The sequence below is a fragment of the Phodopus roborovskii genome, unplaced genomic scaffold (assembly GCF_943737965.1).
Source record: "Phodopus roborovskii unplaced genomic scaffold, PHOROB, whole genome shotgun sequence".
In the NCBI taxonomy this organism is placed as follows: Eukaryota; Metazoa; Chordata; class Mammalia; order Rodentia; family Cricetidae; genus Phodopus; species Phodopus roborovskii.
In genome coordinates this window covers 1862-146040 of record NW_026125032.1, presented here as the reverse complement: position 1 = coordinate 146040, position 144179 = coordinate 1862, and the positions used below count along the sequence as shown (strand labels likewise).

Below are 144179 nucleotides of genomic sequence, written 5' to 3'. Positions count from 1 at the left end.
GGAAAGGGAGACACATTTTACAAGTACTTTCCAGCTTCTAAATTTGCCTCTGGACTTGGTTAGTTGTAACGAGTACGGTTTTTCCGCCTGCTGCCCGGTCTTGTCCTGCTACCACGCCAGCCCCAAATAATGCACAGAGACTCTGTATTTGATACAATGCTGTTGGCCCTGTTACTTGTTTCTTATCGGCTAGCTCTGCCTTAATTATTAACCCATTTCTGCTGATCTACGTATTTCTCTTACCGGGGAGCCGGCGGCATACTGCTTTCTTCAGACTCTCCATCTTGACTCCTCCTTACTACTTCCTATTTCCTCCTTGTCTCCTAGTCCCTCCTATCTTCCTTTCCTATTGGCCAACAGTGCTTTATTATTAACCAGTATGAGAAACATATACAGAATGACATCTCCCATCATCTCCTCTTTTCTGTCTAAAATAACATGAAGGGTTTTAACCTTAACATAGCAAAATATATCACATAACAGTTATCAAATAATCACAGTTAACACTATTTAGTCCATTAACATTTAGCAAGATTTGAAGAAAATATTCCATCATCTATCCTATCTTTGTGTGTCTAAAGTAACTTATCTTTAATACTAAGGAAAACTATAACTATAACTATCTGTCTTCAACTCCTTCAAAGACCACAGAAGGATAATATATAAGCTCTAGAAATGACAGAGACAACTCATTGCCTGGTCACCCGAAGTTCTTCTGTAATCTTCCATCTTCAGCCCATAGGCCACAGTGTGTCTGGCAGACTCTTCAGCAACGCAGGAAACTTTAAACTGTCTTCTTGTATTGGCAGTTTGTCAGTCACTTTTGTCTGTGTCCTGCATAATGCTTCGCAGACTCTTCCATGAAGCAGGATCTCTGTAGCAATGTCCATCTTGAATCAGAAGTCACTTTACTGTGGGTCCTGCATGTCCAGTTTATACATCACAAAGTCAAACAGTGCAGACAAGAGGAGTATCTTGTCCAAATGGCTAGTCTTGCCATACTGGAAGCAAACTCCAAAACGAGTTTCTTCAATGTCCATCTTCTTTTCTGGTGCAGGTGGTATTGCCAAGAGCAATTATGTCTCACTGTCACGAAAACCCTAAACCATTTTAAATGCCATATTCTGTAAGTCTTTGAAAGGTTTGAAGAATTCCTATCTATCTTAAATACATCTCTGTGTATCTTGAAAACCCTAACTAAACTCTAAGCTTTGACTATCATAGGTAATTATCTATAATCTGTAGTACATTATACAATATGTTTCTGAATGAACTATATAAACACAATACCTAAACAAAAGGAGAAATATATACATCACAAAATTGACCTTAAATTGTATCAATAAATGAAAATCCATTCCAATACAAAGTATCCATATCTATACCATAATTCCCTTTTTACCTTTAAAAAGAATATTGGTTGGGATCATAACCCATTTATAACCAAGTCCATTTAAATGAAAACAAACATTTATAAACAATATTTGGGAATTTGGGCGTCGTTCGTTCCAAACTACTTCCTGCTGATAGGGGGGGCGCTGTCATGGGGATCCTAAGAAGTTGCAGAAATCTTGGCTGTAGTCTGCAAGGCTGGTTTGTCCAAGCTGTTTTGAATGTTGGATCATCAGCGACTGTTTCAGGGGGTCTGGCTTGATCAAACCACATTAGTCTGTAAGGAATCCACAGCCTGTTATTTTCTGTGGAAACAAAAATAGAAATCCTTTTTCCCAGTAACTTGTCCTTGAACTTAAATGTTGGAGTCAAAGCATTTTTAAAATATATAAATTGAATTAATGCAGCAGCATTTCCTTTATCAGTTGTTATTTTCTCAGCAGTCAAACAATGCAGAGACAACACAATAGCATGCAATAACCAGATTCTCTCTAAGCTTTTCATCTTTACATGGCTTTATTATTACTCCATTTCTTTTATTTTTTATTTTTTGAGACAGGGTTTCTCTGTGTAACTCTTATCTGTCCTGGAATTCACTCTGCATACCAAGTTTACTTTGAAATCACAAGAGATCTGCTTGCCTCTGTCTCCCAATTGCTGGGATTAAAGGTGTGTGCCACCACACCCAGTTCCTCTTTGTCTATTTAAAACCATTTTATTTTTCTCTCCCAAGCCTATGTATTTTTTTAAAACACACTGTAAACTTTTAGCACCTTTTCTTAATGTGAATCTGTCTCTACTGTAAATCTTTATCTTTTTCTGTCCATGAGTCTTTATCTGTTAAACAACAACATTGTTAAAATTAAAGCCTTTGTTTCTGCCGCGGTTTACCAAAGATGGTGGCGGGTACTTTTACCGGCCAGCATGGAAAGCTGTGCTCACCGCCTTGGTCTGCGCTGCCACCCAGAAAGCATGCTGCCGGCTTGGAGATGTGGTCACTGCCATTGCCATCTCTCATACACAACAATAAATTGTTAGCAGGGTTATTTAAAAGCTGTGCGGTTTTTTGCCGCTTAAGCTGAGTCAGGAATCTTCCCTTAAAGGAGCCGCGCAAATATCTGCTTGTCTCTTGCAAAGCAGATTCCAACCGAGAAAAATGCTGCTACCAAGAAACCTTGCTTATCTCTGTTCTTTTGTTTCTAAAACCCATTTTTTTAAGCTTCTATTAAATTTTAAGTGTAAGTAAGTTCTTACTAGCCACGTTGGGTGCCATCTTTGAGGCCAAGATTTATTAGATATGATAGTTACATCAGCTCCAGTGTCCACCAGACCCTCAAACAGTCTATTATTCATCTTAACTATCAATCTAGGCCTATGACTATTTATAGCAGTTTGCCAAAATATACGTTTTTCATTTCCTTCTGTCATGTTTGATTCAACTTCCGTCACTAGTTCGTCATCCAGAGCAGTATGAGTTTTTATAATAGGCACAGAATTTTCTAATTGTCCTGTGGGAGATTGTCTTCCACTGTGACTGGGAATGTTCGAACCACCTGTGATGTGGGGGCCTTCGAGAGGCCCCCCAAGGAGTTTCCCGATGGTAAAGGGTTTCCTTGCTTGTCTCTGGTCGATCTACACTCATTTGTCCAGTGTCTGCCTTTGCCACACCTTCTACATAACCCAGAAGGCTGAGGCCTTCTGTTTGATTCATTCCTGGGGGTGTTACTTCTAGGGAAGCTTTGCCTACAATTTCTTTTTAGATGTCCTATCTTACCACAGTTATAACATCTGACATTATGATATCTTTTCAAACCTTTGGGGATGGCTTCTCCTACCCAAGCTTCTAAGTCACCATAGTAAGGAACTCTGTTATCTTGATATCTTCTCTGACCTTTAGATATGGCTTCTCCTATCCATGCTTCAGTCTTATTGTCATTATACTCAATGTTGCCTGTATATAGGACCCATTCATCCAAGGGTGCTGATCGCATTTTTAAAGGCCAAAGCACCTGTTTGCATTGAGGATTCGCATTCGTATAAGCTAAAGATTCTATGAGTATTCGCCTAGCATCTATGTCTGCTATCTCTAATTGTACTGCCCTAGATAATCTTTCTAAAAAGATACTAAAACGTTCTCTAGGTCCTTGCTTTATCTTGGTATAAGGTTCTATCCTCTCTCCTAATTCATGAACCTTATCCCAAGCATTCAAAGCTGCTGTACTGCATAGAGACAAGATGTGTTCATCATAGGCAGCTTGGGTTTCTGGGTCAGCATAGAGACCCTCACCAAGAATTTTATCTTGGGGAGCTTTATACCCTTTCTTTAAGCCCTGAAGTTCAAGAGCTTTTGCTTCCTCTCTCCATAAAGCCCTCCATTCTATTTGAGAGGCGCTTTCAAGGACAGCTGATATTAATTGATCCCAATCCTTAGGGGTTACCTTGTTATTCCATGCCCATGATTCTACTAATTGCTTCACATAAGGTGAATGCATGCCATAAGAGACTACTGCTTCCTTTATACCTTTTAAATCTTTCATACGTATTGGTTCCCACTGATATGCAACGACACCTTTTGGATGTTTCTTCGTTGCTGGCTTTTCATGAATAGATACAGGGAAAGCTCCCCTGACCCTAAATGGTGTGGAAAATTTTAAATCTTTTTCATGCCCTATTACCTGTAGTTCTTCTTCTGATGTATCAGACTGAAGGTCTTCTAAAGCCTGAAATCTATTCACCATTGTTTCTTTGAGTGTCTGAACTTCTTGAATCAAATAACTTTCTAGAGACTTCATTGTATCAGTCAGTTTCTTACTTTCTCCAACTACAAATGATTCCATGTTTTTAATCTTATCATCCTTAGATATTATCTGAATGGCGTGTAAACTGCCTTCCAGAAACAATGTTCTATCTGCTAGCTTGTCATTATCCTCAGACATGGAAGAGATTCTGTCATCTAGTCTTTCTATCTGATGTTCCAGTTTTTTAAACTTATTAGTAGCTTCCTCCGACCAGGAGTGGGCTGTTTCTGCTAGTTTGTTAATGCATTGCATTGTTTCTGTTCTAGTTATTGAAGTATCTGACATTAAACAAATTATACCTTTCAGCTCGCCAACGCCATCTTCAATATTCTGAATCTTTCTTTCTATATTTTCTATGCTTTGAATTCTATCATTTTCAATGTTTCGAATCTTAGTCTCTATGCTTTGAATTCCATCATTTTCAATGTTTTGAATCCTTGTCTCTATGCTTTGAATTCTATCATTTTCAATGTTTCGAATCTTTGTCTCTATGCTTTGAATTCTATCATTTTCAATGTTTCGAATCTTTGTTACTAAGTCTCCCATAGTTTGTACTACATATGTCACAGCCAGTTCTGTTGAGAAATTTGGTTGCTAAAAATTTTCTTCCTACAGGATCCATTGGAGCAATCATCGTCCCATTTCAGCAGGAAGTAATCTTAATATGACTACGCCCCCTTTCCCTACCCTTGGAAATTTGGGATAATAGTCATCGTCTTTGGGTTGGTTTTAGTTATTTGGGATTGGGTGATGCTTACACTGGGTTTATCTTTTAGACAGGAATAGGGAATGGTGGGTAAAGGTATGGTTTAGATGGGATATAAGTAGATTAGCCTATTTCCTTGAGAATTTGAGTTTGAATGAGATAGTATTTTACAGCTTACATTGTTATGCATTCCTATGTGGTAAGCTATGTAAAATTAAGTTTATATTTTGTTATATTGTGTTAAATGTTTCCACTTATAATATTTATGCACATTATTTTTTACCATATTCTATGTATGTATACTTTTCTTGTGTTCAAGACATTTTGTATATTGATACAATTTGGGATATTTATCTTGCTGCCCTTTATAGTTCTACCTCTTGTCTTGACACTTATACTCTACCTCTATTTTAGGGATTTACATGTAGGTATATGTAAATAGTTATATTGTTTAAGTATTTGTTCCTGCTTTACTCAGGAAAGTTTTAATCAGTCTTTTTAGCTAAGTTCCCGAGTATTATAGATTATCTTCACTCACATTTCCTGTACCTATGAGATTAGTCAGATATAGATGCTTAATCTTCAATCCTTCATAGACATGCAGAACATGGCATTTAAATGTTTTAATATTAGTACTCCTTTGACATGAGACACTGTTGCTCCTGACAGCACCGTGCATTTTCCCGAAAATATGTTGGACACTGTTGTTGCTCCTGCTGGAGTTCAATCTCGCCTCAGCTAATGGCCTGTTGGGCATAGAATTGCCCCCACCTTGACCACTGATTTGGACATGCAGTCCTATGTGCTTGCAGGAGACAAATATAGAAGACTGCTTGACCTTGCCAAGTCAGGGTAAGACAGCCATTCTATTTCCCTGCTGTTGTTGTGGTCTGTCAAGTTCTCTTGGCCTTAGCCAAATCTGGGTGTACCAACGTCGCTGTGAGACCTAGGGTGACTGTTCAGGTGGCTTGCTGTTTCTGTCCTTGCTGCACCGTTTTGGAAGTTGTCCATCCGCATTTCCTGTCTACTCTAGTATTGTTATTTTCCTTCTCAGGTCTTGATGAGGTTGAAGATTAAACTATCACAACTATTATTCTCTCTTCCTAGTTAGATATATTAGGTACTAGACTTACGTTTTCCAGCTTAGGACAACTCTATTGTAAACTCCATTATGCCCTCACCCTAGGACTAGATATGTAGGTCATTTTTGTTCTCGATTTTCCTTTTCTTAGAGCACACTTGTTATTCACTGTTAAGCCTAAATCTTTTCTTTAGACTAAAAGGGGAATTGTAGTGAGGTAGTCCTTCTGTAGCACTGACCACGCCCATTGGGGGGTGGAGCGATGGGCGGAGGTGACCTGAGGAAGGAGGTCGGAGGGGGCCAGGAAGGCGCTCTCTTTCTGGCGTGACTCGGACAGGAGAGGATCGGGTTGAATTTCCTGGTGTTCATCTGTCTAGGTTGTAAGTTATTTCTCCCTGAATAAACATCTATTCGGCCTATTTGTTTATCCTGACCCTTATTTACCGCAATAGTTAGTGGCATTTTTATTTTCTTTACTATTTTGTGTTTTGAGTTAGGGTCTCCTGTACCCTAGCCCTGCCTTGAACTTACCACATTGATAAAGATGAGGCCAGCCTGTGCAAACTGAGTTCAAAACGAGCCGTGGCTACGTTACAAGACTGAGTCTCAGAAATCAATAGTGAAGTCACATTTTTGTTAAGTATTTTTTTTTTAAATAAAACAACTTATGAGTGACTTATCCATGGAGGTTACTGATGGTTGATGATTAATAAACTTATAGAGCCCAAAGAGTTCAAAATAATCAGAAGATAAAGGTTATGCCAGTAGAAATGTGGATGCCAGATTGGAAATCTATTGGATTACCGGTGGAGGGGAGGGGGGAGGGAGGGGTGGCTGAGATTTGGTCTTTGTGTGGTGACTTTGGGGGACCTGTTTCTGCTAGATGGAAAATGCAAGTTGAGTCATTTTGAGAAGAGACAAAGGCCAGTCTGGCTGCACACTGCGTGGGGTGTGGCCGCGGCAGTGGTGTGGGGAGGGTCATGGCGTGGAGGTAAGTTATGGAAATCTGAGGACGGAAAGCTGTTTTAAGATCATATTTAGGAAGTTGGTTTGTATGATAGCCAGTTGTTAGAAAAGTTGCAGTGGAAGCCACATTTGTAACCTGTACTTTGAAGTTGGACTCTGACCTATTTTTGGATGCCCAGGCAGGACACAAACCTCAAAGCAGGTGCTGGTCCCCATGCAGCCCAAGACAGTCACTCGGGTTAGGGTGCACGTGCCGGCCCCAAGGGTGACTGCCCAACATAGAAGCCCCACGCTGGGCTACTTGCCCTCTCTCAGCAGGGGTCAGCCAGGAGTTAGTGTCCCAGAGATAGCAGAGGAGGATTGTTGGAGACATCCAGAATGGGACAAGCTGCTTGCTTGACCCTGGTCACATGGCCTCAAGGGTCGATTGCCTCCGAGAGGAGAGAGAGAATCGTGAAGAGAGCCTTAAGAGACTAGTCCCTCACTCCTCAGTTCACCCCAACACTCATCGTTCTAGCGTAAAACCCCAAAGGGTCCTTACCCTTCCCCGAGGGAGCTAGTTTCTGTTAGTTGTTTGTGAAATAGCCCGACAGAAGTAAAGGTCAAAGAGGCGAGGATTCCAGTAAAAAGGGCTGAGCTCTGCAATGCTGCAGTCTGCACTCAGCTCCGGCCAAGCCCACCGGGATTTCTCTCAACAGCCACCGCATACTGCTGTGGTTCCTAGAGCCCCCCTGAATCCTCTCACTGCCCAGGCCTGCATCCTGGGTTCCCTCTTCCTGGAAGAGGCCTCCCTCTGGTTCAGGGCTGGGCCAACAGCTTCAGACACGTTTCCAGAGCCCTGGTGCTGGAGCTGGGGTTTTCGCGTTAGAGTCCTTGTCTTTCCTGAGCAGATCCCCTTAGGACCGTGTTCCCATTGTCTGGGCTGCTTTTTTGTGGCCATATTCTATGCAGTGCTGAGATAACCGTGAATGTACGATCTCTTTGTTTCCTCCACCTCAGGGTTGAGCCTCAGGCAAGTTCTAACCACCAGATACTTTGTGTGTGTGTGTGTGTGTGTGTGTGTGTGTGTGTGTGTGTGTGGTGCTAAGGACAAAATCCAGGGCTTTTTCCATGCTGGGTAAATACTCTGCTCGCTGAGCCAAATCCCTAGCAACTAAAATGGATCCATTATGACACCGTCACACGTACCGGATTCTGATCGTATTCACCGCTATTGCTCTCTCTCCTCTCCTCCCTTGTCCCATGTCCCTGCTAGCCCCCTGCAACCTTCATGTCTTTCATGTGTGCCACCAACGTGTCTCAGTGCAGTTGCTTACAGGAATATGGACACCTTACCAGCGTGCTGTTTTTGAGACAGTCACATGTAATCCAGGCTGTCTCAAACTCACTGAGGGTGACCTTGAGCTCTTGATCTTCCTGTGACCCCTTTTCCTAAATGCCAGAATGACAGCAGCAAGCCACAAGGCCTGGTTCGTTGCCCTTGTTTATCCTTCCTTCCTTCCTTCCTTCCTTCCTTCCTTCCTTCCTTCCTTCCTTCCTTCCTATCTATTGTACATTCACCACTGGTAAAATATGGGCTTTTTTAAAATGACACCATTCAACCCTTTAGCATATAAATTCCAGAGCTGGGGATGTAGCCCCGTGACAGATCAACTGATGCTGGGACAAGGCACTAAAAGAGTTGTAGACCAGAGTGTTTTTGTTTGTTTGTTTTTGAATGCTTATAAGGTGGCAGTCGTTGGCAGGGCCTCTCACTTCAGGAGATTTGCATTGTTCCCAAGAGAAACTCTCTGTTAGCAGCCCTTCCCCAGTCTCCCCCTCCTCCCAGACCCTGGCAGTCTGTTTTCTGTCTCTCTAAATTTGCCTGTCCTGAACATTTTCAAATAAATGAAGTTTTACAGCCTGTGGCTTGGTGTGTCTGGCTTCCTTCACTTAGTCTGCTTCTCAAGGGTCGGCCAGTTGTAGCATGCACCAATTAGTTCATTCTTTTAAGTGCTTCAATTGTATTCCTATTTTGTTTGTCCGAGTCGAGGAGGATTTGACTGGTTTCCATTTGGGACCATGACGTTCAAGGACGCTGCCGTGAGGATTTGTACGCCAGGTCTTGTGCAAACATACATTCGCAATGCTCTCGTTATAGCTAGGAGTGGCAATTTCGGGCTGCATTGTACCTGTGTTTAACTTTTCGAGAAGCTGTCAAAGTGATTGTTGAAGTGGCAGCCGCATTTTCCAGTCCCACCAGCAATGGGTGAGCAGACTGATGTCTCCACATCTCAGTATAAAAACTAATGTGGTGGAAGTTATTTTAGGTGAACAGAATGCTGATCAGGGATAAGCTCACTAATCTGTAAATCATTTGATAACTGAGATCTCATAAGCATGGGCAGAAGAAAACAACCAACTTCTGATTGAATAACTCACTCACCAAAGTTAGCTGCTTATATTGTTTAGAAAGGATAAAAAAAGCTGGGGTAACTTTGAAACTGAAAGTCACAAAGCAGTGGCTTTGCCTAAGCCTAAGTCATCCCCTACCGGGGCTCAGACATGTCTGGGCCTGCTCAGGGCATTAGGCCACCAGAAACTATTTTTAAGAGTGACCAGTGAGTTTGGGAGAGTCCTAATTGGTTCAGGGTCAGAGAGATGAAATCAGAAGTACTTAAGGCTTCTGAAAGACATGGGCGGATGCAGAGTCACATCACCTCAGTAACATGAATGGCATGGCCTCCAGAATAGTCCCTTCCACTTGACAATGTCCTATCAGGGTGGCCACGATGGTGATGGCCTCTGAGGGCGGTGACTGAGGATACTGGGCATGGCTTTGAAACACCTTCACACAACCTATGGGTGGTGAAGGGCTGGGCAGCTGTCATCACTGAAGACAGGGGTGGTACCCATAATAGTCCTGAGCTTTTCAGTAATCCAGGTGAGGTTCTCCCTGGGGCTTCCCGGATGAGACAGTGTTGGGACAACAGTTCTGTCTGAGGAGAAAGGGCCTGGGGACACACAGATCATCACTATTCGGGAATTAACACTGTGCAATATTTTGACTGGGAAATACAGTCTGTTAATGAAACAGACTGAAAAATAACCAAGAAGCTGAGGGATAAGCCAAATGAATTTGAACCGAAAAACACATTGTTCCTTTGAGATGAATGCTAGGCCTATAAAGTCAAATCTTTTTCCATTTTCATAGCCTTTGTTATTGTTGCAGCTGATGCAATGAAGCCGTCTCTTGGCCTTTCCCACCATGAGTGGCTGGACTCGTCTCATAGTAGGAACTTTCCATTCTTTAGAGACCGATTTTCCCACTGTTTCCATCCTGTGAAGCTGGGGATTACAGACGAAAAGAACTAACAGTCAATGGCAGGAAGGGCTGGTACACTGTGCCGTAACTCTGTGCCGTAACTCAAAATGATGCAAGGGTAACTGGAAGCAGAGGCTGAACTGCCATAAACCCATGGGGGAGGGAGGGGGGGCAGCCACACCCTGGGGGCTCCTACCTCATGAGGGCCGAAAGGGAAGGCTCCATGAACCCTGCCTTTTTAGCACCACGCAAATGAGACCACACCTTTACTTGTTTAAGATGATGGAATGTAGTATGCTGTACCCGAGGCTGGATGTTTTATAGAGATAAGAAAGTCTGGTGCATGAGAGCTTAATGGGGGATGGCATACATACAAACATCACTCCTTCTATAACAATTCTGCCTTTGGGAACTAACCCCACCTCAGTTAGACAGCATTACTAGGATGGGACCCTGTGTCCCTTGACCTTCCTGTAGGTCTAACCTCTTAATGGTTCCGTTACTTTAGGACGGCCACACTGGGAGCCAAACTTTCAATACACGAGCCTTTGGGAAGTAAACGTTGACCTGGATATTTTAAAAATGCTCTAGACTGGGGTACTAGGAGGGCACACAGGCTTGTGGTTCCCTCAGAAAATCAGATGAAAGGTCAGTTTTCAGTGTGTGTGTGTGTGTGTGTGTGTGTGTGTGTGTGTGTGGTGTGCAGGTGCATGTATACATGTGTCAGGGTGTGTGGAGGCCGGAGATCTTTTTAAAGGCCTCTCTATTTTTTAGATGAGTTACCAATTATATAGTGAAGGATGACCTCATCCCTCTTGGCCTCCACCTCCCAAGTACTGGGGTTATAGTACCATCAGGCCTGACTTCCTCCGTTTAAATACACATCTTAGAAAAGGACTAAAGACTAAAGAGACGAAGGAAGTAGGAAAGTTGGCCACATACAGGCCTGAGGCCCTGAGTTTGGATCCCCAGAACCTGTGCACAAAGCTGGGTGTGGTGGTGTGGTCCTGTAGCCACAGACAGGAAGATCCGTGGCTTAGTGGCCAGTCCCATGGAATGGGCAAGCTCCAGTTTCAGTGAGAGGCTGTCTAAAACTATGAGGTGAAGCACCACAGAGGAAGGCACGTGACATTAAACTTTAGCTTCCACACATGTACACATGTGCACACACACACACACACACACACAGAGTGCAGAACACAGCAATTTGCAGAGAGAGGAGACAGAAAGTACGGGGTCTGTTTGAATCCACTCTGCAAATATTATGATTTCCCGGGAGGAGCCGTCTCCTGGCTGAATCCTGCACATTAATCAGAGCCGAGGCAAGCTCCCTCTCTCTCACCAGGAGCTCATGGGCTCCGGCGTCTCTTCACGGGCCTTGGCAACTTGTCATGGCTGCTTTGTTACTGAGCCACGTGGAAAGTGAGCAGAGCTCGGCTTTGCTGGATCTACCGCCCCCAGCCCTGGCTGACCTCACTGTATACCTCTGTGTGCCGGGGAGAAGCTTGGGATCCAGAATGGATCCGCTAAACTGCCGGCCTCTGCAGAACCTGGGAGCCCGTTCAGAACAAGAGAGCCGGCAAGGGCGTCAGAGAGAGAACATGGCAGACGACTGTGAATGTGCCCCAGGATGACAGCGCCGTCACCTTAGGACTCAGCCCCATGGTTTGGAGACTTCGCGTCACACGACTGAGTCCAAAAGGGCCTTGACAAATTTCCATTTTTCATTTTTGTGCTCAGGCGTTTTTAAGACACTGGAGAGAGAGAGGGGAGGGAGAGGGAGAGCGTCTAATATTTTCCACACGTCACAGTGAAATAAAATCAGGCAAGGAGCAGACAGAGAGTAGAAGATAAAAAAGACAGGAGATAGGTATTTTGTGTTTATTTGCTTTTCAGCACACATGCATGCATGCACACACGTGTACACACGCACATATGCACATACACGCACACACGCGCACACACTCACACACGTACACACAATACACACGTATGCACACACATACACACATGCACACGCACACACGCATACACACGCACGCACACACACACGAATATGCACCTACTTGCTGAGCCACCTCGCCAGTGCAGCGTCTGTGATCTTGACTTGTCACAACCTGGCAGAGCAGAATTTAATCAATGTGGCCCGTTGAGCCCAGTGAGGCCCCTTACCTCCCCAGGAGCCCCAGCACCACCCTGGGGAGCAGCAGGTGAATCGGCCCCGGCTGGTTTCAACCCTATCTGGCCTCTTGATCCCTCAGCATGTCCCAAGTCTTGAGCGTGGCCTTGAGAGTGCTTGGTGAGTTGGCCTGGGGTTTCCATGTAGCCACCACGCCTGGTCACCAGGTGGAGTCCAGGTGGGCTCAAGCTGCAGGCCCCTGCCCTGACTTTGTTACTGCCTGGCCTTTTTGCTGTTACCCTGTCCCTCAGCCGCTATCAGACTGTTCCTGACCTCTTGCTCCATTCTGCCCACTCATGGGAGGGTTCGAAACTTATTATCCTGAGATTTTCAGACAGCAGACAGGAGAAAGCAATCCGTGGATGGGCCACACACATTTTATTTAGATTTGCTATTTTTTCTTGTTAGTATTTCTACACACACACATACACACACACACACACACACACACACACAAGTCCTTTACAACCCATTTATTTTTCAACCCAGGATTGGGTCAGGGATCATGCAATACCATTTTATTGTCTTTTGTTGTTGCTCTTATCTTCAGTCTAGAACATCTTTTTGAAGCCTTTTCTTTTTTTTTTTTTTTTGACATTGGCTTTTTTAGTGGGGGTGGGGGAGGCAGTGTCTCATTCCGTATGTAGCTCAGGCTGACAGGGAACTCTCCATCCTCCTGCCTCAGCTCTGTAAAGGTGGTGTGACAGTGGTACCTCCAGCTTGCTCAGCATGGATGCTTATGAGGAAGGAGCCCAGGGCCGGTTAAGCACACACATGGGAGGCTTCCGACTGTCCGCCATGTTAGAGGCCGGTTAAGCATGCGATGGGAATGCTCTACTGGTGTGAGCCAGTGCTCAAGGTGTGTCCCTCTGCTCATCACTACACAGCAAGCTGCTCCTCTGTCCCCACACGCTGAGCTGATAGAAGGCAAAGCCTCAAAGGTGGTTGCAAATAGTTTCCCAGGAGACGGAGCCGTGCGGTGTCACCAGCTGTCACTTGGACAACTCAGTCATCTGGGCTGGCTGCTGAGGGAAACAGAGGGACCGTCCCCCCCTCCCCCCGCCCTGTGACAGGGGAGCTCTCAGACACCCTAAACATGGCCAGTCTAGTTAGGCTGAGGGGGGCTCTGAAGAGAGCAGATGGGACGGGGCTCCACGGAAGCAATGTTCTAGTGGCTTCACAGCCCGGTGACTCCCAGACCTAACCTTTACCCATGGACAGGGTTTGTAAACCCTAGAAGACACCCCAGGCACAGAGCTCCAGGCAGAAGCAGGAAGGACGAGAGAGAACAAGAGGAGACTGGAAGTCTGGCTGGGGTTAGAGATCTGGCAGATATCCATGCTCTGTGCTAACAAGGATGTCAGGGTCTTCCTTGAAAAGGAAGTGTGGGTATAAAAGTTCATTAAAGTCACATCTAAAACCAGGAGCTGTCATGGACCAGGAGACGGTAGAGCAGGAGCGTCATGGACCAGGACGAGTTCCTCCCAGGCAGGAAGTCTTTCCTGCTCTGGCGTCCTTATGACTAAGCTCTGTGCTTGGTCCAGAGGAGACAGATAATCCTTGCTTTACAATGAGTGGATGGGGCTTGGGTTGCAGTCCAGGGGACAGAGCGCTGGCCTGACCTGGGTGGAGGTTGAGGTCTGATTCCCAGCTTGGCATAAGTCAAGAACATTGGCACACACTTATAATCTCAGGCCTTGAAAAGTAGAGGCTGGAGGACAAGACCATTCTCAGCCACGTAGTGAATTCGAGGCTAGCCTGGGACACATGAGGTCTGGGTTGTTTGTTATTTTTAAAAAGTAAAGAAAAATGAATATTGTTCCCCAAATGCCAGGCTCAGCACCCTGAGGTCCCCCTGTAGTTGAGAGGAGACAACTGAGGTGTCAGTGTCTGAGGAGACAGATAGTGAGAGACGGTAAAATGTAGCGATTGGAGGTATATAAGTCGAGGGTAAATAACCCAGCTGAGATATGCGGTTGAGCCACAGGAAGCTGTTGCATGTAGTATAATTAGGCTCAACCCACAGACACCACAAGTGTTTCTCATGAAAAATTAACCAGTCTTCTGCCTTCAGAGACCCTTTGCCCAATTGCACATTTAGGAGCAGGAACAGGGTCACAAGGCGGGCTTCTCCCTCCCTGCCCCACAAGGTGGGAAGAGAAGGGAGGACGTGGACAGGCTCAGAGCCAGAGAATCATTCTTCAGCACCATAAAAGCTGGGAAGAAGTCCGAAGCGGGAATCTCTCCAGACTGTGGAAAGAAAGCCAAGACGCTCCTAATAAAAAGGCTTGGACATAAAGGGTTGGCACATTCCTAAGCCGAGGACAGTTGGGTTAGCGGTGGAGCTGTGCCCTGACTGTGTTTAACATCTGGAGCGTTGGAAGCTTCCAGCAAGATCTGCTGGACAATCGGGTGGCCGTGGAAGACTCCTGGCTGGCCGGAAGTCCCGTGGTTGGGGGTGGGGTGGGGGTGAGGCAGGTGATTCAGAAAAGAAGTATTTTTAAGTTGAGCAAAGTGCAATGGTGTTACCATCTCCGAATTTAGAGACGAATAAAAAAGGCCCAAAGAAAGGAAGTGGGCTGCCCTGGGCTCGGGCTAACTACAGCCCAGCGCTGCTTCCTTACATAGGGTTCGGGGCCTCGGGTTAGGCTACTGCAATCCACGCTTTTTAAATTTATTTATAGGTAAGTAAACCCCAATCTTTCTAAATTCTCCCTAAAGATGGTGCTGGCCACACTATAATTTGTGTGATCACCAGGCCCTCCTTATGCCTTTTGCCTTCCTGTCAGAGTCCCTGGGAGAGACTAGGTTACCTCTCCAGGCCAGTGACATGTCTTCCTTCCCTGCCTCCTGCCTCCTTTCCTTCCCCGACCTGCCCCTTTCTCCTTCATTCCCTATCTCCTCCCCCCATGCCCCCTGCTCCCTGCCCCCCCCATCTCGGTCCCCCCAACCTTGTCTCCAAGCCCTCCCAATCCCTGCTGGCTGCACAGGCTGGGTTCCAGTTTGTTCCCAGCCTGGCTGGATGACAGCTGGGGGAGCATTCTGCTGCTAATGAATTGGCAGAGAGAACAAAACACGGCAGCAGCTCTCCTGGACGGATTTTGTCATCTGCAGCTGGAGAGCATGAGGCATCATGCTTTGGAACAGAACGCATGTCATACATAGCTTTAGGGTGTCAGGACCCCGTTCTACTCTGCCACGAATGTTTGTCCCAGTTACAGAGCTAGTGCAAATGACACAAAGCTGAAGGGAAACTCCACCCGCGGAGCATTTCCTCACTCCCCTGCCCCCGGCCTGGCGGGACCAAGGAGGGAAAACTTGTGCTGAGAGCCCAGGGGATGGCCCGGCCAGGCTTGGCAGCTGTAAACCGCTGAGTAAATCTGGGAACACTGCGAGGGAGCGAGCGAAAGAGCCCTCTAGGAGCACGAAGGCCAGCTTTCTCTTCGAATGCGAGACCAAAGCCAGGCAGGCTGGCTGCTTTTTAGATTAAATTGTGTCTCCCAGTGTTTACATATTGAGGTCCTAAAAGTCCTCAGAATCGAATGCTATTTGGTAATAGGGTCTTCACGGCAATTAAGTTAAAAATAAGGTCATGGGGTGGGCCCTAATCCAGCATTAACTGGGGGCCTGATAGGAAAAGGGAGGTGTAAACTGGAGACATGTGCTCAGGGAGAAACTGTTAGAACAGGAAGAGCAGCCGTGTGCAGCCCTCAGACATACCCAAGCCTGCCTCCCAACTTCTAGCCACCAGAATCAGGAAGCAGCATTTTCCACCGTGGAAGCCACTCAGTCTGTGATGGTTTGTAATAGCGGACAGATATCCATGCTTTCTCACTAAAGTGACTGACTGAGCTGGGCCCCTCACTCTAAGATGTAGGAGCTCAGCACCTCCTTCATCGCCCGGGCTGGAACCTGCACATGTAAGCAGAGGCAAGGCGATGCTCCCACCCGATGGCTATTCATTTACTTTTTTTATTTTTGAGACATAGCTTTGGCTGTTCTAGAGCTCACTGTGTAGACCAGGTTGGCCTCAAACTCAGAGATCCGCCTTCCTCTGCCTCCCCAGTTCTAGGACTTCCTTCAGCTACTTTATTTTTTTTTTTAAAAGTTGTTCCCAATGAACTTCTTTTTATAGAGCCCAGGAGAGAAAGAGGCATTCTCTTTTTCTGTGAGTAGCATTAAAGTTCTAGGACTCGCATTAAAAAATTTAAGTAACCTTTCATTCTTGTTCATTTACTTTGAGACAGGATCCCCTGTCCCAGGATGGCCTTGAACCTGCTATGTAGCCTAGTTCTGAATTCTCTATCCTTCATTCTGCCTCCACCTGAGTATAGGGATTACCGTTTTGTGCCATTGCCCCTGCTTGGTAGCTCTTTGGGTGAGAACATGCTCATGTTAGCCATTTATATCTTCTGCTGTGCTCACAGCTGAGTTCCTTATCATTACTAACGGTGTGTCTGATTTTTATCAAGTTAAAATTATGAAAGGGCTTGAATTTCAGTTGTATGCAAATAAATGTTCAAGTTAGTTTTGATTATCAATTTGACCCCAAAGGATCACCTGGGAAGAGAATCTTAATTAAGAATTATCCAGATCAGTAAGAAGACTCAGCCCACTCTAAGCAGCACCAATCCCTAGGCTGGGCCCGGAACTGTCTGAGAGCGAGGAAAGGCAGCCAGAAAGCAAGCTGCCAGCAAGAGTGCATTTGCTTTCTCTGTCTTGACTGTGGCTGTGATGAGGCCCACTGTCTCGTGCCCCTGCCTTTGTGACTTCCTTGCAATAATAGAATGTCACCTGGAATTGCTACCACCCCAGTGTGCCAGGAGGGGGTAGGGGGTAGGAGGGGTATTTCATCACAGCAATAGAACTAGAGCAATAGCACAAAAGACTAGAACAGAAGGAATGGCTTTTTTAAAATTTTATTGTAATTGGAGGAACATTTGTTTTGTTTTGTTAGACTAGGCTGGCCTTGTACTGCCTCCGCCTTCTGAGTGCTGGAACTACAGGTGTGTGCCACCATGCCCCGCCAGAGGAACAGTTACAAGGGATGGTGTGACATGGATCCTTGGGGATGACTCTTCCCAACAGAGTGAGATTCTGGCTAGAAAGGAGTTAAAACATTGCTAACGAGGACAGACTTCACCACTAAAGCTGCTTCTGTTGCAAAGTGAGGTCTTTCCGAGGGTCCTAGGAAGACCAAGGCGTTAGGTGACTTGCCTGGGTTTTATTGTCCTTCAGGCCTCTCAAGGATAGGCATACCAGATTCTAGGTCTGGCATGAGCCTGAGAATTTTCCAGAGATATCCTGGTGGACAGATGAAGAGCTGGGGACAGGCACTGGGCACCAGGGAACAGGGATTAGCCAGCTGGCTCTGGGAGAACGTGCCCTAAAAAATAGCTATGTTTCTGTCATCACCTCCCAAAGCGCAAAGAAGCCGGTCACACTGGCTTACAAACGGCAGATGATCTGACTGCCTGGGTCACGGAAGGCGATATCCCGGCGGGTTTGTGAGTAGTCCCCAGAGTTTAGGATTTTGTGACCTCAGTCACAAGAGGGTGGCCCTGAAGAAAATTGGTTGGCAGCTTTTAGTTTTGCTCAATAAAATTATATTAAAAACGGGGCATAGTGGTGCATGACTTTAATCCCAGCACTCAGGAGGCAGAGGCAGGTTGTTTCTGAGTTTGAGGCCAGCCTGGGCTATAGAATAAGTTCCAGGACAACTTGGGTTACATAGAGAAATCCTGTCTTGAAACAAACAACAGAGAAAATGTTATTGAAGTGAAGCTAGGGAGACCACTCAGTTAGCAAAGTGTCTGCCTTGTAAGCGCAAGGACCTGCGTTCGAGTCCAGGGACCCATACTAAGGGGGAAGGAAAGAACGAACTCCACAAAGTTGACTTTTGCTTCTACATGTTGTGTACACTGAGGACATGACCACTTCAGGTATGATGGTAGAGGGGAAGGTTTTTATTGTACACACGAGGGAGAGAAGAGCCAGAGGCATCTGGAAGAGTCCAGAGCAGGGAAAGAAGGTAGTGGACTAAACACAGCCAGCGGATTGAACTGGGCTATGAGAGGAGGGGTGGGGGTGGGGAGGGATGGGGGAGGGGGAGGGGTGGGGATGGGGGAGGGGTGGGGAGAGGAGGATGGGGGAGGGGAGGGGTAGGGATGGGGGAGGGTGGGGATGGCGGGGGAGGGGGAGGGTGGGGATGGGTGAGGATGGGGAGGGGGAGGGTTGGGGGAGGGGAGGGATGGGGGAGGGGTGATAGTAAAAGAGGAGGACTAAGAGAGAGGGGGCCAAGAGAGAACATCAGGGTTACATAGGAATGAGAAGGTGGGAGAAGCTCAGCATAGAGGGTTGGGAAGGGTTGACAGGAGCTAGGAGGCCAGCATGGACTCAGCAACAGGCACCTGTGGTGCCGAGGGAGTCAGGAGGCCAGCATGCGCCTCGGTGTGCTAGTGGACATCACAGTCAGCCATTTGTCCAGGCTTCTTTTGGACCTGACACTTGTCTCAGCCCCTACATTTGTGGCTTCCTCACTTACATAAAAATAGACCCTCTGCCTTGTTCCAAGAAGAGACTCTTGTTAGCTAGAGTCAGTTCTCAGAAGGACGGGAGTGATGTTCCTCCTTGTGTTGCCCAGGTCTTCCAGAAATAGAGTCTGAGTCAAGGACTGGACTTCTCGCTGGTTCAGTGAAGGAGACCCCAGACTGCGAATGAGATGTAAGGCTGTGAAGGAAGAGCAGAGCAGCCCTTAGAGAGGACGCAGTAACGAGCAGATTGTCCCTGGGGCGGCTGGGACACGGGGGTTACACAGCTGGAGTGCTACTCCACGATTCTCCCATTTCCAGTCAAGTTCTGCTCCATCGTGCAACATCCTTCACCTGTCGCATACACGCAATCGCAGAAGCCCTTAGGTAACAGTGAGCCTGGCAGAGCCCTTAGATAACCGTGACTACGCATCTTCTGTCCGCCTTCTGGAGCTCCCAGCCTTTGATTTGAAATTACTACCCCGAGCTGCTCCTGTAAATACCTCTTTACCAATACTCATGTAAGTAAACCTAACTAATCTCATACAGGGGTGCGTGCGCGCGCGCGCACACACACACACACACACACACACGCACGCACGCACGCGCACACACACACACACACGCACACAGGAAACTTGAAAATAGAAGGGAGATGAGTCAGAAAGAGGGAGGGAATCGGCAGGAGTAGGAGGGGGCCTAAAAGAACACAATGGGGTGAAGATGACCAGCATACATTAGTGTAGAGGAAAAACTATAGATAATTAACATGTGCTGAGAAAAGTAAAGCAGGCTCTCATCGTGAGCTCTGAGTTGCCTTCAAACCCACCATCTCTTGCTTCAGTCTCCTGGATGCTGGGGCTTGGATTCTGCCCCACCACGCCCTGTATTTGCCCTCGGGTGGCTAGACCACTGCTAACAATCTTTGCTTCAAAATACACAGGTGAGGCCACTGATAGACACGGTGGCAATGCATGTGCTCAAGGCAAGATGTCCCACCATCACTGTGAAACATTTACTCGGTGTCCTAGTCCAGCAATGCAGCCTGGCCTCATCGGTAAGCCTACCGTGAGTGATCGGTTGTGGCTGCCGGAGCACTGTGTTGAGATTCAGAGGCTCAGGGGGTGGGGGGGTGGAGTCATTGCTTCTGGGTTTCAATCTGAAATGTTTCCAGGTTGGAAGCTGGTCTGCACACGGTGGTGCTGTTTGGTGAGGTTTCAGTTTGGTGAAATGGGAAGTAGGTCATTCAGGGTTGTCTCTGAGGGACAGATGTTGCCCCTCTCTGCCTCTGCCTCTGTCTCCTGAAATGTGAGCAGCCTCTGAAATGTGCTCCCAACTGCAGTGTTCCTCCTGGACTGAGACTTATGAAAACATGAAGTAAAAAAGCTCTGCCTTCCCTTAGGTTGTTGGCAGTTTGTCTACAGGGGTGATTAACACATCTGGCTAGGTGCCGGTCTACTTGGGGTGACGTCTCAGTCTGTTTTTGCTGCTGTAACAGAGTGCCTGGGACTGGGTAGATTTTAGAGAACAGGGGTTTATTTGAGCCCATCGTTCTGGCAGCTGAAAAGTCTAGGATCAGGCAGCTGTGACAGGCAGGAGGCTCATGGCAGGACAATAGAAAGGGAAATGGGGTGCCGGGAGGGACGGTGTGCAGCATGAGCCCAGGCGGAGACGACCCATATCTAAGCAGCCGCAAGATGAAAGGATCCTACTGGAAAACTATCAAACACCAACTGTACCCCGGGAGGTGAGAAATCTGTGTGTTCAGATTGCTTCCAGGAGCGTGCTTCCCGTGTGGGTGTTAGGAAAACAATCACAAATTTACATTTTCACCATGTGCACACATGCACGTGTGTGCGCATGGTCATGAGTGACACTTGAGAGAGTCAGGTCATTCCCTCCACTGCACTGGCCGCAGGGACCCAGCTGACACAGGCCAGCTTGGCAGAGGGATCTTTACCCACTAATCCATCTCCCCGGTCCTATAAAAACAATTTCTATATGCTTCTTACAGGTTGTAGGCGAGGGACGCGACAAGAGACGCATGCCCAGTGTGCTCTGGTCACAGGTCACAGGGGAAAATTTCTGGGATCTAAGTTAGTTAGTTAGTTAATCACTGTAAGAAAGTCTACATTTAAAGACTCTTGGAATGTTCCCACCTTGCTAGTATCTGACCCTGACAAGTATGAATGCCTGTAATAGCTAAAGCTCCGATCATATGTGACACAACTGTAACATGCCGTCAGATGGCTCACAGCCATCACAGGCTGCTTTATTTGCAGGGCAGATTATGCAACCTGGGGGTTTCCTCCTGCTTTATTCTTGCCACACTGATGCTATGCTCTCCTCTCATAGTAAGCTCCCTCCCTCCCTCTCCCGCACACATAATCACACAGACACTCTCACACACTAATCACACAGACACTCTCACACACTAATCACACAGACACTCTCACACACTAATCACACAGACACTCTCACACACTAATGACATGCATTTACTCACACACACATGCACATGCACTCACACAGAAACATAGTTACTCAAAGACACACACACACAACTCCCATATAGCCTCACATGCTCTCACACAAAAGCACACTCACACTCACAGAGACACATTCACATACACAGAGACATACACACACAAATATACACTCGCACAACTCACATAGAGACATACATACATACACACTCACATAGACACACACACACATACACACTCACATAGAGACACACACATACACACTCACATAGACACACACAGTCACATAGACACACACACACATACACACTCACATAGAGACACACACACAGTCACAGAGACACACACACAGTCACATAGAGACACACACATACACACTCACATAGACACACACACATACACACTCACATAGAGACACACACACAGTCACATAGAGACACACACATACACACTCACATAGACACACACACATACACACTCACATAGAGACACACACACAGTCACATAGAGACACACACACACTCACATAGAGACACACACACACAGTCACATAGACACACACAGACACACACACTCACACATAGAGACACACACAAACACACAGGGCCTGGCTCCTACTCTATGTAACACATGAATATGTTTCAGATAGGTTGATATAAAAGGTACCCACTGCCGCCCCACCCCAATGCAGAGAATAAAACAAGGTCTGTGCATTTGAGTGACATACTATCCACTGACCTAAACTCCAGTCCCCTGGTAATATCCAGCGTTGGCATGAACACGGACCACAGGCATCGCTTGGGAGGAAGGACAGTCTTTACTGAGATGTTGACGTCATGCCTGATATCCATCCTGTAAATGTACTCAGACATCAAACTACATACAAGGGCAAGGGGTTTGCCATTTATAATGTACAGTAATATTGGAAAACGTTAATAACCAAAGTATCCCCCAAACAAAAGGGCTACATTAACTAGGACCTGTCCATACAAACTGCCATGAAGTTGTTTGTTTTTTAAAGGAACAGGGCAGATCTGTATCGCAGTGACATGTAAATAGCTCAGAGACATGCCACAACTTATTTGAATTTAGTTTCTAGCTAAGATTTAAAATCTCTCTAAGATTTTAAAAAGCTCTATGATGGTTGGGATGTAGCTAAGGGGTAGAGGGCCCTGGCGTGAAGGGCTCTGAATTGATTCCCATTACTGCAAAAACCAATCAAAACAACAACACAACCCAACAAGAATCTTCTTAAAATACGTATTTATTTAGTGCTGTTTGTATATGTGGAGGTCAGAGGAGAACTTGGGTCCGTTCGGTTTCTCCTTCCATCGTGTGGATGACAGTGATTTATTTGAGGCCACCAGCCTTGGTGACAAGCATTCTGACCTCTGAGCCATCTTGCTGGCCCCCAAGGTTCTTTTCAATCTCGATTCTATGAAAAGAGATTTATGTCATGGAATTTGTTGGAAGTGGTGATGCATGCCTGGAATCCCAGCACCTTGGAGGTAGGGACAGGAAGATGAGTTCAAAGTCACCCTGAGCTGTGTAATGAGCCTGAGGCCTTCCTTCTTTCCCAATTCAGATGATAAAATATCTCCAGAGGTAAACTCACACAAGGAAACCCTGAAGATGAATGTGTTTCAAAAGTTTACAGGGGAAAGCAATATCCAGACTTGAAGGTTTCAAAGACAGTATTCTCCAGGTTAAGGAACAAAGCGGCCACTCCCTAAACTCTCTCCATAACACCACATTGTTCAAGCATTCCCTCTGCTACACAGGCCGAGCTCAAAGCAGGTGAGGGGGCCTTCGGGGCTCTGCTCCAATTAGTGGGGCTTCAAATTTACACCAGTCAAAAGATTAAACAAACCAACAACCCGGCTAGTCTCCGGGGAGCAGATGAAATAGAAAGGACTTAATTTTTAAATAGGAAAGATAAGCAAAAGAAGAGGAAGTTTCACTTCGCTTTGACTAACGGTCCACAGCATGACCACCTGAGAATGGACAGTTCCTGTTGTGGGAGTAGGGAACTGGCTTTGGCTTTCTGGGCCCCCAGCTTCCCCATTTGGGAAGCAGGTAGGAATGTTTGACTCAACGTTCAGGGTCACTTTGAAGACAGGTGACTATCAGAAGAAACTTGTGGTCACAGAGTCGAGTATGGACACAGATGGTTGCCACGCCAAGACCTGGAGCTGGTCTGCACACTCATTCGTGTTTGGTCAGAGCCAGAGAGGCCTGACACTCATTAAAGTCTGGAATTACTTCATTCACTGGCCTGGAAATTTCAAAGGAAAAATCTCAGGAAATTTCAAAGGAAACTTCCAAATCTGCTAGTTTGCCATCAGATGATCACTTGGCTATTTAACCTCGTAAGTCCAGGCTGAATTGCATACTGACCGAGCCAGATCCTTCCTCTACCTTTGCGCAGCTCTTGCTGATGTCAATGTGTGGACAGAAAAATATGGCCCATTGTCCCACCAGATGCAAATTATGGTCCCGATTCAACAAAAAACATCTGTCTTTCACTCGGGGAAAGTAAGCAGAGACGTGAAGCCAGGCTAATGTTTTGTGATGTGGCGCTGTTTGCTGAAATTCACATTGTGGTTTGTGATTAGTAAGAAAAAGAAAAGTCGTAGACAGAGACTAAACCGAAGTTGTTTTGAAAGACGAAAAGATTTGGAAAGCAATTATCTGTGTCACGTGTCTACACACACAGGCAAAGCCCATCAAACAGTACCAGTGATACAGATTAAATAATACAGCTCGCTTCCTCATCCGTGCCCACTGGAAATTCTTTTATCAAAAGCATGGGTGGCTGAATCTTAATGAATGACATGTAGTTGAGCAACCTTAATAATTTTCTTCTGAGACAGAGTCTCACTATGCATCCCAAGTGGGGCTCAAACTCACCATGTAGCCCAGGCTGGCTCAAACTTGTGGCATTTTCCAGGCTTCAGCCTTTCCAGTGCTGGGTCACTGGTGGGAGCCATCACACCGGGCAGGATGAATTAGATTTGTACTTCCTGGATAGAACAACACCTTGACTTTAATGTGTTGCCTTTGTAGGTCTCTGTACACCTTTCCTACAGTTTCAATGGGACTGAGGGCTTTTGTCATGTAATATTCTAAGGGACAGCCTGAAACAGTTAACATGCAGAGAAGGAAACTAAGTTTATATGCCTCGCTTTGAGTTTTATAATCTTGGCTTTGAAGGAAGGTCTAGAGCCAAATAAGAATTGTGTCCTGGGCTCACTGTGCCCGAGTCAGCAATGAGCACTGTAATTGTATTCTTTCTTAATAACGGTTGTTAGAAAATGGGTTTCCTTTGTTATTGTATAGCTGTTAGTCATTTGTACTTGCTCAGTTGTGAGTTGTCTGTTTTATAACCTTTTCTCATTTATGTACTAGAAAATCTTAGATTACTCCTTGTTCATTTTCATCAATATCACATATAGAGCTTGAATATTCTGCCTGATACCTCTCTTGTAATTAATTAGCTTCTGATCGTATGTGTGTGTGTGTGTGATGTGTGTGTGGCTGTGTATGTGTGTGGTGTGTGTGTCTCTCTGTGTGTTGTGTGTGTTGTGTATTGTGTGTGTGTTGTGTGTTGTATGTGTGTGCGTGGTGTGTATGTTGTGTGTTTGTTGTATGTGTGTGTTGTGTTGTATGAATGTGTGTGTGGTGTGTGTGCGGTATGTGTGTGTGTGATGTGTATGTGTGGTATGTCTGTGTATGTGTGTGGTGTGTGTGTGTGATGTGTGTGTGATGTGTATGTGTGTGTCTGTATGTGTATGGTATGCGTGTGTTGTGTGTGTTGTTTGTGTCTGTGTGTGTGGTGTGTGTGTCTGTGTATGTGTGGTGTGTATGTGTGTGTGGTATGTGTGTATGTGTATGTGTCTGTGTGTGTGTGTATGTGATGTGTATATGTGTGTGTTGTATGTGTGTCTGTATGTGTATGGTGTGTGTGTTGTGTGTCTGTGTGTGTGGTGTGTATCTCTGTGCGTGTGTGGTGTGTATGTGTGTGTGGTGTGTGTGTGTATGTGTCTCTCTCTGTGTGTGTGTGTGTGCTGGGGATTAAATCCAGTGCTTGTACATACTAGGAGGTGCTCTATCTCTAAGCTATACCCCAAACTCTAGTTTCTATTTTTTTTTTACCCATAGGCTCTAACATTTTTATGTAATCAAAATCATAGGTTTCCCCTCTGGATTTCCTCCATGACTCTAAAAGCTAAGATAGGTGTACTCAGAGACAGAGAAACATCTATTCATAATTTCTTCTATTTTGTATGCAATTTGATTTTTTATAGCAAACTTTTTTAATGTGAGTGGTAAATGTGTACATGATCATTTGTGCATGAGTATGTGGAGGCGTGCCAATCAGTCTGTCTTCTACCATTTTAAACACCACTGTCTATTATTATTATTATTATTATTATTATTATTATTATTATTATTAAATAAGATGGCTTACTGACCCCGGGCCCTGCCTGTAGCCACCTCTCAGTGCTGGGATCGAGGTGCTGACGACCACAGCTGGCTCCCAGTTCGTGTGTACCCAGCAAGCTCACCGTAGATGGAACCGTCTCTGTGGCCCTTTCAACCATTTTTTCATTCTGATCAGAAGTTTCATTTGATCAGTAAATATTTTGAGTGGCCCTTTATTCTTGACAAAATACACGTGCTAGGGATAAAATAATAACCAAAAATATTTAGAGTAGGAGAGATGAGTGACTAACAGGCAGGCGATGCCTGTGCAGTTGGGAGCTGTGGTAAAGGTGGCTTAACTGTTCTGGGGGCAGAGCTGGACCAAATCTGCCAGGGTTGAGAGCCGCTGAAGCCTCTCCAAACCTTAGCCTTACCCTCAGCATTCCCCAAAGCTAGCTTGATAAACACAATTTCTGCTGCAGGCAAAATCTGATTAACCACGGAGCATTATTCATGCTCTGCTAATAGGTAAAAAGTCACCAGCAACACAGGAAGCAAGAGGATTGTGCTTAAAATACTTGGAACAACATAATACAACCTTCAGCAAGATTTTGAATCAGGATTCAGAGGAACAATGCCATCTGAGATAATTTGGAGTTGGCTTTTGTGCAACAATTAAAGGAAATCTTAAAGATTAGTAAATGTGAAAAATAAAAATAATCTCACTTATAATCATCAGTGTATAAATGGAAACAGGATGATGACATTTTATTCAGTTCAGCAGATGTTTTAAAATATAGGGGTCAGACAGTCCAGTCGGTGTTTCTATACTAATGTCATGAGTATAAATTAGTAAATCTCTTCCCTTCCCATGTTCCTTCTTCCTGAGGCCAGATCTTGTGTCTTGGGCTGACCCTGAGAATTTGCTGTGTAGTCGAGGGTGATTTTGAATTTGTGATTTTCCTGCCTCTGCCCCCGAGTGCTGGCTTTGTAGGTGGGCGACACCATGTCTTGTCCACGCTGCAGAACAAAGCTGGGACTTGACGTGTGCTAGGCAAGCAAGTTACTAACTGAGCTACTGAGCTACAGCTTCAGTCCCTACATCAGTATAATTGTCATGAAGACAATTTGTGGACATTTAGCAAAAGCCTTAGTGAATACGTAAAGTCTTTGACTCATCAACTTTTTTTCTAGAATTTATTTTATGTAAGTGGAGGTATGCGCGCGATGGCTTTTCATCACACACACACTCACACACACACACACACACACACACACACACACACACGTCATCAAAACAGCAAAGCTGGAGGAAATGTCCAACAATAGCAGATTAAATTACAGTATCCAGTATGCAATCAACCATTTCAAATACCAAATACAAGGGAAATAATAATTTAAAATAACAAAACAGGGCAAGAGAGATGGATGGCTCAGCCATTAGGAGCACTGGCTTCTCTTCAGAAGACCAGGGCTCAATTCCTAGCATCCACATGGCAGCTTATAACTGTCCGAACTCCAGGCCTCTTCTGGCCTCTACAGGCACTAGACACACATATGTAGCAAAACACCCATACACATAAAATAACGATACATAAGAATAACAAAATAAGTGTTACATTATCGACTTCGGAAAGCATTTTCCTGAATGTCAAGATGTTAACCTGATTGTGGAATTGGGGTTTCCTTTAACGTCTCTATTGAATTCTCTTTTTAAAAAATGTCATCCGCTCTGCTTATTTGGGGGAATCTCGCAACATGCTCCTGGAGGAGGAAGGAAGGAAGGAGAGGCTCAGAGCATTCCAAGAAAAGGCAGTTGTCACCTAACCCCGAGTGGATGCTACCTTTTCAGGGTGACTCCGAGGCCTGGAAGGTGGTTGGTCCAGTTGACAAATGCTTTGCCAGGGTGTCGTCTCCTGCTGTGTCTGAGCCATGACTGATGGATTGAGTGTCCCATTTTGCCCTCTGCCCCCGTGTTGGCTTGTGCAAGCATCTAAGTGTCACTCCAACCATGAGCTCTTTAAACATGCTGTCACTGTCTGCCGGAGCAGGGTGTGCTGTGCCCACCGGCACTGGGCTTGGACGGCCACATGCCTCAGGGAATTCCTCCACAACTAACAAGTGACAGATTGCTTCCTGCTGGTGTGGGTTGTGAAGTTCCCAGTGCGCCCATCAATTTTCTCATCTGGGGATGCTACCCATACGCTCAGTGAGCCACATCTGGATAGTTCTTGGAGGCTTCCATATTGCTTTGATGTATGATTAGCACTTAAGTCGGTGCAGGGGTCGGACCCGGAACCCTGTGCATGCTAGACAACTGCGCTTACGTCAGCTTTACTGGTAGTCTTTAAGTAAAGCAGACTGCCTTCCCTTATTGGGTGAACCTCACCAATCAGGTGAGGAAGACCGGCTGCCCCCACAGAAGACTGTGCAAACCAGGGGGCACTGTCAGTTTCTCTCAGAGAAACCTCCTCCACATGCTGGCCCTACAACCACAAGCCAGTTCTTAAAAATACTACCCCAGCCCTGCACCTGCCCGACGTCCCCAATTGCTCCATGTGCCCTGGCTTCTGCTGGGGGCCAGTGCCTTGTCTCTCCTTTGCACTCAGATGGAGGCAGGAGGGTATCCCTACACCTTTGTTTGAATGCGAGCGATGCTTTTCCCAACAGAGTTAGGACTATACAGTCCTGTTTATGTGATGTAACCAGTTACATCTGTGCTTTGTGTTCTCCTGGCCTCCAGACGCCATTCTGCCTACTCACTTGAAAAGGACCGAACTGACATCTCAACGGGAACAGAATTTCTTTCTGCTCATTGCCGTGTCTCTGTAAGGAGGGGTCCTCACACTCCTGCCAAGCGTTTCCAAAGACGTAACGGTAGAATTAATCCTGAAACAGTATTGGTGCAGTGAGCTGGTTTAATAAGGGCCTTGTGCATGCAGTGTGTTCTAGACCCTTCTAGGCCCTCAGAGTTAGTTAAGAGGTGCATTGTTACAACCACTTACAGTTTGCAAATAAAACGGAAGCAAGAAATCATGTCTCATATGCTCAGTCTCCTTGGCTGGCCTCTGACAAAGCCAGGCTTGTCTGGTGCTTCTTTTTCAGTACCCGAACATGCACACAGGAGAAGATAGTGCCAACTCGGCATCCAAACAAGGACAGTTATTGTCGGGGGTGGGGTGTTGATTGATAAGAGACAGTGGCATGTTCATTCATACCTGTAAATAACCCACTATTTGCAAGACTGAGGCAGACTGACAATGAGATAAGGAAAGTCTGGGCAGGGAAGGTACCTTGCAGGTTTGAGGTTGGGTACAGTGGGGAGTCATCCCCATTTTTCTATACAGAGAACTCAGAGCTTTACCCTCTTCCTCGGTTTCTCTAAACCCTAACTCAAATAGACCTTACTCTGGGAAGCAGTTCCCAAGCAACCAGTCCAGAGTCATCCGTCATCCCCTGCACCCATCACGCGTGTTTCTGGGACGGACAGGCCAGGGGCGCGTGTTAAAGGGTCAGGACACATTCAAGGTGGCATAGGCTTTGGCTGTGTCTCTCAGTCTGTTCTGAGTCAGGCAGGGTCTCTTTCTATGGCGCAGGCTATCCTCCAGTTCAGGCAATTCTCCTGCCTCAGTCTTCCAAATGTTGGGATTATAGGTAAGAATGACCATGCCTGATTTATTGTCATTATTTTTATCAATAAATAAGCACCGATTTCACAGGTAACCTGGTTATACAGTGAGAACCCCCCCACTTCAAAACCAAAATCAAATCAACCCTCACCCCCAAACAAAAAGCCATTAAAAACCAAAAGCACAATTATGGAATTTCAAATTTTTTGAAAAAAAATTCAATATTCGTGTGTGTGTGTGTGTGTGCGCGCGTGTGTGTGCGTGCGCGCGTGCGCGCACGTGCGTGTGTGCGCACAGGTGCCACAGTGTGAACTGCGGATCAGAGGGTCACTTTCAAGAGTCAGCTCTTTCCTTCCACCATGTGGATCCCCAGGGATTGAACTTACATTATCAGATTTAGTGGCAAACACCTTTATGCGCTGAGCCATTTCAATGGCCCAGAATTTGTTTTGGGGACAAGGTCTCACTATGAAGCCTTGGCTGGCCTGAAGTTTGATATGTAGACCAGTCTGGCCTCAAACTCAGAGGTCCTAGGATCAAAGGCATCTGTTACTATGCCCGGCAGAAATTTTGCCATTAATATAAAAAAAGGTATCTGTTGTTTTAAGTTTAAAAAGCTCATTTTTTCAAAGAAAAAGTATTTATTACTCTTACCTCATATAACATAATGCATCTCAACATTTTAGACATCATGGGTAAACAAAAGACAATAAACAGATACACCCAGAGGTAACCAAAGCCCGTATTTGTGAAGCTTCAAGCCCTTCCCCCATGCGTATGTCCAGACAAAGGTTTTTAATTTCACATACTTAGTTTTGACTTTACAAATGCGTCCCCTGGCATTTGTTACACACCTGTGAAGTTAATTTAAATGGCCACACAGTATCCCTGTTGCAAAGTTAGGGTTTTCATTTCCCCCCATTAGAGTGAGGAGAGACGGGCTTGTAAGTTCACACCCCAGCTGGTTCCTTAGGCTTCGGTTAAGAATATGGCGTAACCAACATCACAACCCACGGTTACAATATTTGTGCCTCTAGGAAGTCTCCCATGTCTGCTATACATTGCCTGATTTTATGAATTTGCACTTCTCGATAGGTCACAGAAGGACACGATGGCTTGTGTTTTGTACACCTGGGTTGTGGAAGAGTTTTACACGGAAAGACACAGCTCACTTGAGAAGCCCCACTTATCACACCGGGCTCCTACACTCAGCTCCTCAGATCACGTGCCACAGGATTTGAGACGGTACCCAGAGCGCGGATGCTGGGCACTTCAGTGGCACCTAAGGAAGGTGACTCAGTTGCTGGGTCAGAAAGGGTGGACAAAGGCTACTCCACCGTGGGGCCACACCTAGCCTGTTCACCACAGCATGCTCAGCGCTTAACACAAGGTCAGGTATGTACTAAGTGCTCAAGTATTGAATGATTAATCTGGATCCTGGCTGACCCATTTTTTTTTTTTTATTTTCTTTTTGCAACGCTGGGATCAAACCAAGGATTTCGTGCTCGCTAGGCAAGTGGTGTACACTAAGCTACACCTCTAGCACCGGCACCCCATTATTTTGGGGGAGATGTGAGATAATCCTAGATAATAGCATCTAATATTATTTTCCATTTAAGTGGGATCTTGACTCGTTAATAAACAAGTGCATCCTGAGACCTGCTGTGACTAAACATTCTGGACTGTTTGGGATTGAGAGTCAGAGGGGAGTGTCTGAGTAGAACCTCTTCATTGCTACTCTGGGACATGAGGCATAGTCTGAGATAAATGGGGTGCTATTTTCAATTTTTAAAAGCAGTCTTATTTTGGCTTTCCAGAAAAGTTGAGAAATCAAGAAAAAAAAATATTTGGTAGGGGGAAAAAAGTAATTTTTCTTAAAGAAGCCAGAAAATTAGGGTTCTTTATTGGCTTAAAAGGTTCTAGAAATTAGCCATGTGTTGGTGGTGCATGGCCTTTAACCCCAGCACTTGGGAGGCAAAGGCAGGCGGATCTCTGTGAGTTCGAGGCCAGCCTGATCTACAGAGCAAGTTCCAAGACAGGCTCCAAAGCTACACAGAGAAACCCTGTCTCGAAACAAACAAACAAAAACCAAAAGGTTCTGGGGATGGTCACCTTAGGTTTCAGTTAACATGACATATGCCTTCCTAGACGATCAGAACTTTAAGGAAGGCTCCTCGTAGCCTGACATGAGATACAGGACGGTTACTTCAGAATTGTGGAACCTAGCTGCTTCTGCCTGTGGCCAGAGCTAGGAGATGATAGTATTTCCTATCCAAATTCTACTAAACAAAGTCCCAGAGATACATTTCTTCAAAATAATTCTGATTTAATTTTTTTCTTTCTTTCTGTAAAGAAGAATGGAAGAATACTGTTTGGATTCTGAGATTCCCATAAGAGCTATTTTACAGTAAGCGTTTATACAATCCTAAGTGCGAAAGTGGGGCCCGCCGGGTCAGTGTGTGTGACATCGGGGATTCATTTCACTTTGGGTCACAGAGTAGTGACACACAATAGTTAGGCAACAACTAGACTTGGATTTGTTTTTGGACATTCAAGTTAATATATAGTCAGGTTCAACACAAAACCCAGATCACCACCAACTTCCAAAAAGCAAGTGGGTAAGGTAAACACCCAGCACAATATTCTCTGCTGTCACCAACTGCCGGGTTTCGATGAGAACGCTGCCCGTGGGCTTCTGCGTCGGAATCGCTGCTGGAGGCGGTGCGTCACGGGGAGAGGCTGGGAGTTTATACTCTCCAGACTCAGTGCTCACACTCTGGTTTCCTACGTGCGGAGGACATGTGATGGGCCCGCCCTGCTCTGTTACTGCTCTTGCCTTCCTGGCCGTTATGGACTCCCTCTTTGGAACTGTACGCCAAAACAGACTCTTGCTTTTGGTATTAGTAGTTTATCACGGTAACAGAAACAAAGCAAAACACTATTACATTAATCAATGTAAACATTTGACATTTTGAATACCCATAAAGAAATTAAAAATTTGAAGTTTATAGCACCCAGTGTATGACTAGTTACATCCCATATTAATCAAATATGCGTTTTGTCCAAGAGCCATGGGAGTTAAATGCTTTAGTGATAATAAGAAGGGAAAATAATCCCATAAAGAAGCAATTAAATGTCACAAAATATGATTTAGAGGAAATCTGCCCAATGAAAGTGAATGCGTGTAACTTATTGTATTGCTGGTGAGCACAGCGAACATAGTTTTGGGGAGGAGGAAGACAGTGAAAATGGACTCTTGCCTCTGGACGGTCCCTCTTCTTCTGCCATCCCTCCCCCAGAGCACCGCGTGACTCCAACAGTCCCAGCAGGACCTGCCATGTGCTGAGGAGCAAGTGCACTGTTCTTCACGGGATGAAAAGTCCCTCTAGGACGCACAGGCTAGGCTGCCTTGCACGCCGTTAGCTCCTCCAAAGTATGCACATTGCTGACTATTCAATTGTTTAAACAGAGTAATTCTGGAAATGATAATTAAAAACACACATTTTCTTGGCAGGTTTCAAGTAGAAGCAGAAAACAAGCCCATAGCTGCCATCAGTAGCTGCACAGCTACTAAAACACATTTAAGGTGCTGAGTAGTTCCCTTAAGACAGTCTCTTCCAATGGGTACATTTATTCCTTATTCCGATCGCTTTTTTTTTTTAGTGTGCTGATAGTAATGACTTTGCACAGTCATCCATAGGTATAAAACTTAGCTTCATTTTTTCCCTTTCTGGTGTACTATTAGCAGAGCCCAAACACATCCACAGGATTCCTAAGGAGGACCTCTCTAAAAAACTTTTAAATTTTAGGTTCCTCAGCTGTGTGTTAAAGAAGCTAAGTCTAACGGCTAACCACATCTGAGTAAAAAGGGAAGCAGTTTAATTAGAAAGTTCAGAGATGAGAGTAGAGAAAGTCAGATTAACTTCGTGTGAGTTCATGTCACGTCATGTGTCATGTTCACCATGAGCCAGGACACTGAGCTGAGTGACGGGCCAGAGGAGTCTCATGAAGAGACTAAGGACCCAGAGCCATTTGGCTTGTCTAACAGGGCATTAGGAGGTCTAAATGATCAACCTCTTTAAGGAAACAACAGCATAAGTCCAGATCCTTTTTTTTTTTTTTTTTGTTTTTTTTTTTTTTTTGTTGTTGTTCAGAGTAGCATCCCCCGACATATCCCTTTTCCGTATGAAATGGACAAAACCACATCCAATCACCCTTGACTGTCAAAGCACAGCACGTCGTTGATGTGCCAGAGTATTCAGGGATGCCTTTGGGAAAAGAACGATGAAAATGGGTTCCTAAAGTCCTCAAAGACAAAAGAAACTACCACGCATATACAGAGAGTAAGCTGGGAACATCTCTTCAAGCACCCAGCTTGTTCTCAGACAGAACTGGACTCTGTAGTCGTTAAGTTCCAGAGTTTCTCGAGCATAAAGGACTCCCCATGCAGCATGAGTTCTCCAGCACGTTCTGCTGGCCAGAGCTTCTGAGACTAGCTCCATGATAACTGTGACTAGATTCAAAGCTCGGGCTGTTAGCTGGATATCAAGGTTTGTAGAAATGGAATGACAATGTCTGAGATCGGATTTTAAACATGTCAGTAGAAAGGACAAGCAGGAGGAAACAGGTGAAGCAAATCCAGCCAGGTCCATGATGGCTGGAGCCAGGGAAGGGCGTCTTCGGTTTTCCAGATCCTTCTGTTTGTGTACGTGCTTGACAGCTCTCAAGACGAGACTTTAAAAAGTGTCAGGAATTACAGCTTCTTATAAGCATAGGCATGGAGCTCCAACAGGATGTTAAGCCATGTGGAAAGAAATTAAAGCTGGTCTGAAATCTGGAGCTCCTTCTAGATTTATAAAAACCCTTTCACCTGTTTTTTTCCAAGGAAGGTCATGACACAAATCTGCATACTGTCCTGGGAAGAGGAAACATGACGCATTTTAAACAATTTAGCCTCAAATTAGAGAGCTCTAACTGTTAGCAGTTGTGGTTGGGACACAGACCGCGTTACACGGATGACAGACATCTGGATGCTGGTTCCGCTTTAGTTCAGAAGGGAACTAGATGTTAACACTAAGAACCTGGGTTTCTTGATCTTGTCAGACTCAAGCTTTTCTTATGGAGGATAACTTTCTCTCCTGTACAGTGTCCGCTCCTGGAGGTCACACCTGAACCAGAGTGACACAGGATACACTGGGTAGAATTCCACCCTTCTTAGCAATTCACCTTTTCATCTGAAGAGCCTCACATGCAGCCGCTCTGGGTTCATGACAGTCCATGCAATTCTCCAGGACACAAGGAAGAGTCCAGGGGCCTATGAGGACAATTGCTTTTTTCATGTGTAAGATCCTGTTTGGGAACTGTACCTTCAATTTAGGTCACTGGAACTGGATTAGAACTAAAAGTCAGACATCAACACACTCTGTACATGTTTGCCTGATACCCATTTTCTTTTGTCTTCCTCTCTTTTCTTCTGGTGTCTTGAGGCAAGGCTTTATATGGTCAGGCTGGCTTCAAGGCCATGACACTGAGGATGACCTAAACTCTGGATCCTCTAAGCCCCGCCATCTAAGTGCTCACTGACTCCTGCCAACTACGACACTGGTGGTAATTTACATGCATTTTCTGATGGACCGATACTATCTAAATTTTTTTGTTCTTCAGATTAAGTATTTGGTTAGTAATTCACTCAATTAATAATGATGCCATGGAAACTTCTTTTAAAGTGAGGTATTTGTTTTTACTGTTTGAAGCAGTCGAGGTTTGGGTAAACTGTAGAAAAGGCCCAGCAAGTAAGAAGATGGACTTGAGTACATGGAGACAGAAACAGGGCCTGGCAACATGCCGCCTTGACCCAAGACCCCTGAGGGGATTCCTGGCTGTAGGCAAAGCACACCCACCCACCTTATACTCATCAACAGAAACATCGGCACGAATCCGTCCAAGTTCCCTCCCTGCTCCAGTACAAAAATAGTTATCAGCAGACCATAACTCCCTTGCTTCCAACTATCTTAGAAAAACACTTAGAATTACAGCAATGACAGCATTTTCAAGTTCTTTTATGCAGAACCGTTGCCAGTTTCTCAGAATACCATGAGGAATCTTGAGAGAGCAGTTTTCACATGAAAAACTGTGCAATCAGGTTTGCCAGGCCTAAAATGATGATGAAAACGTGAAAGGCTAATTTAGGCCACGTCAGCCGCTTTTCTTCGTGGAGGGAAATTACGTAGATGAGGGAAGGGTATATGAACACAAAGGCCAGGCCACACGCTGCTCCTGAGTACCTGCAGAATGAACACACTGGGTTGGCAGGGTGCTGCACTTCTGATGCCTTATAATTAAGGTAAATACAGTACAATTTACACTGTATTCAGGCGCATTTTGCAACAAAATTTGTCATTTGTTACTTACATTAACTTTAAAACTTACTAGATTTCAGCCGGGCGGTGGCAGCGCACACCTTTAATCCCAGCACTTGGGAGGCAGAGGCAGGCTGATTTTTGTGAGTTCAAGGCCAGCCTGGTCTGTTAACTAGGGCTGTTAAACAGAGAAATCCTTTCTCAAAAATAGCAAGCAAGCAAGCAAACAAAAACTTGTTAGATTTCAAATTAATAAAAATACTATTTCCTGCGTGTCTTTGAAATGTCTGAATGGCAAACAGTTCTTATTTGTTCCTTAAATCTCAGACACACCTGGAGACAGGTTTTTTTTTTTTTTTTTTTTTTTTTAAGATTTATTTATTTATCATGTGTATTCTGCTGGCATACATGCCTGTACATCAGAAGAGGGCACCCGATCTCATTACAGATGGTGTGAGCCACCATGTGGTTGCTGGGAATCGAACTCAGCACCTCTGGAAGTGCAGCCAGTGCTCTTAACCTTTGAGCCATCTCTCCAGATCCTTTGACCTTTTTTTAATACAGGGTCTTATGTAGACCAAGATGGCCTTGAACTTATTATATAGCTCAGAATGACCTTGAACTTCTTTCTGATCCTCTACTCCTTGAGTATAGGGATTTCAAACCTGCAACACTACGTTGCTTTATGAGGTGATGGCAAGTACTCTACCAAATGAGCTACCTTTTGATCTTTTGATCTTTATAATGCCGTTCAGGGTTTGTGAAGGATTTGTACCATCTGTGTCTGAAAATGAAACAATGGCTTTGTCTGAGGCATTCAGTGTCATTATTAAAGATAATCAAAATTCTTAAATGAGTTTGTGACAGAGAAACAGGCAATCCCCCGTTTTCTTGAAGAATAAGTAAAAAGGGACTTTTAAGTCCATTATAAGTCTACAGACTCCACAGACTCTCTCCACAGACTCACAGACTCTCTCCACAGACTCACAGACTCTCTCCACAGACTCTGTCCACAGACTCTCTCCACAGACTCTCTCCACAGACTCTCTCCACAGACTCTCTCCACAGACTCACAGACTCTCTCCACAGACTCTGTCCACAGACTCTGTCCACAGACTCTCTCCACAGACTCTCTCCACAGACTCCACAGACTCTCTCCACAGACTCTCTCCACAGACTCCACAGACTCTCTCCACAGACTCCACAGACTCTCTCCACAGACTCTCTCCACAGACTCTCTCCACAGACTCTCTCCACAGACGCTCTATTCCATAGACATACATGGCACTCTCTTCCACACACATCATGGCACACTTTCTTCTTTTATGGCTTGCTGTTTTCTTAGGAAAGGTTCTTCACAAGAGTGACTCAAGCTCATGTCTGTATGGAGGAAGATATTTTCAGACCATGTTGAAGGCATTTCTCTCTGTCTGCTGTTCATGAGGAGGAAGGCCTCAGGTTACTCTGAACACATCTCTAGTGACAGTCTGTATCAACTTTTTTCCTGCCATCTTTTTTAGGGTAAGAACATCAAGAACGCCATCTCAGAGTTAATCTCTTGCTTTTGGAACCTGTTCTCTTTTTGAGCAGAGATGTATTAAGAGTTAAATGGACAAGGTATTGGCATATAAAGGACTTCCTGGGCATACCTAAGAAGTAATGCATGTTGAACATAACTTTTTATTTCAGATAAAACAAACACACTGGAAACCAAGAAATGTGAAAAGAAGAGAAAGGTAGTGGAGGGACAGTGGGAGCTTCTCTATCACAGATCAGCAAAAATGGAATTTACTGAGCACCCTCACAAATACCAGGAAGTATACCTGAACACTACCAGTACTGAACACTTACAGAAAAGTCATTAAATCAAAGCATGATTAGCAACAAGGGCAGCAGAGCACGTGTGTACAAGCCTACCTTATGATCCCTCCTATGTTTGGGTAGAAACAGGCCATGGTCACTCCAGCTCCCACAATAATTAAATTAAGAATCAGCACATGGAAAATGCTAGAAGATAGAAGAGTATTTACATGAAAGAAAAAAAAAATACAAAACAGATAAGTTATATCCGATTTTTAGGACAATTAAAATGAATTCTTAACACCTTTCACATGACTGTCTTTAACTTGCCAACAACACTGAAATATACTGCTCAATGCTGGTAAGAGGACAGTGAAATTAGCCTTTTCATCCAGTTTTATAAAAAGGCAAATTTCATAGGAGCAAACTAGTAGTATGTAACAGAGTGTACATTCTAGCTATAATTTTACTTGGAATATCTTGAGAAAACAAAACCATGAAGAAGCCTATTAAGGTACTTGTAAAAAAATAAATAAATAAAATTGTAGATCAAGAAAATCAACGGTTTACCTGACAGAATATAGTAAAATTATTAAAAACAACATCATTACTTATGTAGATAACCAAGAATTATCTAAACAATTGGGTAAAAGGCTAGCTGGATTTTCACAAGACAAAAAAACCTAAAGAAAAAAGTGGAGGGTAGGAAGGTGGAGGGGAATATTGTCAGTGCATGAAAAAGTACAGAAAATTACTCATGATAAGTAATTGTCATACATCTCGATAAGTCATAGATATTAGGCATCAAGGTGTTATCTCATAATTTCAATGGGGATATGACTCAGTGGGCCGTTAACCTGGCATGCTCCAGGCCCTGGGTTGGATTCCCAGCACCCAAGGGTGAAAGGAGCAAAGCCCCATTTATTGGAGTGTGTACCTTTTTAATATTCTATGAGGTCTAATGGGAAGCATGCAAGCACATTTGCATACTCAGCGTCTCTGAAAGTCTCAACAGATGTTACAACCCCTGAAGAGGCCCACGCAGCTGCACTCGTTGATGAGCTGGCATTTCCTATAATGAAGGTTGATGAGCCTGTCCTTCAGGGAAAACAACAGGCAGTATTTGTTGCTGATAGTGACAACTGAGTTTTCAAATAAAAACTACGATTTTAGAGCACGTGGCATTTGCCACTGCGAACTTGACGGTTTCCTGAAATTTAGACTTTGTTTTAGGATGAAGTGGGTAGTGATATTAATGGATGTGAGTTCTAGTGACGTATAAAGAAGTGTGTGAGCATCTGAGGGCCCTACAGAACTCTGGAAACCAACACAGAGCAAATACGATGTCATGGACCATTCTGGGACAGAGGAGCAAAGAACAGCTGGGTTTGAGGCGACCAGTTTTGCAATTGCACAAGGCGAACGAGGGGCCAGGCTGTGCCACGCCTCCTCGCGGCACCAAAGACGAACATTCACAACTATCTGAAAGGCTATTAAAAGCGCCTCTTCTTTTCCAACTATACATCTATAGGAGGCTGAATTTTCTTCACATACTTAAATGAAATAATAGTGTGACAGACAATGCGGAACACACAGACTTTGACTGTCAACCAGAAGGCAGACTTTAAAAGGTTTTAACCGTCAGGTCATTTGAAGGAGGGGCTAGGGCTTCTCTCCTGTCTCTAGGTTAAGGCAGTATCCCTCATGGGGGAAGTGTCCACAAGGTCCTGCAATTGGGGTGGGGGGATGGGAGGGGGCAGAGAGAGTAAGAGGGAGGGAGGGGGCAGGAAGGGAAGGAGAGGGAACTGGGATAGACAAGTAAAATAATAAAAAAATAAAAAAAGGTTTTAATTGTAAAACAATTTTGGGGGACATCAGTTATTTCATAAAAATATTATTCATGCTAACAAGTAATGGTTTTACTTATAATTTCTGAAGGGGTGCCAGGGTCTCAAGAGTGCTGCGTCTGTTTCCCAGCTGGTCTCATACTCGACACTCCCCTGCCTCTAAGGCCTAAGTGCGTGAGGACACAGGTGTGAGCCGCCATGCTTGGACTGACCAACTTTTAAGGAACCAGTAAATACCTTAAAACTCTTAGCTTCAATTTTTTACATTAGATATTGATAATGTACCTTTGAAAATTAAAGTTCCTGGTAATATTCAATAAAACTTAAGGGTATGAAGAAGTCTTGAGTTAAAAAAAAAAAAAAAATCATTGCCTGTGGAACATGTAACTAAGTGTAGGGCAAATGACAATGTGTTCTTGAAACAGGGAAGAAATATGATGTGCTATAATGTGATGACAAAAGGCAGATCTCAGACTTTTTCCAAGAAGAAAAACCACTCTAATGACCACCATTAAAATAATGAACACACACACACACACACACAGACACACACACACACACACACACACAGCTGGGCGTTGGTGGCACACGCCTTTAGTCCCAGCACTTGGGAGGCTGAGGCAGGTGGATCTCTGTGAATCTGAGGCCAGCCTGGTCTACAGAGCTAGTTCCAGGACAGGCTCCAAAGCTCCAGAGAAACCCTGTCTCAAAAAACAAAACAAACAAGGAAGGAAGGAAGGAAGGAAGGAAGGAAGGAAGGAAAAGAAAAAAAGCTGGGTAGTCTTTAATCCCAGCACTCAGGAGCCTGAGGCAGGTGGATCTCTTGAGTTAGAGGACAGCCTGGTCTACAAGAGCTAGTTCCAGAACAGCCAGGGCCACACAGAGAAACCCGTCTCAAAACAACAACAACAAAACAAAACAAAACAAAACAAAACAAAAAATGGCTGAAGACAGGAGGGATGCATTAGCCCAGAAATATTTCACCTATGACTTCACTGGGTTTATTTTTGTGAAACAAATATAGTAGAATTAATGGGAGTAACAAACAGAAACTTTGTTGTTGTTGTTGTTGTTGTTTTTTCTTTCTGTATTCCAGTGTTCTAGATTAGCAGTGTAGCTTGCTACTCATTAAAGTACAAGAAGACATTGTATCAATGTATCAAGAATGAGTGGTAGCTCTTGAATTATTTCATGAGGGGACAGACTATAAACAAGAACTATTTGTTTAGTATTATTTATGAGTTAATAAACTCTTGTTTAGTATGTTACTATAGATGTTTTCCTATGTTGGATCCATACGTTTTAATCCTTTAAAGTATTTATTCCCTTCATACCTACAATCCCACCCTTTGGGAGGCTGAGGTAGGATCACGAGCTCCAGGCTATCTCTGGCCACTTAGTGATACGCTCCCTCAAACACCTTCCCTCCCAACGCTAATTTATTCCCAGTAAGACAAGGCTACGTACTTTTTGCTTTTATAATATTTACTATACTGCGAGAAATCTTCAGGAAAGCCTTGAGACACAATGATGTTACATGGAAATTTCTCTTGGATAAGGGTAACAACCTGAACAGATCTTTTTCAAAAGGATGTACAATTCCTCTCGGCCCATTAAAAGGTTAAACTTCCCATAGCAATTTAAACTTGTTATGTATGAAATAAGAATTTAAACTCATTCTATGTCTCACCTTCAATTCTACACAAGTGAGCATTTCTATAGAACTGTACAGCTACTAATAAGCATACGAGTATTAATATCAATAATGAATGTATTCGCTCTCTTGAGCAACACAGCAACATAGGTTCTAAGTGTTAATCACTCCTTGGCACCGTGTACTTAGCAGCAGTTAAATCCTCACACAGATAATAATAGACTCTCCTGGAAGGGATGGACACCAGATTGTCCTAGTCAAGGGAGGCATCTCTATTTAAAGCTCTTCTGGGAAAGGAACCTTGTGAACTATCCTTAGTAACCATTTTCATTAGGCATTTTTTCTTTTTTTAAATAGCAAAAGGATCAGTCAAACTTTAAACTGACCTGTTTGCACAGTCATTTGTTGCTTGGCACATCTTGCTGGTCAAGAGAAGAACCCTTACCTAGGATAAACGTCACCGAAGATGTGGCCCAGGAGCTGGACACGAGCCAAGTAGCCTAGGAGTGGGTAGACGGTCACCATCTGGAACAGCAGGAAGATCCTTGCAATGAAGGACAGGGCATCACTGCTAGGGAAGTTGTCTAAGAAGTTCTGGTCCAAGAAAGACAACGGAGTGATGTCAACACTCAGTGCAGTACATTCCAAGTCACAACACGTTCTGCTTAGCGTGAACACAGGCAATGCCCCAGTAGTCACTTATGATGGCTTGCTAACTATTTGTCAGGAGGTGAGTACAGAAGCCAAAACTCACATAGAAACTGATAAAACACCCACACTGGCATGCATATTCTGTTTAAGAACATACTGGTCTGAAAACGATTCAACATTAAAACAATGAGGAAAACCTTGTCCTTTGCAACAGATAGACCAAGAAACGTAGCTCTAAAAAGTTCAAATACAATAAGCAAATCTGTTCCTGATTTATCTAAATGGCAAACTAAATTCGGTGACGTTGTATCTCTACTACAGCTCTCTTGTTTTTCCTCCGGTGACCCTGCAGCACTCTGAAGGCTGTGCACGGCGAGAGGACACCTGTCACCAGGTGCCACAATGCTTGCAGTCTAGCACTAAGTAGAACGGATTTACTTTGGTAGCTGAAAAAGTTAATAACCCAGAATTACATTTCCCCTTCCAACTATGAATACCACAAATATTCTCATTCCCGGGGGAGTTGGCTTTATGTGGGATTATTCATATCAGGGAAATTTTCAGCAAACACTTGGCTGCCAAAGAACGTCCACAAACAACACGATGAAGAGGAGATCATTTCCAGTTATCACACAGTAGCAGCTCTGCCGCCTTGTAGAGAGCCTATCAACAACGGTGCTGAAATACACCCTGTAACCGGCTTAAAACACGGTCACTAGACTCCTAGAGGGTTCCCTCTGACTAGGAAATTACCCGAGGAATGCTGTTCTTCATGAGAAATCCTTTAATACCTGAGATATTATTTCTAAGTTTCACTACAACTGCTTAGCAAAGGATTTCTCTCTTACTGTTTCTGGCTCTCACTTTTTAGAAGCTAAGTCGTCTGCTTCCTTTTGCTCCTTGTTACCCAGTCTCTAAACGAGAGTCCTGGCCTTAAAGACCAGTGAGTTAAAGCTGGTTCACCCAGGACATTTCCACAAGGAAGCTTTGGAAAATCAGGGACTCCAGTGCATTCTCAGTGGAGGGTTCAGAGATCCATGTGAACGCTGGCAACCATGGTCTGTACAAACGGAAATGTGTGTGCAAGAGGGTGCATTTGAGCTTCACAAGCTGCCGGGTATGCAGGACCCTATTCCAGAATCCATCAGATGGAGCCTGCATGTATTATGTTACTTGATGCAAGAGAGAAACAGAAACTTGGAAAAGACGGGAAGGTAGAGGTGGCATTCAAGTCCAGGCCTGACTCATCTGGCTCCTGTATCTTTCTCCTTGCTACACATGCAAAGTCACACACGTGTACACAGTGCCTTACCTGTTCAATACAATCTTTGGATAATGGAGGTGAAGGAAACGAGGCAAAAACCAGGAAACCAATATAGAGATAAGTCAGTGTTACCAGCATATAAGCAATGCACAGGTCTCTTACCTGCATATAAACACAGGGTAAAAATGTTTACTCAGTATGAAGACATTTACAGTAAGTGTACTTAAACACACTAAGTAAGGAGTCTGACAAATAAATCCACACGTATCTTTTTATTTTATATGGGTCTGAATACTTCCTAATTTTCACAAAATGCAATTATATATAGTTTTTCTTTTTAACTTGTCTGGAATATGTAGACTAAACTACTTGTTAGAAGACTTTGAGAGCTAATATAAACTATGGTTTAACACAACTGAAGTTCTAATTTAATTTCAATAGGTAACATTTGTCAAATTAAAAAATAATCATAACAAATAAAGACAAACAAGAAAGTATAAGCCACTTTTGGTTTGACCTATGAAATTTTTAAAATTCTTTTTTAGCAAATTAGCTTGTATCATCAAAGTATGTGTAGGCCAAGGGAGTGGAGCATATTAAAATATATTTCATAAAGGAGGGGCACCAGTTAAAGAGTAGACACAAGTATGAATTAAGGGCAAGCTTTAAAAACTTACACAGTAAACAAAAGGGCATTTAAAAAGCAGCTGTTCAAATAGCTGTCCAAGGCTGTTACCCGAGTCAGCAAACAAACACAGATTATTAAGTAAAGTGGCCTGCTTTCTTCCACCGATGTTCCCACCCTTCCTCCCTCCCTGGTCCATGCAAAAGAAAAAGCTGACTGAAAGCAGCCAGCTGTTAGATGCAAACAGAGCAGATTCCACAGCTTACAAGCGGCCTCCATTACCACTTAAGTTAAGGCAAACAATTCAACACAACTAAATTGTAGCAACAGGCCTATTCATTTTGGATAGAAATTACATGAAAGCTAGGAAAACAGATTAGAACAAATTATATGCAGTTTTGAAGTTTGATAACATAGTAAGAATGTTCAGACATTGGAATTAGGGAACATTTTGGACTTTTCTGGATGACTCCTAAAATGGGCTGAAGCAACAACAGTGTTTTATAAACTTGAGATTCATAAATCTGGCTAAAAAGCAAACAAAAGCCTATGAGAAATCTTAGGGTCACGTCTAAAGTGACATTCAGCTTGAAAACAACCCGGGGATTCAGTATCAGAAATGAGACAGTGGGTAGGCCTTTGGAGCTAGACGCTTATGCAAACTGGTCCCAGCCCTTTCAAATTTCTGTGAGAGCTTACTGTCTAGTGAATAGCTTCTAAATCTTTTCTCTTTAGTTCATGAAGCTCTAGGGCCCAGGGTAGAATTCAATTTTCCCTGGGGCTGTGCCACCCTCTGAGAAAAAACAAATCAAGAAATGCCTATTTTCATATAAAAGTAGTTGGCTTCAATTACAACATTTCAAAGGCATTCCATTCTCCACCTACTCAAGCTGGCTCAAGAACTAAGACAGCCTCATTTAAAACATGATCTATTGTTTTTATGTATGTGTATGTGTTTGTGAGTGCTGGTGCCCAAGGACACTCTGGGAGCCGGGGTTACAGGTGGTCATGAGCTACCAATGTGCATACTGGGATCTGAATCCCAGCTCTGAGAAAGCAGTACAAGCTCTCAATTGCTGAATCATTTGTGCAGCCCAATATGGCCCCCTTAAGAAAAGAAAATCTTGGGGGGGCCAGGGAGAGGGCTCCGTGATTAAAGTGCTCTTTACAAATTAGCCCGAGGACTGGGGTTCAGCTCTCCACGTCCGTGCCAAGTCGGCCTGTAATTCCAGCCTTGGAAGGGAGAGATGGGATCCCAGAGCAACATGATTGGCAAGACGAGTCAAATCTGTGAGCTCTGGGTTTGATTGAGAGATTCTGCTTCAATGAAGAGGTAGGAACAATGGAAGATGATTCCCAATTTCAACCTGTGGTCTCTACATGTCCACACATATGCATCACACACACCGGGGTGGGGTGGGGTGGTGGATTTCACTGATAACCTTTAACTTATGTATCATCTGACTGTACGACTTTAGTCCGACTCCTATAAAACATGCTCCTAAGTGAAGTTTCAGGAGATGTGAATAGTGATTCCAAGGCCAGCGCCTTCCAACAAAACCGTGTTCCCTCCCAGTCTCCCTATTCTTACGACATTAGTTATGTGCAACAATGCTTACATTCTAACTGCCATTAACTTTTATTATAGAAACAATCCAGTTAAGAAGGATTTACTACTATTATTTATATTTTAAGGTGTGTGTGTGTGTCTGTGTCTATGTCTGGTATATGCACAGGAGGCCCGGAGTCCACAGAGGTAAGAAGAAGGTGTTGGATTCTTTGGAGCTAGAGTTCCAAGCAGTTGTGAGCGGCCCAATGTGAGTTCTGGGAACTGAACTTGGGCTCTCTGAAAGAATAGTTCACACACTTAAAGGCTGAGTCATTGCTCCAGCTCCCAAAATCATCAGTTTTTTGAAAAAAGTTCTCGAGTGGAAAGATGTCCCTTGACATTAAAAAATAGCCAAGTTATTACAGTTGTTTTATCATTAAGTTTTCTTCTAAATAGATCCATACCATCGGACCATGAGACTCTGGAGACAAGGACGGTCTTTTTCACCTTACGCTCCCAATACTATGTAGGACAGTTCTGGACATAGCATGAACTTTTAGGCTAAAACGCAGACAGGGCCTGGCAGCCGACCTCCCTGGCACTCTGTGTTCTAAATGAGATGCATGGCACACCACGCCCCAGAAGTCAGAGCACCGGGTTCTGAAGTGGGCGTTAGTAACTGGTAGCTGGCCCGTGGACAAGTGTGCGCTGTCTGTCTCTTTTTAATGTGCTTCTTTCCCATAGAGACCCTGGTGTTATGAGCGGCCACTATCCGGTCCGAGGTGCTAAACAGTCATAGGTTTCTGCCATGTAAGCTGTTGCTCACAGGCAATAAGGCAGACATGGTTCCATGTCCAGCACGGTTCTCCATGGCCCGCCCCACCTGTGGGCACTGCGGGCTTGTCGGGGGACACCCTGGTCATGATGGCAGCGACTCCTTACATGCAGCACACATATCTGTTAACCGGTTCTAGACGCCAGCATCCAGCACCGCCTGGCGTGCCATCTGACCCTCGTAAAACCTGATGGTGTGGCTGCGCTCCATTTCTTTACAGAGGAGTCTAAGTCACAAAACTTTTATGTGGTGAGTACTTGGTGAAACCAATATTCCAACCTCTAAACAAGGTCTTTCTGGTGCCAAATTGTGTGTGTTGAGCTGCTATGGTGAAAAGTTTACCAGTCTCCAGGTATTTAGACCATATTCAATAATGGAGAGAGAGAGAGAGAGAGAGAGAGAGAGAGAGAGAGAGAAGGGGGGGGGCAAAAAGGAGTATCAAAGAGTATAACATGAAGCCACAACCAGAGAGGCCGCCCCAGAGGATGGCTCTGTTACATGTATTCAGCACGCATTAGGGGACAGCGCGGACAGTGGATGTGCCTGTTTTCTTACGGAAGTACCGAGGCCCAGCACCGCCCATGAATGGCTTGCTGTTCTTTGAAACCCATGCCATCTTTACACCCAACCTAAAGTAAAGTACAGCTTCCTAAAGCCCTGTCTCATTGGAAAGGGTAGGAAAAGGCATCTTTTGAAAAATTAGGGTGTCTGAGTGTGATGGTAGCGTAGCTATCTGTAACCTCAGCAACTGGGAGACAGAGACCGGAGAATTGGGAGTTCAAAGTTATCCTCAGCTACATTGTGACTTTGAGGCTCCCTGGGCTACACTGAGACCGTCTTGAAAGGAGTGGGGGGGGGGGGGAGAGAGGCTCTAAGCAAAGAGTATGTTTAAAAAGAGATAGAAGCACAGTATGAGGAGGTAGCACGTCTATGTCAAGAAGCCCGCACCTTACTCTGCTTCATAAATAAGCAACGGCTGGAATTGAGGAACTAAAAGACAGGTAGAATGTCAACTCCAAACAAGGGCTAGATTGTCCCTGTCAAAAGTAACCCTGGCAACACCTGTTTGTTAAACACAGTTTATTTGTTCCATGTACTGTTCACAGTGAAAATACTACCCTACAGAGCATTCACTAAGAAAAATGACAGGCAACAGCCACATAGATCTACCCCAAACTTTTACATAGAAGCTTCTGATGTGTAGACAAGTCTCTGCAGACTCAGATGAGAAGAAAAAGATCAAAGCTGGGCAACGATGAAATCAAACAACAAAACCACACAGAAAGCTCTGCTAAGGTCTGACTCAACAAACACTATCAGGCTATGTGGAACCCACATATCTGCACAGACAATGCATTTCGATGGGACATTCACTTTTAACGCCCTAATGCTTCTCTGGTCAAATGTGCTTTAGGGAATGGAGAGGATACACAGTTCAGGTACACACATATAAAGTTACGTTTAGTGACTTCAGAGAGGGAAGTCAAACCATGTCAGTGTAGCCAAGGGCTCGATAACCCTTCATCAGTGCCGGGGAGGGGCGGGGCGGGGCGGGGCAGGGTCAGGCCCAGCTCTGGGAACTGGAGGGAAAGACTGGGCCTTTTTTTTTTTTTTTACTTTCAATTGTCTTCACAGCTCTCAGGGTTTTTTTTTTTTTTTTTTTTTTTTTTTTTTTTTTTTTTAAACTTTAATCCCTCCAAAATTTTATATCTTGCTATTAACTGGACATTTTTAGTAAATCATTTAGTGAAAGCTCTTAAAAGGTGTAATCATTAACTAACTCAAACAATATAGTATCTGTTTAGCTTGGTTTATGCCTATATAAAAGCCAATTTCAGTATAATCAAGACGGTGTATATCTTCATACATTAGAGTGGTCAGGCGCTGCTGGCATGCAATACCTCACAAAATGAAGAGTTGTGGAAAGCTAAAAACTAAAAGACCCAAAACTTTAAAAGGTAGACCTTCACTTTATACTGTAGTTTTAATTAAGGCAATAAAAAGAAAAAAAAGTCCATTTAAACACCGGTCTTTAAGTATTTTTTTAAAATGTATTTTCCAGAGACAGATTTTATTAGTGCACTTAATATATGTACTAGTTTTCCAAGCCCTCATTGACCAACTCAGCAGAAGGAGAAACTGATGGCGTCCAGCATTCTACTTTGTTCTGTGTGGCTGGCTGCTGTGCCGCTTGCTCTTAAACTCACAACTTACAAGTACTAAGCAGGCACTGCACCACTGACTACACCTGTAGGCTCCTGGCTGTTCTAATAGGACAGACAGACAGACAGACAGACAGACAGACAGACAGACAGACAGAGACCGCCTGGGTCCTGCGGCAACACCAAGGCACCCATGTCCCTACCCAGGTCTCAGCTTCCCACAAAGAGGCACGGACCCTTCCAAATGGACGTGCCCCACTTTCTAGAAAATCAATCCTATTGGGACGTTTGGGGGCACAAGTTAGGCACTCGTGGGGCGGGCAGTCTGTACGTGCAGTGTGACAGGCACAGGTTTCTGTACGGCCGGAAGTGGGGAGTTGGTCACAGAGAAATTATGGTGGCTGAGTAAACTCTGACAGGGTTTGTATTTGCTACACATGCAGAAGGGGATGAAAAAAGATTAAAACCAGTGCTTATTTAGCATTGCAACTGAAACAAACAAACCCAGCACCAAAGGGCCTGGGAACGTAGTGAAGTGGTTAGGTCCAGTGCTTACTCGTGTGCATAGCCCCCCCAGGTTCAGTACCCAGCATTGCACTAAATGAACAAATGAAGAAATAAGTGAACCAGAAGCACTGAATATTAGGATGCTTTGTTTCTAAGAGTAGCTTAACTGCCTTCCCCTACCCTGACCTGGTTAAGTATAAAGTCTCCTGTAGCCCAGGCTTGCCTGAAACTCGCTGTGGAGCCAAGGACGACCCTGAATCCCTGCTCTCCTGCCTGCTGCCCCTCCCTAGTGTTGGACTGCAGATGGCAGGCGCAAGGCTGGGCCAACACCCGCGTCCTTTTCGTGAATTACCATTCATCATTATCAAGCATCTTTTCAAGACCTCAGTGACATGTCCACCCTTGTGCTTTCGATAGTGTGAGGTCTCGCCAAGAATCCTTTTAATGTCAAGTTTTCTGACAGTGTCACCTTCTTCTAGTCTTGAAAACCGGTTTCCAAATTTCCTTTCCCTAAACTCTTCTGGCTGGAGTCTCTCAAATGGAAGTGCTTTCAACCCGTCCTTCCTTCCTTCCTTCCTTCCTTCCTTCCTTCCTTTCCTTTCCTTTTCTCTCTCTCTCTCTCTCTCTTTTGGTTTTTCAAGATAGGATTTCTATATAGCTTTGGAGCCAGTCCTGGAACTTGCTCTGTAGACCAGGCTGGCCTTGAACTCATGGAGATCCACCTGCCTCTGTCTCCCAAGTGCTGGGATTGAAGGTGTGTGTGCGCCACCAACGCCCGGCTGGTTTCAACATTTCTATAAGCAGCTATTTCTTTTGTACTCTACTTATGTCTGAATGAAATTTCATTTTATCATTGCCATTTTTGATTATTGCATTTCACCTTTTTCAGTTACCAATTTTATAAATTGCCATGTTTGTTGCTGCCATGTTGTTGATGATCTCTTCTGTAGACTGTGAATGACACAAATACTGGCTGACTTTGAAAGCAGTAACCTGATCTGTCACTGATCATAATGCCCACAGCAACTTGTGAGCCGAGGACAGTGACTATTACTCTCCGCAAGCTCATAAATTCAAATCTGGGGGTAACTGAAATGTGAACCTTATCAGGACTTCTAACTTGAACTACAGTAATTAAATTTGTGGATGTAGGAACCATGCAATGTGAGACCTGCCAGCAATTTAACTAATTACTAATCCTAGAATCCAGAGGAGGCAGATCACTGTGAGTTCCAGCCTGCCTGGTTTACACAGTGAGTTCCAGGCCAGCCAAGACTGCACAATGACATATTGTCTAAAAATTTTTTTTTTGCTACTAAACTACTTGTTTTTTTTTAAAAGACTTGGTCTTACATAGTCCAGGCTGGCCTTAAACTCACTATGTAGTGGCAGATAACCTTCAATTCCTCATCTTCCTGACTAGCACTTAGAAAGTGGAGGGAGGTTAGGTTTCTCGTTTCACAGTTTTACTTTTTAATGTAGGTATTTATAGCTGTACATGTCCCTCTAAATATAGGTTTAGGGATAATTCCATAAGTTTTGATATTTCGGTATTTCATATTTTCAGTAGCCTTTAATTTTTTTTGGTGACTTCCTCCTTGATTCACTGGTTATATAGGAAAACGCTGATTAACTTTCATTTCTTTGTAAATTCCCAAATGTGAGTTGTTAGTCTGTACTTACGCTCATTTATGGCCACAGAACATACTTGGCATACTTTTCTCCTGCATTTATTGACACTTGTTTTGTGGCCTAGCATGTGCTGTGTCTTGGAAGGTGTTCCTGTGTATCTGAAAGGGATGTACATTCTGATACTGAGAGGACTATTGTAAATGTCAATTAGATCAGGCAGGTTCATGGTATTTTTCATGCTTCTTACACTTGCATTTTTTTTCTTTTGGTCTATTTGTTCTACCAGTTATTAAGGAGGAGGGAGAACATTTCCAATTATAACTGTGGATTTGTCTGCTTTCAGTTTGTTGTTACTTCCTTTATTTTAATTACATTTTATTTAGTGGTGTGTGTGAGCACACACATGCCACAGTGTGTGAAGGTCAGAAGACCTTTCCATGTTTATCCCAGGACTGAACTCAGGTTGTCAGGCTTGGCAGCAAGTGTCTTTGCTAACTGTGCCGTCCTGCAGGCCCATGTCATGTATTTTAGAGTTCTATCACTGGGTGAATATAGACTCGGGATTACTATATTTCCTTCCTTCCTTCCTCCCTCCCTCCCTCCCTCCCTTCCAGACAGAACATTGTATTTCAATGCATATTTGCTGTATAACCTGATATTAAAGCAAAATAAACAGAAAACACAAGCATTTCTTTTGCAAACGAAGAAAACAGTATGACCTCATAGTATAGACTAGACAGTACTTTATGTGTAACATTACATTATGAGTAACTAAGAACAAATGTACTGTTAACTAATATTTTTATAGTTTTAGTAAATGGCCAAATCTAATTAAAACACAGTATGCACTTATTCCCATTATGGCATTTACTCAAATGTAAATTTTATATATATCGCCATGGTACTTCCAAGTGAATTAGTCCATAAGGAGCACAATATAATCACTCCTCTTTGGCTCTGACATCATCATTTGTGCTGCTAGCAACACAGGTGCTCTAATTTCTTATAGTATGCCAAAGTTACAGCTTTATATTAAAGTCTCTTAAAGACAATTATAATTAATTTTATTTTTAAAACAAATTTGGCAATTTTCCATTGTTGTGTTTAGCTCATTTATATTTAGTGTAATTATCAATGTAACATGGTTTAAAACAAGTTTGGCAGTTTTCCATTGTTGTGTTTAGATCATTTATATTTAGTGTAATTATCAATGTAACATGGTTTAAATCACATCTATTTTTTGTTCTTCTCTTGTCTTCTTTAGTACCTTCCCGTTTATTATTATTGGAGTGTTATTAGCTAACCATCTTTACTTTTTAAGTAGATTCTCTATAGCAATGTGGCAAACTCTGGCCTATGGGTCAAATCTGACCCAGTGTCTATTTCTGTAAATAAAACTTTATTGAAACAGAGATAAAACCATTTGTTTACCTATTGTTTGTAGCTATTTTTATTCCACAACGGCAGGATTGGGAAGCTATAACAAGAACATATAGCCTGAAAAGCCTAAAATAGTTACCATCTAAAAGTTCCATATGCTTGAACACGGATCTATAATTTAAACTTAAAAATTAAGATGTAGAAACAAATTGTACAATTTTACTCAAAATATAAAGTGCATCAAATATTGACTAAAGTTTACCCTTAGGAAATATCAAGGTCAGTTTCTCAGTGAACAACTCACATTATTTTCTTGGTTCTTGTTGTTTTTCAAGAGTGTGATAATACAATTGTGAATAAAGAAAGCAAGAGTGAGCACTCCAGTCAGCTGTGGGAACTCAAATCTTATCTCTAGGAGAAAAAGAGACAAAACCAGAAACGTTAAAATGACAAGTAGAAAAAGAATACCAAGCAAGCATCCACTTTTATCATCATCATCATCATTGCTCCAGGGAATGAAATCATTCAAGTATTTCTAAAGTCCCTCAAGCTGAGCATTACACTTGGTCAAGGCACGTAAAAGAGAAAGGAAAGGAACGAAGGGTTGCACATTCTATGACTTTCAGTTATCCCTCGCTGAGATCCTACAAGTGGCTTTAAATTCAGGGCCTGTCTAGGACTAAAATCCTCCACTCTTCCAATACCCACGTTTGTCTGAAAATGAAGAGTTCCTCCAGAAAAGGAGTTACAGGAGGAGAAATGGCTACTAAAGATTCCTGGGTGAAAATCTAAAATGCACCGCACAAAAATATTCCTGGTTAAACTGAGATCTAGTTCTCAGTGGGTACAGTATGTAAAACTTACGCTGGTGAGATCTGATACCAGGACGGACCAATGTTTGAGTGCAGCAGCATGTCAAGCGAGATTCGCTTTTGTAAAAATACACATAAGCAGCTGGAGGCTATGTAGTCAAGAAAAGGAAGAAAAGATGTTGACAGAATCACAGTGGTTGGTTGACAGGATTTATTTTTGACCATTTAATTTTCTATAACAAATAGTTATTTAAAAGTAACATTCCATAACCAGTTTGTAGGCGGGTAATACGTGAAAGAATTAGCCAACGTGGAATCAGAGCACGGTCTGCTTGGCAATATTGGTAGGTTCTAGGCAAAGCATGAGGCAAAGCAGAGAACAATGTCAGGGACAGCTTGCTATAAAGGGCAGCTTTGTAGACAAGGTCTACCGTCTCTTTGCTACACTGTTTCAGGGAAGGGAGAGTGATCCCCTAGGAATCAACCACCAGCTCTAAATAAAATCAGAAGGCAGGGCCAGGAAAAGTCTACGGTTTCCCCTGTTTTCTCTTTGACTGTCTCAGCCTCCCGAGTTCAACACCCAGGCTACAGGCATGGACCACCACACCTGGCTTACTCTCTTTGCTACCGTCTATACTTTTTATCTGTGACCGCAACTCACCGTGTAGGCAAATTCTTCCTTTGTTAGTTTAAAAAAAAAAATCTTTCTTCTAGTCATCTTTCTAAAACTCTTCTTAATAAACTGAGGCTGCTTCTAGTCAACAACATTATACATGCATGATGGCAAAAGTACTATTTCTGGAAATGGCAAACTCATGTGCACATGAATTTACTTGCTGATATTTTTAACAGAGAAATAACTGACAAACTCTTTAGCTGGAATCCAAAGTAAGGCAGTTAAGTAGAAAAAAAAAAAAAAAAAAAAAAAAAAGAAAAAAAGAAATTACCAACCAGTGGTTCATGTCTGTAATCTTAGCACTTAGCAGGTTGAGTCTGGGGCCAGTCTGGGCTACTTAGTAAATTCCAGATTAGCTTGAGCTAAAGGGAGATCCTGTCTCAAAAGGCTGCCTTGCCACATAAATACTTTTCTTATATAACAACCAGGGAGAAGCTGTAAGAAAACCAATTAAATGATCCCATCCACACTAGCAAAGCAGACATTAATTTGGCCTATGAGCACGTTCATTTCTACGGGGCATATATTGAAGTACTCTGGTACGGAACTGTGGAAGAACACTCAGATCTCCCTTTACGTGCGAACCTAAGCAAGGAGGATGTTAGCAGATGGTTCCAGCTGTAGCCCTCCGGGGGTCTGCTGCCCTGACCCTACACTAGTCTCTTTCCCACTGGGCAGGTACTAGCCAACCCTGAGCTTGCAGTGTATTAGGGGTTGGGCACATTTGTGTAACCATAGACTATTCTAGAGGCGTTGAGGGTCATAGTGGCTGGCCAGGACTGTCTGAATTTACTTCTGCCCAATCCACTTCTCTCCCTCCCTACAAATCTCAGCCAGGCTTAGTCTTGCTCCTAACCCCTTTAATTTTGCAGAAGGGCTGCCCTTATACATTTCTTGCTCTTCTGACCCGGTTTTGGTACGTGCTTACTTGGGAACTACTCTCTGGGAGAAGAGGTGTGCACTACTATATCCAGTTTTACACAGAGCAGAGGATCAAATCCAAGGTCTCTTGCATACTAGGTAAGCACTGGACGAACAGTGGTAGCCCAGCCCAAAGGTTCCGACAGGGTTCCACTGCTGACTGAGAGTGTCCAGGAGGGGGGGAGGGCACCCCTGACCTCATCCTGTTTGGGGTAGCATTTCATCATGCCAGCTTCACTCCGAATTCTATTTTCAAGCAGGGAACTATAGGACTATTTATTCTTACTTCTCCCGGCTGGTCTTCTGAGGACAAAAGCCTATCTTTCAAGGGTGGGAGGAGGGTAGAGTCATGACTGACCTTTAGAGTTAAATTTAGCGTAAGAGAGAAGGCTTTTCAGACCCGTTCTTGCTTTTTAGTACTTCCTACCATTTTCTCAACAAGTATTCTTTCAATTGAGCCATTCAAGTTCTCATAATTTCCTAAATGAGTCATGTTACTTCAGGCCTTAACTGTGCATGGCATACTTCTCAGAATTCTCCAATTTCTCATTTAGCAACCTCCTTTCGGCCCTTAATAGGTTCCTCTGAGATCATTTCTCTGCCTCCTCTGGATTGCAATTTCTCTGTACTTCAGTGTCCCTGGTGAGCCTCTTCATATCATGACTTTAATTTCATCAATTATCTTACTGCTCAACTGGGACCTGTTGGAGGGCAGTGGTTCATGTTTTACGGGACACTGTGTGTCACGGAGCAGGGACACTTTTGTCAGAACGGAAGGACTCTCAGCCATGGATATGAACAAATTCTACTTAAAACTGTTTTAGAGTTGACATTATTGATTTTCTCTTTGATTGACCTTTTCCATCTCAAAGCAATCAACCTGTCTATAACAGCTTAGGAACTTGGTCCTTTTCAAAGTAAGGCTTTTGCAATTGACTGACACAAATACTCTGAACAAAAATTTAAAAACCCAAGATTTTTCAGTGTTGCTAAAATATAACTCATTTGTGTTTTACCACAGTACTTTGTGCCTTTCTAGTAACCCATTGTGTCGATACACCATACTTTAGATATTCACCAGGGACAGACATTGGGTGCTTATACTTTTGGCAATTACAAATAATGAAGTTATAAACAAACACACACACATATTAAGGGGAAATATGCCTAATATGCTTTTTCAAAGGATATAACATTCATGCCATGGTTATTCCGTTGTAATTAAAGAATTCAAGTAAATTCACAAAGGATGGAAGTTATTGAGGAAAACACGTGATGTAATTCCTGGCTTTTGTGCGGCACACACACAAACGTCCACACACAGAGTAAACTAGTATCTAAAGTCTCTTTGATGACAGTTTCAAAGTATTGGGAGGGTTTTTCTTTGGAGATAGGTCTCTGTGGTGCTTTCAAAGAAAACGGCCACAAAGGGAGCTGCACTATTAGGAGGCGTGGCCTTGTTGGAGTGGGTGTGGCCTTGTTAGAGGAGTGTGGCACTGTGGGGGTCGACTTTGAGGTCTGCTAAGCTCAAGCTATGCCACCTGATGTGAAGGCGTGGTTGTTGGGAACCAGCAGTCTGCTGACCCTGCCCCCGATGATGGACGGGATGCTCATGGCCATGTCTTATCTACATCATGACTTACCTGGCTGTTCAGGCTTTACCTGGCAGCCAGAGGACTCAGTTACGCATGCACAAGCAAGTTTCCCTTTTAAAGCAAGCGCGCCAAGTGCGCTTTCTCTCTCTCTTGGTCTCTCTCTCGTTCTCTCTTCTCTCTCTCTGTCTCTCCCTCCCTCCCTCTCTCTCTTGGTCTCTCTCTCGTTCTCTCTTCTCTGTCTCTCCCTCCCCCCCTCTCCCCTGCTTTCGGTTGGCCACCAGCTACCCCCCTTCCTCTCCCCTCTCTCAATAAACTCCACATGGGCACTGAGTCTCGTGTTTGTGTTTCAGAGGCAATAATTATAGAAAAAAGAACAAAGGTCACAGTGTCTCTTCACAGCAACAGAAACCCTAAGGACGACATTCTCACTATGTAGCCCAGCTGACCTCTAACTTGAGACAAATCCTCTGGTTCAGCTTCCTGAGTGCTAGGGTTACAGGCATGAGTCACTATACCTAACACAGAAGTGTCATCTTAATTGCAGCTTTAAAAGTTAATTAGCAGGGGCTGGAGAGACGGCTCAGAGGTTAAGAGCACTGGCTGGTTTTCCAGAGGTCCTGGGTTCAATTCCCAGCAACCATATGGTGGCTCCCAAACATCCATAATAAGATCTGGTGCCATCTTCTGGCCTTCAGGGATACGGGCAGGCAGAAGAACACTTTATACATAATAAATAAATAAATCTTAAAAAAAAAGTAAAAACTTAACCTGGCTGGCATGGTGACACATACCTGTATTCTTAGCACTGTGTGAGGAGAAGCAAGAATTGAAGGCTAGTAGTTGCACATGAAGGCTAGCCTTAGTTGCTACATGAAAACTTGTCTGCACCCAACCAAACACAACCTGATAAGTTAAACAGTACTTGGGACTGCTCAGTCAGTGAAGTGTGTGGCAAGCATGGAGAAAGCTGGATTTGGTCCTCAGCACCGGATAAACCAGCTGTGGTAGCTGGGGCATGCTTATAACCAACATGGGGATTGAAGTGCTAAATAACCGTATTTTTGATTTGGATTTGAAAAATCAAGCTACTTTTATGATTATGACTGAATTCACAGTAAGCCATGGATTGCACTGTGATTAGTTCCCTTTTATATAAAAACACTTTTCACTGACCTATTTTTCTGGAGGAAATAACCTTTTCTTTTTTAGTTCCCTAATTAATTAGTTGGTACTAGTTCCTCCTCAAATTTTATAATAAACTCTCCCTTCTCAATTTGTACAATACACCAAATTTTTTTTGTACTTTTTTCTTTGAAAATCCCACCTAACACTCTCCTCTTCCCACTCGGCCTGTCCCTACGATTCCCTAGTTCACCTTCATCATGTCTCTCTTCACTCCAAGGTTAACGGGATTCAGGAGCAAGTAAAATAAACACATTTACTTATTCAATAAATACTTCTTTACATTTTTATTTTACTTTTCATGTGCGCATGCGCACGCGCGCGCGCGCGCGCGTGTGTGTGTGCGCGCGCACACATGTCACAGTGTGAATCTGGTGGTCAGAAGGCAATTTGAGGGAGCTAGTTCTCTCTATGCACAGGGTAGGTCTTGGGGATTGAACTCAGGTGCTCAGGCTTGGCAGCAGGTGCCATTACCTGCATCTCAATGATGCAACACTTATTTCTTATGAGCATTCAGTATGCACCAGCAAGTATCATAGAATTTGGTGATACAACAGTAATATAGAAGTTTAAAGAATATAAGTAATACTCCTTTTCTCAGAGAGTTTAATGTTCCAGTTAAAGGAGATTGTTGGTATCTGAATTCAAGAACCCAAAACATTTAGAATATTTCTTGATAAATCCCCCTTTACTGTAACTTTAGGTATTTTTTGAAGCTCAGGAGCCAAATGGATTAGAATAATTTGGGGCTCCCAAGACTCTAACTCACTAGAATTAGGAATTACTAACAGATATCACAGGTGCTTGCTATAAGGTTAGTACTAATAAGAGCTTCAAGGAAAAGTCCCAAGATAGAGTGTGCTTGGCATCTTCATAATCAGCAAGGGAGCCCGTGTGGCGCAGTGAGTGAGCGAGAGGGAAAAGCAGTGGGGAGTGAGTCAGAGAGAGCAGTCAGGTCAATCTTGTTTTCCATGTCAATCCCAGTTCCCCCACCCTCCCCCTGCCCCCCACCAACCCCCTATCCCATCCCCTTTCTGCTCCCCAGGGAGGGTGAGGCCTTCCATCCATGGAGGTTCTTCAAAGTCTGTCACATCATTTGGAGCAGGACCCAGGCCCTCCCCCATGTCTAGGCTGAGGGAGTATCCCTCTATGTGGAATGGGCTCCCAAAGTCCATTTGTACACTAGGGATAAATACTGATCCACTACCAGAGGCCCCATAGACTGCCCAGTCCTCCTAACTAACACCCACATTCAGGGGGTCTGGGTTGGTCCTATGCTGGTTTCCCAGCTATCAGTCTGGGGTCCATGAGCTCCCCCTTGTTCAAAGACCTGTCATTCTTAATGAGATGGGAAATCTTTAAGGAGTTGTGTGCATTCTGGTTTGGGTTTTGTTGTCTTTGCATTAATACAGGTCTTACTAAGTAGTTCAGGCTGCCCTTTAACTGGAGATCATTTAAGGGCTGGCATCACAAGCATGCAATACCATAGCAGCTTGGGTTGTTTTGCAAATATAACTCTAGCTGCTGGATGTAGACTAGCTTAGGGTGGGGAAGACAGACAAAATTAATTAGCACTACAATAACCCAGACAAGAGATTAATCGCTTGACATAGCTCTTTTTGGAGGAGACAGTGGAAGTTACATTCTTAACTGTTGTAAAAAACAAAAGACACACTCTGCAGATGGGTTGGGTGTGGATGGAAAATGGTCAACAACTATACAGTGATGACCAAAGCAACTGGAAAACTACAGCTTCCGTTTAAGCTGGGGGGAGGCTGAGAGCATTGTCGGATAGGGACGGGCATGGAAAGAAACCAACATTTGGTCTTTGCCAGCTTAGGCTTGATCTATCCATGGACATGGAAGTGAAGATAGCAAGGTGTGAGCTGGACTTCATGGGGGATCTGGGCTGGAGATATAAAATCAGTGCTGGTTACCACAGACAATACATAAAGCCAGTTGGCTGCACGGCACTACTTGGGAGATAAAGGTCTTTGAGTTAGCAGGAGAGGAGAATAATGCGTAAGTAGAGGCTGAATCTTTCTCCCAACTACTGCCCGAGAGTAAGGGCGATGACAGACACACTAAAAAGTAAAAGTTTAGAAATAAGAATAACGGGCAAGAGGGATGCTCAACAAGTGAAGACTCTTGTTGCTAAAACTGACAACCTGAGTCCCATACCCAGCACACTGGCTAGTTTTACCTCAATTTGACGCAAACTAGAGTCATCAGAAAGGAAGGAGCCTCAGCTGAGAAAATGCCTCCATAAGATCCAGTGTAAGACATCTTCTTAGTGATTGTTGATGGGGAGAGGGCCCAGTTCACGGTGAATGGTGTCATCCTGGGCTGATCCCTGGATTCTATAAGAAAGCAGGCTGAGGACCCCTTTGCTTCTGCGGCCATCGCTGGATCGCAGCTGCCAAAATGAAGTTCAATCCCTTCGTGCCTTCTGACCGAAGCAAGAACCGCAAACGGCATTTCAGTGCACCTTCTCACATTCGGAGGAAGATCATGTCTTCCCCTCTTTCCAAAGAGCTGAGACAGAAGTACAATGTTCCATCTATGCCCATTCAAAAGGATGATGAAGTTCAGGTTGTCCGAGGACACTACAAAGGTCAGCAGATTGGCAAAGTGGTCCAGGTGTACAGGAAGAAATATGTCATCTACATTGAACGAGTACAGCGAGAAAAGGCTAATGGCACAACTGTCCATGTGGGCATCCACCCCAGCAAGGTGGTGATCACCTGGCTAAAGCTGGACAAAGACCGCAAGAAGATCCTGGAAAGGAAAGCCAAGTCTCGACAATAGGAAAGGAGAAGGACAAATACAAGGAAGAAACGATTGAGAAGATGCAGGAGTAGGGACGTCTCACACACAGATTTAATTAAAGACGGTTTAAGTGGAAAAAAAAAAAGAAAAAAGCAGGCTGAGCAAGTCAGGGGAAGCACGCCAGGGAGCAGCTCCCCTCCGTGGCCTCTGCAGCAGCTCCTGCCTCCAGGATCCTGCCCTGCTTGAGTTCCTGTCCTGACTTCCTTTGGTGATGAACAGCAGTGTGGAAGGATAAGATGAATGAATCCTTTCCTTCCCAACTTGCTTTTCTGGTCTTAGTGTTTCATGGCAGCAACAGAAACCCAATAACCAATAAGCAGTAAAAACCCAGTTACCCACAGGTTCAAGGAGAGAACTCACAACTTTCAAAAGCTGTGCTGTGACCTCCTCCCCACACATGCTGTGGTATGTGCATAAATAAGTAAATGTAATAAGCATTTGTAAATGAAACAAGAATACATAAATATCGTTAGAATTGTAAAAATGATGGCACTTTTCATGAGGATGGTAAAGGTTTCTCCTCTCCAATGTCCTCTTGATTTTTAATTGGCCTCTGGGAAAACTTAGAGCATATTTCATTCTTCAGGCAGTCTCTAAGCATGCTGATGGAAACTATGTCTCATTTACTCTTCGATAATTCCCCCTTCATACCATACAAAACTGGATGGTGGAAAATGAATGAATTTCTTCTTTTCTGTTTTCCAGATAGCTGTTTATCCACCCTGGCTATATATTTTTAAAAATATATTTATGTTTAATTATGTGTAATTGTCCCTGTGTGTGAGTATGTTCATGTGAGTACAGGTATCCACAGAACACTGATCCCTTGAAGCTGGAGTTACAGGTGGTGGGTGCTGAGTCCACACAGGTGCTCAAAACCAAATGTGAGTCCTTTGCAAGAGCGAACAACAAATATTCTTAATTGCTAGGTCAACTCTGGGTATCTATTTCCAGTTTCTGATCATGAGGAGAAACCTCCCTCACTAATGCTCAATAAATCACAATGATGTAATATTTTTAAAAAAGTACACTGAACTGTTTTTGCTAATTAGTGGGAGAATCCAATAGTGGCATTTTCATCAGGACTTTAAAATCTTTTTTGAGACAGGGTCTCTCATGGTCTGGCTGTTCTGAAACTCAGAGATCTAGCTGCCAGCCTCCCAAGTGCTGTGGTTAAAGAAGGAACAAACCCTTCCAAGACCCAGTACTTTGGAAAAATCAAAGTTACTAAAGTCAAATGTTCTGAAAACAAGTAGTCATGGTAAAGCAACAATTTTCAACGACTATGTACTCAATACAGCTTGGAAGCCTAGCAAGGTTATAACAAAGAAACAGGCAGATAAAATAGCTCCAACTATGAATATCAGAATGACGTGATCTCTGACTCGAGATTCTAGATTGCTTGCTGACTGAAGAACAGAAAGGAAGCAGTCTATCTAAACCAATAACAGAACTGAGTATTACTCTCTTATCATTAGTTTTCCCCAGGGGAATCTTTGTATGTCAACTTTGGCAGTTCGTGTTTTCTGCTGGCATCGCTCACACACTGGGGCATTTTCCAACTCTGTCCTTCCTTGGTGAAAAGACTGGAACTCCCTCAGAGACACTTTGCCACCAGCAAATCCTTTCCTGGGGATGGGCAGAGACAGGCCGCAAAACGCCTCGAAGGGCAGGGCAATACCCATCCACAGGCACTCGAGGCGGACTTTCAGTTGCCCCACAGAAGGTCCACAACCTCGCTGTCGTCTCGATGCAGGCAGCGTTTCCACATCAAGCTGGCTCAGTCATCGTCACTTAATCCGGGTTCTTCACACAGCCTCTCCTTGGACAGCTGGAGAGGGAACTGGCCACTGGCCAGGACTGGTGGTGCCCGGGGGGGGGGGGGGGCTTGTCCGTTGATTTCAAGGTGCAATGGCTCCGTGAGGAGCTGCTGGCTGTGTCCAGAGGAGGCAATGTAACTGTGGAAGACAGCCTGGAATGGAGTAGGATTTAGTTTCACAGGAGTCCGGGTGCCCAGGGCACCTCCATCTGAAACGGCTTTGGTGGGCTCCTGGGCTTGGCCTCCTCTGGGCGTTTATTGCCACAAGTCCCTTCGAAGACAAAAGTCTCAAAGAGGCTGAGTGCTGCTCAAACATTTTAGCACAGCACGAAGGACACAAGCATGTCCCTAGATTTTGGAGGCCAATATGGTAGTAGTCACTTTTTAATCTGTCTTTTATTTTGTAGAATTTATTCATTGTTTTATTGGTGCTTTTTAAAAAAATGTCCTATGTATTTTATATTTGGGTGAAACTCAATTTCCACATTATAATCAGGAGGAGAAATGAGACAGAAATCCATCTAATAATCATAAATCTTAACCTGAAAACAATACAATTACAGAAAAACCCACAAGGGGATAATGACCTTCCTTCCTTCCGTCCTTCCTTCCTTCCTTTTTTTTCTTCTTGAGACAGGGTTTGGCCTTGAATGCACAGTAATCCTACCTGCCTCTGCTTCCTGAGTACCGGGTTGAAAGCATGTGCCACCATGCCCAGTCAGGAACAGTGATTTTAATGAGCAGTATTATCAACATGCATAACGATGTTCTAAATCTCTGACATTCGAGGAGTATGTTCCTTCGAAAGCCTAGAGAAGGTTTGGATTTTTCAAGTACACTATAAATTAATGCCAATCATCAAGTGTCAAGTCCAAGATGATAGAGCCCAGTCATTCCTAGCTGCCAGAAATACCAACTGTAGTCCTATTTTGTTTCATTTATTTTTGTTTTTCTGAGGCAGTACCCCACTCTGTGGCCCAGGCTGGCCTAGAACTCACGGCAGCCCTCTGTTTCAGCCTCACACATGCTGGGATTGGCAGGCAAGAGCTACCGCATTAACCTTGCATTACCTGTTTTAGACTAACATTTCACAGTAGTTAAAGACACATGGTTATGGTTATTTATTTATTTCTTATTTTGACAAACTCACCTGGTACAAAAAATTCTGTTGGCACAAACCAGTGAAATTCCAGATGGAATCCTAAGCGAATAGCCTTCAAGGTAACAAGGAAAATCAAATACAGGACGGATACTGTACCTATAAGGGATACACAAACAAACCCAGAAGCCACTTACCATCTTTGCATATCTTATGAATTACTTTAAAAATCAGGACTGGAGAAATTATCTTCACTACTCTTGTTAAAAGAAAAAGCTAGGTTCTAAAGAATAGAAATTACTCTGGTGAGTTATCAGAAAATGAAAAATTAGGTATTAAGTCTAAGGAGAGCACGATCAAGGAATCTCAATAGTGCGCACTTAGGAATTCATTGCAAGCAACAACAGAATCCATTATAAAACTGCCAGTAATACAAGAGAAACACACACACACACACACACACACACACACATACACACACACACCATGAAACCATGTGTTAAGTGCTGGGAGACACTCATCACACAGGAAAAGTTTTAAGTTATTTTGAAATGATAAGAAAGTAAGAAGGAAAAGTAGCAAGCATTCAAGGAGACCAAACAGCTAGTAGCTATGCGAGGTTCTGCCACACAGAACTTTCAGTAATGTAGAAATTAGAGCATCGTTATTTTTAATTAAAAAGTGTCTTTGTGGTATTGGGAATCAAACTAAGAGCCCTATTGGTACACAACTGGGCAAGTGGCCCCTCGGTGAGCTGTATCTCTGACTCTGGGTTATTCATTACAGAGGACAATCAGACCTGGTTCTGAATGCCCTCAGGAGCCACTGCTGTGAGGAAGTTACAGTTGGAATGTCTTGTAGTCTAGTTGGAAGCCCGAGGACCATGGTGTCTCGCTGAGCAAACCCTCTGTAAATTCATATGCTTGTGAAAGACTTGTTCCACTGGAAAATCAGCCTCGAGTCAGGAAACCACAAGGAGCTCTATAAGCTGGACTGTGGGTTTAGAGATTAGCTGATTCAGAAAGACGAAGACAGAAGGCCGAGCTTATGTAACAGCTCACTTTCTCCCTGTGTTCATGCTGGCTTACAGCTTCTGCTCTGAGGGAGACAATCAGAGAGACCATCTTTACCCTTCCTTTTATCTCCTGGGATCCTAGCTACTGTGCACTACAGCAGCCTACTGCATAGAAGGGGAAGTAAAATCCCACAGACCGTCTAACAAGTCTTTGTAAGTAGGGTCTCCAGATTTCCTTTAGTTAACCAGATCTGACCTTTCACAGAATGTCATTTTGTCAACTTAAATAGGGCAGAAACATCCTTTGGAGATTTCTGTAAAACAGGAGACATGCACAGAGCTTTATCCTTAAGGAGGCAACTGTGCTAATTAACAAAAACCAGAGAACAGCACAAAAGCAGAATAAACCTTAGAAGCCAAGCCAGGGCTGCATGGAGCTCGGCAGCAGAGCTCACTGCCCAGCAGGACAGGCCCTGTTGTCTGTTTGTTTTTAAAGAACTGTATTTGATCTGCAAGACTATATGAATGGATGGATGGATGGATGGATGGATGAGAAAAAAACTTAGCTAAAAGGTATCTCCTATGTTTAAAATTAGATGACAATTCTGTGCAATACCTACCCCCATCACAACCCCCTTATCTCCATAGCCAAGGATGACATTGAACTCTATCCTTCCAAGTGCTAGGATTACTGGCATTCATCACCACACTTGGCTACATAATACTCTTAAACCGAATACAGGAAAACAAAACAAAACAAACAAACAAACAAACAAACAAACAACCCAGAAAACTCTGTAGCAACTGTCAGTGCTTTCACCCTTTAAAACTGAGGGTTCCTATAGTAGCCATTTTGATGTCTGGTCCTCAGGCCTTAGTCTATTTCCTCTAGCCGTACTCTGACAGGAAATGATTTGCACAAGGTTAGAATGGGAAACCTAGTAATTCCAAGAAAACCAACTCCCAAAGGGTAAAAGGCACCTAAAATGGTTGTACCCATTTTTCTGTGTCAAACTGTATAGAAAAGCAAAGGGTAGCAAAATTAAAGTACTGTGTGAATGAATGAAGTAAGTAGATATGAGCAGCCGGGAAGGCAGCTCCCTCCCACTCACACTCCGAAGTCCCCAGGGCAGGGCCTTACCTAGGATGTTAAACTTGGAAAAGAAGGAGGGAGACTTGAAGTTGAGCAGTGGCAAGAGGAGCCCTATGAGGTAGAAGGGCACCGTCCTGGACTTATTCCACCACACTTCAAACCGCTGGACCTCTGTGTCATTGTAGGAAATCGTGGAGCTGTTGGAAGGACAGCCACCACTCCCAGCACTTGGACAAATCACTGCAAAAGTAAACACACGCCAGAGGTTAGACCACACAAGCTGGAGAAACGGTCTGCCCAGGGCCGGGCCCTGCTCAGCTGGTAGCATGAACTTCTGGAAGAGGGTTATATAGACAATTTAGGAATCTTTCCTCCAAATATGAACAGTCAAAGGTAAGGGAATCTTAAAATAGTTTAGAGGTGGCATGCACTTGTGTTAGGAACAAGAGAAAGATTCCATAAAATGCCCCTCTGCCCCATTGCTGGACAGAAAATGCAGAGCTTGTGGTGTCTCAGTAATATGGGATGTAACATGCAGGGTACCTGTTGGCATTCAAGGGCCCAGTAAGAGGCTTTTTCTCTCAGAAACTTGATTAGATTCGTTATTTGTGTGTATGCATGATCATCACAGCACACGTGCAGAGCCCAGAGGACAGCTTGGCGGAGTCCAGTCTCTCCTTCTACCTTGTAGGTCCTGGGACTGAACTCAGGTCATCAGGCTCAGGGGGAAAACGCTTTACTCATTGAGCCATCTTACTGATCCCCCTTTTCTTCCTTCTTTTTCCTTTCCTTCCCTTCCCTTCCCTTCCCTTCCTTCCTTCCTTTCCTTCCCTTTCCCCTTTCCTTCCCTTTCCTTTCCTTTCCTTTTTCCTTCCCTTTCCTTCCCTTTCCTTTCCTTTTTCCTTCCCTTCCCTTCCCTTTCCTCTTTCCTTTCCTTCCCTTTCCTCTTTCCTTTCCTTTCCTTCCCTTTCCCCTTTCCTTTCCTTTCCTTTCCTTTCCTTTCCTTTCCTTTCCTTTCCTTTCCTTTCCTTTCCTTTCCTTTCCTGGGACAGGGCTTCTCCGTATTGCTCTGGAGGCTGTCCTGGAACTCGCTTTGTAGACCAGGCTGGCCTCAAACTCAGAGATCTGCCTGTCTCTGCCTGAGTGCTGGGATTAGAGGTGTGCGACACCAGGGCCCGGCTCCCCTTTTCTTTTTTTCAACAACAAAAACAACAACAACAACAACAAATCTATGTGTTAGGGAATTAAAAGCAGAGATCCCCACACTAGTAAAAACTAAAGACTCAGAGTTCAACAATCCAAGACTGTGGAGTTTACCCCACTTACAGCAGCCTAAGAGTCTAGATGACAGCTTGAGAACCGGGAAGTCTGGAGAATATGTTTGTCTTCTCTTTCTCTTTGCTTCCTTTCCTCTCTCTCGGCACTTGATTAGTTATGACTTATTTGTTGTGCATTTACACACCACAGTGTGTGGGGGTCACAGGACAACCTGAAGGAGCAGTTCCTTCTTCAACCCTGTGGGTCCGAAGGGTCAAGCTCAGGTCGCCAGCCTGTCACCCTCTGAGGCGGGTCACCAGGCTTATTTTCATGCTTTTTAATCTTTATTCTTTCGTGATGCCTGCGCTCAGCCCCAATGCTTCCCACATGCCGTGCGCACACTGCCACCAAATGACACTCAGCACTTAGCTCTAACAAATCCATCTATTCTGAAACACACTGCCAATAGCTGCACAGCAGCCCAGTAATGCAACAACAATTTCCCCAACTATTTTACCTAACTATTTACCTAAACGGGGGTCATGCATGCTCTTTTTAAGTCGTTTTGGGAGCAGGGCTGGGGACAAGGAAACAAACTCAGTTCCAAACTACTACTTACCAGGGTTGCTGTCATTGGTTCTTAGCATAGGGTCTGTGTCATTAATGTGATGAATAAAATCTATAAGTTGAAGACAAACATACAGTTAAACAATGAATGAACCATCATCATTAAAGTCTTTTGTCTATAAACATGGTTATTCACTGTATATAATATTATTGAGTTACATAGTTTCACTTTTAGTTTTCTTTGCCTACAGGAATAATAATGTCATTTACTTCATAGGCCCATATGGGAAAAATTTATATAAGCCAAGGTTATAAAAAAGCTACCTGGAGGACTGAATTAATGGTAGTCAAAAGGCCTGGAAAGAAGATAACGTATACAATTTTTCATATACTTAACATTAATTTCTAGAAGCACAGGTACATTTTATATAAAGTTCTCAAGTATGCCAAAAGGGAAAGCAACAGCCATACATGCCCAACCTATGTGGCAAATCCCTTAACGTTTTCGTGAGGAACAGTACACACTTTTACAAAGTGAGGCTGCACAGTAGTTGTCATGCTTGTAAGAACAGCTGAGTTGGATGGGAGGACAAAGGACAAACGCACATGTGTGCAGGTCCTGAACATTCACGCCATTCACGCCATTCTATAGAGAATATGAGGATCACGCCATTCTATAGAGAATATGAGGATCACGCCATTCTATAGAGAATATGAGGATCACACCATTCTATAGTGAATATGAGGATCACACCATTCTATAGTGAATAAGAGGATCACACCATTCTATAGAGAATATGAGGATCACACCATTCTATAGAGAATATGAGGATCACACCATTCTATAGTGAATATGAGGATAAGTAGACAGTGTGACAGGCCTGTTTGTCTGTTTGTTTTGAGATAGGGCCATGCTTTATGCCTTATAGCTATAATAATATTTGAATTGGAGAAGTGAGGCACATAGCAAGGCTCATGGTGTCTCAATGGGTGTGATAATATTACCAAGGGGAAAAATTCATTCCTGAGGGGAGGACAAAATTTGTTTTAAAAACATAATGCACAGATAAATACACATTTTACAAAATATCTGATATTACAATTTAATTGGAGAGCCAATAAGAATAAAATGTTTAAAAAGTGTCCTCAAGGGGCAATCTCTTTTTAAGTGAGGGGGTTAAAAGCCCTATTGCAGACTACTTAGAACAGAACAAAAGTGACAGCTGTTAGAGCTGAGTGAGAGGGACATGTGGATCCCTTTTCCTCAGTGGGTCTGTCTGTCTGTCCGTCCGTCTGTTTGTTTTTCGGGACAGGGTTTCACTGGGCAGCCCTGGCTGACCTGGAACACACCAGGCTGGTCTAAAACAGCGATCTGTCTACCTCTGCCCCCCTCCACTCCTCAGTGCTGGGATTAAGGTGTGTGCCACCACTGCCCAACATGTGGGTTCCACATAATTTTCTGTTTAACGCTTGTTTTTTAAATAACAAAAAGTATGTGTTGTATAATAAATTGAAACTACATTCATGAAACCAAATTAAGGTATCAAACAAAAAGTGTTTCTAAAGGATGTAAGACTTTTACCAAGAAAAACTTAGGAGTCATTAAACAGAAACTTAAACTATGCAATGATCATGGAAAGGAAAACTCAGTATTCTAGCACAATTTCTTTCCACATCAATAAATCTACTGTAATTATTATTAATCCTAAATCAATAGCCTAATAATAATTATGGCATGTTGACTGAAAAATTCAATGCAACGTCAATCAAAAACTAATTATATTTTGTAGAACTTGTCAAGCTGGTTGATTCTAAAATGTATGTATATAAAACACTTATGGACCTTGGTGCAAAACAAAACTAAAAATGACTAATTTGAAAGTAAGATTTAAAAAAAAAAAACAAAGCAAAATCCTGAGAGAACCACCACATAAAAGTGCATACATTCTATTAAGATGTCTACAGAGTGATGGTGGACGTGTGGTTAGCATGTAATCAGAACATGACCCCAGAAACACAGGGGTGGAAGGACAGAACACACTCCTGCAAGTTCTCATGCCACTTCCCACTTCCACATATGTGCCCTGGCATGTGTGCACCCCTCCACATACATACACACACACACCCCACACACAATACAAATAAATGTTTAAAAAAAAAAAAGCTTGAAACGGACATCCTGCATCCAAGTTAAAAGTATTATAAAAGTACTTGGATTGAGTTGTCAACACCCTCTTCAGAATTCTAGAGCTGAGTGGAGCAGGTAACAGTTCTGTGGTACATAAATAATACATCATTTAAATTTCATTATTCTATTTCAGTTCCTACCGTTTCCGTGAGTAAAATCCATTTGCTGTTGAAACATCTAAGTCTTCAGCAACAAACACCAGTGAATGACATAGACTTTTCTCTTTCAGTACTAAAATGTTGTAGACATACTTTATGGTACTTAGAAATTTAGGAGGAATACCACTTATTAAAAGTGAGTGCAATTGGGGGGTCATACACCCCGCTGGGAAGTTACTGCTGCTGTTTTGCTAAATGGACATGATGTCCCTGTTACACTGCCTCCTACATAAAACTATGTGAATGCCCGTGGCACCGCCGTCAGCTTTGGCCAGAGATGCTTCATTTTGTGGTGGTCAGTGGTAACTGTGGAGACTCATAACTAGCCAAAGCACTGAGAATAAATGACTGTTGAATGCCCAGTCATAAGTAGGACAAGCATAACACCCTCTCCATGGCTCAGGGAACATTCTGGAAGAGGAACCAAAAAAAAAAAAAAAAAAAAAAAAAAAACCCTTAGGAGCCAGAGGGGGTCAGATGCTGATGGCACCCTGACTTCTGCAAACTACAAGTTTTTCTAGTCTAGAACTCACAGCGGTTGTGATAGCGTCATAAGACTGGGCTGGTGGATACACTTTCACGGGAGGAGGGCTGGCTCTCGGGCCCACCCCTTCATGAGATGAGAATATATATGCAGGTGACCACTAATGGGGAGGGAGAGACTCTATCAGTGGTGCACACGTGCATGCGCTTCAGTTAACAAACTTTCACCCACGTTTGTGGAAGCAACCCTCAGGAAACTCACTGGGAGACAGAAACAAAGACTTGAAAGTAAGGGAGCCTGCCCGGAAGAGGAAGGGGACAGCATAACAGGAAGTGAATATAAGTGCAATACATCACAAAAAGTCAGAATAAAACAATTATTTATGTAAAAACTTAATGTCATTTGAGATCATAAGCATAGAAAAGCTGAATCAAAGCATATTGCCCAGGATTATATGATACTTTACATATAAAAATGTAAGGCTAGAACTAAAATATTACAATGATATTTGAAGGGGATTTCGTTAAAGACTCTATTAATACTTACTAAAAATAAACTCTCCAGTATTGAAAAGAAAATTAGACATAAGCACCCAGTACACTATCATTGCTCCAATGAGAGATACCAAAGAGAAAAGAAGGCTTGACCACTGCCCAAAGGAGCCAAAATAATGCTTGCAGACATCTGGGTATTCCCAGGTAGCTGTGTCTGATGAACCTGGATAAAGATGAGAGATAGAGAATGAGACTGGTCACATACCCTACATTTATAACTTGTATTCCCCAATTAAAAACATTTAGCAAAAGATTACGGCTACTTTACCAACAAATACAAGAATGCATTATGGGGAAACTAGCAAGTAGGATGTAATAAAACAAAACAAACGTGATCGGTGAAATAGTATAATCTGAGAAACATAGCATCATAACTTTTTATAACTAAAAAAAAGCATGTGATAACTAAGAGTAGGAAAGATAATTAGTAAAGCAAAACAAAACAAAACAAACCATTGGGGTGCTAGACTTAAAAGGAACAACCACAAAGAAATGAAAATTATTCTAGTTTATAAATGTCCAACTAAGAATGGACTTTGAAGAAGCTTACATATAGACACAGCACAGAAAAGTTCTTCATGAAGGGTGATAACCACCCTTGATTAGCAATTATATCATTAAATCTGAATTTGTTTTCTCTATCGATTACTTCGGGTGTGGATGCTACCTTGCAGCACAATGTGCTCTAGACCACCTGCCGAGATGATTTCTGGTAATGCTCCATAACTTTCTGATCTATTTCCTTTAAAGTTTTTACATCTTCCATATCGATCATGAAAATGATCAATATGCACAACCTTCTACATTTCCTTCTAACTATCTTTATGCCTTTAATTTTTCACATTTCGTGTGAATGCTGTCTGGAATGTATTTTTGTGTGAGGTGTCATACAGGGTTTCCCCCAGCTGGTACTTAGTTTCACACACACTGAAAAGGACATATTAAACTCATACACCTGAAATTTACATTTCCCTTTCTAGTCTAGTTTATAAAGATTAACATTTTTTTTATTTCATGTGTATGGAGTTTTTCCTGCATGCCTGTCTAACATGTGCCTACCTGGTACCTAAGGCTTGAAGAGAGCATTTGATCCCCAAGAACTAGAATTACAGACAGTTGTAAGATGCCAGTAGGCGCCGGAAACCAACCCTGGTCCTCTGGGAGAGCAGCAAGTACTTTTACCCACTTAGCCATCTCTCTGGCCCTTGCTCTGCCTTCTTCCTGTTTCTCACACGGTAGCTCTCTGCCGTAGTACAATGACTACATAGTATGCTCTAAGACCTGGTAAGTCATTCTTCCATTCCATTTCTTTCTTTTTTTATTTCTAACTTTCTGACTGTGTTTGAGATGGGACTGAATTTATACATTTGATTTTCTTATGGTTTACAATAGTGAATCTTCCAAACCACACAGCATGTTTTTCCTACTTGTGCAGATTTAGTTCTTACATTTAGGTAGTTGTGCTTTTCTCCCATCAAATATTCTCCTGCTGAATGTTATATGCGACCCCTAGGGCTCAGCGCTGTGGTGAAGTCAGACTCTCGTTCATTCTCACAGCACCAGTTAGCATTCTAATAAAATTCTTTGCTATAATTACTTGTCTTTTCCAGTTTTCATATTAGTCCAGAATTCTTTTGCAGTATTCGATAATATCTCAAAAGCCCGTGTGAATAATGATGAGCACCCCATGTTCTCTCGACTTAATGGAAACCGCTTTAAGGATTTTAACACCGTAGAACGCTGCTGGTCCTGGTTAGGGATAAACAGTCTTTAATTTGCTAAAGGAGTATCTTCCTTAGAACTCACTAAGAAAAGGATGCTGATGTTGTGAGATGCCTCCATCAAATGCCTTTTGGGGTGTATCTCTTGATGTAACCATGGATTATTTTGTTAATGTAGTGAGTTGTGTTGGGTTTGTTAATAGAGCATCCCTCCCACCTCATCGGAATAAACCCTATTTTAAACACAGGATATTATTTTTGTACATCACTGATTCTATCCAATAATGTTTTATAACTGTTTGTTTTTCTTTTTATGTTGCCGGGCTTTGATTTGGGTTCTGGTGACTTTGTAAAATGAAGCGATGCAAGCTCACCCTGTTACATGGGAGCGTTTAAGGAGCACAGGCGTTGCCTGTAACAGTCAGAACGAGCGAAGGGGAGGCCATGCTCCCACGCACACAACTGATGTAAGTTCCACACTTACTGCGTGTGTGTAAAGAGCTCTTCCCATTTCAGTCAGAGCCAAACCCGCAGAAACCAAAGGCTAAACAAACTCAAATGGGAACTTCAATGGCTTTTAAATAAGACTTCTCCCAAGATTTTAAACAATGCTCCCCAAGTGACTAAGACAAGGTTTAACTAAAGAAATAGGCTGCAAATTGAGGTTGGTTGGAACATGCTAATAAGACGGAGTGAAAAATACATGTCTGTCAAGCCCCCAAAGTGCTTATATGTGTTTTCCTTTTTTATTTTTATTTTTTGCGTCAGAGTCTCATGTAGCCTAGGCTGGCCCAGAACTCCTTATGTAGTTGAGGATAACCTTGGGATTCTGAGACTATAGGCACGCACCACCACACTCAGTTTAAAATGTGTGAAAATGACTTAAGAAGATGCTTCCGTGTGAGAGCGCCCACAGGTCCAGCTGCGTGGGAGAGTAAAGGTGTGGGCTGGGTGACATCATTTCTACCCAGGACTGAAACTAGCCCTAGCAATCCAACAAGACCCCATTTCAAACCTAAAAACAAGGAGATTATCTTCCCGAGTCCCTGACCCAGAATTTATACAAATGAGAGTGTAGAGGAGATGCGTTTACACAGCTTCAAGAGCTGCATATACTTGGATAGTTTTCTGTTGCTGCTTTATGCTTTTAGGTCTGCTATGTGTAGGTCAAAACAAGTAAACAGTAATTGGTAAGAACCACAGAGTTCTTAGTAATTCTGACAAAGGCTTTGCTTTAAAAGCATAACATTTTTGGGAAAATGAGAGGGAGAGGCACTTGTCACCACACTTGAGAAGCTGAGTTTAGTCTCCGGGGCCGATGGTAGAAGGAGAGAAAACCACCTCCATCCAGCAGCCGTCTGAAGTCCATATGCACTCATGTACACAGTGATAAAGTACATCATTTCTATAAATGGCACTTTTATTATTCCTAGAAGGACATCAGGCATTAATGTAAATGTATTTATAGTCCCCAAAGAACTCCCAGTTCTGAATTTCAGAGGGAGCCAGAAACTCAGTAACAGGCTAGCCAGCAGAGAGCTATGTGAAAGTCGTCGGTTGGGGCCAGTGAGATGGCTCAGGAGGGTGGGGAGCCATCACCAACTCTAACACTCCGAGTTCAATCCCAGAGAATTCACGGTGGAAGAAGAAAACGGGCCCCTTCAAGCTGGCCTTTAACTTCTAAGTGTGCACTGTGACACACGCTCTCATACGACACACACAGAATACGCACAGCAGAAGTGCACAGCAGAAGTTGGTTAATCGGTGCAACAGTGTCGTTCTACTTACATATCTTACTCCGTGACTTCACCACTCGATAGCAGCAATAGAGTGTCAAAAGGCCCATGAGCACGATGACACACATCCCAGTGGTGAACCCCGCCTTTTGAAAGATAAAAAGTTGGGTTCCTTTCACTATGTAAGAAAGACTTCCTATGCAATTACGTTGTTACCCTAAACAATTATAATAAAAACATGACAGTGGAAAAATGTAAGTGCCATCTGCTTTTTAAAGAGGACTTTATGCAAATAACAAAACTTTTTTTTACAGGGCTAGTGATTGGACTCAGGACCTCATGTAAGCTAGGAAAGCATGCTATCACTGGGACTTTATTCCCAAGCCCCAAACTTAAAGTATAAAGTAAAAAGATTCAGTTATTATTTAAGTTATTTATCTATTTTGGAGCCATATGGAACAAAACCAGGATGGCTTAAAGTTTACTATGTAGCCCAAACTGGTCTTGAACTCATGATCCTCTCGCCTTAGCCAGAGTGTTGGGATTATAGGTATAGAAAAAAAAATTCAGGGGTTAGAGAGATGGTTTAGCAGTTAAGAATGACTATCAGGCCTTCGGAGCGCTGGGTCTGGTTCATGTTGGTGGCTCACAACCGCCACCAACTCCAACTGTTAGAGGAATCTAACCTCTGACCTCCATGGACACATACCCACACTAAGACTCACACATTTGCACAAGTAAAACTAAAAAAAAAAGAATAAATCTTAAGAAAATGTCAGATTGAAGTGTACTAAAAAATTATCTTACCTGTTTTATGCCCCAAGGGATACTTAGTATAGATGTTCCCATCATGGTATTCCAAATCATAAAACTGAAAGAGTAAATAGCAGTAAAAATATGAAGTCGGGCTCCTCAAATATTTTAATTAAGACAGAACTAAGCAACCAGCTTTCTTCACTCATATACAGCTTAATTCATACTCCAAGAAGTAGTTTTACTCACATAGTTACTAAGCTGGTGTTTTTACCGTAGCCTTCAGTGTAACTCTGGAGTTTGTAGGCAGAGCCTAGAGGACTATACACATAGCATTCCTCTGGAGCTGGGACTACGTGGTCTGGAGCAATCTTGGGGAAAAGAAGAAACGTCAGAACCAGTAAGTGAACAAAGAGAAACGGACTAGACACATTTCTAAGGCTGACGTCATGAAGCGTGTGGGGGGCGCTGCTTGCTGGGCTCCTCGTGGGCAGGCTCCAGGGAGACGCTTGGCTAGTGCTCATCTGGGCCTTCGTTCTTCCCGGCCTCAAGTGTGTGATCTTCCCGTCTTTGCGACATGGGATTATAGACATCCTCCAGCATGCATACCTTAAGACACTTCTACGTATATTTATAAGTGTCATGAACCTATGAATCCCCAGTTAAAGAATTAAGTTATTTTTAATATAGTGGTGGATATAAAGGGGCAAGGGTTCCTCTCTAACCATCATTCACACTTGAGAGAAAGAGGGAAGCAAAGAATAAAACAAAAACTCCCACAGAGGAGGCCATGCTTCCGTGAGGAGCTTTCCAGGAACTTAGTGGTGTTACTTAACTCTGTGTGAAGGAGGTTTATTGAGGGGCCAATGGATAGTAAGTAAATAAACAGTATAGACTAATTTTAACTGTTTTCAGTAAAAGAAACAGGTCACAAAGTAACTTAGTGAGTGTTGAAACAAGGATTTTAGGAGCCAGGGCATTTAAGAATATAAGCAAAAGGGAAGGAAGCAACAGAGAAGTATCGGATGTCGTAAAGGAGATGAAGAGTGTAACTTCTACACTTATTTCTTATATTACCTCCTATGTTTCTTTAACTCCACCTTCCTATTTTGGAGGGGAAACCCCATCTGTTTCCCTGATTAAACTGTCCATCTCCTGAAGGCTGTTCTTGGAGAAGAGGAGGGCCTTAAAGGCATGGAGTCTGATGAGTATGAACTATAGTGTGACTCTTTTAACATCTATCACCTACTTATAAATTTGCAACTTTGTGCTAGGTTTCTTATTTGAGTAAACTAACAGCCTCAAACTGTCTCAAATTCCAGTCAGACATGTGAAACAATTAGACAAGACTAGAAGGCATGATAAGATTCAGTGTTCAACTCTGTACTTTTCTACGTCCCTGGATAAACAGGGGAAGTAAAACAGCCAGGGGAGACTTCAAGGAGGAGCTGGAGTATTGCAGAGCTGGAGTATGCAAGGAAGAGCTGGAGTATTGCAAGGAAGAGCTGGAGTATTCGCTGTGCAAGGAAGAGCTGGAGTATCGCATGGAGGTGGAGGAGTGGAGCTGGATTATCGGCCTTATTAGGAAGAAAGGGCATAGACATCGGTACAACCATGCCACAGCCTTCGCATGTAAGCAGTGAGATTAGCAGTGCCTTTGTAGAAAAGAATACCCTGAATGCTCTGTGTGGTGTGTAGCTTCAGAAGAAACTAGTTCCCAGAGACACAGACAAATATATATATATATATATATATATATATATATTCCTTCTCTTCTCCTATACTCCTCTAAAATCTAGATTATATTGTCTTCTGCCAAGAGTAAGAGGGGAAAAAAAAAAAAGTATAAGACATCAAGAAGGAAACCATGATCGCCGACAAAGCAAATTGGGGGTAAAGACAAGTACAATCAAAACTTACAAGGAGCATGTTCGAGAGGTAGAAAGTTCTGGCTGTGTTCTCACACTGATGTACACACAGAGGAAGAATGAGCCTCCTCCATGTACACCTCGCCTAGCCCTGTGCCCTGTGCCCTGTGCCCTGTGCCCAGTCTCTGGGCCTCGATTGTGCATGGGAGGATGTGGCTCTCACTGAGGCAGTGGTCTGGGGTGGCATTTCCATCTGAATGTCCCCATGACACACAAGGATCTTGCTGACATGGGGACTATGCTTCGCTGGTTCTGACTAAGCCCCACACAATGCCTTTTTACTAAGCTCTCAGCGATGCTGATAATGCTGCTCTGTAGGTACACATGTTTATTAGCAAGGATCTAGGAGATGCAGACAGACAACTCTCTCCTGTAACGAGTACGATACTCTCCCCCTCCCCAGCTTCGAATAACAAGAATGAGATGTGTGGTTTTTTTTTTTTTTTTAATAAATTAAAAGGTTTTACTCCATGAACATTTGGTGACAATGATTGATTGTTCTTCTCCAAAACATACTTTTAGGGAAAATGACTTTGGGATATTTATAAAATGCATTAGAAATGGATCCATCACATTAAGTTTGGTGACCATTTAGATGTACTAACGTCAGCTAACAAAGGGTTACAACTCAGTGCAGTGTTGACTTAGTGTCCAGGCAAGGGTTATTCATTCTGCTCCAGATGGTATCTCTGAGGTATGTTTCTAAAGAGTATAGCATTTGGAGAGTCTGTCAGACAACAACCTCCAATCTCCGAGAGAGTTAGATAATTTTACAATGGACGTCACAGTCAACACTACTGTGAAGTCCTGGGCAGGAAAGGAGGGAATAAAAAATAACAATTGTAAAAAGTTATTCTGCACATAACATTTTAGAAGTCTTCTCTTGAGGTTTTAGAGCCAGGTATGTATCATGTCTGGAAACCAGGAGAGAAGGCAGGGAGCTCCTCAGACACAAAGGGTTAGAGATCAGCCTGGATTTCACGAGACACTAGTCAAACAAAGGCAAGACTTTAGTGCTTACTTCACACAGCCATTATGGGGTTAAATCAGACGGCCATGGTCAGGCGGTACTCACCCCTTGCCCTTGGTAGACAAGGTAAGAGGTCAGTTTTGCTACTAAGATTGACTTTTTTTTTTTTTTTAAGCTTTCAAATTTCTGAGTATCTCACATCTGATCACGTTATAAGGAACAGATTACTTACACATTTTTACATTCTAAAATAATAAAGACATACTTCAGGCAATCATGAATCCATAAGCTATGGCTTTTATTTGTATTTGCAGCCCTTTCCATTTTGTGTGTGTGTGTGTGTGTGTGTTTATAAGACAAAACAATTAACTGTAATAGCCTATGGTCTGCACAGGCTATTTTTTTTTTTTATTATTTATAAAGGGAAATGTTAAACAGGAAAATCAGGTATATGTATGAGCATATTTGTTTCTTATTCCTAAAGAAAATGTATGTAAATGTTTTCCTTTGTAGCTTCAAACATAGACATTATACAGACTAGCCAGAATCTTATGTTGTAAGTCAATGATCTAAGCTGTTGTTTCAAAAGAAATTTGTCTTCCTCAGAGCTCTTGTTATCGGAGATAAGCAAAAATTGAGAACACAGAAGAGTGCTTCAAGCTATTGTCAACACGGAGTTTCAAGACGGTCTAAGCCAGGGTAGATAAGAACGAACATGCCTGAAACATGTATTAGCTACTACTTTGACTTTGTACGATGCTATCTTTGGAATATTCCCATCGAAAAGTTCAACCCCTGGGAGTTGCCCTGGTTTTTGGTGTTTACTGTTCATTTTAACTCAACTTTACACAAGCCGCGGAGCTTTGCCTCTTACCAGTGCCTTGTCTGCAGAGGTGGTGAGCCGGCTGTAGTAATGAATCCGCTTGTTCATAGCAGAGGCATGGTCACTAACCCTCTGAATGACATCATTCACATTGACGATGTTTGTAGGCTCTATATAGAAAGGCCTAAAGAAGGGAATATATACTTGACAAAAAACGTTCAGGCAAAAATTCTGGAAGTCAGCCATTGCAGAGAATAACTTCTTGTCCTCCATTTGAAATGGGATGCACAAAGGCAAGGCATTCACTTCTCACTTTTGGTGGGAAAAGAAAATGTCACAAAAGAAGTATTATCCTACCCACAGAATACAGCTTTTGTCTCATAATGCTTTAACTTTAAACACACTTGAATCTTAAGGGGTTTAGGAACAGATGAGAGAGAGCGGAATAAGCTTAAGAAATCATTAATGAGAAACACAGCAAAGAAAAACAGAATGTATCAGCTGTTGGTCTCCAACAGTGTGGCTTAGACAGAAACAGCTTTGATTAGTCTTTTAAAATACTTCTGGCGCCATAACAGAGAAATTATAACAAAAATGTCCTTTTACTGAAGAGCTTCTACTCCTCCTTCTATAAGCCAAAGTTACTTCCTTTGACAAACAAAATTCCTGCTTCTTGGTTGGTGTCCTAGTCAAGCTCTTGCTCTGTGTGGCTGTCCACAGTGAGTCAAATGGAGCATCGTGGCACTACGGAGACTGTGCCTCACTTGCTTCCCATGGACCTTGCTAACATACTCTACCACCTGCTATGTGCGAGCTTTCCTCCCAGACTATGTGCTGATGACCCGAGGCTCCGCCTTTCAACCAGCGTCTCCGGTCAGCCCCTTAGTGTCTGTCTTTCTCCAAGTCCCTTACTTGCCTTCTAAGTTTTCACCAATAAACAGTCCAAATGGAAAGACAAGGTAGCATTGCACGGAGCATTGCATTCCTCTGCCAAGTCTCAGACCATGTCCCAAACTGTGGCTGCCACTCTTTCACATATATACCGGGAAGGATAATGACGGTAATGGCGACCCGAACCCCGAGAGACAGTCCTGCTCTCACAGAGCTCTTTTGTACTCCCAGTCCTGAGAGGAGCTTGTGACATGCTGAGGTTGGTGACTGACTTGGGAGACTGGTGATCTAACATTGTGGGTGCAACTGAAAATCCAAGTGAACGAAACTTTGATTGCTGCTATTTTTCTAACAAACGCTGTGATATGGTAGGTGTTGGGTTTAGTCTTTTCTTTCTGACACTCGGAACCTTTGAGCCACTTGTTATTTATTCTCCATGACAACATCCAAATAAAGGTATCAACGAGTCAATTTAGTGAACAGTAGCTAGAGTGCTTATAAAAGCAAATACGTGGCAGAGAGATCAACATGACATATTCTATATCAACATACTGGAAAATGCATTAAGTGCTATCCATAAATTTTAAGGGGATATAATAAAAATAAACGGGTAGGAGGCTAAACAATCAGTACTTTACTGACGCCTGGTATAACCACCACTCTCTCTAAAGAGTTAGGATGTGATATATTATTTCTACTCCCACAATGACACTCAGTGGCACTCAAAGGCAATGTAAAAATATTGATGTCTGGAGCTAGGGTGATGGTCAGTTAGTAAGGTGCTTGCCACACCGTCTGAGGAACTGAATTTAGATCTCCAGCATACACAGACAAGCATAGAGGCCATGTCTTTAATCCTGGTCCTGGGGAGGAGGCAGAAACAGGTAAATCCCTGGAGCTCACTGGCTGGCCAATCTAAGCAGAGGATGAGCTCCAGGTTCAACGAGAAACCCTTTCTCCAAAGAAAAGGTGGAGTCGCATGCACGCATACACACACACACACACACACACACACACACACACACACGCACGCACGCACGCACGCACGCACGCACGCACACGCACGCACACGCATGCACGCAGAGATGCTACACTGGGAAGTCCACACTCTACAGGACATTGATGCAGGATCAATGCTAATAAAATTCAAGGATGCTAACTTAAGGCAGATACTTAGGCTACTAAAAAGGTCTAATATTGGTAGAAAGAGGTACGGATGTTCTTGTAGCTTTTTACTCTGAAATCCAATGGTATCTATATCAACCTCTGGGTTGGTTTGAAGGTCTGCTGAAAAGCTGTCTGGAAAGTGCTAGATTTCTTGGCTCCCGGCCTGACTGAAGCGTTAACTGTACCAGTGTAGTTGGCTCGGGTACTCTGAGAACAGAATGACTCTGAAAGTTTTTCTTTTCCAACCGTTTTCATCGAGATGTTGAGTGCCTGTTCAAACAAATATTTTGGATTTTTCTCAAAACAGATTCTCTTTAAAAATATACAATTCAGCATATTTTCAGTGAATTATGAGAAACACATGTCTAAAGCTTCATTTGAGAAAGTGAAAACAAATTTCTGAAGAGAACTTTAGTTGGATCTTAAAACACTTTAAAAATGAAGAATACTACACAGAGGACAGTGCTCAGGGTAAAAAGACTAGACCGCTCTCGTTTGACACTTTCATTTGACTGCGCCTATCTGGGTTACTTGACATTTGACATGTACTTCATCTGCACCCACTGAAAACAAAGAGGGCATATTTGTTTCACCTTGTAAATAGTTATGGTTATGCCAAAGAAAAGCATTTTAAAACTGAGGGAAATTTATAAAATCTTTAAAAATATGATTCGGTTCTCATGTGTCCATTTAATATACTTATAAACAAACAAACAAAAACAAAAAAAAAACCGCACTCCTACTAACACCTTTTTTAGATTCTACTCCTCAAATTCCTTAAAATCTTTTGGTTTCCAGTCTGTCTCCACCCTTCTACTGCCTAGCCATGCTTCTGTGACGTTAAGTAACAACTCGATGATTCATGGGAAGGCTAGTGCCCAGTATGGAAATCTTGATTTGAAACTGCCCAGTTTTTCACATCCCTATGAAGTTGAGGAATTCCCACACCTGGCAGACAGGTTGGGGTAGTTTGTTTAAAAAGAAATGGCAGGGCAATCAAATATTCCAGAAATGCTATACAAACAATATTCAAATAACGAACACACTGTACCGCTTCTACCTGCTCGGCAGAGCAGTTTATGTTTACCAGACAGCTTGTCAAGAAAAGGTACAAACGAAGGCCACTGAATCTAGAGAGCCCTTCTGCTCCTAGGGAATGATGGTGAGCAATGGGCATCACTTCCTCTGAAGCCCATACAACATCATCTCTCACAATAACCCCGCTCTACAATCCAGCTTTAAACACAGTTGCAAAGGCGGGGCCCATAAGTTTCTTTTCTACTTTCGCTAGTTTATTGGTATTAGTTTTCAAAATTATTGAATACATATTATTTAAGTTCCAACCAAGTATTAAGATTTATGCAGGATATTAAACAACGAATAAAACATAGAACCCCAAGGGCTGTATAGTAACGCCCAGCAGAGATGTAGAAATGAGCGGTTAGACCCAGAGGGAGAAACCGACAGGAGCAGGGCAATGAGGAGGGCTGTGTGATACTCGGCGCCTGGTCTACGTGAGGGATGGGGTAAAGAGCCCCGAAGGGAGCTAAATCATTGCTAGACCTGAGGAAGTTATAGGTGAGCCGAATCTTAAAGATATGGGCAGTAGGAGAAAAGTGTTTCAAAGAATGAAGACAATGGATGAAACTCACATGCCCAGCATATGGGAGGCCTTGGGTTCATTCCCTGAACACACACACACACACACAGATGCACACGCGCACACACACTCACATACAGACCCACAGACACACACACAGATACAGACACAGACACGCACACACACAGACACACACAGACACACACAGATACAGACACACATGCACATACAGACACACACACAGACACACACACAGACACACGCACACACACACACAGATGCACACGCGCACACACACACGCACACATACAGACCCACAGACACACACACAGATACAGACACAGACACGCACACACACAGACACACACAGATACAGACACACATGCACACACAGACACACACACACAGACACACACACACAGACACAGACACACACACACAGACACACGCGCACACACACACACGCACGCGCGCACACACACAGGTGGAGCGTGTAATGAGAAATTAAACCATGGGCCCCTGTCTCACCAATGGTGTCAAGGCTTTCTAATAGAGGCTCTGACCAGCATTTACCTGACATGCTCTCTAACTCCAGCCATGTGAAGATATAGCAAGAGGACCCTTACTAGACCTTGGCCTGAAGCCTTGGTCTCAGACTTGCAGCCTTCACACTGTTAGGAAATAAATGTATTCTCTGCACAAATTCCACAGTGTCATAGAAGCACAGAACACATTGATAACCTAAAAGAACATTTCTTCTACACATTGAGCTTCAGAAGTCACCATAATTCCCAGGACAGGAGATGGCTTAATGGGTTAAAATAGTTCCTGTCACAAGCAGGAAGGCCCGAGTTTGGTTCCCAGCACCATGGAAGAAGTTGTGTGTGAGCAGTGTGTTGGTGGTGCTCCCAAGCCTTTAGTCAAAGCACTCAGGAGGCAGAGGCAGGTGGATCTCTGAGTTCAAGGCCAGCCTGGTCTACAGAGCAAGTTCTAGGAGAGTCACCAAAGCAATACAGAGAAGCCCTGTCTCGAAAACCCAAAAGGAAAAAAAAGTTGTGTGTGGTGGCATAAACCTGTAATTTCTGTGCCAAGAGCACAGGCAGATCCTGAAAACTCATTGGCCAGCCATTCAGACTTAACTGATGAGCTTCAGGTTCAGTGAGAGACCCTGCCTCAAAAAACTAAAGTGGAGAGAGGCAGAGGAACACACTTGATCTAGACCTTGAGCTAGACCTCTGGTGTCGGTTATCTGCACACATGCAAACACCTATACAGATACACACACACACACACACACACACACACACACACACACACACGAACCACCATGATTTTCAAGAAAAGGTAGATGGACTTAGATAACCACTAGCAATACTCTACACCAACTGATCACTTAGGTGCTGATAGCTGGTTTTATCTTCAACTCAGATGTCAAATATTACTGTAGCTTGCTCAGAGGTCACTGTATGTATGTGGACACTGCCCTCAGACCAGTTCTAGAATAACAGGAGACTGCTGGAAGCTAAGGTCCAGGGTGAAACTCTTCTTTCAAGTAGCTACCAAGGAACTTCATGTGCAGCAAAGTTTTCTAAGCAAAATACAAGATATGCTTTAGGAAGAAGAAAACAGTGATTTTCAAAAAAGGTATACTGAAATGAGCTCCACATGCCTGGTAGGAGGAGGAAAAGTGGTATAATCTTTCTAGAAGGCAATTTTGCCTTGTGGTATTAAGAGCCTACATTGTACGTAGGTACCTTATTTTGATAAGTGTACTCTGAGATTCTTTTAGGTCAAAATATGATATAGCGTTTATGTTGAAACCACTTGCCACAGCACTATTTGAATTAATTAACTGTCAACAAGGGCTAGTGATTTAGCTCAGTCAGGTAAAGGGCTTGCTATGCAAGCCTAATAACCTGAGTTCAATCCTTTGTATGCACATAAGGGTGGAAGGAGATACCTGTCCCCACGAAACTATCCGCTAACCTCCACAGGCACAACACGGCATGTACACTCATACACATACATCACATACACAATAAATATCAATAAAATTGTGAATAATTTAATATCCAAACATGTTAAATTATATTTTAAGATGATATTTAGAAATAATCCCTACTATGATTTCTTTTTTGTGTGATTTCTAAGGTATTTTTTCAGTACTGGGGTCGAATTCAGCATCTCACACATGCTTGACATGTGTTCTACCAGCCTCCAGAGTCTTAAGGATGTATTGTAAACGTTTAGCTATTTTTTTTTTTAAACCAGGCACTTCACCTATCAATTTTTGCTCTAGTTTCTGCCCGTAGCATTTTAAATATTTAAATATTTTGAAAGCAATTATTTGTTTTGCCTTATGCATGCATGTGCATCACAAGTGTGCCTGGTAATTATGGAGTTCAGAGGAGAGTGTTGGATTCCCTGGAACTGGAGTTATGGGTATTGTAATTTAAGAAAAGCAGCGTGTGAGAGAAAGACACCGTGTGACAGTGTTCAAGCAGAGGGTTTTTTAAATTAGGGAAACGGGAGGGGGAGACTAGCCTTGCAAGACAGAAGCCGCAGAAGAGAGGAGAAAGGGGGGGGGGGCGCAGACAGAGAGGGGGAGTAAGAAAGGGAGGGATGGGAGGTGGGCGGGGGCCCTTTTAAAAGGGGACACAGAGAATGTGCACAGGTGGTGCTCTTAGTGGCTGCAGCTGAGGGCGTGTCCCGTCAGAACCCCAAGGGCAGGCCAGCACAGACGCCTGAATACTAACTATTGATGGTTGTGAGCTACCACGTGGGTACTGGGAACTGAGCTTGAGTCCCCTGCAGGAGCAGTAAGTGCCCTTAACTGTGGAGCCACCACTCCAGACCAGCAGTTTAAAGCTTTAGATGAGCTTGTTAAAAGATCCTGAGTTTGGGGCTGGAGAAGTCGCTAATCGGTTAATAGCACTGGTTATCCCAGAGAACCTGGGTTCAGTTCCCAGGGCCCACATGGCAGCTCACAACCACATGTAGCTTTAGTTCCAGAGGATCTGACCCCCTTTTCTGGTTTCCATGGGCACCAGGCATGGATGTGGCTGTACAAACATACATACAGGCAGCCAAAACACTCATAAAATAAAAATAAATCTCTTTAAAAAATTCTAGGTTTGCTTCCATGGTTTGAACTTTAGGGAGGAGCTAGAGATTGATAAAAGGAGCAATGTGAATTAGAATGGTGTGTGTGTGTATGTATGTATGTGTGTATGTGTGTGTGTATTTGAGGCAAGTACTCTACAAGCAAATTGTGTCTCCAGTCCCAAAATGTTTTTACTAGAAATTAAGGGTGTGGGATGAAACTATGGTGAGTAGGCCCTTTATTTTATTTTAGTTTAGTTTAGTTTTTAACCCCACAAACAAAGCAATAGGTATTTTCTTGGGTCCCAGCAGTACGAAGTAGCAGGAGCTGCTTATACCAGAGTCCCTGGAGCTCCTTCTGCTAGATCAGGGACCAGTAACCCAGGAGAAAAAGAAAATTAGGTCCATTGCCTGTTACCATAAATAAAACTGGATTTAAACAAGGCAAGACTCATGCAATTATGGAGTGTCTGTACTACCTTCCACCCTACAATGGCAAAGGTGAGGCCCTAGGCTCACAGAGCCAGAAATGCTCTTCCCTGAGCACACATGGCCCCTTGGGAACAGAACTGGAACAGACGCTTCCTCAAGCCATTATCAGGTTTATGTCAGGGAGCATATTCACAGGTCTTTCCTTTAGGGATGTTTATAAGCACACACCCTGGCCTCACTCAGCTTGCATTCTCACAGCTCAAACATGGGAGTTGCAGCAGCAGCGTTCCGAGGACTGTGATCCCGCAGGGTCCTTGCCAATGTGGGCTCAGGATGCACTCAACATATTCTGAAAAGTATTTTTAGCCATTGCATCAGCATGTTCTTAAAGCTTTTGTTAGAGGGGAGCACAAAGCATCTGGTACACAGTAGGAAATTAATGTTTGTTGGCCAAGGAAGGAATGAAGGAAGAAAGGGAAATGGGAAGGATAAAGTACAAAAGATGATAAGAGAAAGGGAGGAAAATAGAAAAAGGAAGGCAGGGAAGTAATACACACACACACACTCACACACTCACACATACACTCTCACACACACTCACACTCTCACACACACTCACACTCTCACACACACTCACACTCTCACACACTCACACAACACTCACACTCTCACCACTCACACACACACACTCACACACATATACAACTCACACACTCACACACTCTCACACACACTCACACTCTCACACAACACTCACAATACACACTCACACACTCATACTCACACACTCACACACTCATACACACACTCACATACACTCACACACACTCACAATACACTCATACACACACTCTCACACACATTCACACTCTCACACACTCACACAACATACACACTCACACATACACACACTAACACACGCATACACTCACACATATACACTCACACACTCATACACACATACGCACTCACACACTCATGCTCACACACATACACACTCTCACACACTAACACACATATACACACTCACACACACTCACACATGCAGACAGACGCATACACACTCTCACACTCACACATACACACTCACACACACATATACACTCTCACACATACACACTCATACTCACACACTACACACATATACACACACACTCACACATGCACACACACATACACACTCACACACGCCCTCTCTCTCTCACACACACACATACGCTCACACACACTCACCACACTCACACACACAGAGGCAGACAAACATGCTACTGTGTGATGTAAATTTCGATCAGCAAGGATCACATGAACTTGTACATACTTGTGATCTCATCTAAAAGCATCACAGAAGAGGTGGCTCAGAGGGCAGTTCTGGTAATGCTTGCTTCTATGCAATGGGGTTGTAGTCCCTTATGTTTCCAGGGACTACTCTAGAAACCTTATGGTCCTCCTCCCAAACCTTTCCTAATCAGGCAAAAGAATAAGCAAGAGGGGAAGGGAGAGGAGGGTGGAAGGAAACCATGTGCACCACTCTGCACAAGCACAGGTGATTCAGACGAAAGCCAGCTTATCTTTCTGTTTGTTTCTGAGACAGGGTTTCTCTGTGTAGCCCTGACTGTCCTGTAACTCGCTTTGTAGATCAGGCTGGCCTCAAACTCACAGAGATCCACCTGCCTCTGCCTCTGCCTCCCAAGAGCTGGGATTAAAGGTGGGCGCCACCACTGCCTGGCTCAGCTTATTGTTTTATATCTTGTTTGGAACTAAAGTGTAAGAATGCTGTACTTTTAATTTTGTTCTCGTTGCGATAATGTAAGCATCACTGAAGAGATAATTGCTGAGGAGCTCGGGACATTGCTCAGTAGTACAGCATTTGCCTAGTACCTACTAGGCTCGGGTCAATCAAAAAACTGCAAAACCAACTAAATGAATAAAGGAAACAAGCACTGCTAACATTTTGGTGCATGTCTGAGAAACACACATGAACATCTGAATTTTGGTTTTACTTCCTTTTTACTTTACATAAGACAGAATAATTATCATACATAGTATAATTGTCTATCTAGTGTTTTCTTTGTTTGACATCTTAAGACAGGATTTCCTGTAACCCAGGCTGGTCTGGAACTCACAACCCTCTTGCTTCTTAGCTCCCAAGAGGTGAGATTGCAGGCTGGAACCAGATGCTGGGCATCTGTCTAACTTCTTTTGACAACAGTATTTTTTTTATGTATGTGAGACTCATCCATATTCTTGTGTGTGGTTAAAGTCTGTTAGCTTTTATAGCTGAGTAATACTTTAACATAGGAAAGGGAAATAAAGGTATGTAACAATAAAATATATTTTTCATATGTAGATGCCTCAGCCCTCAAAGATAAACGAAGATCAATGCCTTTTTCCATTTCTAATGAGTTGGGATTTAAGAAAAGATCATAAATTGCTCTTCATGTGAACTGTAGGTAAATAAACAGCCACGAGTAAATAGATACTGGTATTAGGAAACAAAACCTCAATGTTAAAGAATAAGAGATCAGATGTATGGTAAAAGAAAAAGAACCTTAATGGATGTACTGACATTGTGTCAAGATAAACAAAGATAAAATGAAAAACAAAACAAAACAAAAAAAAAAAAAGGATCTTGCAAATGATTGTGTGTGTGTGTGAGTGCGTGTATGTGTGTGAGTATGCGTGCATGTGTTGCATGAGTGTGAGTGTGTATGTGCATGTGTGCGTGTGACAGTGTGTATGTGAGTGTGTGTATGTGTGTGTGCAAGTGTGTGCGAGTGTGTGTTGCGTGAGTGTGTGTGTGCATAAGTGTGTGCATGTGTGTGCATGCATGTGAGTGTGTGTATGTGCGTATGCGTGAGTGTGTGCGTGTGTGTTGCATGAGTGCATGTGTGTGTATGCATACATGTGTGTCTGTGAGTGTGTGTGTTGCGTGAGTGCATGTATGTGCGTGTGCGTGTCTGTGAGTGTGTGAGTGCGTGTGTGTTGTGAGTGCATGTGTGTGTATGTGTAACTTGCAAGGACTCCCAGGAGTGAGTTCTCTCCTACCACATAGGTTCTGGGATGGGAGTCATCCACTGTTCAGTCTGACAGTGAGCACTTTACTGCTGAGCCATCTTGAAGGCCCAACCTTGCTCTCGGAATAGGGTTTCCCAGTGGCTTAGGACTCATTGCTAGCTGGCCTGCGCACCCCAGAGACCTCCACCTCCACAGTGGGGGGGATTATAAGCATGTGTCACTGCACCAACCACATTACGTGGGGATCAAACTTGGTTCTCTTGTTTGTAAAGCAAGGGCTTCACAGATGAAGCTAGCTCCGTAAGTCCAGACCCGTCTTATGTACATCACTATTAGCATTTGGTTTTAAATTTGTTAAAAGCAATCTTTTGCTATCGCCACTGGTTTCACCGCTTTTGCGACTGTACACTGCAGCAATCCCTTCTGACTATGCACTGGGGCTAATACTGAGCAGACCGACCAAGGCTGTACCTCAGCTCTTCATGTCTTTTAGCCCAACAAGGCATCTTTGACTTGACCCTGTGGAGTATCAGTCAAACCCCCAAAGCTCCCATGATCTTCAAGTTACTCTTCGTAATGTCAGCAAGAGAGGAGAAAGTACAACAACTCTGGACAGACTTTCCAGTAAGTGGAAAAAAGTAAACAAACCCAGGACCGGTATGTCTAAAGAGACACAACTCAGGCATACCCCGAAGGGGCTCACTTTGAAAGGGTATCTAGGACAGACAGAAGAAGAAAAATAATTAAAACAGTGAAACAAAGAATTTGTTTCTAGAAGTAAATCTAACAAAGTAGCAGAGTCGCCCTCTGACACTGAGACCAAGAGGCTTTCTTTAAGCATTCGGCAAAGACAGAGTTCTCTTAGGGAAAGAAATAACAGGAGGAAGTGGAAAAGGACAGAGGTGGCTGGGTCAAGGGGGGGGGGGAGAGGAAGAAGGGGAAGGAGGGCGGGAGAAACAGGAAGGAGAGATGGGTTTGGGGAGGGTACTAATTCAGTGTGTTAGCTAGCTCACCACAGTGCAGCGTTAGCAGCGACAGCCGAGGTCACATTCTCCTGTAAGACTGACCGACTAAAGCTGTTCGTGTGTAATTCGTAGGAGCTCAGCAGACTCACCCTCCTGGGAAAATCTCTCTCTCTCTCTCCCCCCTTTGGTCTAGGGAGTTTAAGATCAAACCCAGGGCCTTGTGCATGCTAAGAGCACTGTCTATCACTCTCCAAAGTCTGCTCGTTGTTGTTCTCTAAAGTCACCACGCATCAAGCAATCCCTTCCAATCACTGTCACGGGTCAACACCCTCTAAACGTTTTATTTTGCCTTAGGTGGGAGACTGCTTCAGCCTTCCTCTCTCCTCGGGCCACAAGCGTCCATCTCTCATTTTAGGCCGAGCTGTAGTGACGGCATCACGGCAGGGTGAGATAGAGGCTGATTCACAAACGCACAGACTGGCAGACACTCTAAAGAGCAAGGCGCCACAATGGACTTGACGTGCTCCGTGCTTGAAGCAGCCACTTCTACCCGGGGCCTTACCCCGGCACCTACTGTTGTTACCAGTCTGCGGCAGCGTGAGCCCGTAGGTTAGCATTTGGTATTTTGAGAATCTTGGGGGTTCAAATTCACAGGAAACAGCCATGTAAAGGTAATAGATTACATCTCCAATAGAAAGACCATTTTCCATTCTAGTAGCAAGTGGACAACAGAGCCCTACAAGAATGTAAGAACTGAGTGCTGGTAACTAAGGTGTAGGAGAAAAGTAAACCTCCTTAGGGGGTTAGAGCCTTAAAGGGTGATGCTGGGCTACAAAGAGGGGCATGTGGCATGAATGCTCCGAACTCTGGGAAAAGGAGAAGATTCAAAGAGAAGGACACAGCTAAAAACTGAACCAACCCATAGCAGAGTGCTTGCCTAACGTACGCAAGGCTTTGGGTTCAATTCCCAGCACTGGACAACAATTTAAACCAACCATTTCCTAACTTTGTAAGCTGGCTGGGATGGTCAGCTTCCCCAGGGCACAGACAGCAGTGGGAAACAGTAAGCAATCCTGAACACCAGCTCCACCAGTAAGCAGTCTCTAAAGTCTGGAGAAAGTCTGTTAATCCTCAGTAATGCCTCACACAGGACACAGGACACTTCTAGGCCTTTCTGGCCTTCCATTTATACTGTTTATTCTACCCCAGCCCAGGTTATCCCCACCCACACACACGGGTATAGGAGGCGCACAGAAGAAAAGAGGGCCTTGCTTACATACATACATACACATATACATACTATACATAATACATACATACATACCTACATATATGGACACACACACATACACACACCCTAAATGACCCAAATGCTTATGACATGCATCCTAAAATGTCAAAATCCTTCCTCTACCTGATTTAGACCTACTTCACCAAAATGATAAGCATGCAAGCCTTCAGACTACAGCAGTTAAAAGTCTTATGTGAACTAATGTAAGATTTGATTGCCACCTAGTGGGAGAGAGAGAAATAACACACGGTAACTATAGAATAACATCTAAACTCTCATCCTGCAGCCACACTATTTCCCAGATGTGACCTAGCTGGGATATATGGCCATGTAAATTAGAAACGCAAACGCTTTACTGTCCTCATTTTACAGACACGGCTGAGGCTAACTGAAGCCTGGTGTGAAAAGGCGAACAGACTGTTAAGAAGTTTCAAATTATACTATATACATGCTATGTGGATGGCATTAAAGTAGCACCCACAGGAGCACCCTTGCAATCGCTAAGTGGGATCTTCTACGGTGTCTCTGGGTTTTACTTACAGCTAAGAGTGGGAGAGCCAGCATCTCAGCAGAAACTATGTTTCATAGTACACATTTTTTCCTCATCAAACAGTTTCTGCTTTCTCAAACAGGAATTATTCCACAAGCAAAAGCACTATGGACTGCTAAGTTTTTACAAGTGGTTGCCTTCCTTCATACCTGCTTACCAGTTACGCCAGGATTGAAAATAGCGGATTCCTTCTTTTGACAAGTTTCATTATAGAAAAGGTATTTCCATTTACTCTACCCTGTTAAATTGTCAAGGAGCTGAACTCAGCCAACTTATCGTAATGGAATGCACTTTAATGACCTATGCCTTATTGTCATAGTGGTCAATTATTTATCACAGAACTTAGAAGTTTCAAGAGAACTCTTAGCATCCAGTCAGCACTTACTAGCGCTTATAGTCACTAATATTGGGTTATACAAGTAAGGCTCAAATAGGAATTTCTCTGTTTCTTCTAGTAGCCACTACTATTGGCAAGAATAATTTTCTAGTGTGATAAACTTCACACTACCATCTTTAGCTATGAGAGAAAATGAAAAATAGTAACAATATCATCATGACCAGTGCTCAGTAATCTTTCTTATCTCCTAAGCTGGGAATGGCTGCAACTCTTGGCTAGACTAGGATTCTGCTGGCAGGGATGCCAGCGTCAATGGGATTGGTGTTGGGTTTCTGCCAGCACTATTCACCAAACTACCGTACCCCACCAGCACTATTCACCAAACTACCTTACCTGAGCTGCTCAGTTTCTAGTCACCTCTGCTCCCCCAGACTTCATTTACACATACTGCTGTCTTTTCCACAATGTAGTGATTTATTTATACATAAATGGTGGGCATACTATACATACTGTTCTGCATTTCCTTTATTTCTTTAACAAAATAAGTTGAAGAGTTGTTCCATTTTGATATATCTTAAAGCCAACTCCTTTGTATTAGATGAACAATATTCCATTGTATGAATATGCCATAATTTAGTTTTTCAGTTCTGGAAGAAAAGGCATTTTTAGTTGCTTTCAGTGTTAGCAACTTGTACAACCCTGTACATACATCATTTGACACTGGGAACCAGTGTGTGTAGTAGTAAGATTGCTGATACAGCAACTTCAGAGCTGCCTGCTGGTAATCGGGAGCAGGATCACACTACATTTGTGGATTAAAGTTTGTTTCCTTGTAGGTGCACATGTGTGTGCGTCTGTGTGTATGTGTGTGTGTCTACTTCATCTGCTTCCACTTTTAACTTTTTTTTTTTTCTTTGAGATGGTCTCTCACTGAACCTGGAGCTCATCAATTTGGCTAAGCTAGCTAGCCAATGACCTCCAGATGTCAACCTGTCTCTGTCTCCCTGGTGTAGTGATTACAGGGACACACCAGAGCTCCTAAATTTTACATGGGTGCTGGAGGTCCAAATTCAGGTGCTCGTGTTCATGTGACAAACACATTACCAACAGAGCCTCTCCCCTAGATTAAAATTTAAAAAGTATTACCAGGAGTAGAGTGACTTTCTTTATGTCATATTTTACTGATATTGATGTGTGTGTGTGTGTGTGTGTATGCAATATACACATTCAACATTTCTAAATGAGGGTACCTCATAATCTTTAACATGTCTTAATCACTGCTGACTGGGTGGTAGTGGTGGCGATTTCTGGCGTCAGCCCTGGCCTTTCAGTCAAACCACTGAAGAAGCATCCGAGGAAGATTGGGAATCACATGTGAGAGGACCTCCCGTGATACATTCTGGGACAACCACGACAGTGCAAGTGTGGAAACCTGCAGGCGGCCTCTGCTGCCCAGGAAGCTCAAAGGGGCTGCATCGGTCTCCACGTCTGTAGGCCACAGGACAGTTCTGCACTGGGGTTGGGGTGAGGCGTGGAGGGTTGGGGCACACCACCTGTCTGATGACTCTAAATGGAAAACTGACCCAGAAGAATCAGGTTTCCTAAGCGTGATGCTTCAATACTATAATACAATATCCCTTTTCCTGTTTTTCTTTTTTTATTTAAAAAATATTTTTCATTTTACATACCAACCGCAATCCCCTCCCTCCCTTCCCCTCCCCCTTTCGACCCCCCATCCACTCCTCAGAGGGGGTAAAGGCCTCCCTTGGGGAATCAACAAAGGCTGGCATACCAAGTTGAGGCAGGACCAAGCCCCTGCCCCCAATATCAAGGCGGAGCAAGGTGTACCATAGGGAACAGGCTCCATGCACCCAGGGTAGGTCCTGCTGCCCCTGGCAGGGCTCCTCCCCGCCCCTCAGCCCAACAGATCAAGCCACACAACTGTCACCCACACTCAGAGCGTCTATTCGGTCCCATGCAGGTTCCCCGGCTGTCAGTCCAAAGTCCGTGAGCTAACCAATGCACTTTGTCTATATTACTGAAAATAACAAATATGGCCAAGAGTTCTTTCAGTGAATACAAAGCAAACATTCCAAGTGCAGTTTTCATATATATATGTGTGTGTGTGTATCACATAGACCCATTGTGTTTGTGTGTGTGTTAAGTTTTTTGAAATGATCTTTTTTTTTTTTTTTTTGTCTGAAAGAATGTCTGTGCATTATGTTCATGCCTAGTACTGAAGGAGGCCAGAGAGGGTGTCAGATCTCCTGGGATTGGAATTACATACAGATGGTTGTGAGCCGCCATGTAAGTGCTAGGAATCAGATCCCAGGTCCTCTAGAATGGTCAGTGCTCTTAACCATTGAGCTCTCTCTCTCCATCCCCTTTTTGTATATTTTCATTCTATCTATCTATCTATCTATCTATCTATCTATCTATCTATCTATCTATCATCCATCCTATTCTGTTGAAGACAGGGTCTCACTATGTAGCTCTGGATGTCCTAGAATCCATTCTGTAGACCAGGCTGGCTTTGAACTCACAGAGATCAGCCCACCTCTACCTCACAAGTGTTGAGATTAAAGGTGTGCACCACTATGCCCAGCTTTGTATAATTTAAATATAATTCACAACCAATAGCATCTCAGGTTTGATGAAATACTGCAAATCCTATTTTACATCTTTCAGGAACATTTTAGTTTTCCCATAGATTTTGTACAATCCTGTTGAAACTACTTAAAGTATATTTTCTATTTTTCTTGCTAATTTTCTCACCAGAAGGCTATTTATCTTAAAATTTCTTTTATGTTTATTTGTTTATCCAGTATGTATGTACACTCGAGTGCTATTGTGCATATTTGGAGGTCAGAGGACAACTTACACTGAGTAAGTTCTCTTCCTCTATCATGTGAGTCCTGGGCATCTAAATCAAGAAGTCAGGCTTAGAGGCAAATGCCTTTTCCTGCTAACCCATCTTGCTAGTTCCTTGGTTTTGTTTGTTTGTTTATTTTTAAATAGACAAGGCATCACTGGGTAGCCGCATTGGCCTTAATCTCCAAACCCTCCTGCCTCTGCCTCTTGAGTGCTAGATGATAGGTGTGTCCCATCATTTTTTATCTTATTTTTGCCTATTTTGTAAGTAACCACTTTGGGTATGTGTGCCTACAACTATGCACGTGCATGGGAGCCAGAGGAAGGCAATGGTCTTCTCATCGACCTGGAACTCATGTCTTTTGGATTAGGCTGGCAGCCACCAATCCTACTGATCCTCCAGTCTCTGCCTCCTACATACTGGCGTTTAAAGGCGTGCATGGGCTCACATGCAGCTTCTGTGGCTGCTGGGATGCAGTCTCAAATCCCCATGTTTGCAGAGAAGCATCTTACTGCAGCTCCTTTCCACCCAGTGACTACTTTACTGAACTCACTGCTACATTTTTTCCAGGAGACTTTTTTTTTTTTTAAGTTTCCAGTTATAAATTGAAAGATTATTTAATCTCAAATTATTTTACATTATCTGCAGGCATTTAAAGTCAACAAAGGCAAAGACTATCCCTTTTCTATCTCTAGCATCTGATTACTTTGCATGAAGTGGGTAATCGACACATAGCTGAGTCAATTTTATAAATGCATCCTACTTGAATAAAACAGACCTGTTGAGTTTAATCCAAAATACAAAACTATGTAAATTAGGAAACAGTGTTCGTATCATCATATACACATATATCTATAAGTCTGTAAGAAAATGGGTATTGCATTACCAATTCCATTGATTTATGGCTGTAACTTATTATGTCGTAACTGGAAGCTTTAACTATGAGATAGATGCACCAAGTCTTACCTTTTCGATCTTAGATCTGATGAATCAAACTGGATATTCATGGGTCCAGGATTTACTTCAAGGTCTCCTTCAGCAATAAGATGCCTAGAATCACTATCCACACTTGCCATTTTTCTTAGATTCTAGGCACTGAGGAAGTTAGTCCTAAAACACAGGAAAAAGTTAATTCAGTTTAATCTTAAAAACATCTTGCTATTTTATTATATTTGCATGCAAAAGAAATCAGAAAGTATGGGAATTTGCAGAAGGTATCATTTTTGAAGATGGTTCACTGTTACCCAGGTTGGTCTATAACTCTTAGGCAAGCCTTGGATTATAGATATAAAGCCATCATGACTTAAATGAGGTCTACGATTGATATATTTATCAGAAATATTACCAATTTGAAATTTCTGAATTTTCGGCTTACATTACAGTTATTTGGACCCAACCCCAGAAAAGAATATTTAAAAAGCCATTTGAAAAGCTTAAAAAGGAGGGAGTGAAGTCAGATGAGTTGACAGCAGAGAAAAGAAACATTGGAACAGCTGCAGGGAATGGCTGCTTTATCCGAATTTGAGCTCTTGTCTTCAAAGCCTTGAGACTTAGGGCAATAGAGACTATGAGAGTTCACTATCAGAGTAGAGTACAAGCAGCAAATGAGCTTTACTCTCTTACAAGGAAGCTACGTTTTCTTAGTGTCTCACCTCAGGTGGTATGAAGATAAAACACCAGCTATAGGAAGTCCATAGACTTAAGCATGTCAGTTTCTACAGTAATACTTGTAGTGCCTCTCAATTTATACTTGAACATTCACGGGCACCTTTAAATGGAGGTAATCACTACTCAAATTTGGCAAGTTCCAAACTTGACTTTTTTCCCTCAGAAAACCATAAACATATGCTTTTCTAACTTCAATCTGTGGAGTCTTTGCCCTTCTAATGGCTCTAGTCAAAATTCTTGGAATCATCTGCTTTTTTTCATTCCCAGCATCTAACCTATCATGGCATCTTACTGCTTTTCCTTTGTGGATATCCATAATCAGACTATCACCATTTCTTACAAAGTTACAACTGTTTTCTTTTATGACAATGTACTATTTTTTTAATCACTACTGGTATATATATGAAGTTTTACTTTAAAATGCTTAAAATGTATTATGCTCTCATTCTTGGATACTCTTGAAAACAGGATTTTGGGGAGGTCAAAAGTAGAGTCTAGCCAGGTGTTGGTAGCACATGCCTTTAGTCCCAGCACTCGGGAGGCAAAGGCAGTTGGATCTCTGTGAGTTCGAGGCCAGCCTGATCTACAGAGCTAGTTCCAGGACAGGCTCCAAAGCAATACAGAGAAACCCTGTCTCGAAAAACAAAAACAAACAACAACAAAAAACTATACCATCTTTCTCATCGAATTAGATCAGAATTTTTATTATATTAGATTGCAGGAATCTCTCACAGGCATTATAACATAAACCAAAATGTTACTATTCTGTTATACTCTAGAACAGCCTATTTGCTCAAATACATTTTGTTTACTTTATTTTCATTGAAAAATCATGACCTGTGCCATTAAAATTATCTAGAATCACAGTCTGTATTTCAATAAGAGCAACATATGGACTCTAAGACAATGTCCAGTTCAGAAAAAGATTGTAAAGAACTTCGGCTGCACCCTTTCTTCAGTTGGGCTCCCCAGACAATATTTAATGAAAACAGACAAAGAACTACAAGGGCTGAGTGGAGCTCCCTGCTGCCACCATTGTCCCAGAGGCTATCCTACCCCGGGGAGCATACAGAGCAATGTAGAAAGGAATCTGACATCATTCAATTACCTGGTGCGATTGGGGGGAGGATGTGTGTACTGACATAAAGGCAAGGCTGCTTAACATCTAACAAAGCAAGGCACAGCTTCCTCCCAAGAAGTTATCTAGGCAAGATAGCATCCTCTCTGAGGCCGAGAGGACAAACTAGAGGGGCGGGAAGAGGCTGTAACGGGAAGACAGGAAATCTTGTAATGGCCATGTTCAACTGCTTCAATCGAATTCTAGTTACAGGGATATGCCCGCCCGCCCGCCCGTGTGTGTGTGTGTGTGTGTGTGTGTGTGTGTGTGTGTGTGTGTGTGTAATGCAACTTTCTGTATGATTATTTCACTATAAAATGCAAAGAACACATAAAATGAAACTGACTGAGTGCTGCAAAAACAATTGTTACTGTTAGTATTGTCATTCTGCACAGAAAGACACAGGGAAGCAATCACGGAATGTGAGAACTGAGATAGTCCAAATCCGAGCTGCTCTCTTCCCCTCCACGCTGGGTTGTCTTCCCTGGGTGCCTGCCCACCCCACCCCCTCGCCTTCCATCCTCTCCCGCTTCCTGTGACCGTGGACACGTTCCCCACTTGTTTAGTGGACTCTTCCGCCGACTTCTCCCGTCCCCCCCCCCCCTTCTTCCCACCTCCCTCATTCTCCCTGGTGATGAGTACAGGACTTCACAAGTGCTAGGCGCTTGCGTTTCTATGTATTTCTATTGCACAGATGCTGGCCACGCGCTCCGTTCCCCAAATACATGCATGTCTTACTGTTCTTTCCCCCTTTCACTTCCCTATTGGGTTCTTGCTTTTCTGCCCAATGTGTGAGCCAGCTAAGTCGTCATTAGTACTGCCAAAGACGAGCAAACGCTAAAGAAACACATCCAACAGCATCTTACAAGAGTCACCTTTCAGAGACTGGAAGGCACAGACAAATTAGCTCAGCGGCAGAGTGCTTCACAGTATGTGAGAGACCCTGTGTGCGATCCCCGGCACCACAGAAAGGGAACAAAGATAGGAGTGAAAATAACTATTTCACTTCCACACACTATAAGGGTTAGAATGGCAGAAATTACTAAGACAGCCAAAATACTAAGAAATGGTAAGACCTGAGCATAGCCATTCAACAAGTGCTTGCTGGGAACCTACAATGTAAAGAGGTTTTGAGAAAAATAGAAAGTTATGCCCCATTTCCTACCATCAATAAATTAAAAAATACAATATACAAAGCTGAGAGAATAACCATAAATCTCTTACGAGCTAGCCCAGGAGCATGAAAATCTAATGACAATTTTCAGTTCATTATTTCAGTTTTAGCTCAACTCTATACCAATCACTGGCCCTTGTTTCCAAACCAGCTTAAGAAGAGATCAGTGAAAGATTTATTCAAGTTATATCCTGGCTACTGTGAACAGTGCTTCAACAACCATGAATGTGCAAAAACAAAACCAAGCAAGATTTATCCCAGGTTAAAAAGTGTTTTCAATGGACTCTGAAATTGTACGCTTTCAAATGCAAAGTTAAAAAACACTCTTTTGCAGTGATTCCCAACCTTCCTAACGCTGTGACCCTTTAACACACTTCCTCGTGTTGTGGTGAGCCCCAACCATAAACTATTTTGTTGCTACTTCATAACAGTAACTTTGCTGCTTTTACGGATTGTAATGCAGATCTCTGAAATGCAGGGGATCTGGTATGCCATCACTAAAGGTGTTGAGACCCGCAGGCTGAGAACTACTTACTGCTTTAATGTAAAGTATACACGGTTTGAGAGTAATTGCTACTAGAATCCCGTTGATATGGGAGTGACTGTGTCAACACTAATTTGACTAAAGTAGTTGAGATGAAAAAACAGAAGTTTGATCTATCGATTTAATTATTTATTTTGAGGCAAAGTTTCACTCTGTAGGCCTGTTGGTCTCAAATGGGCTAAGCTGCACCCAGCATGATCAAACTGGGCTCAACTAATTACTTTACAGAATAAAAGAAGTCAGCTCACTTGTTTGTTCTAAGGGAAGGCAGACAAAAGTTTTCCCCACCATCCCAGGGTCCAGTTAGACCCTCACCTGCTAAAAGTCAGATATTGCAGCAAAATGAACAACATTTACACAAAGATAATATTTTTATACAGATATTTCAAATGAGAACAGCAGTGAACTATAACTAAGGCCAAAGTGTACTTGAATATGGCCTTACTCCTTTCCAGGTGTAAACCTGCACTTTTCTGGGAATTTCACAAACAAGAATATAAACATCACTTACAATATGCCCTAATTTCCCTCGTACAACTCCTGCGACCTATGCTTTCCCTTACTGGCCTGCAAGAGAGCCACTTCACCTCAGTGGTGCGCTCTTTGAGAACGTGGCAGGCAGCCTGGTCAGTGGGGGTCTCCAGCTTCCTACTTGCTTAGTTTCTAAACTGAAGACATGCTGGAGTTCAGAGAAAATGAGTCGTTTTAGCCCTCAGAGGTTATTTTAACTAGGAATTGAATGCTACTAAGAAGAGGAGAAATTTAGGGAGGCTCTTGGATATCAGCCGGCCTTACTAAAATGAGAAGGAGATTATGGAAGATGGAAGGAACAGGAAGAAGCTGAAGATACAAATGAAATTATTTTATATCACTTAGCTAGCAAAGCCACAAAGAATGAAACAGTACCCAATGCTATGTCACAACTGACGCTAACCTACTTATATAGTGAGGACTCACATTCCAGTCTTTCCTTAATGTCAAAGTGCAAATTTGACTAATTTTAAAAGTGGCTCCTCGAGGTTATGAGTAAAAACATTCCATATACAATACCCAGGAAAGAAACATTTGTAACTAATCGGGGAAGCACAAGGGAATTACAAGCTTAGGAAAGCCGTGAACATATTGTAGCTAGTTAGTTACGTTTAGGATTCTGCTGTACTACAGAACTGTAGAATTCTTTCAGTTGAAGAAAGTATTTCAGAAACTGAAAAGATGATTACCGGGAAAGCAGTATTGCCAACAAGAACAGCACATGGTGAAGGGGGAGGGAGGGAAAAAGAGAAACTTTGGGAAATGTATTTGGAAAAAATCTCAAATGGATAAAAGTGTTTCTTTGAAACATGTAAAATTATATGCATAAGCATTTAGAACCATGCCAATCACTATTACTCTGTGCAATGGGATTTGCTGTTATTTGGTATAAAGAGCATATTCTGAAGTAGAAAAAGAAATAAAAAGGTTGATCTTCACAGAACTATTGAACAATCATGAACAGAATAGTACTAAAGGGAAAGAATTCATTTCTAGAGAGGACAACTGCATGCCAGTTTGGAGGAATCTCAGAGAAAAGGGTGCATCTGTCAGTAGAACTGGGGTGAGAGGTTGAGTAGGATGGGGAAAAAGATGGGGTGTGATGGGGGGGGGGGTGGGGGGGGGGGGGGGGGGGGGTGTGTGGGGAGGGGTTGGGGTGATGGGAGGGGTATGGGGTGTGATGGGGAGGGGTATGGGGTGTGATGGGGAGGGGTATGGGGTATGATGGGGAGGGGTATGGGGTGTGATGGGGAGGGGTATGGGGTGTGATGGGGAGGGGTAGGGTGTGGGGGGGTGGGGGGGGGGTGTGGGGAGGGGTGGGGTAGTGGGAGGGGTAGGGGTAGATGGGGGGGAGGGGTATGGGGTATGATGGGGAGGGGTATGGGGTATGAGGGGGAGGGGTATGAGGGGGGGGGAGGGGTATGATGGGGAGGGTATGGGGTATGATGGGGAGGGGTATGGGGTGTGATGGGGGAGGGGTATGGGGTATGATGGGGAGGGGTATGGGGGGATGGGGAGGGGGGTATGATGGGGAGGGGTATGGGGTGTGATGGGGAGGGGGGGTATGATGGGGAGGGGGGGTATGGGGTGTGATGGGGAGGGGTATGATGGGGGAGGGGTATGGGGTATGATGGGGAGGGGTATGGGGTATGATGGGGAGGGGTATGATGGGGGATGGGTATGGGGTATGATGGGGAGGGGTATGGGGTGTGATGGGGAGGGGTGGGGGGGTATGATGGGGGAGGGTATGGGGTATGATGGGGAGGGGGGGGTGGGGGGGGGTATGGGGTATGATGGGGGGGGGGGGGTATGGGGTATGATGGGGAGGGAGATGGGGTAGAAAGCTTAAGCTCTCTGCAGGACCCAAGACCCATCTGAAAAATGAGGTCTTCATCCTCTAGACTGTAAATAAGAGACCAATAAGTAGACAAAATAGCAAAACAGCCTTCACCTCTACAACACAGATGGGACTAAGATGACTGGAATTGTTTGTCTATGCATTTTTCCCTCAAGGATGTTTCCCTAGTCACCAACAGTCCTCCCAGGGGACGACACAGAAGAAGAGGTAGGTGGCTGCACTCCCTGTTTGTAAGCCAGCACTGTGGCATTGGGCCTTAAACTAAACTAAGAATGTGCCTGAGTTCAGAGTGTGTCCTTACCATTCTTTTGACTAGGGTTGGATACTGATAAACGGGGAAACAGGGGAACTTTAGGAAGGTTTTTTAGTGTCAGCCAGCCTTACCAAGGAGTGACTGATATTAGAGAAGACAAGCTGGCCATTCAGGAACTTAGAGGTTCAGGGTTAGCCACACATGGATGTCTACTTTGAGCAATGTTGCCATGTTGTAGCATAGTAAAATTGGCAAACTAGTCCAAAGACATTAAAAGTTGATTTAAATTTAGAAAGAAAAAAAAAAAAAAAACTCATAAACAAGGGGTCCTAAGTTCTTATTGTCTCTTTTATCAATTACTTAATATATTTTAGGTAGTTGAGTACAAAACTTGGTTTCTAGTTGCCTTAATCAATTAACTCAAACTTCAAATTCCCCTGGAGTACTGGTCCATAAGCAATTTAATGGTTTTTAAAAATGAGTAAACCTGTAAGATACTTTGCTATTTGGTGACGTAGGTCGAGAAGGGAATAAGAGTTCTGTAACTGTAGATTAGAATGTAAAACAATCTATCAATGATAAAAATACTAAGCATTCATAGACAGTATTTCTTTGCTGAAGTCTTAACGATGATATAATTGGTAGGTGTTAAATGGGCAAGGTGACTTAGACAGACAGATGCGGATCTAGTATCTTAATTTTAAGATGCTTTTTTTCTTTTCTCTTTTGGCTTTTTGAGACAGTGTTTCTCTAGTGGTCCTGAAACTCGCTCTGTAGACCAGGCTGGCCTAGGACTCCGAGATATACCTGCCTCTGCCTCCCAAGTGCTGGGACTAAAGGTGTGCACCAGCTACCAAACCTGGCAAAACTCGAGACTCTTAACCCAAAGCTAAGCCATTAAGAGCTCCCACTTGCTTAATACTAGCGTTAGTACGAGGCCGCTGCCATGTTTACCTCCGAGGTTTATGTGTCCTAAGTAATTACCAAGGCTGGAGAGAGGAGGTAAAGGAGTAAGAGGCCTTTAGGAGATGTGTGATTAGTGCCGTACAGAAGGGATGAAGTGTTGCACTGCAAGCCCCACCTTGCCTGGCTCTTCCACCATGTGAGAACAGAGCAAGAAGGAACTGTCCTGGAAGCAGACACCAGGCCCTCACCAAACACCCAGACGAACTGCACCCTGGACCCCGAAGCCCCAGTCTTCAGAACAGACAGAAATTTGCTCTTTATAAATTTCTTCATCCCAGCTGTTTTGGCGAATGGCATGGAAAGTCCAAGATGGGTCCCAATAGGAAATCGGTGGTTTACCTCATTGTGTGATATCGAGGTAAAAACAAATGAATGTCACGGTTAGAATGGCTAAGTTGGGAACACCAGGGATGAAAGGGCTAGCAGCTGGGTTTGAGATAACCAAGCTGACTTGATGAGAGGAAGGACAGGGCTCTGGGAAACAACAAAGTTGGTCTTGGCAGGGCCGTCTGGCTCCTTTCATGCCCGACCCCCACCCCGAGGGTATACCAGGCACTGCTGCCTCCCCTCTTCCTGCATCTAAATTGCAACAAAATGAATTGTAAGAAGGGCTTTAATAAAGCCCCACCTGCTAACCTCCTGCTCCTACGGGTCTCTGAAGGAGATGGGGCTGTACGTTAGTCTATGACCTGCATACGTGACTTGGTATGCTAAATGTCACAGAGGTACTAGAAAGGAGGGTATGGCTGACTCCATCTGGGCTAGTTGTGGTTGGTGGTAGAGCCAGGGCCACCAACTGAGATTGCTCACCTTCAGTGTGCTCTGCCTATGACCTGAAAGGGCTAGGTGATCTAGCACCCTCCTTATTAATATCCATAAGCAAACCCTTAGCTATGCTAAGATGCTAGTACCAACTTGCAGAATGGACTAGGCTGTGGTAAGGTAAATACTACTTTGGATACAAGCATCCAAGGAGTTTATGCTCTTTCCCAGAGGCTGATATTAATTGTTATCTAATACATTTACATATGTTATACAATTTCAGATACTTCGTATTCAGTTTTCTAGGCTATAGAATGACTTTTTTTTTCCTGCAAAGGAGCAGAAAGAAATTATTTAAGCTTATCCAGCTATTGAGTATCTGCAATTATTTCAACTCTGCCTTTTAGATAATATGGAAATGAGTGTGCATGGCTGGACTCTAATAACATTTTATAAAAGGAGAATATAGTCATTAGCAGGAAAAAATTGTTAAGACTTCATCTACCTCTATAGTATTAACGCAAGGGAAATAGGTCATTTAAAAAGGCAGCCTGGTAGAAGCTGTTGTATGAGTATCTCTTTTCTCTATAAATCTCCTAGAGACTACTAACACACTTACCTAGATTCCTTCCTCAGGAATAATTTACCAGTGTGTTAATAGCTAATAGCTCTAAGTCTAAAATTCTGGTGTCACTGGTAGAATATTTTTTCTATTGTTGACTAATGCTTTAAAGGATGTTAAAAATCTGGTAGTGCTGGACACAAAGGAGTTTATAAATCACCAAAACTACACCATGGCACCGATGAACCTCTCCTCCCACACCAGAAACACTAACTTCTCTTCAGTTCTGGATAAAGAAAAACTACTAGCAAAGTACTAAAGTTTAAGTGTATTGTAAAAATTCAGGCCTGCTAGAGAATTTTAACCTGACTTTCTTCCACTTTTACGCCAATATAGATCCTTTATAAAACTACGCTGTTCTCATTTGTAGTTCAGGTTAGCAGTACTGTCTTCCTGAGTCTACCCCAGTTAACTCCTTAGAGTCTTATAAAACTACAATAGGATATTTTTGTATATACAATAGGCACACACTACTTAAGATTTTGAGAGGGAAATTTAAATCTGGTTGTTCTCAAAGCTCTGCCAGGCAAAACTGGGAACGCAAGGTAAATGTGTTTCCTTAGATCCGTGACATCTGTGTTAACATGGAGGTGGCTGATTTTTCTCGTCTGCGCCATGCATCGCTCACTGGACTGGGTGCTCACCGATTCCACTGGACTAGTTGGCCAGCAAGCCCCAGGAAAGCGCTGTTTATCTCTCCAGTGTTGGGGTCACTACGTGCTGCAGAGTGCCTGGTTTGGGCTTTTACAAAGGTGCTGGGGGATAGAACTCCTGTCTTCATGTTTGCAAGGTCAGCACTGTAAGGACCAATCATCCCTCCACCTCTGGCTTTCGGGTTTGAGAAGATCTCACACCCACTCCACCTGCTTCACCCTCCTGAGTCCAGGGATTACGGGCGTGCCCTGTATCTAGCTGGCAGTAGTTGTTTACAGGGCACATAACTTTCTTTTTAGTTTACAAGTGACATCTGAGCTACTGAAAACAACAAAACCCAAAAATAAATTAAGGAACAAACAAAACCTTTTTTTTTTTTTTTCTTTCCTTTTTTGCCTGTTACTCTGCATTCCAGTTCTTTGGCAAATCTGAAGGTATCAAAAAAGGAAAGGACACTCACGTCTACTGATCTCAACAACATATACGGCACTGCCAAAGAACCAACACGATTGGGGTTCTGGGCACGCTGGTTAATAACTGGTGGACGATAAGCAGGTCTTTTCCCTGAATTGTCAGGTGAGGAGAAGGCATTTGCCTAGCCGCCTCCCAGCTCCAGTATTGCAAGACGGCCAACAAACACAGCACGCCATCCACGGGGAGGGCGGCTGGAGAAGTGTCGCGGCGGACGCTGACTCCATTCGTCGACCCTGTAGCCCGAGACGCTTCTGTGGCAATTGCCCCACAGTCCAGCCGCCCCAGCCCCGGGCGCTGACCTGGGCTCACCTGCTGTCCCCTTCCCGCCTGCTCCCGGAGGCTGCAGGGACCCAGACCCCGGCTCGCCCCTTCCCGCCACGCCGGGGCTCCCTCTCAGGGTGAGTTCTCCAAGAGCGCGAGCGTGCCCTACCTCGGCAGGCCAGTCCCTCCACCAAGGAACCCCGATCAGGAGGCGAAGAGCGCTCCGCAGACCTCGCGGGTGGCGGCCGTCGGGCCACTCGTCCCCTAAACAGGAAGAGGCAACGGCTTCGGCCGCGGGGGCTGGCGGGGGATGGAGTCCTAGGCGCACTCAGCCCGCCGCCTCCGTCAAAGCTCCGCCAGCGGAAACTACAACTCCCAGAGGGCTATGCAGCGGCCAGCGGCCCGCCCCCGAGCCCCGCCCTCCGGCTTCAGAGGCGGGGTCGCCGGGCAGGCGCTGCTCTTCTCCGTACCGCGCTGCTACCTTCTGCGGAGTTTCTCAGCGTCACGGGCCACGTGAGGAGAAGGTGACGTGCCTGGCGCCCCTGCTGGCTTTCTTCTCGGGCTTTCCTGGCTCGTTTGTGCTCAGTGGTCACGCGCTTCGGTTCTGTGACTACTGAAGGATGGCCGGGAGGGCATTGTTAGCTTGCAATGATTCCTCCCTGTTCGCTTGTTGTTTTGTTTCGTTTTTTTTTAATGCTTTGACTAATTAGAAGTTTTCGGAGAATACGGACTCCCTTCTTCCCCAGCGGTTAGGCTCACATCGATGCAAGCACAGTCTGCACGAAGTGTTCTGGTAAGGAAGTCAGCTCCTGGTGAGTCCCTAAAAAACGCCCCCTATGGCATGCCCCAGGCTAGGGCTCTGTAAAGAAGCCAGCATTAGAAAGCAGTGAACTATAATGTGATCAAGCTCCTGGCGGTGGTGGCGCACGCCTTTATTCCTCTTGGGAGGCAGAAGCAGGAGGATCTCTGTGAGTTCGAGACCAGTCTGATATACTGAGCGAGTTCCAGGAAACCCTGTCTGGAAAGACAAAAAACAAACAAATGACCCTAAGACCTAAATTTGTCAAATAGTAGTGAGTTCCAAAAATTTTACATTTATCTCTTTTTTTAAGTTTTTTTGCAACTGCACATTCTACCTATTTTACAAAGAAACAGTCTTAGAAAAGTTAACTGACATGGCAAGACCAAACTTTCAGGTGGCAAAACATCTGGAATTCAAACCAATGCCTTCCAAACTCTGCTCTCAAATGCCTCTAAATATCCATTGTGATACCGAGGGCTTGGCAATTGCAAGTAGGTGACTTAGTGAACGTTGCCTTTAAGGGAGATACAAATTAATTTCGTTGATAGGTTTCTTGTTCCCTGATAGGAAAAAAATCTCTTCTTTCTCTAAATTCCAGTCTGAGAAAATAATTTTAGGTAAGATTAAAAAGCAAATAAATACCTTAGAACTGCCAGGAAAATATTTAAAAACAACAATAACAAAATTGCTGAAATTGGTAGGAAAGCGCTGGTCATACCGGGCAGTAGTGGCTCACACCTTTAATCCCAGCACTCTGGAGGCAGAGATAGGCAGGTCTCTAAGTTGGAGGCCAGCCTGGTCCACAGAGTGAGTTCCGGGACAGCCAGGCTGTTACACAGAGAAGCCCTGTCTTGAAAAAATCCCACACGTAAAGAGAAAGCGATTGGTCAGGTGGTGATCTTGAAGGTGCAGACCACTGGCACCAAGGGAACCAATTCAGATCTTACTCTCAAGAAATTGTAACTGAGTGTTCAGCCCAAAGTTTTGCCTTGGTTTTATGGGCCTCACCTTGGCTCCCAGAGCAGGGTCCGTCCAAAGTATTTAAACACATAGCATAGGTATAAGGGCAAGGTCTAAGACCAAAAAAGAAATAAACAGACTAGAATTGTGCCAGGTTTCCCACTGAGAAATTCTTAATACATTCCTGTACTATAGAATAAGATTTTTAAAACTACCGAGGATAAAAGTAGGCCAGCTGAAGGGAGATGTCATTCTGTAAATATGTTTCTCATACTAGTTAATGAATAAAGCACTGTTGGCCAATAGGAAAGCAAGATAGGAGGGGCTAGGAGACAAGAGGAAAGAGGAAGTACTAGGGAGGAGTCAACATGGAGAGTCTGGAGAGAGAGCACAGGTCCTGGCCCACTCTCCAGTAAGATGAGACCACATGGAAATACTTAGATTTGTAGAAATGGGTTAATAATTAAGACAGAGCCAGCCAATAAGAAACTAGTAACAGACCAACAGCATTATTTCTAATACAGCGTCTCTGTGTGTTATTTGGGACTGGTGCGGCGGTGGCTCCAGGCTGCTGGAAAAACTACTCTTACAGCCAGCAGTTGAGAACAAAAATTTTGGGGGGGTAGGTGAGGGGTCATAGAATTCTCTTTGTAGACCAAGCTGGCCTTGAACTCACAGAAATCTGCCTGCCTCTGCTCCCCGAGTTCTGGGATTAAATGCATGCACCACCACTGCCTAGTGAGAACAAATACTAATACACACTATCTTAGTTTGGATTTCTATTGCTGTGATGAAACACCATGACCAAAAATCAAGCTTGGAAGAAAAGGATTCATTTGACTTTTCACATCTGTGTCACTGTTCATCATCTGAGGAAGTCAGGACAGGAACTCAAATGGGGCAGGGATCCCAGAGGCAGGAGCTGATGCAGAGATCACGGAGAGTGCTTCTTGCTCCCTATGGCTTGTGCTACCTGCTTTCTTATAGAACCCAGAACCACCAGCTCAGGGCTGATCCCGCCCACCGTGGGCTGGACCTACTCCCGTCAATCACTGATTAAGAAAAGCCCTACACACCGCACACACCAGCACATACACTGACATTTAGTGACTAGGTAGAGAAGGAGGCATCCAAAGAAAAGTTTGCGAATGAATTGGTCATAGAAGCAGACAAGAACAGTCAGGAAAAGGGAAGGGGGTACACTTTTGCATGACTATTTTGTTTTTTATGTTCATTTATTTGTCTATCTTTTAGGTAATGCCTGTCAAGGAAAAACTAGAAGATCCATTACACCTGGCATTTTACTCTGGAGTGATGGCCTTGAAGTAATCTCTGGTAAATATGCAATGATTGTTACCTGAGATTTCTGAGGTTGCTCTTTCTTGGGAATTTCAGAACCTTAGCATGACTGAGGTCCTAAGATATTCCTGGCAAACCTCCTCCTCCTTCTTCTAAAGACTTTATTTCATTTATCATGTATAGTGTTCTGCCTGCATGTATGCCTGCACACCAGAAGAGGGCACCAGATCTCATTATAGAAGCTTAGAAGCCACCAAGTGGTTGCTGGAAATTGAACTTAGGTCCTCTGGAAGAGCAGTCAGTGCTCTTAGCCTCTGAGCCATTCCTCCAGCCCCCTGGAATTCTTCTAATGACTGTGTTGGCTTAGGTAATGGTTCCTTTGGACAACTCCTAGATCAGAGAAAAGATTTGGGTATGCAGAAATTGCCTTGCTTAAAGGCCTTTTGTGTAATAATTAATAAATGTGTTTCTGCAAAGCTGCTCTGCAGTCAGTCCATTAGAGGCTGACTCACCCTGCTGCTTTTGCTAAGCGTATTACATCCTTCGGTGTGTCTCTTCCTCCAATTTCCCTTCACACTTTAGAACACTGACAGAGGTCTCACTTTGTATCTGACATTGACCCAGAACTTGCTCTGTGACCCAGGATGGCATGGTCCTCTAGCGTCTGCCTCCTAAATACTAGCAGTACAATATGAATCACCACACCTATTCTTTTCATCTGTTTTAGTGGAAACTTTTAGCTATATACAGAAGTAGGAAGTATGGTGAATCTCTATGTTTCTATTATTAAAAAAACAATAAACACAGAACCAAGTCTCGTCTCATTTATAACCACATCATTGTATTTCTAAAATATAAAGACTGCTTTAAAAAGTCATAACCTTTGTTCCAGGACAACCTCCAAAGCAATACAGAGAAACCCTGTCTCAAACAAACAGACAAAAACAAACCAAAAAAAGTCATAACCTTCATATCATCATATCTAAAACATTGATATTTGCTTAGTATCACTTAGTATCCAATCACTTAATACATTTCTTGAAGCTGTGGAGATAGCTCAGTTGGTAAAGTACTTGCCACAAAATCACAGACTTGAGTTTAATCCCCCCAAACCACATTTTTAAAAGTCCAGGTCCATAATGGCATGTATTTGTAGTCCTAATCCTGGAGATACATAGACAGGTGGATCCCTGGGCTCACTGGCTGGCCAAGCTAGCCATCTTGTCAATCTCCAGATCTATAAGAGACTCAGAAAGCAAGGTGGGCAGCTCCCAAGGAAGAACACATGAGGTGGTTCAAAGCTTCCATGCATGTAACCATAGACACACACCCCCACACATAAAAGTGTGCACATATGCATGTGCATGCAAACACATAAAATGATGTGATTTTTTTTTTTTTTTTTGAGATAGGTTCTCACTTTGTAACCGTGACTGGCTTAGAACTTGGAACTCGCTCTGTAGAGCAGACTGGCCTCAAACTCATAGAGATCTTCCTGCCTCTGTCTCCTGAGTGCTAGATTAAAGACATGAGTTACCATGCCTGGCCCAATTTCTTGAATTGCATTATAAGTTTTATAGTTGGTTTGAGTCTGGATCTTCACATTATATTTGGTTTGTCTCTTTGTCTCTTATCTCCAGAAATACTTTTTTCCAGTAACATTTCCTACATTTTGTATTTTGTTGACTTTGCATCTGTAGTGAAACATAACATCCTCCATTTCCCATATTTGCCATGGACTGGGAATTAAATCTAAAAGTTTGACTATATTTAAAGTTGCATTTTGAGATCACACCTCTACATGTGGTGCTTTCCCACGAGATACATCTGGCAGCACGTGGTTCCTGGAGGTCTTAGTTTTTCGATAGAAAGGCTGTCCAGAGGGTTTAAATACTGTGCTCTGTAAGGAGGCAGAGCAAGATGGCAGGTAGGTACGATCGTATTCCATTTACCTCCTTGCCATTGCACTACCTGGTGTGTCCATCCAGCCTGTGGCCGTAAGGTATCCAGCATCCCAGCGTAGCTGTGGGTAAGGCCCAATAACAACACCATGTCATAGTGTCATAAGGGTGGACGCCTCTCCCAGATTTTCACGTACCACACTACCTTCATAAGAGCTAACTAAAGAGGAGGTGGAAGACCACCCATATTTAGTATAAAGGGAAAAGGCACACTGAAAATAATACTGGCTCCAGTTGTGACCCTCCCATAATCACAAGCTTCATGGAGAGTCATACCTTCACCTTGGGGATGGAGAAGGAGTTAAATCCTGACCCCAGACTTGAAACAGTATGAACAGATTACAGTGACCTCAGTGCTGGTGCAGCCTGTGCATCCTGTGGCCAACGCCTGCATCTGAAGATGCTGCTGCTGGACCTGTGATATCAGATGGCCAAGACTGCGCTTAGGACTCTTCTCCCGCAACCTCAGCTAGCGGAATGGAAATCAGGGCTCCACCTACTGGACAGCACGAAAGCAAGGACTCTGCCTTGGAGGTCCGTGCCAGCTTTAATAGTCCTTAAGAGAGTGGTTCTCAATCTGTGGGTTTTGACCTCCTTGGAGGTCAAATGACCCTTTCACAGGGGTCACCTAAGACCATTTGAAAATGATATTTACATTACAATCCACAACAGCAGCAAAATCAGTTATGAAGTAGCAATGAAAATAACTTCATGGTTGTGGGGAGGGCGGGGTCACCATAAAATGAAGAACTGTGTTAAAGGGTCACAGCATTAGGAAGGTTGAAAACTACTGCCCTAAGGAATTGTTGCCATCGCCCATCCCCAACCTCCAGCAGCACACGTATCCTGGGCCAGTATTCGAAAATGGAGTTCAAGACCTTGACACCTGACACAGTTTTAAACTTACCATGATCGCCTTAATTACCGTCAGCTCTGCAATGAACTCCGGATAACCGCCTTCCTCCCCTCCCCCCCACAGAGTCTGTGTAGGTAAACTGTGCCTGTGAAAGCCAGATATGACGCAGGTTAGTGTCATGTCGGCTGTGTGTCATGTTGGGTGTACAAAGGACTTACTTCATCAACACTATTCAAACCTTGGGCAGTACCACCTGGACTCCGCCTCCATCCATCAGGTGGAATGGGGTAAAAGCACAGGATTTTGCCCCGGGACTTAGTGCTGGGATTCTGCGACTCCACACAGGGCAGAATCTAACAGTCCCCATTTAGAGTCCTTCTTGAAGACCGGGTTTCTGAAGAGCTACAGTGCCGGGGGAAGACTTGCTGTCCTAGTCTAGCAATCTTCGGTTCCAGTCAGGGCTGAGTTCCCAGCATCGGTTGGCAGCCCACTGCGATGCAGGACTTGGTCTCACGGCAGTGCTCTGTTGGTCCTGCTGTATTGTGGGCTCAGCAGTGTGGCATTTATAGCCACAGTTCTGGAGCAGGAACTCAGGGCTGGTCCCTCTGATTCTCTCTAGACCACAGGCTGATGACTTGGAAGGCACATGTAGGCCTGTGCAGAGGTTTGTGTGGGTGGGCTACCTTTTATAAGCGTCCCCTAATTGAGTCTGAAACAAACTCACCAGTTGAGATTAGGATAACCCCAAACTACTAGCATTGTCTTTAGGACTACAACAGGCAACCTGAACTTTAGTGCCATCTAGTGGCGCCAGGTAGTTAGTAGGCTGGAAAAATAAGCTTGCTGACCTTAACCTCTTGAAGACAAACAAAACCCAAACAAGCCAAATTGTGAAGACTGGGATAAATGCCTAATCTGTTTGTCCTCAGATGACATCATAAATCAGTCAGCATCAAGGATGTTCAAGGAACCATGGCCTCGTCTAACAGTAAAAGTAAAATGCCAGAAACTGTCCGGATCCTAACCAGTACAGGTGCATGCCCATACAGGTAACGCGTTAGTTACTTCGCTGTTGATGTGATAAAATGCCATGACCGGAAACTGACTGATGGGAGGAGGCGTTTATTTTGGCTTGCGGTTTCAGAGTGAAAAGAGTCCTCGTGGCAAGGAATCATGGTGGCCAGCACGGTGTGATGGATGGCTGGAGCAGGAAGCTGAGAGCTCACACCCTCAATGGAAAGCATGCAACACAGAGCGTGAACTGGGAGTGAGGCTACGTATTCCCAAGGTCCACCCCCACTAACGCACACCTCCCTGAGCAGCACAACCAGCGAGTCCCCAAGGGTTCAAATCCCTGGGTCTTCGGGGAGCATTTCTCATCCAAATTACCACAGATAATTAAAAGCAGACAAACCAACAGACAGAGTTGAAGGAAACTTACTGAGTTTCAATAGAAAATAGAGAAATAATTCAATTCTTCAGTAGATAAAATTGAAAGAGGTGTGGAGGGAACTTTTAAAACGTTGAGATCTCTGAGCACGAAGTTACGCTAAACAAAATGAAAATGCATTAAGAAAGCATTGATGATTGAGAAAATCAAAGAGAAGACAGAATGAGTGAACTCCGAGACAGGCTATTTGAAAATATACAGAAGAGAAAAAAAATGAAGGGGATAAATTACACAAGACAACGTTGGGACAACATTAAAAGGTTGCTGGGGATCAGGAAGGGACTTGAGAACACCAACGGAGTTCACTGAAGCAACTACAGCACAGGCTCTTCAGTGGACTGCATCTCCAGTTTTCATGACCAATATTAGAGAGGCCCACCTCCATGAATCTGGACTAGCCATGTGCCTTTCTCATACCAATCAACTGAATGTTGTGAATATGATTGTTTAACTTCTTACCCTGGATCTGAAGAACAATTACCCTGGTCAATTACCGTGTCATACGTCTGTCCAGTTGAAATGTGGCATTGGAGGTGAGCAACGACCTTGTAGAGTCTGACTGAGATTGTCCAACAACCTTCAAAGAAACCCAAGGCAGCCATTTGTAGAGAAGTATGTTCTGGTCATGCCAGTCCTCAAATGCTAGAGTTAAAAAAAAAAAAGTCACCGTGGATGTTTAAACAAATTGATATCAGGCACTGGGGATATATCTCATTGGCAGAGAGCCTGCCTGGAATGCTCAGTTATCTAGGTTCAAACTCTGGCACTGTCAAAAAAAAAAAAAAAAAAAAAAAAAAAAAGAAAGAAAGAAATTAATATTAAACTTTAAGATGATCCTATTGATGTTTAATAAGGATCAGGAGAAACAGATAGGCCGAATAGATGTTTATTCAGGGAGAAATAACTTACAACATAGACAGATGAACACCAGCAGGTTTCTGGTCCCAAGGATGCCTCTGGATGCTCTCTGTCCCTGTGCTGCAAGCAAGAGAGCTCCGGGACCCCCTCCTCAGACTTAGTTCCCCCAGGTAACATCCACCCCTGTCTCCACTCCCAATGGGCGTGGTCAGTGCCACAGAAGGACTATCTCACTACAATTCCCTTTTTAGTCTAAAGAAAAGATTTAGGCTTAATACAAAACTATATACAAAACAGTGAATAACAAGTGTGCTCTAAGAAAAGGAAAATTGAGAACAAAATGACCTACATATCTAGTCCTAGGGTGAAGTCAAAACAGAGTTTACAATAGAGTTGTCCTAAGCTAGAAAGCTTAAGTCTAGTACCTAATATATCTAACTAGGAAGAGAGAATAATAGTTGTGATAGTTTAATCTTCAACCTCATCAAAGACCTGAGAAGGAAAATAACTATACTAGGGTAAACAGGAAGTGTGGATGGGCAACTTCCAAAAGGTGCAGCAAGGACAGAAACAGCAGGCTACCTGAACAGTCATCCAAGGTCTCACAGCAACGTTGGTACACCCAGTTTTGGCTAAGGCCAAGAGTACCTGACATACCATAACAACAGCAGGGAGGTAGAAAGGCTGTCTTACCCTGACTTGGCAGGGTTCAGCAGTCTTCTATGTTTGTCTCCTGCAAGCACATAGGACTGCATGTCCAAATCAGTGGTCAAGGTGGGGGTCAGTTCTTTGTCCAAGAGGCCATAGATGAAGCAAGGATGAATTCCAGAAGGAGCAACAACAGTGTCCAACATATTTTCGGGAAAGTGCACGGTGCTGTCAGGAGCAACAGTGTCTCATGTCAACGGAGTACTAATATTAAAACATTTAAATGCCATGTTCTGTAGGTCGATGAAGTGTTTGAAGATTAAGCATTTATTTCTGACTAATCTCATAAGTATAGGAAACATGGGTGAAGATAATATGTAATACTCAGGAACCTTGCTATAACACCGATTGAAACTTCCCTGAGTAAAGCAGGGACAAATATCTAAGCAATATAAATATATATATATATATATATATATATATATATATATATATATGTACATATGTGTGTGTGTGTGTGTGTGTTTGTGTGTGTGTGTGTAAATCCCTAAGACACAGGTAGGGTAGAAATGTCTAGACCAGAGGTATAACTATAAATTGCAGCATGATAAAAATACCTTAAATTATATCAAAATTCAAAATGTCTTTAACATAAGTAAAAGTATACATACATAAAATATGGTAAGGATAATGTGCATAAAACATCATAAATGGAAGGATTTTTCACAATATTACATAATATAATATACAATTCTTCCTATATAAACTTAAATTAACATAGGTTACCATATAAGAATCTATAACAATGTAAGCTATATAATACTAATATCTCACTATTACTAAAATAATTCACAAGAAGATAGGCTAATCTACCTATATCCATTCCGAAAGATATCTTTCCCAACAATACCCTATCCCTGTCTAAAAGAGATGCCCAAGTCTAAGCATCACCTTCCATACCCAACCCTAAGTAACTAAAAACAACCCTAAGAAGATAAAAATTATCCTTTAAATGCCAGGAGTAGGGAAAGGGGGCATCGTTTTATCTTAAGGTTACTTCCTGCTGAACTGGGATGATGATTGCTCCATGGGATCATTTAGGAAGAAAATTTTTAGCAACCAAATTTCTCAAGAGAACTGGCTGTGACATACGTAGCGAGTAACTCTGTGGCAGGAAATGCTTGACTGGAGTTCTATTTAACTATAATAGGCCATTCTTTGGGTATCAAAGAAGGCAAGGACATTCCAGGCTGTAGAGAGCCCATTGGCTGGATAACTTTAGTGATGGCTCTCAGGTCTATAAGCATTCTCCATTTACCAGATTTCTTTTTGATAACAAATACAGGAGAATTCCAAGGGCTGGTAGATTCCTCAATATGTCCAGCATTTAGCTGTTCTTGAATCAGATTTTCTAAAGCCTCTAACTTCAAAGAGATCATAGACCATTGCCCTACCCAGACAGGTTCCTCTGTTAGCCATTTTAAAGGTAGGGCTTTAGGTTCCTCTGTTTGTCAGCACATGTATTCTGTTTTTGTACAGCCTGGATATTTGGTATCTGTCTTGTATAGTACTTTATAATATTTTTTTCCACAATCATGAGGTAGTTTATGGTTCCTATCTGACACTGGAGGAATGTTAATCTGTGTATTCCATTGCTGTAATAGATCACAACCCCATAAATTTATTGCTATATCAGCCACATATGGTCTCAACCTTCCTCTCTGGCCTTCTGGTCCTATACATTCAATCCATCTCGTGCTCTGTTTTACCTGAGACAGGGTTCCAATACCTAAGAATTGAACATTTACCTCGTGCAGTGGCCATCTTCAAGCCAAGATTTATTAGTTATGATAGTTACATCCGCCCCTGTGTCCAGTAAACCATCAAACAGTCTATTATTCATCTTAACTATCAATCTAAGCCTTTGTATATTGAAGTTTGCCAAAATATATGTTTTTTTATTTCCTTCTGTCATGTTTGATTTGATTTCCATCAGTAGTTTATCATCCAGAGCGGTATGAGTTTTTACAATAGGCACACAATTTTCTAATTGTCCTGTGGGAGATTGTCCTCCACTGTAACTGGGAATGTTCGGACCACCTTTGACGTGGGGGCCTTCGAGAGACCCCCCCCAAGGAGTTTCCCAATGGTAAAGGGTTTCCTTGCTTGCCTCTGGTCAATCTACATTCATTGGTCCAGTGTCGGCCTTTGCCACACCTTCTACATAACCCAGAAGGCTGAGGCCTTCTGTTTGATTCATTCCTGGGAGTGTTATTTCTAAAAATGCTTTGCCTACAATTTCTTTTTAGGTGTCCTATCTTACCACAGTTATAACATCTGGCATTTTGATATCTTTTCAAACCTTTGGAGATGGCTTCTTCTACTCAAACTTCCATGTCACCACAGTTAAGACCTCTGTTATCTTGATGTCTTCTCAGACCTTTAGATATGGCTTCTCCTACCCAAGCTTCAGTCTTATTGTCATTATACTCAATGTTGCCTGTATATAGGACCCATTCATCCAGGGGTGCCAATCTGATTTTTAAAGGCCAAAGCATTTGTTTGCATTGTGGATTCACATTCTCATAAGCTAATGATTCTATGAATATTCGCCTAGAATCTGTCTGCTACCTCTAATTGTACTGCCCTAGACAACCTTTCTAGGAATACACTAAAGTGTTCTCTCTGTCCTTGCCTTATCTTGGTACAGAATTCTATCCCCTCCCCTAGCATTCAAGGCTGCTGTACTGCATAGAGACAAGATGTGCTCATCATAGGCAGCTTGAGTTTCTGGGTCAGCATAAGGACCCTCACCAAGGATTGTATATTGGGGAGCTTTATAACCTTTCTTTAAGCCCTGAAGTTCAAGAGCTTTTGCTTCCTCTCTCCATAAAGACCTCCATTCTAATTGAGAGGAGTGTTCAAGGACAGCTGATATTAATTGATCCCAATCCTTAGGGGTTACCTTGTTATTCCTTGCCCAGGATTCTATTAGTTGCTTCACATAAGGTGAGTGCATGCCATAAGAGACTACTGCTTCCTTTATACCTTTTAAATCTTTCATACGTATTGGTTCCCACTGATATGCAACAACACTTTCTCATCACTGGTTTTTTATTAATAGATACTGGGAAAGCTCCTCTGACCCTAAATGGTGTGGAAAATTTTAAGTCTTTTTCATGCCCTGTTACCTGTAGTTCTGATGTGTCAGACTGAAGGTCTTCTAAAGCCTGAAATCTATTCACCATTGCTTCTTTGAGTGTCTGAACTTCTTGAAATCATATAATTTTCTAGAGACTTCATTGAATCAGTCAGTTTCTTGCTTTCTCCAATTACAAATGATTCCATGTTTTTAATATTCTCATTCTTAGATAATATCTGAGTAGCATGTAAACTGCCTTCCTGAAACAACGTTCTATCCGCTAGCTTTCCATTATGCTCAGACATGGAACAGATTCTATCTGCTAGTCTTTCCATCTGATGTTCCAGCTTTTTAACCTTATTAGTAGCTTCGTCCGACCAGGAATGAGCTGTTTCTGCTAGCGTGTTAATACATTGCATTGTTTCTGTTTTGGTTTGGTCATTTTTATGTTCCATGCTTTGTATTCTACCTATCAGCTCTCTATTGCCATCTTCAATGTTTTTAGTCCTTGTTACTAAGTCTCCTATGGTTTGTATAAGTTCCTTATTGTTTGCTCTAATCTCAAACCATTTCTTTAAGAATATAATAATAATGATGAAACCCATTGCTATTACAAAAAAGAATGTATATATTGGTTAAGCCATGATTTTCTTCTGCTAAAATTCCTTCCACATATGAAGTAAAGATATTCCTAAAGTCCTGCATTGTAAGATTATTCACCATTGGTATGGAACAATTGATCTCAAATATTATATCAGCTTAAATTGCAAAGGATGTTGCAATTACCTTAGGTGTAATTCCTCTGTCCTGGAACTTTGATGTTTTTAGTTGCAGATCTCAACTTGTGGTAGTTACACCTGGAGGTGTGCCACCAAATAGCGTCTGGCAGCAGAGGATCCTTCTCATCCCAGTCCCTGTAAAAAAAAACTCTTAACAAACTAAGGCAGCAAAATTTTGTTACATGAAGGAAAGAAAGGATCCTTGTGCAAATTGTTAGGACCTGCACGGACTGGCGCTGACAGGCCATGGGACCACACAAGCTGGGTGGGTGCTGTGGGGCTCTGCTCTAATGCAACGTGGGGGGGGGGGTGGGCAGAAGGTGAGCAGCGGTGAGTGCCGCAGCCGCTGTGGAGATAAAGGTGTTGTAGAGCAGAGGCAAATGTCCCACAAGCTGTGGCATGTCCCCCTGGTGAGGCAGGGACCCTGCCTTTTCCGGGGAAGGTGGGGGAAGGGAGCAGCGTCTGCCGCCTGGGTAAAACCCAGGTCCCAGGTCCTGTGAAAATCCAGATCCCACTTCTGACACCAGATATTGAGGTTTAATAAGGATCAGGAGAAACAAATAGACAGAATAGATGTTTATTCAGGGAGAAATAACTTACAACATAGACAAATGAACACCAGCAGGTTCCTGGTCCCAAGGATGCCAACGGATGCTCTCCTGTTCCCGTGATATAAGCAAGAGCACTCCAGGGCCCCTTCCTCACACTTAGTTCCCCCAGGTAACATCCGCCCCTGTCCCCACCCCCAATGGGTGTGGTCTGTGCCACAGGTGCGGACAAAGTGAATATCTCACTACATGATCCAAGTTCCAATCACCATTTGAACATAATCATGTGAGATGGCATGCTGAGCCCTCTCAACCCACACAACCATGGCTAGGGTTAGGGTTAGGGTTAGGGTGAGAACATCTTCGTTTTTTGTTCTTTAGTTTTTACTATTTTATTATTTTTTTTTCTTCTTTTATATATCTATCCCAGATCCTTCACCCTCCCATCCTCCCATGTCCCCCGAATCCCCCTCCTATCCCGTTCCCTACCCACTCCAGAGGGAGGGTGATGCCTTCCAGGAGGGATCATCAAAATCTGTCAAGTCATCGGAGTAGGGACTAGGCCCTCCCTTCTGTCTCTAGGCTAAGGGAGTGTCCCTCCATGGGGAATGTGCTCTCAAAGTCCATTTGTGCACCAGGGATACATCCTGGTTCCACTGTCTGAGGTCCCTTAGACTGCCCAGGCCTTCTAACTGAGACCCATGTTCAGGGGGTCTGAGTCAGTCCCATGCTGGATCCCAAGCTGTCATTCTGGGGGCCCTTAGCTCCTCCTTGTTCAGGTCAGCTGTCTCTGTGGGTTTCTGTAGCCTGGTCTTGTCCTCCCTCTCTGCTTCTGGATTTCAGTTCTGCTCAGTGTTTAGCTGTGGGTGTCTGCTTCTGTTTCCATCAGCTACTAGATGAGGGCTCCATGATGGTGGATAAGTTAGTCATCAATCTCAGTATCAGGGAAGGGCATTTAAGGTAGCCTTTCCACTATTGCTTAGATTGTTAGTTGGGGTCATCCTTGTAGGTCTCTGGAGATTTCTCTAGAGTCAGTTTTCTCTTCAAACCTATAATGGCTCCCTCTATTGTGGCATCTCTTTTCTTGCTCTCATATATTCATCCCCTGACTCAATCTTCCGGTCCCTCATGTCCTCCTCTACCCTCCTTTTCTCTCCGTTTCTTTCTCTTAGTTCCCTCTCCACTCACTGCCCCCCCCACTCCCCATATGCTCAGGAGATCTTCTCCCTTTCCCCTTCTGTGGGGGACCTGGCATGAATCTCTTAGGATCCTCCTTGTAACCTAGTGTCTCTGGTGGGGTGAATTGTAGACTGGTAATCCTTTGCACTATGTCTAAAATCCATATATGAGTGAGTACATACCATGAAGAACATCTTTGTAATCCAACACATTTTCCGACAGTTTGTAAAGTAGTAAAATGTAACAAGAAGAGTGAATTCTGGTCATGTAGTTAAGGTAGTGTTTCCCAGGGTTCCTCATCTCATAGTTCCCAATTTCTTCTTATATTTCGGTTAAAAAAAAATATGTTACACACCTTAGAGACTTACCGTTCACCCCCAACTTTCCCCTAATGCTCAATTCTCAGCCAAATTCTAGTGGTGTCTCCTCTGTTCAAAAGCTTCAATCTTTTAGTATTTATCTTATTTAAACATTTTGTTATTGCATTTATTCTGGCGTGTGTGTGTGTGTGTGTGTGTGTGTGTGTGTGTGTGTGTGTGTGTGTGTGTGTTCAGGCCATGGTGCTCGTGTGGACGTCAGTTTCCTCCTTCTTGCATGTAGATCCCAGGGATCCATCCTAAGTCTGCAGCTTGCCAGGTACATCCTACTGGCCTCTGCTTTATTAATATTTAGTTTTGGTTTTTGAGGCTGGATGTTACCTTGTACAGGTTGGCCTTGAACTAGCCATGACAACTATGCTCCTGATCCTCTTGCCTGTACCTCCCAAGTAAGGGTTACAGAAATGTGGCACTGAACCTAGCAGTGACAATTCTTCAGTCTTGGTGGGCAGACAAAAAAATTCATTTCTGATCCAGGCTCACAGACAAGATCTGTTTGTTAACACATTGCTGCTCTTAAGCTGAAATGCTTTTTAAACAAATACAGATAATTATCTACCAATCCTCTTTCCATTGCTGCTCGGGACACAGAGGAAGCTCCTTTCTTGTTCTTTGAGGCAGGTGATATTCAGTGGGCATGGAAAGGCCGATGCCCTGGTATTCTGTGTTTCCTATCGCTTGTTCACCAAATGGCACAGTTCAGTGACCTCCGTTTTGTGGGAAAGGGCCAGCAATGGCTGTTGTGAGGAAATTTTCCAAGAGGCTCTGACCCAGAATTTGGCTTTTCTTTTACATTCAACTTTAGCTTTCATGAGTTTTGTAACAGCGCAAAGGCTACTAACATCTCGGAGGAGGGCCTGGAACACTACTCAAACGAGACCCTGCTTCTGAGCTACAGTAGGGGGCAGGTAGTGCCATTAAGTCTCATCCATATGGAATACTTGGCCAGTTAAATGGGGACTTGGGAAGTTGCTAAGCAAGCCCAGGATGGGAACAGGTGTTGATGAGATGTCTTTATGGTGGAAACACCTGCCAGTGAGCAGCCCCCAGATCCAGAGGCCTCATCCACACCAGTGTTTCCCAAGCTTCAGCTACCTGATATCATCTTCCTGTTGCTTTACTGTTTCCCTAGTATTATTCATCTAAGTTTTTCCTCCGCTGGGTAAAAATTTTAAAAGAATACATTAATTGAGCTGTATTCCAAGCGTTTACATTCCTCAAAGCACTCTTTGTGTGTGAAATATAGTTTTAAATACATAACAAATAATAAATTTAAGCACAAAAATGACTACCAGAGTAAAAAGTGAATTGCCTAATGATTGTGAGTGGTGTACACCACAGTCTGGTAGACATTGTCTCCTACCAATTCATCCTTTTTTGAGACAAGGGTCCCTCTGTAGTCCAGGATGGTCTAGAGCTCACTATGTAGCCCAGATGACCCACAGGCCTGGGGGGACCCCCGGCCTTACTCTCCAATGCAGTGGGATTCTAACCATGAACTATCACACATGGCTAGAAATTTCATCTTTGAAAGTCCTGCTTGTTGTATGGACAGCCTGTCCGTTGTACTCTTTATCTGATGTTCTGCTAACGAGATGGTTTCTGGCAGATGCACCTTCATTTTGTGATCCTACATAGTTGTAATACTTGATATTTAACTTAGGTCTATGTAGAGGGTTTGAAATTCCCAATTTTATAGCACCTGAGGATGCACATCTCTTCTCTATTTGAGGTGGCCCAGTTTTGGCCTACTATGTGTATTAAAAGAAAGCAGTTTTGTTAGGCTGCTAAGCCACACGCAGTACACATCAACAACAAAAAACATTACTAAGATAGCATAGAGATAATACTGAGAACATATCATTACTAAGATAGCATGGAGGTAATACTGAGATCATAAATTTGCCGAAATGTGGGGGTCCTGTCATTCATACTAACTTGGAGAACTTAGTGCCTCTTTCTAAAGCATGGAGGTCTTACCTAAAAGCCTTGCTTTGAAATATTTACACTTCAAACCGAAATGGAAAGTTAAATAAGAGTCGAGGAAGCCAGTCTTCTGCTTTATTATATGAAATTTGGAGAATTTAGAGAAGGTATTTACGGTCGAGGGTTTTCCTCTACTTAGCTTTCTAATGAATCTTAGAGGAGACTTAGAACTTTAAATTCTACTCGCCTCTTCTCACCACCTAGAAAGTCTAGTTCTGCTCGTAGTACCTAGCATGATCCCTGGCATACGCACATGCTAGTTTAAATCTTTAACAAGTGAACACTTGCCTTTCCCCTATTGCAGTGTATCTCTGCCGCCCTGTCAGAGGGAACCAGAAAACAGAACACACTGGCTTCTCCCTTTGTCCACAAAGGGGAGCGTGGGGTGGGGGGTGGGCACACAAGGAGCAAATGTTTAGTGGGTAATGCTTGCTCTGTATCTGCTTAGGCTCAGTTGTGAGTTATATTTTCATCTGTAGCTCAAAACTGCATCTCAGCTCTCATCAAAATCACTTTTTAAAAGCTAGGACTTCCATATTTCTTTTTCACAATAAAGCCCTTCCTTTCCTTTCCTTCCTTTTTTCTTATTTTTTTGAGACAGTTTCTCTATGTAGCTCTGTAGACCAGGCTGGCCTTGAACTCACAGATATCTGCCTGCCTCTGCCTGGAGAGTGCTGGGAAGTGCTGTAGTGCCCACTCGATAAATGCTGACATGTTTTCAGTGCAGAACCAGATTCTACAATTAAAGTTTAGAGCGAGCTTAAGCTGGAGTAACTTTCTTTTACAGCTGTCATCTTGTTTCTGACAGATATCTAGAAATTTCTTCAAAGATTCAGAGAAAGGAAAGTGATGGAAATAACATTAAAAAAAAAAGCAGAACTGTGCTCTACGCACATTTGTTTGTCACGCTTTTGGGGGGAGGGGGTTGGGAAAAGCATTTCAGGATTTTCCTTCTATAGAGGAGCGGACAGAATCAGACTATGTAGTGGATGAGCGCGTTAGCTACTGAGTGGCCCTGGCCTCATGCATGGGAACAGGTGAATGATACATGCAGGCCTTCCTCGGCAGACAAGCCCTTGCTTCCCCATCCGTAGCTTGAGGGGCTGCCTGCTCCGCACAGACCCGCATCTCGACAACTCCAAGATGGAAGGCCATCCTCGCCATTTATTTATCCATCCATCCATCCATCCATCTATCCACCCTTGCCATTTATTTACTTACTTATTTATTCATCCTCGCCATTTATTTATCTATCTATCCATCCATCCATCCATCTATCTATCCACCCTTGCCATTTACTTACTTACTTATTTATTCATCCTCGCCATTTATTTATTTATTTACTTACTTATTTATTCATCCTCACCATTTATTTATTTGTCATTAATTAATTAATTAACTTTATGGTGGCCGCTTCCACTCGGCCGAGGGACGTGTGTCTGTCGGACGGATTTTTGAGTCTTGTTTAGCCCGGAGGTCAAGAGAAGGCGCGAGGAGCAAGGGGGAGGGGCGCTTGCATGGCTGCGCCAGGGAGGGGAGGGACGGGGCTGCGGGGGGGGGGGTGACGCTCTCCCGCCCGCCCGCCCGCCCCGCTCCCCGCTCTCCCGCCCGCCCCGCCGCCCCGCCCCGCCGCCTCCCCGCTCCCCGCTCTCCCGCCCGCCCCGCTCCCCGCTCTCCCCGCTCCCCCCGCCCGCCCCGCCCCGCTCCCCGCTCTCCCGCCCGCCCCGCTCCCCCCGCTCTCCCGCTCCCCGCCCCGCCCCGCTCTCCCCGCTCCCCCGCCCGCCCCGCTCCCCGCCCTCCCGCCCCGCCCCCCGCCCCGCCCGCCCCGCTCCCCGCTCTCCCGCCCGCCCCGCTCCCCGCTCTCCCGCTCCCCGCCCGCCCCCGCTCCCCGCTCCCCTCCCGCCCGCCCGCTCCCCGCTCTCCCGCTCCCCGCCCCCGCCCGCTCTCCCGCTCCCCGCCCGCCCCGCTCTCCCGCTCCCCGCCCGCCCCGCTCTCCCGCTCCCCGCCCGCCCCTCTCCCCGCCCTCCCGCCCGCCCGCCCGCCCGGGCGTCCTCGGGGCCGGGCACGTGCAGCCCCTGCCTGGGCCGGGCGGGCAGCCGCGCCGCGGGCGCTGATTGGCTGGCGGGCCCCGTCGCCTGGTGCTATTTGTTGTCGCGCCCCGCGCACTCGACGCAGTCGGCGTCCGGGCGTCCGCACGCACGCGCCCACCGCACGGCACGGCACGTGCAGCCCGTTTAAGCCGCGTCGGCGGCCGCGAGGAGCCCGGGAAGCCTGGGGCGGAGCGGTGAGTGGGCCGGGGCCCTCGCTCCGGGGCCGGCCGTGGCCGGCGTGGCGGCCCGCTGGCCGTGGGGCCCGGCCCGGAGCGGGAGCGGGAGCCCGAGGCGCGGCCCACCGACGCCCGCGGGGCCCACGCCTTCCGGCATGCCGCGCTGACTGCAGGGCCGCCCGGGGTGGGGACTGCGGCCTGCGGGGGGGGGGCGCCCCGGGCACCCGAGGCCCGGAGCCGCCCGGGGCAGCTCGACGCCCCCGGGAGACGCGGCGGGGGCCGCCCCCCTCCGCCCCCCCGCCCCCCTCCGGCCTCCGCCCCCGCCGCCCCGGGCGGGCGAGCCCCGCTCTCAGTGTCACTGTGGGCTCCGGGCAGGGAAGGGTGCGGGGAGCCAGGTGATGCCGGTAGTGCTTGCAACTGGTGCGCAGGCACAATTAAATGTGAGTGATGCTAATCACTTGTACCTGCTTATTTTATGGTGCTCGACCCCTTGTGCTTCGTCTGCGCGGCCTCTGGCCTTCACACCGCAGCCCCGGCATGGGAAGATAAACTCTTCTGATGTGACAGTGACCGAAAAGTGCATTCTTTGCGTGTGTTTTGTTTTATTTTTGAAGGAACCTGTAGCTACCATGGGAGATGAAGATTGGGAGGCAGAAATCCTCAAACCTCACGTGTCTTCCTACGTTCCCGTATTTGAGAAGGTAATAAGACCGTGTAGCAGAGTCATCAAATGTGGGTTTTTATCAGTTGGAAACCAAACTGGTGAGGAAGTTCTAAGTTATTCTAGCCTGTTTAGTATTTCTCGGCATGTGATCTTTATTAACTATTTTACGGGGAATGAGGAAGCTTCAAATTGAATAACGTCTATGTGGTGACTTGGTAATAACAAGCAAAAGCTGTAATTCTACCAACGTAATTCAGATCTCACTGCTTTAGGACTTACAGGTGAAACGTGAGCTTGGACAAATGTGCCTGGGAAGTCTTGACAGATGACTTGTATAGAAAAAAAGAGTAATGATTTGATTGAAAAGTAAGGCACTCAACGAGAATATAGTAGTCTATAAAATGTTAGATTGTTTTTTTCTGAATGGCATTGGGGAGTTAAAATTGTAACTCAGAAGCAACTTTGGGTTTTAGTTTTATATATATCCACATATATAATTAACTTACTATCATTATTACTGGAATGTACCTCATAAGATACTGTTTTTGGCCAGGCTCTGGTGGTGTGCACCTTAAATTCCAGCACTTTGTAGGCAGAAGCAGGCGAATCTCTGAGCTTGAGTCCAGCCTGTCCTGCAGAGTTAGTTCCAGGACAGCCAGGGTAGAGAAATCCTGTCTTGAAAAACCAAAACCCAATACAAAACATAAAAACCTTTTTGCAGAAGTTCCCTCACATTCAGAAATTCCATTTTGTATGTATGTCAGTTCTAATTTTAAGTGATGCTTTTGTGGAAATACTTATTTTATACAAAAATAAAATATTAGTGTTTTGATTTAGTTGTGGTTGATTGATATATGAATTAAAATACCCTAAATAATCTGAATATATAATTCGTTTTGCAGCACTAGCACCTTTAGTGATTATATATATATATATATATATATATATATATATATATATATGTTTTGTTTTGAGACAGGGTTTCTCTGTAGCCTTGGCTTCCCTAGAACTAGCTCTGTGGACCAGGTTGCCCTTGAACTCAGAGATCTGCTTGCCTCTGCCTTCCAAGTATCATAATTAAGGTGTGCCAACACTGACCAGCTTATTATTTGTTTGTTTAAAATAATTTGATTCTCTGTGCATTTGTGTTTTACCTGCATGTATGTCTGTGTGAGGGTGTTGGCCCCCAGAACTGAAGGCATGTATGTCTGTGTGAGGGTGTTGGCCCCCAGAACTGAAGTCATGTATGTATGGGAGGGTGTTGGGCCCCCAGAACTGAAGGCATGTGTAAAAAGTACGGTTTTTCCACCCGCCGCCTGGTCTTGTCCTGCCGCCGCGCCAGCCCCAATTAACACACAAAGCCTCTGTATTTGATACAATGCTGTTGGCCAGGTGCTAGTTTCTTATTGGCTAGCTCTGTCTTAATTATTAACCAATTTCTATGTATTTCCACGTGGTCTTACCGAGAGCGGAGGAATGGCGGTTCTGTTCTCTCCAGGCTCTCCATCTTGACCCCTCCTTTCTACTTCCTCTTTCCTCCTTGTCTCCTAGTCCCTCCTGTCTTCCTTTCCTATTGGTCAACAGTGCTTTATTTATTAACCAGTATGAGAAACATATACAGAATGACATCTCCCATCATCTCCTCTTTTCTGTCTAAAATAAAAAGAAGGGTTTTTAATCTTAGCATAGCAAAATATATAATACAACAGTTATCAAATAAGAATCACAGTTAACATTATTTAGCCCATTAACATTTATTATTATTAAGAAATTATTTTATTATCTATTTCATCTTTGTGAGTCTAAAGTCCTATATGTAACTTATCTTTCATCCTAAGGAAAACTATAAACATAATTATTTGTCTTCAACTCCATCAAAGACCACAGAAGGATAATGTATAAACTCTAGAAATGACAGAGACATCTTGCCTTTGTCAGTCACCTGAAGTTCTTTTATAATCTTCCATCTTAAGCCCATAGGCCATAGTGTGCCTGGCAGACTCCTCAGCAAAGCAGGAAACTTTAAACTGTCTTCTTGTATTGGCAGTTTGTCAGTCACTTTTCTCTGTGTCCTGCAGACTGTCTGGCAGACTCTTCCATGAAGCAGGAACTCTGTAGCAATGTTCATCTTGAATCAGCAGTCACTTTTCTGTGGGTCCTGCATGTCCATTTTATACAGCATAAAGTCAAACAGTCCAGACAAGAGCAGTATCTTGTCCAAATGGCTAGTCTTGCCATATTGGAGGCAAACTCCATAATGAGTTTCTTCAATGTCCATCTTCCTTTCTGACCCAGGTGGTGTTGCCAGGAGCAGTTGTGCCTCATTGTCAAGAAAACCCTAAACCATTTTAAATGCCATATTCTGTAGGTCTTTGAAGGTTTGTCTGTGTGAGGGTGTTGCCCCCCCACCCAGAACTGAAGTTAGACAGTTGTTACACCTCCTCCCATCATTTCTTCTCCTTTAACCTCTAACTTTGGGGATTACAGGCATGGGCCATCAAATCTGGCAAGTTGTTAGATCTTCCAAATGTACTTTTTGGGAATCTCTGTACTTTAATATAACCATGTATCTTGGCTTGGAGAATACTAAATTGGTAATTGTTATGATATAATATCATTGTATAGAGTCACTTTGTAGTAAGTTTCTTATTCTTGTCTTCAAACTTGATGCTTAGTGGTGGTTTTGCAATTAGTAACTTGGCTTACTTGATCTGAAGGAATGTGATATAACCCATGGCTTTGTTGACCTTCCTTGTTGAGGAAAAAGTGCAGATGCCAAAGATAAATAACATTCTTATGGAGGAAAATCTAAGGCTTTTTAATTAGAATGTTTAAAGACACATTTTGGGTGTTCCCAATGGGTTTTCATTCTATTTTGAATTTAATAGTGGTTTTAAAATAGTCTTATGCTAATATCATCTTAAACAGTACCTGTGATCAGATTTTTAATTACCATTCTTTGGGGTATACTAATATATGCTTATATACTTTGAAATATTAGGGCAATGTTCTGATAGCTATTAGAACTTCTCAAATCTAGATTTGTAAAAAAAAAAAAAAAGAGGAGGCCACATAAGGATAGAATAAAAGATGTGAGATTAGAAAAAACTGGTTAGCAATATAGTCCAGAAATCACAATTGTTACACATTTGTTTGTTGTTGGCTTATTGGGATGAGTGTATTAGATATTTAGTTTGATATTTTTATTAATTTTAAGTAGTGATCATTTCTGAGTAAGACCTGTTTGTCTTTTGGGTATATTTTAGGATGAAATAGCTTCCTTAAATTGGAAATAAATTGAGTTACTCTCTATAATTGTAATGTTATTAAATAGTAGTAGCAATTAGTAATAGTTGATGAAATAAGAAAATAAATTTGTAGATGACATCTCAGAATTAACAGTCAGAATATAGGTAAACAGATATGTATTTATCCAAAGTTATTTTGTTGCTACATTGAGAGAATATTTATGGGTTAAATATTTTGAAATTTCTATATCAGTGTGTTTGGGTGGCTTAAGAGACAACCAGTGGTTTTTTGTTTTTTTTTTTAAGTTGTTGTAAAAGCAAATGGATAACATGATCTGTGACTTATTCAATATATTTTTACTTAATCCTGTGTGCTATAAATAATGTTGAACATTATAAAATACTTTCTGTCAAAGGCATTGTATTTGAGGAGACAGAATAAGCACATTTGAGAAACAACTACATGGTACACAGAGCCTTAAAAATAGAGAGGTATTGCGGGAATGAGATGGGAGGATGGTCGGGGAACATGGAGGGAGGGAGGGAGAGGGGACTGGGATCGGTATGTAAGACAAGAAAAAAAAAAAAGAGGTGTGAGTCTGTTAGTTAGGTTTGGGTGGGTTTAGATCTAGTGGAGAGGGATGGCTTCCTGGAGGCCCTAACTTGGGAACCGAATTTCTGAAGGAGTCTCAACAGGACACCAGGGGAAAAGGTCTCAGAAGGGGACAAACAGCATGTTAGGACATTGGGAAGGGGGGAGTATTAGTTTCAGATAGCTGCTTTAACAAGTCTCTGTAAATGAGCAATAGGAAACAACAGAAGTCTGCTCTCTTACTGTCCTTGAAACTCCTTGAAACCAGGGGTTGGAGATCAAAGTATTTACAGGTCTGTCCTCTCTTTGGGTTCTAAGAAAGAATCTTTGTAGCTTCTAGCATCTGTTGCATATGTAGATAATTCTTGGCTTGTGGTTTGTGTCACCCGCCCAGCCCCTGCCACTTCTCTCCATGTGTATGTGTGTGTGCATGTGTGTTTTTATTTTACCTCTCTTAATGACAGCCGAGATAACAAATTAGGACTCAGATGAACATTCTGTATCAAATCCTAATTATGTTATTATGATCCTCTCTCACAGTATTTATTCCAAGGGTTATTAGCACATACAGGATGGGCACAGCCTAGCTTTAAGAAGCTGTTGGCAGTTGGTGGCTGCTAGGGGGAGGGAGGGTCAGTGTTTTTCAGGCATGCGACCCTTGAGAGACTGACTAGTCATGTATATACTGGTGACACTTAAGTGAGTGGACTTGGGGCTTTGTAAAAGTCACATGAAGTTGGGAGGGGAAAATGGTGGTGGTGTGCTGACGAGAGGAATTGAGGGGGAGGGGATGGGAATTGGGTTTGATCATACATTGTAGGCATGTATGCAATTGTCAAACCATAAAAACCACATATGATTTCAGGGTTAGGACTTGATGTCTGTGGGTGTCCATTATGCAGCTTAGATCCACATGACTAAAGCTCAGTGAGTTAAGAGAGTGGTCCAAACTGCAGTCAGACAGCGAGGAAAAGGAAGAGAGGGGCTGAAAGTGATTAGGCCATACACTTGGGAGCACTGAGCGGGACGGGTTTGGGTAATGAAGGGAAGGGCTTAAGGATGATGGGCCAGTTTTATAACTGGAACTATTCAGTCGGTGGATTGCTGTTTCCTAAGAATGATGACTAGGTTTTATAACTCAGTTGGTGAATTGCCGTTGCCTAAAATGGAGCCTCTATGGAGGGTGACCAAGTTTGAGAAGGAAAAATTAGATGTCTGTTATTTCTATGTGAATGCCTTCTATGCCTATGTAGACTTAGACCCTTAAGGATGGCAGCCGAGAGATGGAGGCAGGAGAAGGGAGGGGGAGAGGGTGGAGGGAGGGGGAGAGGGAGGGGGGGGGGGGAGAGGGTGGAGGGAGGGGGAGAGGGGGGGGTGGAGAGCATGGAGAGAGGGGAGGGAGAGGATGGGGGAGGGAGGGAGTGTATGTGATCCTTAGAAGAATTAGGCCCATACTTTAAAAACTTAATAATTATCTGTGTATTAGAGCTTCGGCAAAATCAGGTAGAGTAAGAATGTGATGGAGACCAGATGTGGAGTTGCACACTGTTGGGTCCCAACCCCTAAACCCTCAAAATGGCAGCGCTACTGACAGTGTCCAAAATGACAGTCTGGGCTCAGTGAGGATGGATGGAGGAGCGTTAACATTCAGCATTCCCCAGAAGCCTGTGAATGGGGTTTCTGCCTGCCAGAAGAGCCACCCTTGTCTCTGACAAATGGGCCATCTAGCTCCCTGTTAGCACATGGCTGCCACACATATCTAAGCCCCACGCTAACTTTATGGCTCTTTAGGTACCTAGTAGCAGAACCTGTGACTCATAGCAAAGCCACCCTCCCCGCTACCTTAAACTCCCCGGCTTCTCTCCTGTAACTGGCAAGGGTTTCCACCCTTGTTGCTACTCTGTATTCCCAAGAGGTAGTGTGGGAGCTCTGGACTCCCCAAATACCTCTGGGTATTTTCTCTCTACTGAGAGACAGGGAGAGGGGGGGAGGGAGGGAGGGAGGGAGGGAGGGGAGAGCGAGCACCACTTTTAGCAGTTTTATATTTGCAGTAACCTTCTTCCCCGACACGGAGTTGTCGGGTTGGGTGGTTTCACTGCATCCTGGCTTACACACTCCTGGGAAGCTGAGTCAGGAGGGTCACCAGCTCATAATCGACACATGCTGTAATATATAGATCTTTCTCAAGCGAAACACACATGCCAGAGGTAAAGGCCCTGTGAAATACTGCTGTACCTTTGGTAGAGATGCATGGTAGTGACTTTATGCATAGTTGCTTCTCCTATTAAAAAGCATTTTTGGGTTAGAGGTGAACGTAAAGTTGGGTTTCGAGAAGCTTGAAGGAAACCAGGGATACATGTGGTGGAGGCCGCAGCAGCAGAGATGTGTCCCAAGTGAGGCAGAGGAAGGTAATTGAAGCGAATTAGAAAGTTAAAAGGTTTCCTTTTAAACAAGGGAGACATCAAACTTAACACATGCGTGAATTAGTACAAAGGACATAGGGCATTTTTACCTACTGTAAACATGTACCTGTTTCACAACTTGCCTTGCAGTTTGTAAGTTAAATACACGTGAATATTAAATTCCTTAGCTTGAGGCATCATGTTGTAATAAAATGTTCAGTTTTTTAAATGCAGGAATGTGTCGTTACCGTTTGTTGGTTTAGACACATTAATCCAGTAAGTTTTTTGCTATTTGACTGTTAGCTTCCTGCCCATTGATAAGGCTGGTTGGATGATTGTTGTGGTATCTGGTAGCTATAAATTCAGGCTTTTTTATTACAGCAGTTTTCTAGGGCATTTCAGTGACACTGTTGTGTTTTGCTCTTAATGACAACTTTGGAAAATATCTGGATGATTGCTGAGCTGTGTAACATTTTTGAAAGTCACCTTACTGTCTTTGGAGAGAAAATTGAGAAGTGTTCTGAAGGTAGGCACCTTGGTGCTCTTTCCAACTTTGGCACTCACTTGCGGGAACTTAATCTGAAGGAAGACTGATTTCAATGCAGTCATTTGACTACAATAGTACCTAGACACTCTTACTGTTTACCATTGTTTTGCATGCAGTTATATAGTAGTGTCTTTCTTATCTGCTGTTGGCTTTTCATGATTTCAGTTACCAATAGGTAACTGTGGTGTAAAACTATTAGGTGGGAAATTTCAGAGTAAATAATTGGTGTTTTAAATTGCATGTCGTTCTGAGTAGCATGCTGGAACCTCCCACCATCCCCTTTTGTCTTGCCCATGCTGTGTGTGTACACTGTCTATCTGACGTTATGGGCTATGGCCATGGTCACTCGGGCAGGCCGCTTCAGTCCCCTGACATTGTCAGCGCTCACTGGCGGCTTACTTCTACACTATGTTTATCATTCACCTCCCACAAGAGTGGTGTTGCTGTAATTGCTTTACTTTCTTACTGTGCCAAATTCATAACCTCTATCATAGTACATATGTATAAGAAAAGGTATCTCCTGTATTTTGTGTGTATGGAAGAGGGAGGAGAGGGAGGGAGGTGATGGAGAGAAAGACAGTATGAAAGAATGGAGCTATTACTCACGGTTTCAGGTACTGAGGGTCTTAGGATGAATTTCTCATGAAAAAGGAAGGAAACCTGTACTTTTCTACTTGTGAAATAGATGACACATTCTTATTTAGAGCTGAAAGCTTGGTTCTCTTTACTACAGGATAAACACTCTTCTGGGGCGAATGGAGACACTTTTAACAGGACTTCAGCTTCATCAGGTATGTGTGAGAGCAAGATGGCTTCTCTTTTCAGGGTAAGCATTTGGATAATACGTAAGGAGTTGACTCTGACAGACATAGAGGGTTTTTTTTTTTTTTTTTTTAATTTTCTAGTGGCTATTCATTCTAGTTTGGATATTTTGGATAGGGAAACATATCTAAAGGAGACATAGTGTTAGAGACCATATTATTTAATTTAGTGAGTTGCTGTAAAACTTTTCCCAACCTGAGGGTTGCATATTTGGTTTCAGATTTCTAAAGCATTCTCAGGTCTCCTGATACAACAGAGCAGGATATGGTGAGAAATTAAATCCTGGCAGTAGTCTTAGGCTTTGTTGAAACAGACTGAAATATGACTGCTGCTTTCCGGTGAAAGATTTTCGTCTTCACCATTAATATTTTTACTATTGTGGGCAGTGTGTGTGTGTGTGTGTGTGTGTGTGTGTGTGTGCGCGTGCGTGCGTGTGCACGCAGTGTGTATGCACAGTGTGTGTGCTGTGTGTGTGCGGCGTGCGGGTGTGTGTGTGCAGTGTGTGTGCGCAGTGTGTGTGCTGTGGGCGGGTGCAGTATGTGTGCATGTGCTGTGCGTGTGTGTGCGCGTGCGTGTGCTGTGTGTGGAGTGTGTGCTGTGTGCGGGTGCAGTGTGTGTGCTGTGTGCGGGTGCAGTGCGTGTGCGTGCGTGTGTGTGCGCGTGCGTGTGCTGTGTGTGGAGTGTGTGCTGTGTGCGGGTGCAGTGTGTGTGCTGTGTGCGGGTGCAGTGCGTGTGCGTGCGTGTGCTGTGTGTGTGTGGAGTGTGTGCAGTGTGGTGCAGTATGTGTGTGCTGTATGTGTGCGTGTGTGCTGTGCGTGTGTGTGCATGTGCTGTGCGTGCATGCGTGTGTGCGTGCGTGTGCAGTGTGTGTGCGATGCAGTGTTCGAGTGGTGTAGTGTGCTGTGTGAGCTGTGTGAGTGGTGCAGTGTGTGTGTGTGTGTGTGTGTGTGCGCGCGCGCGCGCACGCGCATGTGTATGCTATGGCATGCGTATGCAGGTCAAAAGACAATGGTGTGGATGGCGTTGGTTATCCTTCTTCTTGTAGGTTTGAACCCTTAGGGCCTGGAACTCAAAGGATCAGGCCTGTACAGCAAGTTGCTGAATGATCTTGCCAGCCCTGATCTTTGCCATTAAAAGTTAGAAAAGATTGACTTATTGTTTATGTGTATGAGTGTTTTGCCAGCACATGTGTAGTGCACCATGGACATGCCTGGTGCTGAAGAGGCCAGAAGAAGGTGATAGATTCTCAGGGCACATGGATGCTGGGAACCAAACATGGCTCCTCTGCCCCAACTCAATGTTTAGTTTTTTATTTTTTTATCTCCACAATCATTAGTGTGCAGTAGGCTGGCACTAAGCACACTCACATTACTTTCATCTTTGCAAACTGAAACTGCTCTCATTAAATAATAGCTGCTACTCCTATCTCTAGCCCCTGGCAACCAGACTTCTGTTCTTGCAGTGAGTCCAAGTTGCTCTCCATGCATTTGAGTTACTGCTCATTTGAAGCCATACAGATGGCAAGGCTGAGGGGCATATTCAGTTTATAATTTCTCTCTGCTTTTAAAATTTAAGGATGAGGTCAAAGTGTTTTATTGTCAAAGCTTTTGGCTTAAAGTGAAGGAACTTAGAATTGCCAAGGTTGTTTGTAGAAAGAGGGGATAAAGCAAATTTAATTCCTATGGCTGTTTAAAGTTCCAGGTAAATGTGTTTATTAAAGTTTGTAAACCTTTGCTATTGTCAAGGAGCACTTTTCGCAAACATTTAAATGTGTTGGTGTAATATGATCCGATTTTCAAAAGCATTTGGGGTTACTGGCTGCTGCAAGTAACAACATTTTCCTTCCTCCTCTATATGAATGCTGAGACCTTTTAAAAATAAAAAAGGCAGATGTGTAAAAGTATACTTCTTGATGTATAACCAGTATAAACCTGGTTCTTTGTGGTATCAACAAAGGGTAGTTTTAGTAAAGGAAGGAAATCGGCAGGCCTATATCTGTGAAAACATAATGCTATATTGTCATGGAATTTTAAAAAAGATCGAAATGACTACCAACTAAAAGCCATAGATATAGGATAAATGAAAGAAATCACATGAGAAATAATTGCTTCTCTGGATAACAAGTACCTTTTTCTGTACTTGTAGTTTTATAGTTTTCAATTAAAATAATTTTCAAAACAGTAATTTAGAATTCTAGTAACATTCATTGTGTTGGGGGCCATGCTGCAACACACGGTAGCTCAGGAGTCCTTTCTGTCCTTTAACCATGTGGGTTCTGGGACTTGAATCAGGTCGTCCAGGCTTGCTGTAAGTGTCTTTACTGATCATTGTGTTGCTCCTGTTTTATGACTGAAAACACAGCCTTTAAGACCTAGGAAGTTTCTTTCTTTCTTTCTTTCTTTCTTTCTTTCTTTCTTTCTTTCTTTCTTTCTTTCTTTTTTTTTAATGTTTTCAGACAGGGTTTCTCTGTGTAGCTTTGTAGATCAAGCTGGCCTCAAACTCACAGAGATCCACCTGCCTCTGCCTCCTGAGTGCTAGGACTAAAGAAAGGTGTGTGCCATTACCACCTGGATGAAAGTTTATTTTCTTATTGCAGTATATTTTAGTCAAGTGAGTGTAAACTAAACTAATACCTAAATAATTCTTATCAACAATTTAAATAGAAATGAAGAAATTAAATTATCCAAAATCTTGGCCGCCAAGTTTTGACCTCACTGATAGTGACTGATTCTCTTTAGATCTCTCTATATACTCTGACACAATTGTACCAGATCCTATTTTTTATTTTATGAATGCATATTTACCTATTTTTTATTGAGACATCGAATTTCTTTATCTGTCCTTGGTTTTATATATATATTTAATTCTGTTGATATTACAGCTGATCTGGTTGTTTTTCATTTTCCCAGCAATGGGATCATATTATTCTGTGTCTTACTTTTAATCAATGATAGTGACCTGGTTAGTTTTTCATGTTGACTTGATACATCCTAGACTTGCTTAGGGAGAGATGCTTAATTGGAGAATTTCCTCAATCAGAGTGGCCTGTGGATATGTCTGTGGGGCGTTTTGTTGATTGCTAATTGAAATGGTAGCTGCTATCAGCTCTAGGAGGTGAATGGGTCTCTAGAAGCTAGTAGAGCATAGGATATTCTTCTACTTACAACTCACTTTTCACTTAGGCTTTTTGTTACCACTTTTCTTGTACTAGAGACTCAGCCTAAGGCCTCATGAATCCTAAACAAGTATTCCAACACTGAGTTACACCTCCAGCCCTATTTTTAACATGCTGATTTAATTTTGTTTTGATAAAGTATTGCATAAGTTGCTAATACTGGCCTAGAACTTATAACAAAGATAGTCTGTGAATTTACTTTTCTGCCTCAGCCTCCCAGGTAGCTTGGCTCTGTCACTTTTCTTTTAGCAAATAAAATCCCTCTGTTGTGTGTGTGGCACATTAAAAAACTTTAAATGTGTATGTTTAGATATATATTTTTATTTGTCTGTTACGAGCAGTTTTTCCTGCCGGTCTGGTCCCTCAGCCATGCCAGCCCCAAATAACACACAGAGACGCTGTATTAGATATAATTCTGTTGGCCTGTTACTAGCATTTCTTATTGGCTAGCTCTGTCTTGAATATTAACCCATTTCTATTAATCTAAGTGTTTCCACGTGGTCTTACCAGAGAGAGGGTCGGGAGTTGTGCTTTCTTGGTCCTACATGTTGAATCTCTACTTCCTGTCTCCTCCTCATCTCCTAGTCCCGCCTGTCTTGCTTTCCTATTGGCCAACAGTGCTTTATTCATTAATCAGTACAAAAAAACGTATTTACAGAATGAGATCCACATCATTTGTCTTTGTTTGAAATTTTACTTGCTTTAGAAATGGAAGATGGACCTTCTGGAAGAGATCATTTCATGAGAAGTGGATTTCCCTCTGGAAGAAATTTGGGGAAATAGAGGTAAACATGGTCTTCTGTAATCTGAACTGCTGACTAATGACATAGGGGCTTTGACTGGCAGTTTAAGGCAAAGTTAAGTGTGCTGTAACTCAGTGGATGGTATGTTTTGTTGGTATAATAGGAGTTAAGTTTTATTTAATGTCAGTGGTATGTTGGGGGGAGGTGCAGAGAAACAAAAGACAGGCGTGCCCAGTTAGCTTTAAACACTATATAATCCATGCTGGCCTTAAACCCACACCAGCCATAAACTCTCCATGTGATATGGTACAGACGGTGTTTAAACTGGTGACCCTCCTTTCCACAGCCTGGTGCTAGCAGCCAGGCCTGTGCTAGCACACCAGCTGAAGCCTGTGTGCTTTAATGCTGTTTTACTTCCTTGGGATAGCTTGTCCACAGCTGCTGCTTAATCCCAGACTTCTGTTTCTAGGAACTGATGTGAGTGTTGTAAAATCTTTGGAGGGTAGAGTAAAAGGAACTCCTTGCGTGTTTTCCTAATGAAAAGCTGCATAGGAGATATTTCTGTTGGATTAACAGTGTCGAGTTTAAGGTGTTATTTTACTTATTTTGAGACTGGGTCTTTTGTAGCCCAAATTGGCTTTGAATTTGCTGTGTAGCTGAGACTAACCTTAAATTCCTATCTCCACCTCCAAAATGATGCAATTATAGGCATGTGTTACTATATCTAGCCAGGTTGGATTTTAAAATTGCATTTTTAGAGCTATCAATACTTGCCATGTGTGGTGGATCCTGTAATTCCAGCACTTGGCAGGCTGAGGCAGGAGGATTTTGAGTTTAAGGCTACCTTGGACTGCATGCAAAACCCTGTCTTAAAACAAAAAAATGAACAAACAAACAAAAAAAACTAGAAACACTTGGGTTTATAATTAATAGAATTTATATTAAAGTAATTGAAAACATTTTGTAAAATGATTATAGTTCACTAACATATTATTAAAATTCCTTGTTAACTTTAACCTGCATGAGCCTTTTATCTTCCAAGGCATAGCATAGCTACAAGGATTATTTGGTAATTTTTAAACACCTAACACTCACCCTTAAATTTGTTGTCCTTTGTAAAACTTTGACTTTTTCAGTTGCTATCATAATTAAGGAATTTCATTTGATATCTGGAAAACCTTATTTTTTATTTATATACAAATACAAATTTGAATTTTATATTTGAGTATATTCTTTCTACCACTTGCTAACATAATCTGTTTTTCAAGTATTAATGCACATTCTGTTTTTAAATGTCTACATATTGTTACATTGTTGATTTGGATCATGTAATTGATTTTTTTTTTTCATTTAAAAGACATACTTTTACTTTGTACCTTACCTACCATGGACTTGCTGTGTAAACCAGACTGGCTTTGAACTTCAGTGATCTTGCCTCTGCCTCAAAGTGTAGGCTTATGTTTATGTCCCACCACACCCAGCTAGATCACGTATGTAATTTGGTGATCTAAGAGACTAAAGTGCTTGTTTTTCTAGCTCCTACTAACAGTAGAAGTAGTTAATATCTCAGTATTATATTTAGGAGATAATTGTTACATAGCTTGTGTGAGTAGATGCGTTCAGGGATCTTCTTCTTTTTTTAGTAGTGGGATTAAAGGCATGGTGCTGTGCCTGACCTCAGGAGAACTTTTCAGGGAGAAAATGACCAATGTAACAGACTTTGTCACAAGTTATTTTCACATGTTTTAGGTTGAAATACATGATTTTTTTAAACTTGGAACTCTATGAGCTAGTGTAGTGCTGAACGTCTGTGGCTCCAGCAGTAAGAAGCTTAGCAGTGTGTGGGTTCACTACCAGAGCTGCACAGTGAGACCAGTCTCAAACAAAATCCAAATCCTTATTGGTTGAATGCCAATAACTTTAAAAATCATCTTTGTAATCTGTGAACTCAGGCGTTCACAGACTCATGAGTAAAAGATCTTTTCCTAGCATTTTATGAGTTTCATCTAGGCAGTGTTATTTGAACCTGTATAGTGCAATGTGTGTTGATGTGCTTTTGATTTGATTTTTAGAATGAAAATGTAATGTACTGAATAGCTTTTCATGCCCCTCAAATGATGGGACATACACTACATACACTCCTTAAGATATGATGAAAATATTCTGTTGTTGGCACATGTCATTAACTCATGCTTTGAGGAGTTTTGAAAATTTCCTTTAACATTTCCAAATATGAATACTGTACAGATAAGTAAGATAGTTTATAGGGATCACAGAGAATGTCATTTAGAATACAGTGTATGCTGATTGGGATGTCTCTGTTGTTCCTTTGTGTTCCAGGCAGAGAGGGTGGTAACATGAGGGTGTGCGTGCGTGCGTGCGTGCGTGCGTGCATGCGTGTGTGTGTGTGTGTGTGTGTGTGTGTGAATGAGAATAAAGGTATGCTGTATGAAATTCTGTTAAGAATTTGTGAAAATATTGTAAACAATAACCAACTATGCTCCTTGCCATGGTATCTCTGACCTTAAGATTTTCTTTTTATGAGATGAGATTTTTGCAGTGTTGTCCAGGTTGGTCCCAAACTCCTGGGCTCAAGGGAGTCTCCTGCCTCAGGTACAGATGTGCCCTATCACGCTAGCTGGTTTTTAGTGGTGGAGAAACACATGGGATATTCCCTGAGAAGAGAATAGCCTGCTGTTGGGAGCATGTTTAGAGTATAAAAGGTCACAGAGGAATTGCCTTCTGAAGGATGGAAACTTCAATAAGAAAAATAGGGAAATCGGGAATACCGTGCCAAAAGGAGTAACATATAGAAAGGAACAAAATACTAGATGTCCAGTGTGAAAATGTCCATTTGCTTAATGGGTCTGGTGCCTAAGCTCAGTCCTCCAGTTCTAGGGTGGGAAGAGAAGATAAACTGAAAGGTTATCTTCTGACCTTTCACATATGTGTCACGACATGTGTAAGACTACACTCACACATACACAGAAACAACAAAAAAGCTAGATGTGGTGTCCACACCCTTAACCCCCAGCACAGAGAAGCCAGAAGAGGCAGACCTCCGAGTTTGGGGCTAGCTTGGTTTATCTCATAATTCATGGCCAGCCAGGACCACATTGTCAGACTGTGTCAGAAAGAGAACAGAAATAGGATTCTAGCAGGGTGGCTCAGCCCAAGGTGCTCTCTGCTAAGCTTGATAACCTGAGATGGGGTCTCAGAACCCACGTGGTGGAAGGTGAGATGCCATCCTTTGACCTTCAAATGCACGCTCACACAGAAAATAACAGTGTGAAAAATGTCTCTGAAGTGTGAACTTTGGAAGTGATATTAGAAAAAAAAATGATAAAAATTAGAACATAGTACAAAATTTTCAATAGTGAGGGTTACCATGTGGGTTGGATGTAATGTCTTGGTGTACTGAGGTGAGGAAGATTCAGTATATAGAAAATCATGAAGTGAATCCCTCATTAAAGGGAAAAGAATGAGTACATTTTACCTCTAGTACATTTGTGACTTTCACTTTGGAATCACTATGTGAGAATTAAAAAATACTTGCAAATATATTATTTTAAGTCTCCTTTCTATTTTCTTACTATCTCTGAGTTCATCTCTATTTTTAATGACCCAATTTTGCATGTTAAGTTTAACTATAAGCTTTTTCAGATATTGGCGAGTCTGGTAAAAGAGAGAACACACCCACAGCGGGAGGCTTTGGAAGAGGAAAGGGTTTTGGAAACAGAGGTAATTTATTCTTGCAGTATTTTACAACCAAAATTTTAGTTGACTCCAAGGTTTGCATTTTTACTTTTTAGAAAATAAAACACAGAAAGTATGTGCCATGCTAGAAATGATGAGAATAACAAAATGTTCATTTAGGTGTAATAAATGTGTAGTATAAAAGCAGCAGTTTATTCTGCTTTGGGTATACACAGTGTTCTATTTGTCTTTAAAAAGATTTATTACTACTGTGTGTATGGATGCACATGACATGTACTACAGTACATGTGTGGAGGACAAAAAGACAACTTGGAGGCATCGGCGCTCTCCTGCCGTGTGGGCTCCGGGGCTTGAACTCAGGTCAGCAGGCTGCTGCAACAAGCACTGTTATCCTTTTCTCCACCTTGCCCTCTCCGCTTGCTTTAGTACCACTGGCTCACTCTACACACGAGCTTCAGTTCTTTCCCTCTGCTACTTCGATGGAAGTAGTTCCCATGGAGATTTCCCCTTATTCCTCAGTAGGAAAGGATAGGGGAACACGTGGTGCTCCTCTGTAGCGGAGCACAGGAAGACCAGCGATACTCAGGTGAGAGAACTTTCCAGAAACTCTACCCCCACTCTTCTTGGCACAGGGATGAGAGGAATAAGCAGCAGTTGAGGGTGGTAGAAGAGAGTCATTTTCTCGAGCACCTTCGTACATTGCAGTATTTAAGTGACAGTAATAATTTAAAACTTAGTGTTTTGTAGAAATAATGTGTTTTAGGGATTATGTCTACATTTTGAAAAGAAGTACCTGCTAAAGAATTTTTTTATTCTTTGGGTACATGCTTTTATATGTGAATTATGTATTAAATTTCCAGGGCATTTTATTACTGGGAGGACTCTTAATTTTGGTATAGTATATTTGAGATATTATAAAATGTACCGAAATGTTTTGTAAGCTTAGAATAGATCTGATGATCCGATAAAGGCAGGGATTGTAGAATACTTTGAATTAGTCTCATCCTGTCTCTGTGTACATAGTAATATATAGCTTATCTCATTTTGAAGGGTCTTCATAATTAGTTGTCCCTGAAAGACTTCTAAAGCAGGTTTTATGTGTATATGCATGTTCTGTGTGTTTCTGTACTCATGCCATGGAGGCTAGAAGTGGGCATCAGACCTCTTCCTGCTGGAGTTACAGGCATTTATGAGCCCCTGATGGAGTGCTAGATCCAAACCCTGCCTACCCACCCTTATGACAGAACATCAGCACTCTTAACTGCTGAGCCATCTCCAGTACTGAAAACAGTTCCCTCTCCCTCCCACCCTCCCTTGCTCCCCGCAGATCTCCCCCCCATCCCATCCCCCCATCCACTTCCAAGGAGGGTGAGGCCTTCCATGAGGGATCATCAAAGTCAAGTCATTTGGAGTAGGGACTAGGCCCTCCCTCCCTGTCTCTAGATTAAGGCAGTATCCCTCCATGGGGAATGTGCTCCCAAAGTCCTTTTGTGCACCAGGGATACATCCTGGTTCCACTGTCTGAGGTCCCTTAGACTGCCCAGGCCTTCTAACTGAGACCCATGTTCAGGGGATCTGAGTCAGTCCCATGCTGGTTTCCCAGCTATCAGTCCGGTCAGCTGTCTCTGTGTGCTTCTCCAGCCTGGTCTTGATCCCTTTTCATATCGCTCCTCCCTCTCTGCAACTGGATTCCAGGAGTTTGGCTCAGTGTTTAGCTGTGGGTGTCTGCTTCTGCTTCCATCAGCTACTGGATGTGGGCTATATGGCTCTGAAAAACTTTTTTTTTTTTTTTTAAACTGTAGAGGTAAAAGAAATTCTTTCAGAAATTTAAAGTTTCCTTTTATATTTTGTATAGGGTTTTTTAAATAACAAATTTGAAGAAGGTGATAGCTCTGGTTTCTGGAAAGGTAAGTTGTGTTTTTTTGTGGAAACTTAAAAATTTTAATGTTGAAAACAAGATAGAGAGGTTCAGATTGGTAATTTTACTCATGGCAAGTGCTAAGTTATATTACGCTCAGTTTCATGAAGCAGCTATAAGGGCTTTAGGCCAGGGTGTAGATAAAGAATTCAGGCATCTTTAATTTGGTACTTTGCCACCTGCCTTAGTTATACCTATAAAGCCCAATCACTGAAAATTGTTATTTCTGTACAATAAGGTGTAGGTGGTGAAAAAAAGTGAATCAAGAATTAGAAGTCCACTGTGTGATCAATGTAGTTGCCACCAAGCCTGTGACCTGAGTTCAGTCTCCAGGACCACGTGGTGGAGGGAGGGTAACTGAGAACGTTGTCCTCTGTCTCCCAAGTGTGCCTGTGCATGCACACTCCCCACATACTACACACAATACGTAATTTAACAGAGTGATTCACCTTTAATCACAGCACTTGGGGAGGCAGGCAGAGGCAGGTGGGTCTACACAGTGACTTCCCAGGACCCCTCCTTTCAAAATAAAAACATACATTTCCTCCTTCCCCCATGTAAATACGTACTGGAGCTGTTTAAACTCAAGTAAGTCTAAGAGGAAGATGGCTAAAGTGTGGATCTCTGTTGGAAGTACAGCCATGCCTAAGGCACTGACACCCTGGGGGAAATAGAATGTGGGAGTCAGTGAAGCTTCCTCGAGTCTGGTAGGCAAGGTTTGTGTGGGGTCTTGTGTATGAAAAGCATCTCTGGTGACTCTGACGTGCTTTTTGTTTGAACTGCGGATGCATGGGATCTTCATGCCATTGGGTTCCAGAGTGTAACTCACTTCTCAACCCTCATTACCTGCTAGTTGAGTGATACTAAAAGTATTCATTCTGAGTCTGTGTTTATTTCTCAGTAGACTGTAGGCTGTCCATTATATGGGCTATTTAGGCTGTTAGTAAAAGAACAAAGCACAATACTAACATATTCTGTGGTAAATAATAAATGCAATTTCTTCAAGGTTTGACCTTGGGGATGGAGCATAGTGGTAGTTTGTGTGTACAAGACCCTGGTGCTATCCCCTGCGTTGGAGGAAGAAGAATGGGCATAGGGGAAGGCTTGTTTTATTGTATAATTTGATTTGCAAAGTCAAAACCAAGACTAGACAAAAGCACTAAACCGCTTTAAAATTTGAGACTGGGTAATTGTTGCTTTTGTAGCCCAGGCTGGCATTAAACTTGTGGCAACCTCTTGCCAGGCTTCCTGGACGCAGTGCTGGGACTTGAGATATGAGCTGCCGTACCTCGTTTAAGATTGGATGGTAGTGTATTAAATAAGACGGTTTCTTCCAACCATTGCTTTTAACCCTGTCCCATTCAAAAGAAAACATAGAATTAATGTTCATGCAGGGAAAAAAATCACTTAAAATTTCTCTACTTTTGAGTACTTCTGTTTTAATGTAATGTTTAACCTATGTACTAGCTGTGTTAGCTGTGTTTTCTCATTACTGCGACGAGCACTTAAGAAGGGACTTTGTTTGAAGAAGTCCGGAGCCTAGGGTCCTAGTGTAGCGGTGCTAGTTGAGATGACTGCTTTTACTGGCACACAGGAGGAAGCTGAGGGGGGGTGCTGGGGATGCCCAGCCCGTCTTCTTACTCAGCTCAGCACTCCAGCACAAGGGACTGATAGCCGCCTGCACTTGCAGGGTGGATCTTCATCTCTTAATCCCTTGTGGAAACATCCTCACAGACATGCCAGAGCTGTGGTTCATTTCTATCTGCTCACAACATTTCTACTTTTCCCAACTTGGTTCTTTATGGCAATGGTAGGTCAAATAACAGCAGAGCATGCATCAAGTTTTCATTATGCTGAAGAGGGCTTTTCTACAAAATGGCTTTTGCTTTTGTCTATTTCTGATTTCATTCTTAGTTCATTCCAGAAAAGAAAAATGACACATACTGATCAAATTCTTTCAGTCTCACAGTTTTGGGTGGATGCAGGCATGGGTTTAGGTTTACCATAGCACCTTTTGCTTGTGACACATGTAGTGTTTGTGACTCTTTGCCCAGTTTGTTATAATGTAATGATAAGGACCAGAGATTTTGGAGTTGGATGCCCAAATTTTGATCATCCTCCCTGGTGTTGTCTAAAAAATGGTATTTAACTTAAAAAAAAAAAACAAACAACCCTTTTTCTGTTTATAAGATG

At 43.4% G+C, this 144179-nt stretch overlaps 2 protein-coding genes and 1 long non-coding RNA gene across 3 annotated transcripts; 2 read left to right on the top strand and 1 right to left on the bottom strand.

Annotated features, from left to right (window-relative positions):
- Positions 1-35539: 35539 nt before the first annotated feature.
- Positions 35540-95239, bottom strand: LOC127234837 (sodium-coupled neutral amino acid transporter 9). Its single transcript, XM_051202266.1, has 14 exons — positions 95130-95239; positions 77993-78125; positions 74470-74591; positions 74275-74338; positions 73520-73613; positions 70003-70173; positions 66679-66738; positions 64851-65042; positions 62746-62853; positions 52066-52172; positions 43120-43233; positions 41602-41750; positions 37773-37862; positions 35540-35780 (listed from the first exon to the last, which is right to left on the bottom strand). The coding sequence occupies exons 1-14, from the start codon at positions 95237-95239 to the stop codon at positions 35615-35617; spliced, it is 1680 nt and encodes a 559-aa protein (XP_051058223.1). The 3' UTR covers positions 35540-35614.
- On the top strand, positions 59357-59770 carry LOC127234050 (60S ribosomal protein L26-like). Its single transcript, XM_051201171.1, has one exon. It carries the CDS (start codon positions 59372-59374, stop codon positions 59753-59755), a length of 384 nt encoding a protein of 127 aa, XP_051057128.1. The 5' UTR covers positions 59357-59371; the 3' UTR covers positions 59756-59770.
- Positions 95240-124122: 28883 nt separating the features above from the next.
- On the top strand, positions 124123-136387 carry LOC127235660 (uncharacterized). Its single transcript, XR_007835747.1, has 4 exons — positions 124123-124176; positions 124773-124859; positions 132345-132402; positions 136315-136387. It is a non-coding gene; the product is annotated as an uncharacterized LOC127235660 (long non-coding RNA).
- The last annotated feature ends 7792 nt before the right edge of the window (positions 136388-144179 follow it).

What these genes read in the sequence shown, in the direction of transcription:
- LOC127234050 (XM_051201171.1), top strand. Translation starts at nt 59,372, where the DNA reads ATGAAGTTCAATCCCTTCGTGCCTTCTGACCGAAGCAAGAACCGCAAA.
- LOC127234837 (XM_051202266.1), bottom strand. Translation starts at nt 95,239, where the DNA reads ATGGCAAGTGTGGATAGTGATTCTAGGCATCTTATTGCTGAAGGAGAC. An exon ending in TCAGATCTAAGATCGAAAAG is followed by an intron (nt 78,126 to 95,129) that starts GTAAGACTTGGT and finishes TCCCTTCTTTAG; the next exon opens with GCCTTTCTATATAGAGCCTA. An exon ending in TCCCTTGGGGCATAAAACAG is followed by an intron (nt 73,614 to 74,274) that starts GTAAGATAATTT and finishes ATCTTTCAAAAG; the next exon opens with GCGGGGTTCACCACTGGGAT.